The sequence below is a fragment of the Hippopotamus amphibius genome, chromosome 7, assembly GCF_030028045.1.
Source record: "Hippopotamus amphibius kiboko isolate mHipAmp2 chromosome 7, mHipAmp2.hap2, whole genome shotgun sequence".
NCBI classification, from domain to species: Eukaryota; Metazoa; Chordata; class Mammalia; order Artiodactyla; family Hippopotamidae; genus Hippopotamus; species Hippopotamus amphibius.
The window spans coordinates 12,589,232-12,732,257 of record NC_080192.1 but is presented as its reverse complement, the minus strand read 5'-3'; the positions used below and the strand labels follow the sequence as shown (position 1 = coordinate 12,732,257).

The window sequence follows — 143,026 nt, the reverse complement described above, 5'->3', positions numbered from 1 at the left end:
TGCCCCCATGCTCACCCTTGAGGGTGCTGAGCCCGCTGTGCTTGCAGGTGTGTAACAGAGCAAGGCGACCTTGACCCAGAGAATGCTCACTCCTTCCATGAGAGCCTCTTCTCCCTCCACTCGCTCTGCGTCTGGGAGGCAGGATTCCTCGGCTATAACAAGAGGCTCCCCAGCCCTCTGGCTCCCTCTGGGGACCAGCCAATGGGAGGCAGCAAAGGAGACAGGAGGGTGGGAGGAGAGAGAGGCTGGAGTATTTATTCCCCAGCTCTCTCCTTCCTCAACCCAAAGCCCGCAGCCCTGGTGGCCTCTCCTATGCCCACAACTCTCTCCAGGTCCTGAAAGGCTCCTTCCTTTGCAACTTCAGGCCAAGGGCTGATGATGCCTCCAGATGCTCCCAGGCCCAGGAAGCTTCATCAGCCCTTGAAGGTTTCCTAGCTCCACCTCCACCTTGCAAAGAGTCCTTTGAGTAAACTCTCTCCTCTCCTACATGGAGGAGGACATTGGACTGACTTTCCTCTGAGGTCCCTTGGAGCTCTGGGGGTAGGTCCAGGTGGGCAAGTAGAATACATCTCCTGGCTTGGGATGTCACTTCCTCATGCCCTCTGAGGTCTCTTTGGTCTTTGACTCAGCTAACCACACAGCTCTCAGGCCAAAGGCAGGAGCGTGAGCCAAGGCTGAAGTTTCCTTGAGCAAGGAGGCTGGGCCTGGCCTTTCCCCCAGTGGCTGAGGACCACGTTTGGAGCAGGCCCCTGGTGGCACGCCCCCACCCATCAGCAGTAACTGTGCTCTGACTGGTTGTCGGGGTCAGTTCCTGCCACCTTCCCTAAATCTCTCTATTCACCCCCACCCTGGAGAGGGAATCCTAAGGCAGAGGGCCCGTGACAAGAGGGACTCAGACAAGAGCATAACGCAGACAAATCCTGCACCCAAGGAGAGCCCAACACACACAGAAGGAGACCCCTGGAGAAGGGGTCCTCTTGGCAAATCCAACGGGCTTCTGCTAATCCTGAAATGTACTCCCACCCCTGTGTTTGAGTCATGTGTGCCAACTAACTTCTGGGGTAACGGGCCAAGCAGGTAAGAGCGAGGGCATTCTAAAGCCAGAGGTCTCTGGGTTTGAATCCTGGTTCTGCCTCATACTAGTTTGGATAAGTTAGTTTCTCTGTGCCTCAATTTCCTTGTCTATAAAATGCAAATAATAACAGCACCTCACACAAAGGCTTTCTGTGACAATGAAGTAAAAATATTCCATGGGCGGCTCTGGCCCATGTTAAGGGCTCAGTAAATATCAGCTGTTATTATCCTGAGGTGATCCCCCGCCCACAGGCCCTTTTATGCTTCTGTACCTTTGCACGTGCTGCTCCCTCTACTTATATGATGTTTCTCTCTTTCTCGGCCTGGTAAACTCCTATTCATCCATCAAGACCCAACTTAAATATCACCTCTTTCAGGAAAGCCACAGGCAAGGATACTGTCCCCTCCCCCTTCCTCTATAGCAGCAGTTGCCAATCTGTGGGCATCAGATCTGAGGATAAGTGGAGTGAGGGCACGGGTCCCTGATTCAAGTACACACCTATCACCCTATAAAGGCTCCATAAGTAAAATGCCCCACAGTGTGTGAACAAATGTTCTGTGTGCGGCTGCTGTCACTGTCTCCCCGATCAGGCTACGTTAAGTCTCACAAGAAGGCAGCTTTTTAAAGCTTCCTAATCAGGTCATGTCCTGATCCTCCAGCCCATCCCTGTAGGAATGGGAAGCCTTCCTAAGTATATGATCTGATCATTTGCGCTCACCCCTACATGTGGTGAGCCCCCAAATCTGAAATGCTCACCCTCAGAAAATTACAGCAGAGTTCCATGTCTGGGATAGACATGCCTTCAAAGCCCTAAATCTTCACCCCTCCCTGTGTCCATGACCTTTGCTGTGTAACTGCCCCACACCCTTGGTCTTGGGCTCAGCCATGGGCTTTCTTCTGTGCGAAGGGGTGTTAGCGAATGGAGCTGCAGCAGAGGCCCAACAAAGCACGTGCTTGTTTCTGCTCTTGCTCTTGCCTTTGCCATCATCACAAACGTGCCTGGATGGCCTCTGGTGAGAGACACATGACCCCAGTCCCCAGTCGAGGCCATCCTGGCTCAGCCACACCTGCCAAACCCCAGATATGAGAGAGAGGGTAGCCAAGACCAGCAGAGCCACTCGGATGACCAGCACTTGTCCCCAGACACCTGAGTGACTGCAGATGAGATCAGCCAAGCCTGGCCCAGATCAGCTGAGCCCTGCAGACCCCTGAGCTAAATAAATGCTTATTGTTGTAAGTCACGGATTGGGGGCTGTTTGTTACACAGCATTACTGTAGCCATAGTAACTGATGCAATGTCTTATTCTACTATATTCCATAAATCCTACACTAACACATGAAGGGTTAGTGGTAAACATACATGACCATTTGATATCTGGACACCCCTCCTGCTAAAGCTAGCTGTGCCCTGGTGGCAGGAGGCAGCAAAAGTCAGGTAGCAAAAGAGTTTAAGCTTCAGGCCTGGAGTCTCCAACCCACTAGCTCCCAGGTCCTTCCCTTAAAACCCCCATCGGGGACTTCCCTAATGGCGCAGCAGTTGAGACTCTGCACTCTCAACACAGGAGGCCCGGGTTCCATCACTGGCCAGGGAACTAGAGCCCACATGCATGCCACAACTAAGAGTATGCATGCCACAACAAAGGAGCCTGTGTGCCGCAACTAAGGAGCTGATGAGCTGCAACTAAGGAACCCACCTGCTGCAACTAAGGAGCCCACCTGCCACAACTAAGGAGTCCACCTGCCACAACTAAGACCCAGAACAACCAAATAAACAAATAAATAAGTATTTTAAAATAAAATAAAAGGCAACTTATGGAATGGGTGAGCACTACAGGGTTTTGCATAAATCTAGTATCCAATTCTAAGTATCTAAGTCTAGTATCTAAGTTTCTATCACCTGTACTCAGACAAAGTGGAGACAAAGCCTCAAGCAGCAGGAAGGATTACCTGTGGGTTCAGCCTCTGCCAGAGGGACCCCCGTATACAGTCGTCCCTTGGTATTCACAAGGAATTGGTCCAAAGCCAACAATGATATCAGGACACACACTTCTGCCCTGGATGGATGACCACAGAATATCAAACCAGAAGGAACTCCTGAAATCTTTAGGTCCCATCAGCTCGTGGAGGAGGATTCTGAGACCCAGGAGGACGGGGGTCCTGCTTCGGTAGAGCTGTGAGTATAACATGCCACCCTGGTGAGAACGTGCTCCTCAAGGCGGTTTCTGGGTATGTCATCCCTTTAGCCTACTGCCTTTCGAGGCGAGGCTGTCTCAGTCTGTTCAGGCTGCTATTATAAGAATCACAGATGGAGTGGCTTATAAACAACAGAAATACATTCCTCACTGTTCTGGAGGCTGGGAAATCCAAGATCAAGGTGCCAGCAGATTTGGTGTCAGTGAGGGCCAAGTCCCTGGCTCATAGATAGACACTTTCTCAGTGTCACCTCACATGGTGGAGGAGGAAAGGGAGCTCCCTGGAGCCTCTGTAATAAGGTCACTAATGCCATTCATGAGAGTTCCACCCTCATGACCTAAGCACCTCCCAAAGGCCCCACCTCCTAATACCATCATATGGGGAGGGGTGTTAGCATTTCAACATATGTATTTGGGGGGCAGGCACAAACATTCAGTCTGTGGCAGAGGGACTGTTTCCTTCAGTCCTCACTTAACGCAGTACGTCTTCATCATCAAGTATTCATAAGGCTGAGGGACTCCCACACCCTCTGGGCCTTTGTTTCCCTTATTGAACTGCCTGGATCCAGACTGGGTGATGGGCGCTGTCCAGGATCTTCACCCCGTTTAAGAGTTATCATTCTGTTAGAAAGATGCCTACAGCCCAGAATTTCCAAAGGAGGCAAAAGAAGGAGGGAAAGATTCTGCTTTCTCTGATGAACCAGTAAAGGATCATTAAGCACTCAAAAGTATAAAGCCACACAAAAATGCTTAATAATTGCCAGAGATAATTTGTGAGGATTGGCAGAGAGAAAAGAAATGGGGGAAATGAATGATTTCAAGCCTGCAAAGTGGTTTTGCTCCCAGAGGACCTCAGAAAGACACTTCAAGTTCAACTCCCTCTGAAGACAAAAGGAAAGATTCTGAAGCCGGGGTCTGGGAGCCTGAGCTGCCTTCACTGGAGAAGGATGTAGGTCAATGTCATTCCCCAAGGAAAGTGGGTGGGGCTATGCTGAATGATCCCAGCCCCCAGCCCCTATTTGAAAAGCGACTTTTAGGACTTCCTAGGTGGCGCAGTGGTTAAGAATCCACCTGCCAATGCAGGGGAAACAGGTTCAATCCCTGGTCCAGGAAGATCCCACAGGCTGAGGAACAACTAAGCCCATGAGCCACAACTACTGAAGCCCATGCACCTAGAGCCCGTGCTCCACAACAAGAGAAGCCACCACAATGAGGAGCTCACACACCACAATGAGGAGTAGCCCCCGCTCACCACAACTAGAGAAAGCCTGTGTGCAGCAATGAAGACCCAATGCAGCCAATAAATAAATAAATAAATTTATTTAAAAAATCAATTGTATAAAAAAAAAGAAAAGAGACTTTTAAACAACAAAATGAGAGCAAATGTTTATCAGAAACATTTCAGAACAGGGATTAATATCAATATATTCAAAGATTTCATATAAACAGATAAGAAAAAAACATTCACCCCAGTGGAAAAAAAAATGATCAAAGCACAGACAGTTTATAAAAGGGAAAAAAAAAGTTTAATAAACAGAAAAATACAAACCCTCACTAACATAGACATGTACATTAAAATAACAGACAGTTTTTACCCATGAAATACACAAAGTTGTTTGCTGTTAAGAAATGTTCATTAGAACATGTCAGAAGTTGAGCTGATGTATTTCATGATAGGTATAAACTTGTTCAGCCTTCTTTGAAACAGTCATTAAAAGTTCATACCCTTGGGACTTCCTAGGTGGTGCAGTGGTTAAGAATCTGCCTGCCAATGCAGGGGACACAGGTTCGAGCCCTGCTGCAGGAAGACCCCACATGCCATGGAGCAACTAAGGCCATGTGCCACAACTACTGAAGCCCACACGCCTAGAGCCCGTGCTCCACAACAAGAGAAGCCACTGCAATGAGAAGCCCGCACGCCACAACGAAGAGTAACCCCCGCTTGCCGCAGCTACAGAAAGCTTGCGTGCTGCAAAGAAGACCCAAGGTGGCCAATAAATAAATAAATAAATAAAAATAAATAAATAAATTTATAAAAAGAAAACAGTTCATATTCTCTGGCCATGTAATTCTGGCCCTAGAAATTTACCCAAAGAAATAAAGATATGAACAAAGATTCATATATAGGGATAGTCATCACAGGATTAATTGTCATAGAGAAGAATCAGAAGCTGCCCAGACATTGAACAAGGAAATGGTGAAGGCTGTTCATATAATGTACATATGATGAACATGTAATGGTACATTCATATAGTGAAATACAAGCGTGCGCAACAAGTCATGTTTTCCAAAAACATTTAAAGGCATGAAGCATTGCTCCCAATAAAATGTTAAATGACCATACAAGACACAAAACTGAATATATAATAATACCCGCAGGTAAAAATATGTAATTTTGGAATACATTAGTATGGGCATAGAAAAGAACATGGCAGGAAATATATCAGAATGGTAGCAGTGAGACTGTAATCAAGAAAACAACATTTAAGATATAAAAGGCCTTTGGATAAGACTTGGGATCCTATAGGAACGATTAGGCTGAAATCAGACTTTCTTTTAAATTATAAGATATAAGCTTTGATTTCCGATCTCTCAATAAAACCGCACGAAAAGAAAAAACATGATTAGTCATTTCACAAGCACAGAGCACTTTTATGTTCAACATTGTAATAGATTCTAAGGATATAGAGAGAACTAAGTCAGCAACCCCAATCCCAAAGACCGTGTTTGTTGTCAGTTGAGGGAGGAAATACACACTAATAATTATGGTAGAATACAGGCGGTGCAACAGAAACTTAAGCAGGGAGTGACTGACTCCCAGCACCCAAGGAGCGTAGGGGAAGTTTCTCAGAAGGGAGGGGGGACGGATATTTGAATGAGTCTTGAAAGGTCCACAGAAATTAGCCAGGTCTTAAATGTGTGGCCCCTGATAAAGAAAATTATTTCTAACAATAACAACAAAAAAGGAAATTAGCCAGGTAGACACGGAGAAGGCAGGAAATTCCAGGTAGAGGGACCTGTATGTGTGGTAGGGAAAACAGCCCCCAAAGATGTCCATGTCCTAATCCCGGAACCTATGAAGATGTTGTCTGGCACGGCAAAAGGAACTTCCCAGATGTGGTCAAGGTTAAGGACCTCGAGATGGAGAGGTTAGCCTAGATTATGCAGGTGAGCCCAATCTAAGCATGGGGGTCCTTAGGATCAGAGACTCTTGCCTGGCTGTGGTCAGAGGGACATGGGACTACACAAGAACGACCAAAGACACGGGGAATCCCCTGGTGGTCCAGTGGTTCAGACTCCACGTGTCCACTGCAAGGGGTGTGAGTTTGATCCCCAGGGGGGAAAAGCACGTTTGTGCAGTGTGACCCAAAAAGAAGAATGACCAAAGACATGCTGCCAGCCTTGAAGGTGGGGGAAGGGGGCCAAGGAATGTGACAGCTTCCAGAAGCTGGGAGAGGCAAGGAAAGGGATTCTTCCCCAGAGCCCAATGAAAACAGCCCTGTCGGCGTTACGATTTCAGCTCAGGGAGACATGTTTCAGACTTCTAGCTCAGTGAGAAATGTAACGTCATAAATTCCTGCTGTTTCAAGCCACCAAGTTTGCGGCGATTCGTTACAGCAGCAAGAGAAAACTAGTCCATGGTGCAAAGGCATATACGGCAGAAATGCACACGGAAGGAACTACAGTGAGGTCACGGGTGCAATATTTATGGGTCACCTGCCAAACATCAGTTCCTCTCTCTGGCTTCGCACACGACCCGGTGTCCACACCGTCAGGGCTCACAGACCAGCAGAAGAAGACACAGACTGGTGACAGAAAAGCGACGAAGGGTTCAGAGACGGGCAAGACCAGAGCGCCTGGGGGACTGGGTCATGACTCCACTGAGAAGGGGACCGTGGGGGTGGGTCTGGAAGAGTGAGTAGCCACCGACCTGGGAGAAGGGCCGTCCAGGCTGAAGAACAGGAGCTAAAACCCTGAAAATATCTTAACCTCTGTGAGGAGATGAAATCCATAAAACCAGCAAGACCATGTCCTGAGGTCAGGGTGGGGGTGACAAGTAAGCGCTCCCATGACCTGGCAGAGGACCAGGGATCTCGCCATCTGTGGACCTGTCTCTGCGTTTCCACACTCGGGGTGCACCTCCCCCTCCAGCATGACCCCGAGAGCGCAGGGGCTCTGTCTGTTCACCTAAGTTTCCCCAGAATCAGGCACAGTCAGTGAGCCTTATGCATAAAAGTGCTGAAAAGTGTTCATAGAACAAACGCATGGATGAAAAGGAGGAAGTGAACACAACTCAGGTGTAAGGTGCAAACACAGGCTCAAAGGGGAGACAGAAGCCCATCACTGAGACAAAACCAGAGTAGCTCAAGTAGCAGGAATGGACGTGGTCCCAGCATTAAACTTGAGCTACCTAAAGCCCTCCAATCCCAGGGAAAGATTAGCTCAGGGCAGGCCTGAGCCTTCAGGCTAAGGAGCCACAGCTGTGGGGGAGGATGTGGAGGGCGGGGAGCAGGCAGGTCGTGGCCACTGAAGGCCCCTTCCTGCCAGAGGCCAGGCTCTGGTTTCCCTCGTCTCCAGAGTGCAGGCAGAATCAGTAGTTTCGGCCACTGCCTGGACATACCCTGGAACGCCCCTGAGCACGTTGCCGAAAGGTGACTCCTTCTTCTTTCCTTTTGGGCCCGTGAGGCTCATCGTAAAATACTCTCTGCTTCCGAGTCCATAGGAGAAAATGCCTTCTAAATCCATTAAGTTGCTAATGCGTGCATTCGAGACCAAAAAGAAAGGTGCGGGATTGATGGATGTACTTGTCATATTTACGGTTTGTAGCCATGTGATTAATGGGCTTTGTGGTTTATAATGCAATGCTCATTTCACTCTCCTCTTTAAGCTCCGGGTGATTTATAGGACCCGGCGTTGCTGTTGCATTTCAATGGGATGACAGTGATAACATTTAATCACCCTGGATTATCAATTAGTCTCCTTAGAGAAAAGTATGTCCCAGATTCAGTATGGGAACAGGGTGGAGAGAAGGGATGCTCCTCAAGAGCATTTGTGCCCGGCCATCTGGAGATCATGGCCTTTCTCCCTGAGAACCACATCCCAATTCATCTCTAAGACGAGAGGCTGCAGGCATTTGGAGACAGGACAGGAGCTGGAACCTTCCACCCCAAAGCCGCCTCTGACCCCCCACCAGGCCGTGCCATGGCTCCTCCCGGGTCACCGTACCTCCTCCCTGCCCACTCTGATCCAGCTTCCACGTACAGCCTCCAGAGGGACTGGTACGAGCTGAATTACGTCCCCCCCAAAAATTCACATGCCGAAGCCGTAACCCTCAGGACCTCAGAATGTGACTGTACTGGACATAGGGTCTTTAAAGAGGTAATTAAGTTAAGATGAGGTCCTTGGGGTGGGCCCTAATCCCATATGACTGGTGGTCTTTTATGAAGAGGGGATTAGGACACAGACACACACAGAGGGAAAACCCTGTGAAGACACAGGGAGAAGAGAGCCAACTGCAAGCCAAGGAGAGAGGCCTCAAGAGAAACCAATGCTGCTGACACCTTGATCATGAGCTTCCAGGCTCCAGAACGTGAGGGCACAAATTTCTGCTGTTTAAGCCCCGGATCTGGGGTGCTTGGGTGTGGCAGCCCAAGCAGACGAATACGAGGATTCTCACATTCACATCCTTTCCTAAAACCTCCACCATCTTCACTGTGTCCTCACTGTGTGGACTTGGCCATGCCAGTTAGCCTGCCTGAGCCTCAGTCTCCTCATCTGTAAAATGGAACAAATAATAATTACCTGGCAGAGTGGTTGAAAGTATCAAATCACTTGGCTCAGTAGCTGAGACACGCCCCATGCTACAGCCACAAAGAACACGACTTGCCGTTGGGCCACCCCGCTGCTGCTTCCTCGGGCCAGAATGCCCTTCTCCCCACTTCTTTTTCTTCCCAGGAAACCACGTGCATCCTTTGAGTCCCAGCCCAGATGCCCCCTCCTCCCTGAGACCTCTCTGGTTCTCCAACAAGACATCGTTCCCCTGACGCTTCTCTGCATTCATCCCATTGCATCTGCACCTGCTTCTCTGCTCCACAAGCCTCATCTCACCAGGGACAGTGAGGTCACTTAGGCTGGGACTAGGTCCAAGCCTCCTCTAACTCACACCTACTGCAGGGCCGGCACACAATAGGTACTCGATCTGAGGGCCTGGAAGGGCCAAGGGCAGATTGAGCAGGAACCTGGGAATGGCAGGTGAGATCCTGAGCACCAGACAGGGCTCAGCCAATGAGGAAAGCCAGGTGTGGGTCTGACCTACGCAGCTGCTGTCACCTACCTCTATCCCCTGTTCTGCTTCTGCCCTTGGTCCTTCATCCAACAGATGTGAACTGATGCCTACAATGTGGCAGGTGCTGGATACACATGGGGAACCTGAGAGGCCGCTGCTCTTGGGGCTGGAAGCCTGGTGGGCACCCAGTGATAAATAAGTCAGATGCACAATTCCAAGTTTGACAAAAGCTATGAAGACCAAAATGGGAACTGAGGACCAGAACAGCAGGGGACACCCACTCCAGACCGGGCATTGGGGGAAACTCTCCAAGGAAAGCTCAAGGCAAAAAAGCAGGACTGGCCGTCAGGATTCTAGCTAGAGTAGTCCCTGTGGTACCTTTGTGTGAATCAGAAAAAAGGATGCCCCCTCTCTGCACTGACACAGCCTAAGCCAGTGCTCATGGAGAGAAGAACGAAGGCTGGATTTCAGTCCCTACTTCCCCCCCGCCCAATCCTCCCCTCCCCCCGCCCCCCGCCACGGTAGGCAGCCTCTTGTGCAATTCACAACCTGTGCAACTGAACACAGTGTACAAGTGTCCTGTTTCTGGGCTCACCCATTTCTGGACTTGATGACTCAATCAAAGTTTCTGATTTTGACCTTCTGTGCTTCCTAGAGCCTAAGTTCACTTTGATCATTGGTCCCCTCCCACTCTGGGCTGCTGAGATTACACCCTACCCCACAGATTAAGCTCTTGATTTGAGAAAGCAGATATTGGTTTGATCTCCTGGCTGGTGTTTCTAGGGGCTGGTGTTTCTAGGAGCTCATGTCAGCCCCCAAACAAGAGGACACAGATACCAAAACAGAACATTCATCAGTGAGTTAGAATTTAGTCTCTGCTTCTTCTCCTCTCTGAAGCAAGCCCCTTCCACTGCCCTGTCTCACAGAGAAAGCAAAGAGGAACACAGGCTGGGGGCCCCTTCAGGGCAGGAACCACACTGCCATCACCTCTGGATCCCCAATGCCTGGTACAGAAAAGGCTGGCAGCAACATTGATGAGTGGGGGAGGGCTGAGGGGGAGGAGAGGGAAGGGCAAGGAAGGGAGAGGGAGGGAGGAAGGGAAAACCTTGGGGACAAGAACTCAGACAAGCAGTCAGAGCAGCAGATCCACGGGACAAGAGCAGAAGAGGGACCGAAATTTAGGCAACAGTGTCATCCAGGTGCAAGATGAAAGTGAGAACAGTGGACACAGCGGGGACATCATTAAGATACATCTGCTGATGGACTGGATGAGGACTGGTAAGAGAGAAGGAGGAATGAAGGATGCTTTCTGAGTCTCTAACTCAAACTAAATGGGCGGATGGTAAAACCATTTACTGAGATGGAGAAGACAGGGAGAAAAGCAGCCTGGAGCCAGGAAGTAGAATCCAGAATTCTAGAGAGGAAGCAGAATCTAGGGTTAAGTTTTGGAGTTGTGAGTTTGAAATGTTTGTGAAATATACAAGTCGAACCAGACAACTGTCAAGCAGACAGTTAGATATACACATCCAAAGTTCACATACACATGGGCTGAAGGTATAAATTAGAGAGGCGTCAAGGCGTAGAAGAGTCCAGGTCAGCCTTTGGAAGTTGAAGAGAGGAAGAAAAGCCAGACAAGGAGAATTAGAGAGTGAGTAGGGCAACAGCAAGAAAACCAGGGAAAGTGGTTTCATGAAGCCAAGAGAGGGGAGTGTTTCTAGAAAGAAGGAATGACCAGCAGGGTGGAAATTTGGTGAGAGGTCAGATAAGACAAGAACAGAAATACCCACTAGATGTGGCCTTTGAGGATTTAAGTTGGTGGGAGAGGCTGGAGCAAATGCCTGATTGGATTCAAGAGTAAGTGAGGGGACTTCCCTGGTGGCACAGTGGTTGAGAATCCGCCTGCCAATGTAGGGGACACGGGTTCGATTCCTGGTCTGGGGAGATCCTACATTCCATGGAACAACTAAGCCCATGTACCACAACTGCTGAAGCCCACATGCCTAGACCCCATGCTCTGCAACAAGAGAAGCCACCGCAATGAGAAGCCCACACACCGCAATGAAGAGTAGCCCCCGCTCGCCACAACTAGAGAAAGCCTGTGTGCAGCAACAAAGACCCAATGCAGCCAAAATAAAAAAATAAAATAAACATTTAAAAAAAAAAAAGAGTAAGTGAGGGGGGAGGACGTGGTAATGGAGAGAACAGTAAACTCTTTCAAAGAGTTTTGCTGTAAAGGGGAGTCAAGAAAAGGGGGGAGGGGTCATAGGGGGGAAATTTGGAGTCAAAGAAAGGTTTTGTTTAAGATGGAAAATATTACAGCATGTTTTCTAAGCTGATGGGAATGACCCAGAGTTTAGAAGGAAAAAATTGATGCTGCAGGAGAGGGGAGAGTGGCTGCAGTGTTGTCCTCAAGGAGACAGAGGGTGTCTAGTGCACGGTGGAGGGGTGGCCTTGGATAGGACAGCTCATCAATTGTACCAGGAAGGAAACAGATATGGACAGAGATACAAGCCTCGCACCTACGAGATGCTCAGCACACATGGAAATTACACCTTACCGCCCACCTGATCCCAGCGTGGCTCAGCTGCTCCTCACCTGTCTTCCTGACCTAGACCCAGTGCCTGCTCTGACCATGCTCTCTGCTTACTCCTGGCAGACCTACGGGTCCCTAGAGGGTTCCTCTGCACTGTCCCAGGCCTGCCTTTCCCCCTTGTCCTTCGCCCAGGCTTTCAACAGCTGGCCTCCATTCTCACAGCTTCCATCCCTGAGACGTGCCAGCAAGCAGCGCCCTGGACAGGCACTGATGGACGGGAGAATGTGGTCATGCCCTTGGCGGCCACCAGGAAGCTTTGAGAAGCTGGCAGCCCTGGGAACCGGACCATCTACACAAAGTCAGGGACCTCCTGCCAAATGTTCATGAAGTGTCTGAATGGAAAATTAAAATGCTGCCGTCCCCGTTCTCTGCTTCCTCTCCTCTCTGAAGCAAGCCCCTTCCACTGCCCTGTCTCCTAGAAATCAGAGGAGAGAGGCTAAGCCGGGCATGTCTGCCAGAGCCAGGGGCAGCTGTGATTGAAAAGGGAAATTGGAGAGCACTGAACATCCCAGAAGCATCTGAGGAATGCCAGGGAGATGCGGCCAGTGTTCTCTGTGGATTCTCTCAGCTGGGGCATCCATCCAAATACGTCCAAATGAACAACGGCTGAATGGCTGGCAGAGAGGTTTAGGCACAGTAAGGAATGCTCCCGTTGATTCCAAAATTGGGGGGTTAACTTCCTGGTCTTCTTAACAGGGAGCTGCCACAAACAAAGCTCAGCTGGCTGGGGAGTTGAGACCAAAGGAGAGGCAGCCCTGGTCTGCATCTCCCAGCCCGCCAGGTGCCATCCTGATACTGCTGCTGTCCAAAGGACCATCTCCCAGCCAGAGGCCAACAATTATCACTATTAGCTGGAAGGCGGTGGTTAATCAGTTGGTAAATATTCCAAAATAGCGAGAGGTAGTGGGAAATCCCTACCTTTATTGAGTCAGAAAGAGCTTGAGCCCTGACTTACAACTTCAGTGAATCGAAAAGATACATGCACCCCACTGTTCATAGCAGCACTATTCACAATAGCCAAGACATGGAAGCAACCTAAATGTCCATCGATAGATGAATGGATAAAGAAGATGTGGTACATAAATACAATGGAATATTACTCAGCCACAAAAAAGAGGGAAATAATGCCATTTGCAGCAACATGGATGGACCTAGAAATTATCATACTAAGTGAAGTAAGTCAGACAAAGACATATATCACATGATATCACTCACATGTGGAATCTAAAAACAGTATACAAATGAACTTATTTACAAAGCAGAAATAGATTTACAGACATAGAAAACAAATTTATGATTACCAAAGGGGGAAAGGGGAGAGGAGGGATAAACTGGGAATTTGGGATTAACAAAAACACACTACTGTATGTAAAATAGATAAATAACAAGGATCTACTGTATGCAACAGGGAACTATATTCGGTATCTTGTAATAACCTATAATGGAAAAGAACCCAAATATATATATATATATATATATATATATACATATATATATATATAACTGAATCACTTTGCTATACACCTGAAACATTGTAAATCAACCATACTTAAATTAAAAAAAAAAATAGAGAAAAAAAAAAAACCCTGAATGAATCTTTCTCCCTGTCTCTTTCTCTCCTCTTCTACTCTCTCCCTCACATTTTTCCTTCTTTTTCTCTCCTCCTTAGTCCATTCTGCCTCATCAATCCCACTTCCTTTTACTATTTCTCTTTCTCTACTGCCATGCTCCTCTCTCCTCACTGCCCCCCTTCTCCTAAAATGATCAGAAGAGGGACTTCCCTGATGGTCCAGTGGTTGAGAATCCAATTTCCAATGCAGGGGACACAGGTTCGATCCCTGGTCAGGGAACTAAGATCCCACATGCCACGGCGCAACTAAGCACGCACCCTCTAGAGCCCGTGCGCCGCAACAAAAGATCCGCCTGCTGCAACTAAGACCTGATACAGCCAAATAAATACATATTTAAATATAAATAAAAAAATAAAATGATCAGGAGAGGATTGTATATATATTTGCTAACCAGCCTCTTATTCCATGACTGTTAGTATCAAGCCTGGAACTAAAATCACTAGATAACACTATAGATATGTCTATACACAATCCACACAACTAAAATCACCAGATAAAACTATAGATGTGTTTATATATAATCCACACAACCCAGAAGGGTAATAAAACACTACTACTAATAATAATGATATGCTGTATGCTTACTGTATGTCAAATGCTTTTCAAAACACTTTCACAAGTATAATACATTTAATCCTCACAATAACTCTAAGGCCAAGTGCTATGATCGCCCCTAGTTTACAAATGAAAAAAATTGAGGCACACATAACTTGCCCAAGTCACACGATTGTGTTCTTTACGGGGTCAGAATTCACATTCCAGTAGTCTGAATGCAGAGTCTCAGAGGTTGAGTGACTTGGCTAAAGTCCCACAGCTGAGAGTTTGTACAGCCAGGATGCGCGCTCAGGAACGTCTGATCCCCAAGCCCAACTCTTGCCTCCCATCAGGGGTAACACACGTGATCCCTGCTGCTAATTTGGAATGCACAAGAGATGGACATGCACAAGAGATGGACATTCTACACTTCTTTCTGAAATTCCTTGTCAAATTTTGTTTCTTTTATAGGTGACCCTGGATAAACGACTTTCTACCTATGAATCCCAGGCTGTGATTAGAACAAAAAATTCCCCACCCTTTAGCTTACCAGAATTCCTCTCTTCAAAGGATGCATGCAATTAAGTACACTTCCAACTAAAATTGCATGAACAGGTACTAATCTTTTTTTCCTTTTGAGGATTCATAAGTGCCAGTGGTTCACATATAATAGATGTTCACGTGTTATTTAACTACCATATTTTGAGTGCCCACTACATGTTGGAGATAAAGTGTTTCCCAGACCTCAAAAAGCTCACAGTCTGGAAATGCACATAAGGTAGGGCCATTAACTCTCAGTCAAGGCAAAAAAAAAAAAAAATGATAGGAGCTTTAAAATTGGAACCGATAAATATTACAGTAGGAGCTTGGCAGCTAGAAGGATCCAGCAGAGGCTTTCTCGGGGAGGAGGCACTAGAGCTGGGATGCTAAGATGTACTCGATGTCAATATTTCCTTTTTTATAGAGTCTCAGCATCACCTTTGCACACCTGCACATACGAGGATGTAGAAAGTGGCAGAGACTGGACACAGTCTATGTTGTGTCTAGAAGTTGGATTTTTACTACTGTTAGCCCCTCTATGCTCACCTGACCCATATCACTTTCTAATTGGTCTCTTTTTCCTAAAAAGAGAAGACAAAATAATCTAGGTTTTCTGGGGTTTTTTTTTTTAAAGAGACCTACGTCTCCATGCCAGAAAAACAGGCTGATCTTCTTAAAACACCATTCTTATCAAGTCTCACCTAGGGTTTAAAACCCAGGGCTTCCTAGGTGGCACAGTGGTTGAGAATCCGCCTGCCAATGCAAGGGACATGGGTTCGATCCCTGCTCCAGGAAGATCCCACATGCCGCGGAGCAACTAAGCCCGTGCGCCACAACTACTGAGTCTGCGCTTTAGAGCCCGTGAGCCACAACTATTGAGCCCATGTGCTGCAACTACTAAAGCCCCACTCGCCTAGAGCCCGTGCTCCGCAACAAGAGAAGCCACGGCAATGAGGAGTCCGTGCAGCACAACGAAGAGTAGCCCCCACTCACCGCAACTAAAAAGGAAGCCCGCGCACAGCAAAAAAAAAAAAAGGACCCAACACAGCCAATAAAATAAATAAATAAATTTATTTAAAAAACAAAAAACAAAAACAATGCCTCTGTACTCCACATGCGTGCAGGATTCCGTCCAAACACATCAGTTTGGCATCAAAGTCTTCCACAATATTTCCAAATTACTCTTCTGATTTTAACTCTAACATAAGGGCATATGCATTCACTATAGGTATACTATGGGAGTGATGTATGTACTGAGAAAAGAACACAGAATTCTCTGCGATGTGATTAAGGAAGAAGGTAAAAAAAGTGCTCCAGGTAGTCGAGCGCACTCGGTGAAGACCTGGGATATTCCCCACTGAGCTTGCCCTTCCCCCTTGACCTGTCCCAACCGGCTCCTTCCTAAATAGTGGACTAGAAAAAAACAAAGAACCAAACACTGAAACAGAAAGTGGACGAGGCAACCAGGAGTCAAACAACACAACATTAGTTGGTCCAAAATATCAAAAAATTCAAACCATGTGTTTCAATCATTATGGGGTGTCTACTAAGTATTGAGTAAAATGTGACATAATGCAGTAAATAAACTTGTGAGACTTGCTTAATAATCAGACACAAGGAGGGCTGGGGACGTCCTAGCGGAAGCACTTGATATTCCAATAATAATAGTCACCATTGCACGTGGAATCTGCACAGTTCAAAAGCTCATGGATGCAAGAAATACAACTTCCAATATTATCATCACTGAATTTAATTTCTCTCTTAAGCTTCATTTTGTTTGATGGCAAAAACTAAGCCTCACTCAGTTTCTAGTTTACTTTCCTGCTGGGTATTCCCCATAGTCTCAAGAGTTAGATAATGTCCAAGCACAGGTATAAAGAGCTGAATCTGATCCTCAGACCTTATTGTCTAACCATGTGGCGTCTTCAGAGAGTCTGCATTGTTGTGTGTCCTGGTCCCAACAGTGAAGCCTCCAGGCTAAATTCTACTCAGCACCTTCAAAACTCTCTAGGGGAAGACTGAAGCTTTTCTTGGCTTCTGTAATACAGGTAGGATGGAGAAAAGTCATGCTTTGCTCCCCAGGAAATTTAGGAGACTCACCCAGTAATTTCTGCCTGACAGATACCTGGAAACTTTTCTACTCAATTCCTCAGGCCAAATGGGGCACAGGAGAATTGTGGGGTTTTGCCATTTTCCCAGGCCTTATGCAGGAAAGGGGGAACTTTTTCTCTCTGCTCTCAGGTACCAAAATTAATTGGGAATTTCTGTCATTTCCTTTCCCCTTTATTTTTCCCCGGAAAGAAAGGACAGGCAGAGCTCTTTCTAGGGACTTAACAATGAAGCTCCAATCTTCACTATTTTCTCTTTCTTTCTCAATCCAGACGATGTGTATCTCTGTGGCGGGAAAACTTTTAAATCATAATGCGTTCTTGCCACTGTATTGAAAAGAGTAGAGAATTTATGTGATGGGTTCATCAAAACTTACTTTTATTAAAACTTTATTTTAAACCTCATTTCTACATGGAATTCAAAAATTTATTTCAGACCCACAGATCCAGTAAGAATTGTGAACCCCAAGAAGAATAAATACAAACAAATCCACACCTAAGCACAGCATAGTTAACCTGCTGAGAAGATCAAAAAATATATTAAAAGTATCAAGAGAAAAATGCCATATCATATATGGAAGGGACAATAATAAGAATGACAGCTGATATCTCTGTGGAAACAAAAGTGGCTGGAAAACAGTGAAACAGCATCTTTAAAGCAGTAAAGAAAAAAAAAATTCTGTCAACCAAGATGTCTACGTCCAATGAAAATACCCTTCAAAAATGAAAGAGATATATTTTCAGACAGACAAAAACGCTAAGAGAATTTGTCTCCAGCAGACTTGCACTATAAGAAGTGCTAAAACAAGTTCTTCAGGCTTGAGGGGAATTAAATCAGATGGAAGCCTGGATCTACAGGAAGAAATAGAGAAATAAGAATGATAAATATGAGGGTAAATAGTATATAACTCATTTTAATTATCTTTGAGCTATATATTATATATTTTAAAAGACTGTTTGGGGGTTTCCCTGGTGGTGCAGTGGTTAAGAATCCACCTGCCAATGCAGGGGACATGGATTTGATCCCTGGGCCGGGAAGATCCCACATGCCACGGAGCAACTAAGCCCATGCGCCACAACTACTGAGCCTGCACTCTAGAGCCTGCGAGCCACAACTGTTGAGCCCACAAGCCACAACTACTGAAGCCCACCTGCCTAGAGCCCATGCTCTGCAACAATAGAACCTGCCACAATGAGAAGCCCGCACACCACAACGAAGAGTAGCCCCCGCTCACCGCAACTAGAGAAAGCCCAAGTGCAGCAATGGAGACCCAATGAGCCAATAAATTAATTAATTAATTATTTTTTAAAAAAAGACCATTCAAAGTAAAAGTAATAATTTATTGTGACGTTTAGAACATGTATAGAAGTAAACTATACAACAACATGAGTATAAAAGGAAAGAAGACAATAAAAGGAAAATCATTGTTTTAAGATTCTTACATTGTAAATTAGTATATCATTTGAAGGTACAGTGATGAGTTAAAGATACATGTTATAATCTGTAGAATAATCACTTTTAAAATATTTATTTATTTATTATTTGGCTGCATCGGGTCTTAGTGGTGGCACACAGGATCTTCCTTGCAGAATACAGAATCTTTCATTGTGTTGCTCGGGCTTCTCTCTAGTTGTGGCGTGCCGGCTCCAGAGCGTGGGCTTATTTGCCCCAGGCGTGTGGGATCTTAGTGCCCAGACCAGGGATCAAACCTGCGTCCCCTGCATTGGAAGGTGGATTCTTAACCACTAGACCACCAGGGAAGTCCCAGAACAATAACTTTTAAAAAACACACATAAAGAAGCACAGCTAAAAATAATAAAGGAGGTCAAGCTGAACACTAAAAATTACCCAACTCACCCAAAAAAAAAGTAAAAAAAGGAGAGGAACAAAAATAGGTAAGACAAATTAAAAACATATATCAGGAAGGAAAATCAATACTTTTATTAATGTAAAAGAACTAAGAATTCTGATTCAAAACCAGAGATTGTAAATCAACCATACTCCAATAAAAATTTTTAAAAATAAATAAAAAATAAAATAAAGTAAAATAATTTAAAAAACAAAACCAGAGATTATCAGAGTAAATAACAAGACCTAACTACATGCTATTTGTAATAAAAGAGCACTTTAAATATGGAAACTGACAAATTAAAAGTATTTTTAAAAAGACATACCATGTAAACCCTAGGCATGAGAAAGTTAGTGTACCTATATTAATATTAGGCAAAGTGGACAAAGGATAGAGTGGACAAATCCCTTGGAAACACAACTTGCCAAAACCAATACAAGAAGGCTAGAAAGTCTGAATAGCCCCATATCTATTGAAGAAATTGAATTCTTAATCAAAACCATCCCACAAGGAAAATTCCAGGTCAAGATGGTTTAGTGAGTTGTAACATCTAAGAAATAAGTAAAACCAGCTTTACATAAACTCTGTCATAGTTTGAGTTCCCTAAGAAGTAGAAATTGGGACAGAGTTTTAGTGAAGTGGTTAGCTGGGGGATGCTCTTGGGAACAACACCTGTAAAGGAGCAAAGGAAGAAAGATGGAACAGAAGAAGTTAATCAATGACGGAGTTGCAACAGAGGTTTCACCCTTTTTAAAGTTCTCCCAGACAGAGGAGGGGTCCAGATCTCTGTAGTCCTACATCAACCTAGTCATTGGGTGCAGAGTAGACAAGACAGCTCCATTTGTCTCAGGGCAATTCCTGGGGCTGAGTCATCAATAGGCACCATTCCCAGAAACTGGAAAAATGAGCCCTTCATTCCTAAAAGTGGGAGTGGATAGGGGCACCACAGGATCTATTACAAACTCTTTCAGAAAGTAGAAAAGGAAGAAACACTTTGCAATTCATTTTATGAGGCCAGCAAAAATTCAGTAACAAAAACTGAAAAAGATAAAACAAGAAAAGAAAATTACAGGCCAAAACTCCTTTTGAATATAGATGCAAAAATCTCTTAATTAAATATCAGCAAATTGAATCTGTGATATAGTAAAAAATATACTACATAATGGCCAAGTGGTGTTTATTCCAGGAATTTGAGACTTGGTTTAATATACAAAAATAAACTGATACAATTCACCACAACTCAAAGACGAAAGGATAAAAATCATATGATCATCTCAAAAGATGCAAAAAAGGTCTTTGACAAAACTCAATTCCAATTCATGATTTTTTTAATTCTCAGAAAACTAGAAATAGGAAGGAGCTTTCTCAATTCAATAAAGAGCATCTATGAAATATCTACAGCTAATATCCTACTTAATAGAGAAACACTGAATCTCCCTAAGATCTGGAAGAAGTCAAAGATATCTGCTTGCACTACTTCTTTTTGTTTTCTTTTTTTTTTTTAATGTCTTCCTTTTTGCTTAAATGCTATTTTGGTTTTTTTGTTTTGTTTTGTTCTGTTTATTTCTCTATTTATTTATTTGTTTTTGGCTGCATTGGGTCTTCATTGCTGAGTGAGGGCTTTCTCTAGTTGCCTAGAGAGGGAGCTACTCTTTGTTGCAAAGCACAGGCTCTAGGCATGCAGGCTTCAGTAGTTGCGGCACATAGGCTCAGTAGTTGTGGCTCGCAGGCTCAGTAGTTGTGGCGCACGGACTTAGTTGCTCCACAGCATGTGCGATCTTTCCAGACCAGAGACCAAACCTATGTCCCCTGCATTGGTAGGTGGATTCTTAACCACTGCACCACCAGGGAAGTTCCCTCACACTAATTCTATTGAGCATGATACTGGCAGTCCTATCCAGTTCAATAAAGTGATAAAATGAAACAACAGTACAAATATTGTAAAGGAAAACACAAAGATATTTTTATTCCCAAATGAAAAAACTGTTTATATAGAAAATTATAAGGAATCTACAAAACACTAGGTGAATTTAGCAAGTTCACAGGATACAAAACCAGTATACAAAAATTAATTGTATTTCTATATACCAGAAAGGAACAATTGAAAGATTAAATTTTTTAAACAAAAAATAGCATTAAAAATTAATTACCTGGGCTTCCTAAGTGGTGCAGTGGTTGAGAATCCACCTGTCAATGCAGGGGACATGGGTTTGATCCCTGCTCCAGGAAGATCCCACACGCCACGTAGCAACTAAGCCCGTGTGCCACAATTATTGAGCCTGCGCTTTAGAGCCCATGAGCCACAACTATTGAGCCCATGTGCTACAACTACTGAAGCCCACGTGCCTAGAGCCCATGCTCTGCAACAAGAGAAGCCACGGCAATGAGGAGCCTGCGCACCACAACGAAGAGTAGCCCCCACTCACTGCAACTAAAAGAAAGCCCGCGCGCAGCATAAAAAAAAAAATTAATTACCAAAGAATGGCTCTAGTAAAAGACACGCAAGTCCTCTCTATTAAAAATTAAAGGCCTAAATAAATGGAGAGATATTGTGTCCATTCTCTTCAAATTTATGTATCATTTGATGCAATCATTAGCAGACTTTTTTGAAGAAACTGATAAGCTGATTCTGAAATAGATGGACATGAAAAGAGCTAAGATGGCCAGAAAAATCTTGGAAAAGAACAAAATTAGGGACTTCCCTGGTGGCGCAGTGGTTGAGAATCCACCTGCCAACACAGGGGACATGGGTTCGATCCCTGGTCCTGGAAGATCCCACATGACTCGGAGCAACTAAGCCCACAAGCCACAACTACTGAACCCACATTCTGCAACTAGAGAAACCACTGTATGAAAAGCCCACGCACCACAACAAAGAGTAGCCCCTGCTCACTGCAACTAGAGAAAGCCTACACAGAAACAAAGACCCAACGCAGCCAGAAATAATAATAATAATAAATAAATAATCCAAAAAAAAGAACAAAGTTAAAGGACTTTCACTACACAATTCCAAGGTTTACCATAAAGCTGCAGTAATCAAGACAGTGTGGTATCAGTGCAAGGCAAGGACAGAGGGAACTTAAAGCATGAGAGAGAAATAAGAAACAATCAAGATTACCAGGCATATGTTTAAAATAAAATTATAGAAATAAAAATATAATTAAAATTTAAAATTCAGTGGGAAGATTAAATTAGAACCAGCTAAAGAGAAGACCAGCAAAACAGAAAATGGATTTAAAAGAAACTATTCAAAATGCCCATGAGATAGAAATGGAGGGTAATAAAAGTGAAGAGAAATAAGAGAATTGAGTGAAATATCCAATACATGTCTGATTAGCATTGAAAGTGAGAGAGTAGAGAGAATGATGAATAGGCTATATTTGCAGAGATACAAAGAAAAAGACTAAGATTTTACTAGAACTGATGAAAGACACAAAACTAAAAAGTCAAGGAACCCAAGAAAGCCCCAAGTGAGATAAATTTAAAAGAAATCCCTATGTTGATACATCAAAGGCAAATTTCAGAATGTCAAAGATCCGAGGATGTAGGGTCCATGAAACGAAGGAGCACCTGAGCACATAATACCATCAGTAAATACTTGGGCAGTGAATGGATTAAACAGGAAGTCTCAAAAGAAGTCAGAGAAAAGGCATCTATTACATACAAAGGAATAATCAGATTGACAACTGACTTCACAGCAACAATGGAAGCCACAAGAAAGTGAATTAACACCTTCGAAGTGCTGAAAGTAATCATCAGCCTAGCATTATGCACCAAGAAAAAAACTATATGTAAAGGTGAAATAAAGGCATTTGTGGAGGAAGAAAGGGTTGGGGACATAGAGAAAGCAAAGACTATTGGCCAACAAACTTTCACAAAGGGAACTTTTAAAGGATGTGCTTCACAAGGAAGGAAAATGGCCTCAGAGAAGGTTTCATATGAAAGAAGAAACAGGAACAAATAAATGGTAAATATGTGGGTAAATTTAAACAAAAATTGATTTTAGAAAACATTCATAAAATTGTCCAATATACAAGGTTTAAAAAACCAAGAATTGAAATACTGAACAAGGACAAATAAGCCTGGAGGCAGATAATAATAAAGTATTCTCAGAGGCTTGCTTTGTTCAGGAGGAAGGTAAAGACATTAATTTTACAACATTGTCATATATATGCATATGCTACATATAATATATATTACATTTGTATATGTTATATTCTATTATGTATATAATAAAATATAATATTACTTATTATATTTTAGTATATTTTATATAATTATAATATATGTCTAATATATTATAAAATATAATATTATATTTTATTATATATATTTCTAGGGAAACCACAAAAAATAGAAACACAGGTTTAATACAACTTCTAAACAGAGGTAAAAATGAAATAAGGATTAAAATATCTCAATCAAGGCAAAAGAAAATAGAAAAGGAAAGGGAAAAAAGCTAGAAAAAGTGAGATGCATAAAAAGTCAAAACTGGATAGCAGAAATGAATTTAAATATATGAATCATAATTGATATAAATGGACTAAATTCCCCAGTTAAAAGATTGAGATTTTAACAATGGGTTAAAAATTCAACAATATGCCATCAGGGAATGGGTTCTGCCTGGCAGCCTAGAGGGGTTTTCTGTTCTGATGCAGCCTCTGGGGTCAGGATGGGGAAGGATAAGGACATGGATGAACATTTGTTCACTGATATACTACTTGATATCCAAAAGGAATCAATGTGGCTTACAGAGATGCACATACTAAAACAGAAATTTTATGATGAAATCAAAGCAAAAGGAGGGCTTCCTAGGTGGCGAAGTGGTTAGGAATCCACCTGCCAATGCAGGGGACACAGGTTTGATCCCTGCTCCAGGAAGATCCCACCTGCCACAGAGCAACTAAGCCCGTGAACCACAACTATTGAGCCCATGTGCCGCAACTACCAAAGCCCACAAGCCTAGAGCCAGTGCTCCGCAACGAGAGAAGCCACGGCAATGAGGAGCCCACGCACCACAATGAAGAGTAGCCCCCACTCTCCACAACTAGAGAAAGCCCGTGTGCAGCAACGAAGACCCAACACAGCCAATAAATAAATAAATAATAAATAAACATTTTTTTTTAAATCAAAGCCAAAGGAAAATAGGTTGAAAATAATGTAAGATGAAGTCAGATTAGCCCATAAAACGCACCCATAAAGACCTGCTGGAGGTCAGATGGAGAGTTAACTCTGAGATTCCCAGCAGCAAAAGCAAAGAGGGAAAAGTGGACATTATTGTAACATTCCCAATGTCCAAAGCATCAAATACAAACCAGAAGGAGAATGACAGCTTTCCCCAGTGCAGAGACCTGAGAGAAATCTGCCCCCAATAAAGGGGAAAGTATGCAAGCTAATGGACACCACTTTCTAGATATTTCTTTAACAAATCCAAGAACCTAGGTTTTGCTCTAGTTTTTTATAATGTCCTTCAATGAAAGCCTATATGAAAGCAATTCTACACAGACCAAGACAGTCAAGTCCAAATACACAGCTTCCTGATGTCTGACTTGATCCAAGGATGAAACTGATAAGGAGTGGGATAATGGTTCTTGACTGTTTTGGGGCCACTTGGGGAATCCAATTAAAGCATGGGGTGTCAGGAACATTTCCTGAAAGAAGTAACACTGAGTCTCAATTCCAATTCCCATGAGGTCCTGCTGCACTGATTTGTTACCCTTGTATTCCATTAGAGATATTAAAAATAACAACGACCACAATAATAAGCAACCCTATCAACGGCAGCACACATGCTTATACAGTACCATGTATCCAGCACTTTTTTAAGCACTTGGATGAATTTTGTAACCCCTCCCCACCCCCATGCTCACACACTTTTCTTGAGCAGGCTTGTACAGATTTTCTTTCCTTAGACAAGCAGTTGGCATGAAAAAACCACAGTAGGTTCTTTAAAGAAGTGGAGTAAGACAAAGAAACTCTCTTTCAGGAGAATCTTCCTGTGAAGCTAAACAATCTGAGATGGAAGAGACCAAGGCAGGAAGATCAGTGAGAAGGGGGTTGCAGCAATCTTGGCATAAAGTGGTAGAGAAAGGATTAAATATATATATGTCATATATATCATGTATTTTATATATATATATAATCAGAAGAGTCAGTAATGTCAGACCAATTAATGAAAGGGGCCGTGGAGAGGGAAGAGTTAAATATAGGTGACCTTGCACACGTTGCTTTCTTCCTCTGCCCTTGGTCTCCTGTCTGTAAACAAGGGAGTCTCTGATCCGCTGATTATGTGAGCTGGCACGTGGGCACAGAAGCAGTGCAACAGTGGGTGATATTTATTATGTGTGCTGATTGATTTAAATAGATGGCTTTGAGATGCTATGGAGCCTTCTGAACACTGAGGAACGATTAAACGACAGCCACTGCAGCTTTGTTGTTAAGTGTCTTTATTTATCCATCAAGACGTTTTAGAAAGGCCACCAGGTGCCACACACTGAGCTGGGTCCCTGAGATAAGAGACATAGCTCCCAGCAAGACCCAACATAGATGTGCTGTCTGAGCTTGCACCCGGGCTCCAGGGCTCAGAGCAGGGTGAGATGCACTCCCGTGCTGCCGCTTAGAAGCAGGTTATCAATCACAAAACCTGTGAAGATGATTTTGTTCTCCCCAAAACAAGTTAAATCTTGCAACCTTATTACATGGGGAGAAATGTCAGAGGGATTTGAATACCATTAAAATATAATCAGGGCTCTTAAGCACATTGTTCTCATCGTTTATGAAAACACAAACTTCTGTCGAAAAAGATAAATAGTTAAATGCCAGTGTCAACATTGAGAGGTGGCCTGATGGGCTGGAAGAACCATGGATAGGGTTTTTTCTCATCTGTCCTAAGCAAATCCATGGATTTTCATTCCCTGGTGTATAAAGTAGCTGTAACCATTTCTGCCCTGCTTCTCGCGTGAACTTCACAGCTGCCATTTACTGAACACATACCATGGGCCAGACACCATCCTAGGAAGTTTCTGTGCATTTATCAGCTCCATTCATCTTGACAGTGATGGTGCAATGACAGGTCATTATTATCTCAGTGTGGCAGAGGCCACAGAGAGTTAATTAGCAGTATTTCCTGAGTTCAAAGGGCTATGTGGGGTGGAGCTACATTCTGAGCCCAGAGCTGTTTTGCTTTAAAGCCCGTCAGCTGAAACCATCTTAGAGGGTCTGGAGCTCCAAGGAAATGAACTTGATAGATGCACACCTGATGGTGAAGCTCCTTCTACATCAGGCCAGAAGACACTTTGACAGAATCCATTCTTTTAAACCATGTCCTCTCCTGACCTAGGCAACTCTGCCATCAAAATTAAGGGTCCAGGTGTCCCAAGAAAGACACAGGTTCTTAGCACTCATCTCTCACGGGCAGGTGCCCGAGAGGAAATAGTCACAAGTGGGTGGAGTTGCAGAAAACCTTTCCTCCCCTTTCCTCAAACCCTCCAAGAGCCTTCCACCCCAAACCCCACCTCCACGGAGCCAAGCATGTATGCAGACCCGCACAGGAACCCCGAATGAGCTCAACCTGCCTCCCAGCTGCTGCATAAGCCAAATAATTAGACCAAATTAATAATTTATTCAAACAAAATGAGACATGCCAAGAATCTCCGGGGAGGCTGTAAAATGATAAAGCCGTCTTATTAGGAAAATGTGTCCACACCCCATGCAAACTCTTTGGTTCTGGGAGAGAAGCAGGAGGCCCATCTGACACGAGTCACCTTCTGAGGCCGGCTCCTGGGTCCTCCCATCTGCATCCCTCCAAGCGTGACATCACCTGGCCCACCACGTGCTCCTCTGCAGCCCTCCTCCTTTCCCTCCTCCTTTCCATCCTCCTCCTCCCCTGATCCTTCTCCCCCTCCTTCCCCTCCTCATGCTCCTCCCCCTACTCCTCCCCCTCTTCTTCTTCCTTCACCCTGACACATCATTAACCTAAACTTTCAAGATCACTCTCCCCCACCAGAAAGGAAAGCCAGATGACAAGCTAATATTTCCATGTCACACACTGAGTGATTCTTACATAAAAATTAACAGGCGCTTGACAAAGTCATAATTGCTAACTAATAATGCATTATGCAGTTTCCATAATTAGTCGTGTTATTGATATTTCCTTCCGACCACAGAGCCGGTGGGGCCAGCTTTACTTATAGTAAGGGAAATGGCTAGTCTGTGGGCAGGTTAAGAGAAAACTTCTGGGAAACACGTCTCTTCAGACTCAGACACATACCCAAACCCGGCTCCCACCTTCCCGGGGGGGCCAGTCCCCTCTAGAGCTGGTTTCTCGCTTCAGAGCAACAGGAACAGATCAGTCCATTATGCGCAACAGTCAAAGTGGAGACACTGAAGCATGGCACTGGGGCAAATTTCTCAAACATCTCAGCCAGTTGAGGCCTATCATGAAGGCAGCAGTGGAAGTTGAAGGGTTTTATAGAACTTTGCAAACAGCCTGTTCACCCGTGATACTCACAGACATCCTCCTGAAGGTTGTAGCTGTTAACCCATTTCACAGGTGAGAGGACTGAGGCTTGGAGAGGGGAAACGAGTACCGCATGAAGAGTAGCCCTGGCTCACCACAAGGAGAGAAAGCCCACATACAGCAATGAAGACCCAATGCAGCCAATAAATAAACAAATAAATAAATAAGCCTCTAAAAAAATCATTGCCTATATTAGCCTCAGGAAGTAGGTATTATAACGATTCTTACTTTATTTAAAAAAAAAAGAATATAGACATATACATATAGATATGTACAACCAAACCACTTTGCTGTACACCTGAAACTAACACAATGTTGTAAATCAACTCTTCTTCCATTTAAAAAAGAATATATTGCACTCCCAAGTGTTGAATCTGGGACCTGGACCAATGGATGGAAGCTTCAGAGAAATAAATTCGGGTGTACAAGACAGGAAAACAAACAAGCAGAGCTGAACCAAAAGAAAACGGGCTTATACAGGAAGTAGTGAGAGTCCTGGCCCTGAAGGCATGCAAGCCAAGGCTAGGGGAGCACCTAGCAGGGATATGGAGGGGAGTTGAGTATCAGAAGAAGTTTAAAAAAGATGACTTTAAGTAGGGTAGCCCTATGTCGCAGTTTGCCCGCCATGGTCCCTGTTACCACAGCTGTCCCAATGTAATTGTGAATAGCCCTCTTTTACTCCCCAGAAGTGTCCCAGAGTGGGCGATAAACTATATGGAGCCCTAACTTTAAGACCCCTTTCAACCCCGAGAGTCTGATTCTCTTCCCTACCTCGCCACCTCTCTCCACCGTCTTCAGCTGTTGTTTGAACACCAGAAGCCCTGCCCTTTACACCCAGACCAGGTGGAGGCTGGTTAGTTCCACCTGCCTGGCAGAACTTCTCCTGTAAAAGCAGCCTGGGTTTCCTTCTAGAAGCCTACCATCCGTCCTCAGGGAGTGGGCAGGAAGAGCACAGGACATGGTGACCATCCTCCTGACCATGGTAATCAGGGTGGGGACTGAGGGGGCCACTTTGAGAGCCTGTGGAGGACAAAGCCCACCCAGCGGCAAACTGAGCTGAGAAATGAAGCAGTGACTTTGTCCTAAAGCCACCATTAGAACACCTGGATTCAGCCATGCCTGAAGCCAACCTTGTAAACTACCTGAACCAGCAGGTCCCTCTTTTCATTAATCCAGTTGGGGGGGGGGGGTTCTGTCACTTGCAGAGGAGAGACACATGAATAGGTGGTGTCCTCAGAGTGCCTTGCATCTTTCCTGCGACAGCTCATCACCCTTGCTTATAGGTCCAAACGTCACATCTGACTCTCCCACAAAAACAAAAGTCCCATGAGAGCTGGATACCTGCCTAAATTTTCCCAGTCCAGTGAGGAGCATGGCCCACTCCCTCCCATCACTGGGGTCTCCACAAAGGTAAGCTCCATGAAGAGACCTCCCTTGACCATCCTGTTTAAAGTAGTTTCTCCCATGATGCCTTGCTTCTCAAGCCATGTGGTGTCTCTTGAGAGCCTCTCTCCTATCCCTTTATGACCTTTTTGTTAGCTTCTTGTCTGTTTCCCCACAAGAATGTACACTAATGTAACTCGCTTGGAGCAGGGACCTTGTTTCTTGGGTTCTCCACCATATGTACAATGCCTGGCACAGTGCAGCATCCAACCACCATGGTCAGTGAGTGAGTGAGTGACCACCACTTTTACTGGAGTTATTCTTCCTGTGTGTTAAGCACACCTGGCCCTGTGCCAGTCACCGTGAGACGGCGAACACATTCAGAGCTAGAGCTAAGAGCTTTACACATACTCGTTCCCTTTAGCTTCACAACCACCCCAGGAGGTAGATATTATTATCATCCCCAGTTTACAGATAAGAAACTTAGGCACAGAGAGGTAAATTAACTCACCCAAGGTCACACAGCTAAGTGGTGGAGCCAGGGTTAGAACCCAGGAAGACTGGCACCAACATCCATCACGTCATCACTAATTAAACAGCCCATGTCTTGTGGAGATAAGTAAGGCAGAGTCTCTGCTCCCAGAGAGTGGGCCAGACACATGAAATAAAGTGAGTGCCCCCTACACAAATGTTTAATGAATTAATAATTACTAACATTGCATTTGTGGGGAGGGGAGCCACTCTGGCCCACAGAAGCCAAACTTACTGTCTCTTTTTCGTGGTCAGCACAGATTTACCTTCATTTAAGCTAAGAGTTCATTGCAGCCATAATTTCAGCTTTTTGTCATTCTGCAGGATTCAGTGGGAGGGCGGCCTTACTGAAGATCTTTTCCTTCGAAGATTAGTGGGGGAAGAGGTGGCGTGCAGGGAGGTAGGCAGAAGGGTGACTGTTGATTATATTCAAGATTGTATTTGAAATAATTTATAAAGTGTCACATAGAAAACAGTCCTTTAAGTGGAGACGCTCCTTCACACTGCCATTTTCCTCCCCTCTATCCATGAGAAGTGTTCTCTGCCTACCGTCTCTCCCCCTCCCACCTCTGAGCAGCGTATGGGCACATTTCAGAGAATTAAATCAAAATTATATTCCTCTCGCTGTCTCTCGGACAAGTAAGACGGTTCACTTCCATTGGCTCTTGGAGGCTCAGGGGTCTGGGGAGTGTTAATAATAATAATACTCTGTATTCATATACCGCTGTGTGGCAGAGAGTGCCTGCAAACATCATCCTGCAGCAGCGCATATTATTAAGTGGTAATGGGGCTCTCAGCCCTAAGTCATAGGCTGGAATGAGGCCCCTGAGGCCAGTGAGAAGCAAAAGCTGTGTCTAAAAGTGGCTAGATCCAATGGTTAGTACTTTGTAAGAGCAGTCAGCATTTCCTCGGCCCCCACCCTCCATGCAGGCTCTTCCTCCTGTCTGAAGATCTTGGTGCTTCACCTCTAAGCGGGCTCAACAAGGGGAAAGGCAGTTAGAGATGCTTTCTGCTGCTGGTAACAGAACATCTGACTAACACAAACAAACAAGAGGTTGCCAGAATCCACTCATTAGTTCAATGATGTCAGGGCAATTCTCTTGTCCTTTCCCTCATGGTTATAAAATGGCTGCTGCAGCTCCAGGCATCATGCCCACATTCCAGGCAGGATGAAAGGCAGAGGAGAGCAAAGACAACTCTATCTATCCCTTTTACCAGTAAAGCAAAAGCTTTCTGGAAGCCTCACCTCACCCCCAGCAAATTTCCACTTATATCTCATTGGCTAAAATAGGATCACATTAAAACACCTAGCTGTACTCTGCACTGACTAATCAAGGGAGAAAATGTTGGGAGTAAGTGCTGGGCTAATCAGCTAGCAGTGTAGGGTGGTAGAAAGAGCATTGACCCAGGAATCAGATGATCAGGTTCTTCCACCATCTGGGACTATGGTCTCAGTTTCCTCACCTGTAAAATGGGAAGCATTGAACCAGATGATCTATAGCTCTGACACCAAGTCAGTTTATGATTTCTACAGAAACAGCTGCGGCTGACAGAGAAAGAGCCAACAGGCTATAATCTCCTGCTCCTTGCTCTACCCTGAAATTGCAGCCCCTGAGTGCTGGAGCCTAGTCTAGGAGGAAAGGAATTACAGCCACGGGGAAATCAAAGGAACTGGAGAGTCAAGGCACTTGGGTTCCCTTTCCTTGTTCAAACTGCTAATTCCCCAAGGGTTTGGGTGTGCTCAGTACAGAGTCTTCCGATCAAAAGTCATGTAACCTGAAATAACAGTAAAATTAATGTCAAACATTGAATGAAACTTTACTAGGCACCAGACACTATGCTAAGAGCTTCACCTGCATTATCTCATCAAATCCTAACAATTCCATAATGTAGGTGTTATTAACACACCCATTCGATAGATGAGTAAACTGAGGTTCCAAGTCATGCCCTTGCCCAACTTCACACAGCTACGAAGTGGAGGAGTTGGGGTTCAGACCCAGGGACTCGTACCTACAGCCCAGGTTCTTAGCACAACCTAATATTTATCCTCCACCCATCCGTTATCCTGCTTATCTTCATTCCCATGGCAACCCTATGGGGGATGCATTGTCCTCACCTTCTACAGAGGAAAAAAGTGAATCTCCAAGACATTACATGATTGACCTAAAGTGACTAGTTGATAAGTGCTGGCGGGTGAATGGGAACAGAGTGCTCACCCTGAGCCGTGCTCTTCCCACAATGCTGTGCTGTGTGGCAGTGTGTCCGGGTAGGAGGCCCTGGGAGGCTTCCAGCCTTTGGATCCACCCTGTGTAAGCCCTGCCAGAAAACCAATCAATGCTGACCCTGCTTGGCCTGGAGTCTGCTAATTCCTGCTAATTCTGGAATTTGCATTGCCAGTAATAGCCCAGGGAGGGGCATCCTTAGCTGTGTTGCTCCTTTGGGGGTTCCTGTGGCACTCAGGAGTGTTGGAAGAGCTCGGTCATGACCGGAGTTTGACAAACACCACAGCTCAACCTCCACCTCAGCCGGGTGTCCCGGGGCTCAGGGTGGCCGATGATGGGGTGCAGGAGGGGAGACCGAGCCCCAGAGCCCCCCTCTCTGACCTTCAGTTCCTACGGGAGCAGAAGGCAAATCAGATGACAGCCATTCCTTCCGGGAGATAAAACCCCAGCACGCTGGTCTCAGGGATTCTGGAAGCCTGGCCCTTCGGGCCACAATTTACAGCTGTGCAGTGTGCATATCCCTCCACGAACATGGTGGCCCCGCCAGCCTCCCCTTAAATCCCACAGCGACCCACGCCCCAGCCACACTCAGTACCAAGGTGGAGGAGGGCGGGGGCGCTACTTGTGAGGATGCAGTGTCATCGGGATGCCTTCAGGAGTCAAGAGCAAGCTCAGGGTCCGGTGGCTAAGATTCTGTGCTCTCAACGCAGGGGGGCCGGGTTCGATCCCTGGTCAGGGAACTAGATCCCACGCACCGCAATGAAGAGGTCACATGCCGCAGCTGAAGCATCCTACATGCCGCAACTAAAGATCCCGCACGCAGCAACGAAGATCCCGCATGCCACAACTAAGACACGGCACAGCCAAATAAATAATTTTTTTTTTTTTAAAAAAAGGAAGCTCAGAAGATCATGTCATGTCAACACCCCCACTTCCTTCATCCCTCTTACTACAGCAAGTAAAGAGGGGGCCCCCAAACAAGGTGGGCTCCTGGTAAGACCCCCTGCCTGCCTCTCCCCTGGCCCAGTACTCACCACGTTATGACTGCCAAATGTCTGGAGACTTCCTAGGGCTATTCTCATCATGCCCTTGATCTCAGTTTGCGTCAGTCCCCAGGAGAAGCCAGTACCCCCAGGCACCCTCATTCTCTAGACCCATCCTCATTAGATTCAACAGATGGGAGGCCACTCCTACTCTAGAAGCTTCCTTCCCTTCTTTATTGTTCACCACCGCCCTCATCCCCATTTGAAATACTGTTTTACTTACTGACTTGTCCATTCTCCACCTCCCACATCATGAAAGTAAGTTCCATGAGGGCAGGGATATCATCACCTTAGCCCCGGTATCTCCAAGGGTCCTGACACACAGCAGGGTGTCCACAGATAGTTTTCAGAACAAAGGAAGGATGAGGAATGAGAGCAGAAGGGATGCCTAACTAAAAGCAGCTTACAGAAATGTATTTTACATCACAAGAAATGCATATGCAAATTGCTTCCGGGTTGGATAAATCGGCAGCCCCATAACATAAGGGATCCAGCTGGTTTCTCTGTGGTTCTCCTGGCTTTTCGATCATGCTTGCAAGAGAGCTGTCCCAGCTCAAAGCATCACATCTTGATGTGACAATGTCCAAAGTCAGGAAGGAGCAGGTGTCCACCCTCTGGCCCTTTTTAAGGATGAAGGAAAATTTTCCCACAAGTCTGCAGCTGTTTCATGGGACACTTTGCATCACATGTTTATGCCTCATCCTATCATTGGTCAGGAGAATGAGATCACTGTATTCAGCTCACACCAATCAGCATTCAGTGAACGCCTCAACTAGGGAGGGGCCCATGGAAAACATGGGCACTCATTACCTGAACAAAGCCTGGATGCTGTAAGAAGAGGGGAGGTGGGAAGGAAATGACTATTGTGGAGGCTCTGCTGGCCATCTGCCATGGATGCCTTAATTTTAAATGCAATCTCCTCCCTAATTATGCTTTTCATGCGGGCAGCAAACATCATTGTTCCCCAATGCTTTACTGCCTCTTATGCTACTTTATCCCTCACAAAGCCCTAAGGATGTAGGCCTGGCAGATAGTGTGGCCAATTCACAGAGGAGAAAACTGAGAACTAAAGAAACTAACATCTCCAAGTGGTGGCAAAACTGGAACTGACTGCCACATGTGTCTGACACCTAAGTCGAGAAGGCTCTTTCCGTGGTGTCACAGTGCCTTCCTGATGAGGGCTGCTTTATGTAGAAAGCTCCTTTCCTTGGGAGAACCTCAAATCAATCAATCAATTTCTCTCTCTCTCTCTTTCTCTTACATATATATATATATATGTACCTTTGTAGCATCATTACTTTCATTCCATGTAACCCCTATAAAACCAAGTGGCCTTGGGGTCCTACCTAGACCCAGTATTGCATGTGACCCAGTATTGTATTCCAAACCAATAGTCTCTAGGCTCTGGTTTTTCTTCTTTTGAAAAGCAACTTAAATTCTTACTTGAAGTGTCTCATAAAACTTTTAAAGAAGGAAAGTCTATTTGTAACATACAGAAAACATCTCACCACTCCTCTTCCCCCAACTATCTCAATATCTCCCATGGAATACGGGGATATGTGTATAAAAACAGATGATTGAACCTGGTGTACCCCCAAAAAAAAAAAATATCTCCCATGAACCACCCCCCAAAATCCTCTTATCCCTTTCTCCAAACTTCCCCAAACTCTCCCCCCCAATCTCAGTCCATTTTCATTCTTATCTTTCTTACATCTTCTCACATCTTACAGGTGTATTCTTCTGGCTTCCGGCTGCATCTCTCTGCACTTCCTTCTTCACCCACCTTAATCAATGCAGCCAGCCTGAGGGACTGTTTCTGCCCTGACCCATTATCCTAGCCCTACACCAGGGCCCAGGAATCAACCTGACGAAGACAGAATCCCCTCGGCAGCCCGGGGAGGGAGGAGGATATGCTGTGTCCCATAGTAATATTCTTCCCCCAAACCAGTCACAAGTCAGAAGTTCAAAGAGCTTCACATACCAGCTTTGCCTCTAGGAGCATCTGGTGAAGAAAGACATGGCGAACAAGAAAACAACCTTCCTCCATGTTCATGGTGCCTTTTCATGATCTAAAAAGCAGTTCCCCTTTCGCTTGTCTCACCCAATCCTTACGACAAGCCTGTGAGGTGACTGTTATGCTCATGCCCATTTTACAGATGAAGAAGTGAACAGTCAGAAGAATAGAGTGTTTTGCCAAAGGACAGAGCCAGAAGGAGACAGAGAACAGTTCTGTCACATGGCTACTGCATAAATGAAAACTGGCTTGGATGCATGGGTGGATGGATGGGCGGAGGGATGAATGAATGACTTCAAAACCCATATATGTTTCACTACACCTGCTTCTGGAAGTTTCTCCAAAGATCTCTCCTTTAAATTTTCTTCTCAGGGATCCCGGAAACCATTTTGATGGTGACACTAGATTCATCCTATAGCCCTACATCAGGTCCTATCTGGGAGTCCCCATCCCTAGAGTCCTCCTCTCCCCAGCACCAGAGCTATTTAGCAACCCTGCCCTTGCTGTGGGTTCAGACCCACTCAAGTCAGACACAGAGTGAGGACTGAGCCTAAACAGGAAGGATTTAAACACTTGAGACTCTAAGTGGGGTCCCCAGACCCACAGCATCAGCATTACCTGGGAGTTTTATAGAAATGCAGAATCCCAGGCCCCACCCTAGATCAACTGAATACAAATCTGCCTTTTAACAAGATGCTCAGGAGACTCACAGGGTGACAGCAGCCTCAAGCCTTCTTTTAGGGTACAGTTCCATGCTCTTGGCCTGATCCTTCCCTTGTGCCTCACTTCTGCAACTAGAGTTTTGCCTTGTTTCCAAGAGAGATTCCTACCTACATTCCACTTATGATAACTACATCCCTTCATTGTCCCCAGTAAATGAATGCATTGGGGGGCCCCTGCTTACCAGCCAAGCTGTCTAAGACTACGAGCCCCAGTGTAAAATCTTGCAGTCTTATTACAAGGTAAATCATGCCCCCGTGTGTCTATAGATCATGGATAGACTTTGAAATTAGAAAGACCTGGGTTTGAATCCTGAATCCACTATTTAACTTGAAGTGTATTGCAAACTCTCTAAGTCCTACCTGTGAAATGAAGGCAGATATCTCCATTGCAGGATTTTTATGAGTATTTCATGGATCACAGAAGAAAAAGCCATTGGCCCAAGATAGGTGCTCAATAAATGTTAGTTCTGTTTCCCTGCCCCTGCCATAGATGGCTTTGGTAACCTGCAGATGAACCTCCATGGTCCTGACATTGTGAATCAGTAATTACTCCCCTAAATTTGTTAGGATGCTCTGGGCTACAGGTAATAGAAGACCCAACTGAAAGTGACTTAGATGATAAGGAATTTATTATCTCACATAACAAGAAATCCAAAGAAGTCCAGGATAGGTAAATTCAGTGGTTCAACCTTCATGGACCCAAGTGCTTGCTTGCTTTCTGCTCTACAATCCTCATCATGCCTTATGGGCCCAAGAAGGCTGCAGCATTTCCAGCCTTCACACAATACATCCAGCAAGAAAGAAGTTTCCTATCAGGTACTTGTTTTAAGTTTTTCATAACAACAGACAACAGGCTTCCTCTCAGTTCCCTGCCTGAACTATTCATTGGTTTTACCAATCGTGATCTCCTCCTTGGGGATGAGAAAGAGCCCAGCATCTAAAGAAGCACATAGTTCCTCTGAGCAGGGAAATAAGGTAAGGGAAGCTATTGGCTCATTAGTCAACAGTATCTGCTACCCACGTGCTTCCCAGGGTGGCCCTTCCCCCCCAGTGCCTGCTTCAGTAAAACACCACCCAAGCCAATGGCCACACCCTCAATGTCCCCATTCTGCCTACAGCACTATTTCTCAAACTCACTTGCACCTTGGAATCTCTTGGAGAATTATTTTCTAAATACTGATATCTGGGTCTCCATCCCAGAGATTCTGATATTAATTGTTCCAAGGTGAGGCCTGAGCCTGGAGATCATTTGTTGATAAATCTCCTGAGATGAGCTAATGTTTGAGAACCACTTGTCGGTTCCAGTGGTTCTCAGCCACTAAGGTGCATCAGAATCCTCCCCAGAGTTTCTGATTGAGTAGGTCTCCAGTGGAGCCTGACGGTTTGCATTTCTACAAGTTCCCAGAGGATGCCAATGGTGCTCATCCAGGAACCACACTTTGGGAACCAATGGTCTAGATTACTGCATTTTAAACTTCAATGTGCATAGGAATCGCTTCGAGAATCTTATTTAAATGTAGATATAGATCCAGTAGGTCTGGAATGGGGCCCCGGAGTCTGCATTTCCAACAAGATCCCAGGTAATGCTTGTAGCCCAAACTGCACTGCAGAGTCTAGAACAGGGATCAGCAAACTGGGGCCCATGGACCAAACCCAGCCCACTGCCTGTTTTTTGTAAATAAAGTTTTATAGAATACCACCTCACTCATTTTTTTACACATTGGCTATGGCTGTTGTTGCAACAGTGGCAGAATTAAGTGGTTGCAATAGAGACCACAAGGCCAGCAAAGCCAAAAATATTTACTATCTGGTCCTTTACCAGAAATGTCTGAGGACCCCTGGTCTAGGATGATCACTAGTTCTCAAATTTGGCTGTACACTGGCATCAACTTTGGAATTTTAAAAGCTACCGACCCTATTCCTAAAGATTCTAATGTGAATGGTATGAGGTTCAGGGACTTCTCTGGTGGCGCAGTGGTTAAGAATCTGCCTGCCAATTCAGGGGACATGGGTTCGAGCCCTGGTCCGGGAAGATCCCACATGCCACAGCGCAACTAAGCCTATACACCACAGCTACTGAAGCCCTCATGCCACAACCACTGAAGCCTGTGCACCTAGAGCCTGTGCAATGAAGAGTAGCCTGCTCTAGCCACAACTAGAGGAAGCCCACGCGCAGCAACAAAGACCCAGCAACAAAGACCCAGAGCAGACAATAAATAAATAAATAATAAATTTATTTTTTTTGAATGGTATGAGGTTCAGCCTGGGCCTCCAGATTTTTATAAACTTCCCAAATTATTCTACTGTGCATTTGAGAAATGCAGGTCTCCTGGACATCCTCCAAGCCCTGCAGCTGTGCTGGTCCTTACATCCTGACACCCTTCACTTTAGCTGGACTCTGCTTCCAGAAGAACCAGGCTTTTGCTTTTCTCAGCTGCTTTAGTTAACAAGACAGCCCAGCTGCGTCCTGAGCTGTGCCCCTCCCCAGGGGAGAATTTTGGAGGAGTTTCTGCTCCTTTGGACATGTCAGGTTTTGCGTGCTCATTTGCAATAAATAAATGGACATTCCCACCCCTTCCCAGTTAAACTTCATTCAATTTGCCAAAAAAAAAAAAAGAAGTCCATCCTGCCCCCATCCCACTGAGGGAGTCACCATTGTCTGGACTGACCTATGGTATGATGTGCTCCTGAAAACATGTGAATTGTCCTTCCTGGAAATAAGGAAAAGAGACAGAATTACTGGTAACAGGAAGCGAGTTTTCAGGCGTCCCTTTCCAAATGCAGTGTATACAGACCCTTGGCAATGGGCTCCAGTTAAAGTCCCTAGGAGTCCTCTGGTTAAAACACTTGCATAGCCCTTTAGAAAACCCCAGCTTTAGAAGGAGAAATGTTAAAATAATAAAAAAAAAAAATCAAATGAGCACTGCAGATGAAGCAACTGAAGCTCACAGAGGTTATTTCCCAATTTTACATCACAGATAATGACAGAACCAGATTTTAACACCTACTGACTCATTTCATTGTGATGCAGTCTTATAATGCATGTGCATTTTTTTTTCGTCTGAGTTAGAAAAAAGATGTTCCAAAAGGTCCCAGCCCTGATCATTAGATGCTGTCATCCTCAGATCCATGGCGAGACAATACAGTGCTGGCTGCATCTGTCAGCCAGAGGGAGAGAAAGTTCCTTCCAGCTCCTGCCGGGCTGAGGGAAGAGGCCTGATGAGCAGGTTCAATGTGTGGAAAAGGTCATACGCCTCCCCGGGTGGCGTGCAGTATTGTGCTGGCAGATACATACCATCACCGGCCTAGGTGTCATTCCTTCCTTCTCCCTTGTTAATAAAATGTGAGTTTCATTCAGGTGACAAAGTGCCCAGTGCAGGAGATAAACCATGATTGACTGGCCCAGACTACTATACAATCTTATTTCCCCTGGCCAGGTGCTAGGTCCGAGAATGGGCATTCGACCCAGTTCCGGAAAAAAAGATGCTCAAAGAAGACAACCAGGTGCTTCTGGGAAAGCTACTTTTCTCTAGTAAGAGAAGGACACCCTCTCGCTTACTGTTTGGTCACGGCAGTGAGGGCAGATTCTGAAAGCTGAGGCAGCCATATTGCCCTCATGATAAAAGACATTACCCAACACACACAAGAATACTTGACAGAGCAGAAAGATAGGAAGACCTGTGTCAATGATGACACCACTCAGTTGCTGAAACAGCCCTGTAACTACCTAATTTCCTGTTAGGTGAACAATTAATCTCCTTATGTTTTAAGCCACTGGTAGTTGGGTTTTCTATTACTAGCAGCCACCCACATCTTTATTAGTGATCTATTGCTGCATAAAATTACCACAAACTTAGCCATTTAAAACAACTCACCTGTGTGATCTCAGTTTCTGGAGGCCAGGAATCTGGGCACAGCATAGTTGGGTCTTCTGCTCCAGGGCCCCTTAAGAGGCTGCCAGCAAGGAGTCTGCTGGGCCTGCGGCATCTGAAAGGACCCTGGTTGTGACAGGATTTGGTTTCCCTGCTGGGTGTTGGCTGGAAGCCGCCCTCGGTTCCCTGCCACGGGAGCTTCCCCAGAAGGCAGCTCATGACGCAGCCACCAGCTTCATCAAAGCCAGCAAGAGAGAGATTCCACAAAAATAACGGAAGTCAGCATCTTCCACCATCCGGTCGCAGAAGTCTGCCCCTTTGCCATATTCCATCAGGTAGAAGCAACTCACAGGTCCTGCCCACGCACCTAGAAGGATTTAGACAGGCAGGCCTCCCATTACTGGAGTCATCCTTCACTGCTCCCCATCCTTATTGATACATCTATTGATCTAATTCAGACTAAAATCCTCCCCACCCACCTCCCCTGGATCCTGAGTCAAACAACCCAACTCCTATAAAATACTTTTAAGGCTCTAGGGAAATTTTGAATAGAAACCGTATATTAGATGATATGAAGAAAATAATGTTAATTGTATCAGGTGCGCTAATAGCACTATGATTCTATATGAGAAAATGACCTTTTTTCTTCTCACTGCGGTGCGCAGCTTTCAGGATCTTAGTTCCCCGACCAGGGATTGAACCTGGGCCCGGCAGTGAAAGCACTGACTCCTAACCACTGGGCCACCAGGGAATTCCCGAAAATAACCATTTTCTAGAAATATATAATAAAGTCTATTGGGATGAAATGCCATAGTGTCTGAGGTTTGCTTTCAAGTATTTCAGTGGAGAAAAAGGAAAAAAAATGGATAGAGCAAATGTAGCAACAACATTATTGATGAATATATGAGAAGTCATTGTACTATATCTCAATTTTTGAGTACGTTCGAGTTTCCTATAATTAATATTTTAAATCTGACTATCCTTTTATGACCTCCACAAAACTGAGAACTTCACATTAAACATAGACGATTGAGCAAAACTGTGCTGAGAATACAAGAGTGGCTCTGAGCTGATGATGGGGTTGTCCTCCAAGATCTGTCCCTGCCTCCCTCTCCATCCTGCTGCTTTCCTTTTTTTTTTTTTTTTTAATTTATTTTTATTTATTGGCTGTGTTGAGTCTTCGTTACTGCATGCAGGCTTTCTCTAATTGCAGCGCGCTGGGGCCGCTCTTCATTGCGGTATGTGGGCTTCTTATTGCAGTGGCTTCTCTTGTGGAGCATGGGCTCTAGGCACGTGGGCTTACGGGCTTCAGTAGTTGTGGAGCATGGGCTTAGCTGCTCCATGGCATGTGGGATCTTCCCGGACCAGGGATCGAACCTGTGTCCCCTGCATTGGCAGGTGGATTCTTAACCACTGCACCACCAGGGGAGCCCCATCCTGCTGCTTTCCTACACATAGGCTCTAATCCTGACAACCCAAAACCACCTAGTTCTCCAAACAGATCATGATCCTTCATGCCCTCTATAAGCTTTCGCATTTTCTGCACTTTTACCGGGTGGTTTCTTCCAACACCTTCCTCAGTGCTATCTGGTCTACCTCCAAAATTCAACTCAAGTGCCAAATCTTCAGTGAGGACTTTCCTGACCCCATCTGCTATGCAGGATGGACCCTCCCTCTCTGGAGCTCCCACTGTGCCTTGTGCACTATAATGACTACTGCAGTATGTATCACAACGTATTGGAATTATCTGCCTTCGTATCTGATTTCCCCACCAGGCTAAGGGCTTCTTGAGAAAATAAGATTTCTCATTCATCTCTGTAACCACTGATTAACACAGCGTTTGGCACACAGTAAGTGCTAAATAAATGTTTGTTGAATAAATAAATGAGCGATCGAATGAATAAATAAATGAATAAAAAAATCTATACATCCAATTTCAATCTACTGATCGGAGAGAGATGTCTTGGAAGACCTTCAGCTCACTAAGTGACTTCTGCAACCCAGTCATGCCTCCCTCACCATCTGAGTCTCCCTTGGTCTAAACACAGGATCATTGCAAATCCCAATATAGAAAAGACTCCAGGACACTGATGTTAAGACAAAGTACCAAGCGCAATTCCTTTATGTGGCTCAGAAATGAGCACCAAAAACCATTTTTCAAGAGGAGCTGCAGAAATTGTCTTTGAATTAATCTTGGAAAGGATAGCTTCCTTGGTGGCTACCATTCTGTGTAGGTAGTGCTCAGAATAACAGGGCTATGGGATAGGAAGGCAGATTTGGGCTCAATGTTAAGAAGAGCTTTCCTAAGGAAAGTTCCCCATCTTCTGAAGAAGTTCCCCATTTATCCAAAAGTGAACAATTATTCGCCAAGCACCTACGGTTCCAGGTGTTGCGTTACTTCCAGGAACAGTATAGAAAGATAACTACCCTTGGAAATGATATGCCTAATGAGCGAGGGCAAAATCTGGGTGATTCCAAGAACATTGCAGAAGAGGTCCTTTCAATCTAGACCACTAGCCATTGGACCAGATAACCTCTAACTTTCCTTCCATGTATCAGAGCTGTTCTCATCCTGATGCTCCTTTCCCAGTTGTCAACTTCATGCAGGACTAGTGGCTTCTAGGGATCTTCTAGGGAGACTGGAGAAGATACTAGATATCTGCTGTCAGAGAATGTAAATTTAACCAAAGCTTAGCAAAGGGAGATGGAGGGAGGGAAGGAAAGAAGAGAGAACTTTGGGGACAAGAACCCAGACAGGCAGTCTGAGCAGCAGATCCACAGGGCAAAGGTGGAAAAGGGACAGAAATTAAGGCCACTGGTGTCATCCAGGTGAGAGAGGACAATGAGAGTGGTGGACATCAAACTGGAAAAAGCTGGGGGGCGGGGGGGATGTAAACTAGAGAAAGCAAGAACCATATGCCTCTGGTCTGCCATTATATTCAGAACTTGGCACGTAAGAGAGACTCAATACAAAATTGAATAAATAAATAGTAATGGAAGTGAGTGGGAGGGGACAAAAGCAAGAGGGCCGTTATAGCCGAGAGGGCTGGGGCGAGGGGAGCCCTATGTATGTGAGAGATACGAAGAGAACAAGAAGTAAGAAGAAAGGAGTATCAAGAAGTTTTGCTACATCTTTTAATGCCAATTCCCTTTGTCATTTTCTCAAGAGGATTGCAGTAAAAAAGTAAATGGCCTGTTCAATTACTTTTGGATGCTGGACAGATCCTTCTTTGTATGAGATTCCTGTTGAGAACTGACAAAAAGTGGCCTACAATTTATAGGCGTGATGATGTCTTTAACATCGTAGGAGACCATAACATAAGTTGATCGGCAATGATATCTTTGAGACGCCAGTCTTATGCAAAATGAGAACTCCATAGAATTAGCTCAACATACTGCAAACTTAAAAGTCATTCCTGGGAGGGTGGGAGGGAGTCGCGGGAGGGAGGGGATATGGGGATATATGTATAAATAGAGCTGATTCACTTTGGTGTACCTCAAAAACTGGTACAAGCGTGTAAAGCAATTATATTCCAATAAAGAGCTTAAAAAAAAAAAAAAGTCATTCCTGAGGTTCATTGATCTACAGTCAACTTGTTGTCTGGTCTTGTTAGATTGTCCAAATTTCTTTTTTGTGTTTTATTCATGCCCTAGCTAAGGAAGAAGGCAGGATGTACTGAGTGGAGAAAGGACCAATGAGAAGATCTGTTGTGTGTGGTCTTGATTGGCAGTGACATGTACAGCATCTTGTGATACAAAAGGCCCCAGCAGCTCAGGCACGATGGGTTGTCCAAAGCATCCGGAGAGGAAGTCTCGGATGGATTTGCGACAGAAGTTAGAGTTTCCTCTGACTTTCCAGTGGGTCAGTGGGCCACTGGGTTGGGCGACCTCTCCACTGGTGGGCACAGAAAATACTCTTGCCTTTGCATTGTTCTCCTGCTGCTGGAAGCCATCTCCTGCTCCATTATTCCATGAAGGAACCACAGCCTTTGACATTTTCTGCCACTTCAAAACACAATATTGCCTGAATTAATTCATACAAAAGTCCCAAGAATTGGCCATAATTGACCTAATTTTATAGAGCCCAAGGTCACGCCACTAGTAAATAGAGAAACATTATTCTTAGATCCAGTTTTCCAAAGACTCTGTTATGGACTGAATGTTTGTGTTCTCCAAAACTCATAAATTGAAGCCCTAACCCCCAATGTGACTGTATTTAGAGATGGGGCCTTTAGGGAGGTAATTAAGGTTAAATTAGGTCATAAGGGTGGGGCCCTAATCTCATAGGACTGGTATCCTTATAAGAAGAGGAAGAGACACCAAGGATCTCTTCCCCCACCCCCTCTCCCCACCTGCACAGAGAAAAGGCCATGTGAGGATACAGCAAGAAGGCAGCCATCTGCAAGCCAAGAAGAGAGCCCTCATTAAGAAACCAAATCAACCGGAACCTTGGTCATTGACTTTCAGCTTCCAGACCTGTATGAAAATAATTGTCTGTTGTTCAAGCCACCAGCCTGCGGTCTGTTGCTCTGGCAGCCCAAGCAGACTAAGACAGACAACCAGCACTTCCTGATGTGCCCTGCCGCCTGCCCCACACCCTGAACTTTGCTCATTTTACCTCCCTGCACTTAGGTCCCTTTCCTGGCTTAGGGGCACCAGCACCACTCAAATCTCTGAACAAGCATCCCTCTCTCCAGCAAAACGTTCCCAAGCCTCCTTAAGCTGGCCTTGTACAGCCTCCTTAAGCCGGCCCTGTACAGATGTCAGTAATCATGACAGCAACAAAAATCATTCACTGAATACTCTGCCACGCATGTGTCATTTAATCCTCCCATCCGCTATTTCTATCCACTTTATCAGATAGGCACTATTTCTATTCACTTTACAGATGAGGAAACTGAGGGTAAGCATCTTGCCCAAGTAAGTGGCAGGGCCCAGATTCACACCCTGGCAATCGGACTCCAGAACCTGTGACCATGTCCAATCTCATAGCACGTGAACCCCTGATCACCTGACCTGTTTATCACCGTCTCCTCCCACCGGACTGTGAGCTCTGCGGGGGCTGGGACCTTGTCTACCCATCTCAGCATCTCCGTGCCTCCAATGCCCAGCACAATGCCTGGTGCGTCTTGGGCCAGACAAAGGCTTGGGGAATGAGTGAACGAATGAATGAATGCCTCAACCTCACACGGGTAGCCACCTGTCACAGCGATCAGAAAACCTGCAGTCCCTTTGACTGTGGTTATGAACAAAGAACCTCAGTGTGGGATAATGAAAGTTACAGCGTGTGCCGGCTGTCCACACGGCCTCCCTCTGTCTCCATGCACACACGTCTGAGTTAACAGATAACTCACGCTGAGATTTACTTAAAAGGCATTTAACTCAGCTCGCACGTCTGCCGACCAAGCTTATTACTTGCAGTAATCTATTCCATGCATTACCATTTTGATTTCCAGCGCAGAGAGACGGGGGTGGGTTGGTAGGGTTATTTTCCCCTCCCTCGCCAGTTGACTTACTGTCTGCTTTTGTGGAATAAATTGCTATAAATTGAGTTACCAGCACTCTAAAATGGGGAAATATATTCTCGATGCTATATGGGCAGCTGACAACATTATGGAAATACACAAAGTGTATGTCCAAGTTTACGCGATGGTGATGAGTTGTGACGGATGTCGGGAGAGGGAGGGGATGGGGGGTGGCCTCAGGCAGAGGCGCTCACGACATGCTCTTCCTCCACCGCAACTGGGTTCAGCCTCTAGGAAGGGAGTCTGGGAGGTGAAATGCCAGGAAGATTCGAGCTATGAGGATAAACAAGGGGGCTGATTGCTGGAAAAACCAGCTTGGGAAATAAAACCAGCCTAGTAGGGATGGTATTGGGGACACTGCTGGTGCCCCACTTATATGCCCTTAGATGGCTCTTACCTGTCCTGTGTGTCCATCTCCCAGCTTCTAGGTGCTTTGATTCTCAAGGCTACACCTGCACACTCTCTTTGGAAGCCTGCCCTTGGGCTACTGGAATGACTCTGCAGTCCACCCACCCCAACCTCCAACAATACCCCCCCACCAAGGCAGCTCTCAGCCAATGACTGTCGTGTGACAGTATGAAAGCCCAGTGACCTTGATCTGAGTGGGGAGGGTTTAATATCCACTCCAGAGCTTCCCACAGAACCAGACTGATGCTGGAGCTTCACCTAAGGTCCTGTGTTTGCTAGGCTTCTTTCCCTTCCCTTCTGCCTTTCCCAACGTGCTTACAGGTTTCTCCGGGGGGCTTCTTTTTAATAAACCATGTGGACCCAAAGGCTGGTCTCAGGGTCGGCCTCTGGGAAAGGACACAGGGTTTGCAGTCAGAAGCCTTCTACCAACTGCGAGGGTCTGTGGGAGTGGATTGTGGGAAATTCAGGAGCTGACGGAGCAACGGTGTCCAGGGGAATAGAACAGGAGGTGACAGCAGCAGGGGGACCCCCAGAAAATCCATGAGGTGCCTGAAGGAGAAGGTCAGTTCCATCGGCCAGTCCAAAGATCAGGGAGGCGTGGGATGACACTACCAGGCAAGTAACAACTTTCCTGACCCCTTTTCCTCCTTCCCTCCACATCCCCCTACCCAGTGCTCCACAACTCCAGAGGAACAAGAAATAGCACCTTTCCGTGGGAAAAAGAGAAGGACCATCCCCTTCCCAAAGCCAGAGTCCTGTCTGCAGTCAGCCCAGCTGGATGGGGCAGGGAGGCGCCTTACCTTGGAAACACATTGAAGTGCTGACTAATAGATTGGACTGTACATTCCAATCTCCCAACCAAGGTTTTCTCTCACACCTTAAAGTGACCACATGGGTTTCTCTCACCTCAGCTGATCCACAAAGCCATGAGGACCACCAGAGTTTTCCTCCAGGGCCAGGGAAGGGACAACTCTTCTAAAGTCAGGGCTAGAGGGACAGGGAGAGACAATAATAAAGTAACTTTTAGAATTACACCTCACAAGTCCTGAATGTTTGGCACACCAGTACTTATCCAACAGGCATTTGCCATGAGTATTCTTGTTACCATGTGTACTGTAATTTTTTTCCTTTTAAAAAGAATTTTATTGAGATACAATTGACTAATAAATAAACTGCATGTATTTAAAGTGTACAGTTTGATATTTTTTCTTATTAGTCATCTATTTTATATATATTAATGTATATATGGCCATCCCAATCTCCCAATTCATCCTACTCCAAACCCGCCCCGTCAACCCACTTTCCCCCTTTGATGTCCATATGTTTGTTCTCTACGTCTGTGTCTCTATTTCTGCCTTGCAAGCCATTTGTACTATAATTGATTTGCTGGATATAATGGTTTCTTATGCCCCACTGTCAATGGGAACACTCTGGTGAGAATGGAGACAGAAAGATTAGTTAGGAGTCTGTTGGGATGAAGCATGATGTAGCAGATGCCGGGGCTGGCTATCTAAAGTCATTTGTGTCCCCCTTTCCCCTGCTTCCCTCTCCTATAGAGCGTGGAAAGTGAAATACTCACCTCCCCACATTCCCCTGAGACCTGTGGGAGTCATGTGACATGGTTCTTGAGACATAGATGGAAGACCCTAGAGAAGGGGTCCCTTCCCAAATAAAAAGACAAAGGCTCTCAATTAGAAGGAGTGATGATGGCCTGGAATGTGGAAGTGATGCCTGGAGAAGCAGCAGCTATCTTGCGACCATGAGAACCAATGCCAACACTGAGGATGGTAGAAGAGAAAAAGGAGGATCCAGGGTCCCTGATGACATCCTTGGGCTCTGTTCCAATCCTGAATTGTCTGCCCCAAACTTCTTTTTAAGCCACTGCAGTAGAGTTTCCTTGTACTCAATCCTAGCTGATCTGAATGTTGAGGGCTTGATCCAGAGAAGCTGTAGAGGGAAAGAAGGGGGAATGCGGGTGATGTTTAGGAGACATAATTGCTAAGACTTGAAAACTGATTGGACATAAGAGAGGAGGGAATCAGGGATGAAAAGAGTGAGTGTCTTTCCCTAGATGAGGAGTAGAGGAGTAGTGGACAGAGGTGAATCATCATCATTTTAACAAGTTGCTAAGAACTGAATTGTGTCTTCCTAAAATTCATATGTTGAACCCCAATGTGACGGTATTTGGAGATGGGCCTTGGGGAGATAGTTAACTTTACAAGAGGTCATGAGGGTAGGGCCCTCATGATGGGACGAGTAACCTTATAAGAACAGGAAGGGACACCAGAGCTGTCCCCCTGCCATGTGAGGACACAACGAAAAGGCAGCTGTCTGCAAGCCAGGAACCCAAGCAGCCAGTACCTTGACCTTGGACTTCCGGCCTCCAGAATATCATGAAATAAATATCTGTTCTTTAAGCCACCCAAGTCTATGGTATTTTGTGTGGCAGCCCAAGCAAACTAATACCTAAGTACTGTGTATTGTGCTAATGGATGAATTTTTTTCTCCTATTGTCGCAAAATTGTACATAAAGCCCCAAACTGAGGACAATGAACACCAGATACTCTCGCAGGTGAACAGAGCTGCGACACAGCCAAGGAGGGGCTAAGGGAAGACAGAAGAACCTCTGCTCCCCAGTCATTCCCCTCCTGAGTCCCTCCAGCCTCTATAAGCAGAAGGGCTAATATTTAAATTTAAGGGGACTCACTAGAGAAGGGAGCCTTGAACTAAGGGGAGAGGGCTACAACTTTTCCTTTCCTGCTACATACCGCTCCCCACCCCCAGCCAACTGCAAGAAAACCACTTACAAAGATTAGGGCTCTGTCTCCGTTTGGGTTCCCCCAGAAGGAGACCTTGACACAGGGTGGAAGGACAAGTGGTTCACTTGAGAGATGACCCCAGGGAACACCAGGAGGGGAGTGAGAAAGAGCTGGGGAGAGGAAGGCAGTGAGAAGGGTTTGGTTATTGAGCAAGGGACCCCTTGAACAATGGAGATGAATCCCCCTGGGGAGAGCTGGGGTCAGGGAAGAGCAGGAGCCCCAGAGCCACCCCCCATCAAGGGACAAGGGAACAACGGGTGTTAATTCACCAACATCCATTAGTCATCAGCTGGAGGCTGCTGCTGGGCTGGTGAGTACCTGCACTTCTGGTTACCATCTCTGCCGAGGTGCCTGTAGACAGCTCCGGGGCAAAGAGGTGCAGGGGCTGCCCCAGAAGTCAGCCAGCCGGCACTTCAAGAGGGGGTGGGCGGGGGCATCCCAGCGCCTGCTCCAGGTGACCTGAAAGGAAGGAGGCTGCGTCTGTGCTCATGTCAACCTTCCCTCTAAGTCTAACTGAACGGGGAAGAAAAGAATTGAGGAGAGAGGACAGAGGAAGAAGCTGTGAGCTCCACCCTCAGCAACTGGGGTGAGGACGGTCAGAGGGCAGGATCGCGGAGAGGTCTCCACAGGGCCCTTGGAGGAACCCACGGTGGGGGGGGGGGCGGGAGTCTCTTTGGCTCTTAACCTTCCCAGCCCCCGCCCCGTGCAGGGCCCTGGTGCCCCGGGTAAAGTGTGCCCCGGAGGGAGAGAAGAGGGCACACACTGGAATGTGGAATTGAAGTGCTCAACTGCAAGCAACCAAAGAGCCATGGGTCCCATGCAACAGTATGAGAGGGAGACGGTAGCGCGTATTGCGCCCCCACCTGGTCGAGAAGGTTCAATACAACCGTATGAGGATGCTACGGAGTACCAGACACATAGTCAAGTGCTTGGCATAGGTGAGCTCTGTTAATGCGCTCAACAACCTTACACGGAAGACATCGCTGTCCCGACTGTACAGCTGTGAAACGTGAAGCTCATAAAAGCCATACAGTTTGCTCAGAATCACACAGCTGATATGCAGCAGAGTCTAAATTCAAACCCAGGGGCTTCCCTGGTGGCAGAATGGTTAAGAATATGCCTGCCAATGCAGGGGGCATGGGTTCCAGCCCTAGGCCGGGAAGATGCCACATGCCAAGGAGCAACTAAGCCCAAGCATCACAACTTCTGAGCCAGCATGCTGCAACTACTGAAGCCCAAGCGCCTAGACCCCATGCTCCACAACAAGAGAAGCCACCGAAATGAGAAGCCTGAGGACCACAACGAAGAGTTGCCTCTACTCACCGTAACTAGAGAAAGCCCACGTGCAGCAACAAAAACCCAACAAAGCCAATAAATAAATAAATAAATTTATTTTAAAAATAAAAATAAAATAATAACTAAATTCAAACCCTGGCATATCTGCCTGACTTTTAGGTTAATTTTAGACACCTCGTTCATTGACTGGTAGGTGGATAAACAAATCATGGTATATCCATACAAGGGAATACTACTCAGTGATGAAAAGGGACAAACTACTGCTGCAAGACAGAACGTGGGTGAATCTCAAAAACATGACGGTATGTGAAAGGAGCCAGACGTGCAAGACCACATTCCATGGGCTGCCACTTATATGAAATTCCAGAAAAGGCAAAATACAGGGACAGAAAGCCGATCAGTAGTCACCAGGGGCCAGAGATGGGGGAGGCAAGGGGCCATCAGGAAATTTGGGGGGGTGACAGAAATGTTCTATATCGTGAGCATGGTGGAGGTTATGCTCTTGTGTGCCTTTGTCAAAACTGACAACTGGCCACTTGGAATGGTCAATCACATTGTATACAAATTAAACATCAATAAAGCTGATAAAAACCTTGGATGCCTTGAGTTGGAGGTGCCAATGGAAATATCATGGCAGAGATGGGCCTGGAGCTCAGAGGACGTGCTTGGCTGCAGAGTTTTGTAAGTCATCGGGGTATCCACGATAGACACCCAGAGAGTGGATGAGCCTACCCAGGGAGAGTGTGCAGAGCAAGGAAGGCAAAAAAGGAAGCATGCAACCCTGTAGAACCCCAAAATTGAAGGGGCAAGCTCAGGAAGGAGACTGCAAAAGAACTGTCAGAGCAATGGAAGGAAAATCAGAAATGGTGTCCAAAGAGTGACCAGAGGGCTATTATGAAAGCCCCTGGCTCTTCCCTGGCTGATGTGACCCTGGAAACCAGGGTGGCCAAGTGGACCAGGCAGGAAGGGAGCAGAGCCTTTCCTGGTGTTTGAGCAGGTGCTGAGAAAAGGGTGGCCAACCCTCTCCCCATTCCCCTGCCCACTCTACCCACCCAGCATCATCCTTAGCTCCTCAGACACAGAAACCCAGAAAACCACACCCCGCTGAGGATGCCAGACCTCCCCCAAGGGTGTTAGCAGAACCAAGGGAGCTCTGGCCATGTGAAGGCACAGACACGGGGCAAGGGTGGGAGGGGACAGAAACAGAGAAATTAGAAGTCAGATAAGAGGCGGCAGAGGAGAAAAAGGGAGAGAGGATAGAGAGAGAATCTAGAGTAAATCTCTGGCTGAGAATAAATCTCTGGCTCAGATGAATTCTAGACCACCTCCCCCCACCTTTGAAGTTAAGCAACTGAGACCCAAAGAGAAGAAAGAGGAGAAGATAAAAGCAATGACACTGGCAGGTGTTCGCCCCCTCCCCCCCCCGTTTATTCACTCAACAAACAAGTATAGACAGCTTACTGTGTGCCACAGACGAGGACTCAAGGTCACATACGGCAGAGTCTGGGAGTGGACGGCCATGTCCCACAGAAAGTTACTCTCTGTGCTTCTCAAGAGTCTCAGTGTCCCAAAGCTCCCAGCCCTTAGTCCTTAAAGTATTTGCATGAGCCAGGATGAATACAGATTTGGGGGGTGGGGGGGTCTGAATCTTATTCGGAGACCCCTCTTATGGAGAAATAATTCAAAATTACAAGTGCAAAATTGGGTACAAAAGTAGAAGGGGTCTGTGCAAGTGAGAGGCCCTGAGGCTTCAGCTTTTCTGGCTTTTATAGCAATTCCTACTCTAACCACGCCTAAGTTGGTGGGAAAGTATGTACTCCTAAAGTGGGCCAGCAGTGCCCTCTAGTGGAAACATGGAGGAAAGCCTCAGAGAGCCCCGAAGCCTGGACACAGCTGCCCACACAGCACAAAGCCAGGCAGGCGAATTTGGCCATCAGCTTCCCAGAAGTTTCTCATCAGCCCCACCTCCCAACCCCAGAGTTATTAGAGGCTCAGAGATCAGCATCTAGATGTACAGTTACCTGTAGTTGGATCTGAGGCAAGTAACTACCCTTCTGGTCTTGTTTCCTTTCCCGTAAGTAAGATGTAACTGAATATGATTAAGTCAAGTGTCTACTTCAGAGGGTGGTTCTAAGGATTAAATAAGATAACTCACATGTAAGTGCCTTATACAAAGGGTAGTTTGATGTGTATGTTATTTTTTAAGGAAAATGTATTGACATTGACATATGTTTCTGTTTCTGAACCTACCCTTCTGAAGAAATCACCTTTACTGTGTCCTGGAGAAGGCCCACACAGGGCCCCAGATACACTGTGCAGGGTGGAGAGGAGGTGTGTGTCTGCCTCATGCACCGCTCTGCAGCCCCCAGGAGAGGCAGGTGGGAGCTGATTCATCTGCAGAGCACTCCCAGCATTTCCGTGTCTCACAGGCCATCACAGGCTTTGGAAAGAGCTGCTGTGTGAATGAGTGATTGGGGAGGGTGTGAGATGACTGAACCTAAGTGAGCACTGTCTTTTCATTCTAAGTATACTTTGACATAATTTCAGATTTAGAAAAAAAGTTGCAAGAATAGTGAAAAGACAGATATAGAGAACAGACCTGCGGTTGCCAAGGAGGAAGGGAGTAGGGGAGGGAAGGACTGAGAGTTTGGGAATAGCAGATGCAAACTATTAGGATGGATAAACAGCAAGCTCCTACTGTATAGCACAGGGAACTATATTCACTATCCTGTGACAAACCACAATGGAAAAGAATCTGAAAAAGAATATATATGTATAACTGTCTCTTTGCTATACAGTGGAAATTAACATAACGTATGTCAACTCTACTTCAATAAATTTTTTTAAAATTACAACTATGAAATGAATAAATAAAATGTATTTTCTGAAACAAAAGAATAGTTCAAAGAATTCTCATGTTCCCTCCACCCAAATTCCCCACACATGCACCTGTACCACGTGTGCTGTATCCTCTCTCGATAGATGTGTGTGTGTGTGTGTGTGTGTGTGTGTGCGCGCGCGTGCGCGTGTGTTGTCTTCTGAAGCATCTGGAGTAAGTGGCAGACATGAGGCTCCTTTGCTCCTAAATCTTCAGTGCGTATTTCCAAAAAAACAAGGACAGGCTCTTATAGAATCACAGTTCAATTATCAAAATCAAGCATTTAACATAAATGCAATACTATTATCTACTCCGCGAACCTTATTTTGATTTCACCAATTGTTCCAATCATGTCATTTATACAAACGAAAATCCAGGATTATGCAAGACATTCAATTGTTTTATCTTCTTGGTCCTCGTGAATTTGGGCCAGTTCCTCAGTCTCGTGCCCATGTGCACACGTGTGCATGCATGCTTCACCACATTGACTTTCTTTAAGACTTTTTTTAGAGCTGTTTTAGGCTTACAACAAAACTGAGAGGGAGGTACAGAGATTTCCCTGGCACTGACATTTCCCTAGCCTTAACAGGACAGGCTAGTAGTATTTGTAGAACATCTTTCATTTGGGGTTTGTTTGATGTTTCCTCTTAATTAGATTTGGGTTACATATCTTTCGTAAAAATAACACGAGTGATATTTTCTTCTCAGTGCCTCTATCGGGAAGCACATGTTGTCAGTTTGCCCCCTGCTGGTGATGTTAACTTTGATGCCTGGCTAAAGTGGCATCTGCCAGGTTGCTCCAGTAATGTTGCTGGGTTTTCCTTTGTAATTAATAAGTACCTTGTGGAGAGCTAATTTGAGGCTAGCTAATATCCCATTACTTCCCAACTTTACCCACTACATCAGCATCCTTTGTCTACTCCCATCGGAGTCAGTTATAACTATGATAGTTGCCAAATGGTGATTGTCTAATGCCATCATTTTTTTCTCTGTTTATTGGCTTTTCTTCAAAAGGAAGCGCTTTCTCTTCTAGCCCATTTTTTTAAAATATTTATTTTTATTTGTTTGGTTGTGCTGGGCCTTCGTTGCAACAGGTGGGCTCCTTAGTTGTGGCATGCATGTGGGATCTAGTTCCCTGAACAGGGATCAAATCCGGGCCCTCTGCATTGGGAGCATGGAGTCTTAACCACTGGACCACCAGGGAAGCCCCTAGCCCGATTTTTTATTTACTTATTTACATTTATCAATGGACTCAAAGATTCCTTCTTTATCCAGGGGTTGTAATTTGTTACTACCATTGTTTATTTTCATGTTCAAATGGCCCCAGAATTGGCCAGTAAGAAAGACTGGAAGAAGAGTAGGTTTGGGGGTGGGTGGGAATAAAGTATATTTTTAATGTCACAGGAAGAAGGTCCTCAGCAAGCGCTTGGGATTTGGAGAGGACTGGAAACTAATGGGATGTCATCCCTCTCATTTGCATAGCCACAGTTTTACATATGAGAAGACCTTCCAGGAAGAAGAGGGAAGAGGACTCTGCTCCCTTCCCTCTGTAGTTTAAAGCCATTAAAATATTTCTTATGGGCCACAGTAGCCCCAACAGAAGCTTGATTGCTGGAAAGGAAGACTCGGGGAGGAAGTTCACCCTGGGATGGCGAGCTGGGAATTGAGGGGCACAGTGATGGACCAGTGACCTGGACTTGACACTAAGATTCTCTCCTCAGGGAGAAGTGATGGTCCAGCCATCTGGCACTGGGTGTGCCACGGGGACAAGACAAGGCTGCCATCATTCTCTGGGAGCTCATCACTGAAGAGCTGCTGGGACCCTTGGGGACCCATGTGACCCCTGCCCCTCGACTGAGCATAACACAGAGAGACGGAGGAAGGCAAAGCTGGGGTCACAGGGAGTGGGCAGTGCTGCTGGAGATCAGGGAGGGCTGTTGGGGGCCAGGAGTGGCAGAATGAAAGCCAAATCATGGGTATGTGAAAGGACCTCTGGGCATCTAGGAGACCTGAGGGGAAACTGGGCCCCCTCTAAATATCCTGAGGGCTCAGAGCAGTTGCCATTTCAGCAGGTTTATACATGCAATGGTGCTTGGGTCCATGAAATGGAGAACTTCAGGGATACACTCCCTGAATCCCTGGATATGGAACCAGAATTATCAGCCTTCAGACACAAGGATGCGGTGGGGACTGACTTACCTGCAGGGTCAAGAGAACGTGAGTACTCATCTCAGCACTGCCATCAACTTACTGTGTGGTCTGGGATATGCCACTCTTCACACCTGCAAAACCAAAAGGATGAGACCAGCCAGGTACCAAAAGGAGTCCTTATGAGAATAAAATGTGTATCTCAAGTGACCAAGCAAATGATTTGGTATCTGTGAACGTGTCCTTTGGTTTGTTGGGTAGTACAGAAAATTGCCAGATATGTACACCAGGTTGATTTCTCTTACACTGGACTTTATCAGGATATCGCAGCTTTGCAAATATTTTGAAAGAGTAAAACTCATGAGTTTATTATTGCATTTCAGGAGGTCTGGGTGAAAGAGGTAGCACTGTTTCCATCATCAAGGACGAACCTTAATTAATCATCTCATAGGCAGAAGGCATGGAGAGGAGAGAGAGAGATGGAAGCCCCCAAATCAGAGACAGAACAGAACCCAGGAAACCAAGAGTAGGAAAAATACAGACGTCCATTCAACCACTTTGGAAATCAGCCTGGCAATATCTGGTAAAGGTAACAACATGCACTTGGATATAGCATTTCCACTCCTAGGAGACATCTCAAGGAAACTCTCACACAATTGCACAGGGCACTCAAACAAGATTGCTGTGCTACTGCTTATAATAATTTCTTAAATGGATACACTTTAAATGCCCCTAGTGGGAACTCCCTGGCAGTCCAGTGGTTAGGACTCTGTGTTTCCACTGCCAGGGGTCCCGATTTCAATACCTGGTCAGGGAACGAATATCCCGCAAGATGCACGGCGTGGCCATAAATAAACAAATGCCCCTAGCGGTGAAAATGAAAAAATAAAACTTGGCCACCACAGAATACTATCTAGCCATGAACATAAATTACTTGATGTACATGTATCAACACAGATGGATAGCAAAGATAAAATTTTGTGTGTGTGCATTTTGCAGCTTGGTTTCTGATGTCGGTATTTCATGCCTTCTCTTCCTTTTTTTCCCTCATCAGTCCAGCTAGAGATTTATCCATTTTATTGACCTTCTCAAAGGACGACCTTTTGAAAATAAAGTAACTGGAGTAATTTTAGACACAGAAAACTTGCAAAGATAGTCCAGAAAGTTCTCATACACCCCCCACCCCTGCTCCCCAGTTTCAGGTTCCCCTTACTTTATTATCTCACATTAATGTCATATATTTGTCAAATCTAAGAAACCAACATTGATACATCACTACTAACAAAACTCTAGACTTTAGGTTTTCCAGGTTTTCTACTTATGCCCTTTTTCTGTTTCAGGATCCATTACACTGTACGGAATACCACTCTGTGTTTTGTTGTGTTAGTGTCCTCTGATCTGTAACTATTTTTCAGCCTCCCCTGGTTTTTCATGATCTTGACAGCCTTGAGGAGTTCTGGTCAGGTATTTTGGAGAAGGTCCCTCAACTTGGGTGTGTCTGATGTATTTTCTCATGATTTGGCTGGAGTAATAGATTTGGAGGAAGAATACCTCAAGGTGAAGTGTCCTTCTCATCCTGTCATATCAGACGTGACTAGTATCACTTGGTTAAGGCAGTGTTTGTCAGGATTCTATATCGACAGTTACCATCTTCTCTTTCCATAATTTATTCTTTGGAATTGAGACACTAAGTCTAGCCAACTCTCAAATGGAGAGGTGAGAATTGAGCTCAACCTCCTGGTGGGGGCTGGGGGTGTCAGCATGTACTATTTGGGATTCTTCTACAATGCATATTTGTCTCTTCTCCCCCATTTATTTATTTATTCATTCAATCATTTATATCATTACAGACTCGTGTATATTTATTTTATAATCTGGCTTATGATCCAATAGGATAACATTTGGTTTGTTGCTTGAATTGCTCCACCTTTGACCATTGGAAGCGCTTTCAGGTTGATTCATCTGTCCCTTTGACATAGCCTCTCCTCCTTCTCTCTTCGTTAAGAACCGTCCTTACTTTCTTGTACTACAGGCTGCTCCAGGCTCATTTGTATTTTCTCTTCCCCAGCTCTACAATCAGTTTTTCAGTTTCATTCATTTTCTCTATTGTTCTTCTGTTTTCCATTTTACTGATTTCTGCCCTTTCCTTTATTACTTCCTCTCTTCTGCTTATTTTGAGTTTAATTTGCTCTTTTATTTCCCCTCATTTCCTAAGGTGAAAGTTGATGTCATTGATTTGAAACTTTGAGACCTGTCTTTTGCTGACAGATGTATCTAGTGCTATAAATTTTCCCCAGAGCATTACTTTAGCTGCATCCCACAAATTTTGATATGTTTTGTTTTTATTTTGATTGAGTTCAAAATACTTTCTAATTTCCCTTTTGATTTATTTTTGAACCAGTGTATCATTTGGAAGTACATTATTTCATCTCCAGATATTTGGGAATTTTCCAAGTATCTTTATGTTATTGATTTCTAATTTAATTCCATTATGGTTAGAGAACATATTTTATATGACTTGAATCCTTTTTAAATTTATTAAGACTTTCTTTATGGCTCACTGTACAGTCTATCATCGTAAATGTTCCATGTGCCCTTACAAAGCATGTATGGTTGTTGGGTGGAATGTTCCGTTCGTGTCAATTAGGCCAATTAATATGTTGCTCAAGTCTTTAGCAGCATTCCTGATTTTCTATTTACTTATTCTATCGGTTATTGAGAGATGATTGTCAAAATCTCTGACATAATTGTGTGTTTGTCTATGTCTCCTTACAGTTCTATCAGCTTTTGCTTCATGTATTTTGAAGCTCTGTTATTGGATCATAAACATTTAAGATTATTATGTTCTCTTAATACATTGACCTACTTATCATTGTGAGTCATCCCCCCTTTCTCTCCGGGAATATTCTTTACTCTGAAATCTACTTTGTCTACTATAAATAAAGCTACTCCAGCTTTTTTTTAGAATGCCTTAGGCTGCTGTAACAAAATACCATAGACTGGGTGGCTGAAACAACAAACATTTATTTCTCATAATTGTGGAGGCTGGAAGTCCAAGATCAAGCTGTTGGCAGATCTAGTGTCTGGTGAGAACCCACTTTCCGGTTTGCAGATGGCCATTTTTTCATTGTATCCTCACGTGGCAGAGAACAGAACACGAGAGAGGAAGCAAGCTCTCCCACATCTCTTCTTACAAGGGCACTAATCCCATTCGTGAAGGCTACACCCTCACGACCCTATTAATTTCCAAAGGTGCTACCTCCAAACACCATCACATTGGGGATTAGGTTTCAACATATGAATTTGGTGGGGGTGACATTTACTATATAGCACCATATTTCTTTCCATATTTTTACTTTTAACTTATTTGTGCTTTGTATTTAAGGTGGGTTTCTTGTAAGAAGCATATAGTTGGGAGGTTTTTTCTCCAACCTGAGAATTTCTTTTATTTGTATTGTTTAGGCCATTTCCATTTAATGTGATTACTGATATGGTTACATTCAATCTATCATATTTCTTTTTTTTTTATTTTTTTATTTTTTAGCTGTGTGGCTTCTGGGATTGAACCCAGGCCCATGGCAGTGAAAGCACCAAGTCCTAACCACTGGACCACCAGGGAATTCCCTCAATCTACCATCTTACTCTTGTTTTCTGTTTCTCCCATCTTTACTTTGTTCCCTTTTCTCTCTTTTTTTCTGCTTTCTGTTGGACTAAGTATTTTTATGATTTCCTTTTATCTCCTTCTTTGGCTATAACTCTTTTGAGTTATTTTGTGATTGCTTCAAGATTTATACTATACATCATCAACTTAGTTTTTCTTCAAGTGATATTTATCACTTCATGTACATTATAAGGATCTTTCAACACTTCACTTCCTTTTTTACCTCTCTTGACCTTTGTGATGTTTTTGTCATTCATCTTATTCTATATATGTTTTTAAAAATCCACAATTCATTGTGACTATTTTTGCTTTAAAAAGCCAATTTTCACTTAAAGAGATTTCAAAGAGAAAAGGTTTTCCTATTTACACACAGTTACCACTCCTAACGCTGTTTATTCCTTTACACAGAGCCAGATTTCCATCTGGGATGATACTGCTTCCATCTGAAGGAATTCCTTTAACATTCTTGTGATGGTCTGCTGATAATGAAATCTTTTAGCTTCTGAAAGTATTTTTTATATCTTCAGATCAGTTATAGCTTCATTTGAAAGATATTTTTGCTGGGTATAGAATCCTAGGTTGACTTTTTTTTAGGACATTACAGATGGTGCTCCATTGTCTTCTGGTTTGCATTGTTTCCAGCAAGAAGTCTGATGTCATCTTTATCTGTGCTCCTTTTTGTGTAGTATGTATGGGGTTCCAAAGACCACCCACATATTCAGAAATTTGTTAGAAGGACTCATAGGATTCACCATATAGCTCTCCTCATGTCTAAGATTAACTATAGCAACACATAAGGATACACAGTAAGGATACAAGATAGGAAGGATACACAGTAGGGGTACATAGTAAGGATACATAAGGGGAAAAGACACAGGAACAGCCTAGAGGAACCCATGTACAGACTTCCTTATGCTCTCTCTCCCGTAAGTCATCACACGGTGCACACTTCCCCTGCAGTAAAAATGAAGGAACATGTGTGGTGTTCCTGCCCAGAGAAGCCTATTGGATTCTCAAAGCTTATATCTGGTGGTTGGTCATGCCAACTGTGCCTAACATGTACCAAAATTCCAGACTTTCAAAGGGAAAGCAGGTGTTCATCATAAACCACATTCTCTGCACAAACAGCAGGCACAGCGAGCCACTCCTACCAGTTTGGAAAGAGTGCGAACCCACCCACCCCAAAAAAATCCAACTTCATGGATACCAGCCAAGGGCCAAATTGCACATGGGCTTTTCCAAGGATAATAGTCTTAGGCCTGCAATGTTAAGTCTTCTCTGCACAAAATGTCTTCTTTTTCTATTTATGCCTTCAAGATTTTCTATCACTGGTTTAAATCAATTAGATAATTGCTTAGATGTACCTTGGTGTCATTTCTTTATGTTTCTGATTTTGGAAAATTTGATACCAGTATGTCTTCTTTTTTTTTTTTGTATCCACTCTCTCTCCTCTTTCAGGGACTCAAATAACAAATTAAACTTAACTTTTTCCTACAAGTCACTGATATTCTTAATTTTGAGGGGTCTTTTTCTCTCTGTTTCATTCTGCAAACTGTCTCTAGCTATATCTTAAAATTCATTAAACTTTTCTTTTTCAGTCTAATTGACCATAAATCCCATTTAGTACTTATTTATTTATTTATTTATTTATTTATTTGCTGCATTGGGCCTTCGTTGCTGCACAGGCTTTCTCTAGTTGCAGTGAGCAGGGGCTACTCTTCATTGTGGTGCTCAGGCTTCTCATTGTGGTGGCTCCCCTTTATTGTGGGGCAGAGGCTCTAGGTGCATGGGCTTCAGTAGTTGCAGCACGTGGGCTCAGTAGTTGTGGCTCACGGGCTCTAGAACACAGGCTCAGTAGTTGTGGCACACAGGCTTAGTTGCTCCACGTCATGTGGGATCCTCCCAGACCAGGGATCAAACCGTGTCCCCTGCATTGGCAGGCGGATTCTTAACCACTGTGCCACCAGGGAAGTCTCCCCCATTAGTACATTTTTCATCTCAGACAGTGTAGCTTTCATCCCTAGAAATTTTATTTAAGTCTCTTATTTTCTGATATTTTGACAACTTTATTGAAGTATAATTGACATATTTAAAGTATGATATTAGATGCAGTTTTGACATATGTAAACACCAATGAGACAATCACCACAATCAAGATAATAAAATAATACAGAGTGTGTCACAGACCACAAAGGAATCAAACCATTGTGGAAATCAGTACCAGAAAGATACAAAAAAACCTAAACATGTTTGAAAACCAAGCAACACACTTTTAATAATCCTTAAGTTAAAGAGGAGCGTCAAAGAAATAGATAAATAACAATGAATGAATATACAACATATGCAAATTCATGGGACACAACTAACGTAGGAACAAGAGGGAAATTTATAGCACTAAATGCACACATTAGAAAAGAGGAATGTGGGGACTTCCTAGGTGGCACAGTGGATAAGAATCTGCCTGCCAATGCAGGGCACACAGATTTGATCCCTGGTCCAGGAAGATCCCACATGCCATGGAGCAACTAGGCCCATGCACCACAACTACTGAGCTTGTGTGCTGCAACTACTGAAGCCCGCAAGCCTCGAGCCCGTGCTCTGCAACAAGAGAAGCCACCGCAGTGAGGAGCCTGTGCACCACAATGAAGAGTAGCCCCCGCTTGCCGCAACTAGAGAAAGCTAGTGTGCAGCAACGAAGACCCAACACAGCCAATAAATTAATTAAATTAATTAATTTTTTAAAAAAAGAAAAGAGGAATGTGGGTGACATCAGAAACATGGCAGAGTGAAAAATCTACCCTGTCTCTCCCCTTCAATCTACAATCTAAGAACAATTCCCAATTCAATAAAGGTGCCTCTGCCTAACAAAACAGGACACCAAAGAATTTCGCACATTTGCACCTCTGAAGGCGGGTAGACTATAACACACAGAGGAGGGGACAGCAAACACAGTTCCTTCAATCCTGGCCCTCTGACCAGGCGGCAGAGCCCACAGCTTCAGAGAAGCCAGTAACAGCAAGGAAGGCAACGCACATGACTCCAGCCACCCAACCACACCACCCACAGCCACAGCTAGCTGGGCAGCAGCAGCAGTAAGGCCTGGGACCCCATCACTCCAGCTGCTGAGGCACCCATGATCCTAGCCCCTGCCTCCCCCTACTCGCGGTGGCAGAGTTCTTGAAACCAACAACAATGGACAACGTAGAGGCACAAGCATGACCCTGGTTTCTCCCCCTGCACTGCTCCCCCCACCACCAACAGCAGTAGAGCATGTGACTCAGGGGATCCCAGATGCAAAGGAAGAGCCTGCCATCCTGGCGATGATAGAGGCTCTGGCAAAAGCAAGGCAGCAATGACCCAGGTGGCGCAAGAAGTGACAACAAAGGCACAGGGCCACACCTCTTACAGAGCCGGTGGAGGCTGGAAAGTGCCACCCTCAAATATTACCAGGGGCAGCTCAGGTAAGAGAAACCAAAAATGCATATGATAGCACCACCTACCAGAAAACAAAAGAAAGGAATCAAACTCCTAAGCTGTCTCTTAATATCAGCAGAAGAATAATTCATCAAGCAACGTGAAGAACCACAGTAACACTACACAAAAAGAAAATGACAATTCTCCAGAAACCAAACTTAAAGTCAAAAAATGTTGCAATCTAACAGATAGAGAATTCAGAATAGTTATCATGGAGAAACTCGACAAGATACAAGAAGACACAGAAAGGCAGTTTAATGAGCTCAGGAATAAAATTAATGAACAGAAGGAATATTTTATCAAAGAGACTGAAATTCTAAAAAAGAACCAAACAGAAATTCTGCAGCTGATGGACACAATAAACAAAACAAAGAATGCGTTAGAAAACACTGGAAATAGAGCAAACCATATGGAAGAAAGAATTAGTGAGCTCAAAGAAAGAAATCTAAAAATGATACAAGTAGAAGAGGAAAGAAAACTAAGATATTTTTAAAATGAGGAAAACCTATGAAAGCTATTTGACTCTTTTAGGAAGGGCAGCATTAGGATAATGGGTATAGCAGAAGGAGGAGAGAAAGAGAACAGAGCAGAGAGATGATTTAAAGAAATAATAGCTGAGAACTTCCCAAACCAGGGGAAGGAACTGGATATACAAGTCCATGAAGCTAAGAGAGCACCTAATTACCTCAATGCAAAAACACCTTCTGCAAGACACATAATATTAAAATTGTCAAAAGCCAATGACAGGGCTTCCCTGGTGGTGCAGTGGTTAAGAATCCGCCTGCCAATGCAGGGGACACGGGTTCGAGCCCTGGCTGGGGAAGATCCCACATGCCACAGAGCAACTAAGCCCGTGAGCCACAACTATTGAGCCCAAGTGCCCCAACTACTGAAGCCTGTGCACCTAGAGCCTGTGCTCCACAACAAAAGAAGCCACCATAATGAGAAGCCCTCGCACCACAACGAAGAGTGGCCCCCACTCTCTGCAACTACAGAAAGCCTGTGCAGCAATGAAGACCCAATGCAGCCAATAAATGAAATTAATTAATTAATTTTTTTTTTTAAAAGCCAATGACAAAGAAAGAATTTTAAAGGCAGCTGGGGGAAAAGGGCAGTAATCTGCAAAGGAACTCCAATTAAGCTATCAGCAGATTTCTTAGCAGAAACCCAACAGGCCAAGAGGGAGGAAAATGACATTCTCAAAATACTAAAGGACTAAAGCTGTCACCCAAGAATATTCTAAGGGAGTTCCCTGGTGGTCTAGTGGTTAGGATTCAGCACTTTCACTGCCGTGGTCTGGGTTCAATCCCTGGTTGGGGAACTGAGATCCCACAAGTTGTGTGGTATGGCCACAATTAAAAACAAACAAAAGAAGAAGGAGAAGAAGAAGGAGGAGGAGAAGGAGAAGAAGGAGGAGGAAGAGGAAGAGGAAGAAGAAGAAGAAGAAAAAACTATACAGCAAAGTTATCATTCATATATGAACAAGAAAAAAAGACCTTCCCAGATGAACAAAAGCTGAGGGAGGTCATCAACTCTAGACTTGCCTTAAAAGAGATGTTGAAAGAAGCTTTCTACCAGAAACACAGCAGTCAAAATACACAAAACTTTAAACAAGGTGATAAGCAGACAGAACCAGAAAACTGCAACTCTCTATCAGATTCTATAGGTTTTTAAACACTCTATTTATAGTATAAAGGGTAAAGGGAGAAAAAAGAAAGCAGAAAAATAACTACAACTATCTCAGTTTGGTAACAAACTCACAACATAAAAAGGGATAATTTAAGACAACACAAACATAAAAGGGTAAGAGGTAAAGGATGGAATACATAAAACTAAATGAAGATAAGATGCAAGCAACAGGAAAAGGACTACTTTATCTATAAGACATTTTATACAAGTCTCCAGATAACCACAAAACATAAACATAGAGCACAGAAACACAACATTTTTGGGACTTCCCTGGTGGCGCAGTGGTTGAGAAGCCGCCTGCCAATGCAGGGGACACAGGTTGAGCCCTGGTCTGGGAGGGTCCCACATGCCGCAGAGCAACTAAGGCCGTGCACCACAACTACTGAGCCTGTGTGCCACAACCACTGAAGCCCAAGCGTCTACAGCCCATGCTCCACAAGAGAAGTGACCACAAAGAGAAGCCCGTACATCACAATGAAGAGTAGCCCCCACTCACCACAACTAGAGAAAGCCTGTGCAGCAACGAAGACCCAACACAGCCAATAAATAAGTTAACTAATTTTAAAAAAAAGAAACAACAGTTTTTTAAAAAGAAAATTGAGAAAAATATAGAAAACCACAAAACCAAAATGGCGGCCAGAAGCACAAGGAAAAGAAACGAGAGATATAGAGCCAACACAAAAGATAAAATGGCAGTACAAAATCCTAATATATCTATAATTACCTTAAATGTAAATGGATTGAATTCATCAATCAAAAGACACAGAGTGACTGGAGGGATTAAAAAACAAGCCCCAATTATAAGCTGAACCAAGAGTCCAATAATCTGCTTTCCAATTCTAATCTGGTCACTAACTGACAGTGTGGCTGAGACAAATCACCTTGTTCCTCTTGGTCTCAGTTTGTAAGTATGTAAAGTGAGCACAGTGACTAAATCATCTTCGAGCACCTGTCCAATTCTGGAATGGAAAACCGGCTAGGATAGAGGTTCTTAATCTTTGATGGGATCTAAATCCCAGGAAAATACACATATGTACAAACACATAATTTTGCATAGAGGGTTTCACAACTCTAGAAGCCATTCTATACCTCTAATCTCTCTGCTCTACAGAACTAGGACATTAGCTTCTGCTTGAACTCCTCTGGTGACAGGGAGCTCACTACCTTACAAAGTAGCCATACACAATTGAACTACACTGGAAACATTAATTTGTCTTCATTTTGCACCAAGATCTGCACACTGTAACTTCAACCCATTGGTCTAAATTCTCCAGAGCAAAACAGGAAAAAAAAAAAAATTTCTCCCCTGTGTGCAGCATCTCCTCATTTCTCTGAAAATTATTTCTAACTTTTAAATGCAAATAATTTATGGGGAGAAATGCAGATGATCTGCCACGCAAATTATTTTACGGTGCATTGTTATAAAGATATATTCTGCCACCTCACCCCAAATATGCCATACACCCAAATGTAGATGTTAAATTCCAGACAGGCACCACTGCTGTTAATCTCCATAGCCTAGGTTTTGCAAAGACAGGAATTATTGTATAAAAATATCTTGAAGGAAATAGCACAGTCTTTTGGAAAGAGCACTTCATTAAGAATCAGAAGACTTGGGAGTAGTACCCAACTTCAACTTCGCACTTCAACTACCTGTGTATCCTCGGGCAAGTCACTTAACCCCTCCCTCTGAGCCTGTTCCTCATCTGTAAAATGTGACAAAACCTACCTCACAGGGATGCAGTGAGAATTAAACGCTATCATGTTTGTAAAGCTTCTAGCCCAAGCCCGGCACAGAGCAAATTCTCGCTATAGACTAGCTCCCAGCGTCTCATTCGATGCGCTCGGCGCTCTTGCACCAGCGAGATTCCCCTTCCCGAGCGGAGTCTGCGCTCTGGACTCGACTGAGGCTCCCTGACCGCTCGCGCTTTTCTCTCCTTCTCCAAGATGGCGGTGGTCGGCGGCGCTGAGGCGGGATCCGGGCGAGCCTAGTGAAGGTAGCGGCGAGCAGAGCCCCCACGAGGCCGAGCCGGGCCCCCACCCCCAGGCGGCAGCGGCCCCGCCCCGCCACCACCCGCTGCCTCGGGCCGCGACACCGCCCCGAGGGCGCCCGGGGCCCGTCGCGGCCTAGCCCAGGGGCCGAGCCGGGGACTGGAGTAGCGGCCGTAGTCCGCCCCCGGCGAGGGGTTGGAGCGGGTCGAAGGAGGAAGGCGGGCAGGAGCTGTTCAAATGGGGAAGGCGGGAAAGTGCGGGCCGGGAGGGGGCGTGCGGCCGCCCCGGGGGCCCGCGGGCCGCGGCCGCCCCTCCCCCTGCCCGGCCGTCTCCGCCCTCGGGGGCGCCGGGAGCCGCCGGCACGCGGGAACCCGGGTCGGGGCAGCCTTGCGGCTCGGGACGCGGGACGCGGGGTCCCCGGGCTGTCAAGGGGCGAGGGAGCCGGCGTGACGGGAGGGCCCGGGCCGCGGCCAGCAGGAGAGGATGCGAGGAGCTTTCTTCTTTTCCTCTTCGCACGGCTTTGTTGAACTAGCTGTTGCTGCAAAACTGCCGGGAGAATCCGGTTGGCTTGCCGTGGGGACCACGAAAATGGTGGTCCTGGCGGGTCTCTGTAGCGATAACCCGGTGTGGTGTGTACTCTTTGCGTGCGACCCAGTTTGAACGTGCCTTCCCAAGTGGGATCTTCTCCATCCAGGCCCATTTCCCCCCCAAAGCTGGTACTTGTAGATTGCACTTTATTTTCTCTCTGGCAGAAGAGGAGAACCATCTATCTCCCTGCTTCCTGATGGCTAAGCTGGTGGCTGATTATATTCCCCTCATAGCAGAATAAATAAAAAACTGAATCCAAAGTAGAGCCTGTTGATTGGACAAGGCTTGTCAAAATTTGTACCGCTGGTTTTTTGGAAATGTGTGTTGTCAGCCGATCTGTGCGGTGGTCGTGGTTCCGCTCAATTGCACTACAATGAGAGGATTCAATCCCCATCCCAGGCTGTCGGGATCTCTGCAGTTTCCAGAGCTGGCAGGGGCTGTGAGTGCTGCATAGGTAGATTCGCGGAGAAGGGAGTGACAAGAATTCAGATTCGTTGGGTTCCGAGGTTGGAGAAAATCTCGACGAAAATGAGAAGACATCCCGTGCACCTATCCTAGAAGCAACAGCAACAACAGTTCAGAAACTGGCAACAGCTGGATGTGCATCTTCCTTTCCCTGCACTGACTGGCAGTTTGAGTTCCTGAAGGAAGTGCTGGAAGAAGAGAACACGGAGTCTCGAGCAAGGCTCTCCTCCTGAACTGGACCTGGGTCTCAGGATTTTGCTTACTGCCCGGTTTCCGAGGCTTACTTTGTCTTTTTTCAATACACACTTACGTTTCGGGATGAAGAAGCTTGTTAGTGATTGCTGGGGCCCACATAACCTCAAGAAATCACCTTCTGAAACTTTTTTTGAAGTATTTGTAATTTGGACTTTCAGAATAACAAGGTACTATGTCTGGTGATTTTCAGTTTTTCCATAATGACTTTGATAATTCTGAAAGCAAAGCCTGAACATCACGCAGGTACTTATCTACAGATGGAAGAGCAGCTCTGCCTCTCCTTCTTCATCTCCTGAAGAAAAGTCCCAAAAGAGCCATTTGATAGTTTGCACCTATCAAAAGTACGCATTTTTTTTTATGATGGCATGTTTCTTACTTCCATAAACAACATTAAATAATGAACTTTTACTTCTGTTGCCATTTCTTAGCCCACTGAGAGGAACATAACTGTAAAATTATCCCCGCCTCTTGAAGTTGACAACATTGGGTTCTATAAACTCCAGAATTTGTGGAATTCAGGAGAATGACCTTTAACACCTGTTTTACATTTGCCAACATTCAATGTCATTATGGCCTCTGTTTTCTAATATGAATATCAGACCTAATATTTTCCATTTTCATTAATCCTCACAATCTGCTGCCTGACCCTGGAGTCTGAATTTATCGTGGATAATATTCAAGACCTGGAAAGAATATCAGGGGAGTCATCTGACCTTATATGAATGTTGCCCTAACTCTGCCTTTCTTCCACACTGTTGCTTGAGACTTCTTTATCTGGTTTCATCTTTCTTCTGTGAGTCAGCAACCAAAACTAACTCCTGGGCTGCAGTCATATCCTGATTTTAAAGAACCCAGAAGTTCAGGGTCCATCAATCTGCCCAGGCTGTGAGTGAGATTGTACATTGTGTCTAAATTTAGTTTTTTAAGCTCTTGGCTGTCCCCATTCTTTATTGAATTGGACTTGCCTTCAGGCCCTGTTCATTTTTTACTCTCAGTTATTTAATCTTGTAATTTATAAAATGCTCTTCCATTTCTTTATAAAAATTACATAGTAGCAGGCCTGAGTCTAATACAGAATACTAACACCAGCACATGTTTTCTGTGCTGATCTGTGCCTCTGAGGATCAGCTCCTAATTTTCTGTTCCCTTTTACAATTTTTTCATCCACTGGTTGTTTTCCAAAGCAGTCAGTTATGTTACGCTTTTTCACAGTCCAGTAAGTGACATCATTGTTTTCTTTCTCATACTGTCCTCAGAGGTACTTACTCCTGTTCTGACTGTTAGTTGTTCAGCTCTGTTTTATGTTAGTTTTGATGTTACCAAAGGAAAGGCCTGGTTATAAGTCTCAGGACCTGCCTTTGCTTCATACAGAAGAGCATTTAGTTGTTGACAACAGATCGGTGGCCACATTGATGATGTTGAATATTTAAGATTTTTTTGCCCGTTTTTTCTCAAACATTCTTTGCCAAAATCCATTTGGCATGGCAAACATTTAACTTGAGGTCTCAAGATGTGATATTTCTTGGTGTTTTCAGCCTATGAATTAATGGGGTCCATAAACTCTTCTAATAAACTCACTACTTTAGTGCCAGTGAGTGGATATACTATTTTTAAATGAATGGATATACTTCCCTATGATGCTACCCCTCCCCTAACCCCTCCTGGAGTTATACCACTTGGATAGACAGGAGATAACAGTAATTTCTATTTGAGAAAGTATAACGCTTAATGCCAGAACATGAAAAACTGGCCTTATTATGTATCTTGCCTCCTTATATGTCTACATGAGACCTGACTTCATATCCCCTTCATTTCCTGTGAAAAGCCCTTTGAGTAAGCAGTTCTCCAATTATCTGTAAAATAACCCAGTTCGTTTCTTCACTTCACTCTAGCTTCTCTTACCTTGGCCAAGTCCATTCTTCCCTCCACTTCTTAGGGAAGTGGAGAAATGCTTTTTCTATGTTTGTGAATCTTACTTGTAAATCATTCCTGGTAATACTTTTTCTGTGTTCAACTTAGGCATATCTGTGCATTGTATTTTATCTGACTTGTGCAAGTAGGTCTTTTTTCTTTTGGTTTAAGTGTCACTCTAATGAAAGTTTCCCTTGTTAATTCATCTTCTCTTTCCCAAATGTCACGTACTTCACTATTACCCATACCTTCCTGAAGGGATTGGCAATGTCTCACTGAAGTGTCCTTCAGCATTTCCAAACCCCGCTATAGTGATGAAGGTAAATAAAATTTAAGCAAGTAACCAATCAGATCAACTTTTAAATATTTCACTAACTGAATAAGAACATTTTCAATATATTTAGTATATAATGTTTAAATTTCCTGCCAAAACTTTTCCTGCGTAAATTGTGACATTGCCTGTCCTAAAAATGTTTGAAGAACTTTACCTTCGAGTACAGTTTATGGCTTGAAATCTTCAAAGTCAAAATGGACACATAAACTCGAATGCCAAAAAAGTAATGTTAACGAATTTAAGACAATATTTAGAACACTTAAATTTTAGTAATTCTTCAAATCAGTGAAAATCTTAATAATGGTAAAAATGTCATCACCAGTGGACAAATGACAGTTCCTCTTTATTTTCACCTGTTGCCTTTAAGAAAGGCTTGATGGCGTTGAAAGCTGTTCTGTGGGCAACTAATATAAGAAGTATGCCTACTTTTACACTTCTGTGATTTTGAGCAAATTCAGAGAGCCCAACAAAATGCATGCCAAAAAATTATGCTTTCAAGATCTTTAATATCACTCTCATGTTCTCATCATTTCTGTTTAAATTGCAATACAATAGATTTTAGCCTGTCACCAATTCAAATGGTAGGATTTTTGTGATCTCGAATGTGTGGTATAATCTGTCTTCCTCTGCATCCTGCTTTATCTGTGCATTTTGTAACCATGATTAAATCTATCTTTCTGACTTAATGTCGGTTTTCACCCTGTCTCAGTGTTGTTAGACCTGTTGGCATTTCAGAAGTTCTCATTAATCTTGAAGTATTTTTTTATGCAGGAAGTATTTTATATACTTCCCCAAACAACAGCTTTAATTCATGAATCAAATCAAATTAAGCCTAATGCACTTCCTACAGCTTCATCCCTAGTGTATTCACAAACGGAAAGAGGAGGTGACAAGACACTCCTTTATTCCTTGCTGCCCTTCCAGTCTGCCCTTGGATCACTACGCATTTCCATCTGGAAGGTTACTTCTCCACAGTGATTTCGCATTACAGGAGGGTTTTCCTTCTTTGTTTCTCAGACGTGGTCCTGTAGACGGGAAGGAGCCTGGACACAGGGACCCATTCTCAAAGGCCCGGCAGGACCGCCATGGCTTATGATGACTCCATGAAGAAAGAAGGTATGACCCCTTAACCTGAGAAGCATTCCAAAGGGGGTGTCCTCTTCAATCCTTGCAGCCCATGGACATAGAGACCAGGACTGGCCATCACAGCCTGGACTCCCAAGTGATGATCCAGAGCACTAGTAAAACTCACGTCATCCCCAGACTGGGCCCGTGGAAACGAAAACCAGGACAGGGTTCCAACACAAGAGTCCGAACCATAAGTCTCTGTAGTCTATCGGGGTGATCCCCTGCAGCACTCGTGGTCCTTGCCAGCTCCAGTGTGCAGGAGTCTGGGGATAGGAATCCCACAGTGGACGCCCACAGAGCAGCACAGCGCATGAATCCTTATGCTTTTCAGCCTTACCTCTGCAAGTCTGTGTCCACCTGCCAAATCACAACTAAGAAACCTTGTCTGAGGATGCACCTTGGGCCTTTGCATAGCGTGGAAGCATGGTTTCTTCAGCTTTGATTCTTGTATTTGCAGCCAAGTCATCAAGACATATTATTGTCCCCTTGGATCTAGCCCTGTGTTCCAATGGACTTACCAAATCACTTGATTCTAATTTGGAAATGGAGGGACTGTTGCATTTCATATGTGGCGATTTGGTTGTGACTTACCTGACTTTCTCATTTCCTTTCCCAAATGAACCTGTGCTTCTCAGATTGCTTTGATGGGGATCACAGCTTTGAGGACATAGGGCTAGCTGCTGGCCGAAGCCAACGAGAAAAGAAACGTTCTTACAAAGACTTTTTAAGGGAAGAGGAAGAAATCGCTGCTCAGGTCAGGAATTCTTCCAAGAAGAAGTTAAAGGTAAATTCTAAACATTTGAATTAGGAAAGTTTTAAGCTCTTTCATATCATGTTTCCTAGTATTTGAAGAAAGAGGTTTCTTCGAAAACATTTTAAAAAAATATCGTTCACATGTATTTTTACTATTTTCTGTGTTTTACTTTATTTTCCAAAGTCAGAAATCATCAGAAAACAAGATTGGTTCCAAACTGCCTTTGCCTCACCATCCTATTTGTTGCTCAATTCTCCTTCCTCTTTAATTCTAGGATAGTGAGCTCTACTTCTTGGGGACGGACACGCACAAGAAGAAGAGGAAGCACTCGTCTGATGATTACTACTATGGAGGTAAGGATGGGAAAGGGCAGCAGGCGGGAGAAACACATCACTGGTTCTTGGAGTCGGGGTAGGGGAAAGGGATCCAGATGTTGCTGACTCAGTGGCCTATTTAACAGGACAGTGGTTCTTGTTCTGAGTGCCGATAAACCAGTGTGAAGGAGGAGAGAGGTGGAGGGCTGGTATTTTGGAGGATTCAGCATAGAAGAACAGTCATCATTTGTGATACACCAGGTACCAGGTTCCTTCTCCCCCCAATCATCCACTTATCTTGTACCCATGGTTATCTAGCATCCCTTTTGCCATATGTAGTCCTGGGCCCTCTGGCCTGCACCTGTGGGTTACTTCTCAGTCCAGCGTGTATCCACTCACAAGACCAGCTTTTCTTAGCTATATTATGTGCATAGCTGACGAGACTAACTCTTTCCTAGGAGGGATTTGTCCTGAACACAGAAACAAATGATGCTGTGTCTTCAGCATAATCTGAATTGTAGCTACTCGTAATCCCGCAGCTATGGTCCATTCTTCTGGGTATGCTCTCTTTGGTTGCTTGCGAAGACTCAGTGAAGAAAAACAACTTGAGTGGCAAGAACTGTCTCCAGGGTCAGAGGCAGAAACTACCAAGCCAAGAAGCACATGGGCTTCAGCTCTGAATGTTCAGAATCAGTTGAAGGGCCTCCCCTGCAGTCATTCCTGTTAGCCTCTTCCTCATCTTAGTTCATTGTTTCTGGGGAGAGAGGAAACTTATTGGAGGTTGCTTTGTCATGTGGACAATTACTTCTCTTGATTATTTCTAGATATTTCGTCTTTGGAGTCGTCACAGAAGAAAAAGAAAAAGTCCAGCCCTCAGTCTGCTGATACAGCTATGGACCTGTTGAAAGCAATCACTTCCCCTCTGGCAACAGGCACCAAGCCCTCCAAAAAGACAGGAGAAAAGTCCTCCAGTTCTTCAAGCCATTCAGAGAGTAAAAAGGAACACCACAGGAAGAAAGTCAGCGGAAGCAGTGGGGAGCTGTCCCTGGAGGATGCTGGTTCCCACAAATCCAAAAAAATGAAACCACTCTATGTGAACACAGAGACACTGACCCTTCGTGAGCCTGATGGGTTAAAGATGAAACTTATTCTCTCACCAAAGGAGAAGGGAAGCAGCTCAGTTGACGAGGAGTCTTTTCAGTACCCTTCTCAACAAGCGGCTGTGAAAAAATCCTCTAAGAAGTCAGCTCGGGATGAGCAAGGTGCTTTACTCCTAGGACATGAGTTACAGAGCTTTCTGAAAACAGCCCGGAAGAAGCACAAGTCATCCTCAGACCCACGTTCGTCTCCTGGCCCAGAAGGCTGTGGGTCTGATGCCTCCCAGTTCCCAGAATCCCACAGTGCTAACCTTGACCTTTCAGGGCTTGAACCTATTCTAGTAGAATCAGACTCTTCCTCTGGTGGGGAGCTAGAGGCTGGGGAGCTAGTGATCGATGATTCTTACCGGGAAATCAAGAAGAAAAAGAAGTCAAAGAAGAGCAAAAAGAAGAAGGACAAGGAGAAGCATAAAGATAAACGACACTCCAAGTCCAAGAGAAGTTCGGGACTTCCCGTTGCAGCAGTGGGAGAGGTCCCAGCGCCGCCAGGCCCTCCTCCCAGCATCCCGTACACTGGAGCAGCCGCCCCTCCCCCACCGCTTCCTGGCCTCCACACAGATGGGCACAGTGAGAAAAAAAAGAAAAGAGAGGAGAAGGACAAAGAGAGAGACAGAGGAGAAAAGGTAAGGCATTTTTTAGAGTGCGATGGGAGGTAAGAGGTGAAGCAGGCTTTTCCTTGACAGTAGTTAAGTGGACTTGGAATTAAGCAGGTGAACCATTGGGAATGTGTTTGATAGCAAGGTAAACCTGCTGGAAGGATATAAAGTATAAAATACTACCAACGGTACAAAAATAGGAGCCATCTTAATTATTCATGGGTTTTCTTGATAGAGTTGTGCCAAGCATAGGTTTAGAAATACAGAGGCTTATTCTGACAGGCCCTTAGAATTCTTCAAAGGAGCCAAACCCATTTTCTTTCACCCAGCAGTGCTGTCTGCCTGGGGCTGTTGAGAGATGTGAAAGGTATTCAATCTGTGAGTTCATCTTGAAAAATAGATTTTCAAAGTTAGAATGATGACTGAGTTAACAAAGTAAGCTAATGGCTTCCTACTAACTGGTGTTGGCTACTTTCTGGTGTTCTTTTTAGCATCAAAAGGTGTGTTCTCTCACCGTTTGAGTGCTTCTCTTGTGCCAAGCCCAGTGCTGCCATCAGAGTTAAGAGGTGGAAAGAGGAGCAGGAGGACCCTGACCTCAGGAAGCTCACCACTTGTTGAGATAGGAATGAGAAATCAGCCACCTTGGTTTGATTTCCTTCTCACAACTCAAGACATTCTCTAGCAGTTGTACTGTAGAGGCCGATGACTGTGTCATTACAGGTTTCCTTTAAAAGATCAGCTTTTCTCCCCGATTATCAAAGTAAAAGATTATTTTTCTAGAAATCCAGAAATTCAGAATAGTAGAAAGAAAAAAAATCAATTGTAGTTTTGCGACCTAAGGACAACCATTTTCTTCCTTTGCTCTGCAAAGTTCAATGTTAGATAAAATCTGAAAGAAAAGCAACTAAGAAAGAGAAAAGCAAATGTATTAAGAATATGGGATTGGTGATTTCACTTCAGTCTATAATTGAGGCACAGGTTATTTTCCCCACTAGAAGTGCCTTTTAAAAGAGTATACAAATCAAAAAGAAAAAAACTCTTTTTTTTTTTCCTTAAACTGTACCTTCTGAGCTAAGAATCAGTGTGAGCATCAAGAACTGGACAGTCAGATACTAGGGTGGGGCTTTTTGTTTGTTAGTTGGTTGGTTTTTATTTTTTGGCTGCGTTGGGTCTTCGTTGCTGCACACAGACTTTCTCTAGTTGCAACAAGTGAGGGATACTCTTCATTGTGGTGTGCGGGCTCCTCATTGTAGTGGCTTCTTTTGTTGCAGAGCACGGGCTGTCAGCTCATGGGCTTCAGTAATTATGGCACACAGCCTCAATAGTTGTGGCACAAAGGCTTAGTTGCTCCAAGGCATGTGGGATCTTCCTCGAGCAGGGATGGAACCTGTGTCCCCTGCATTGGCAGGTGGATTCTTAACCACTGGACCACCTAGAAAGTCCCTAGGGCGGGTTTTATTCATTGTTTATTCCCAAATTGTTTCCTGAAATAGTACATGTCCTCTGTAAGATCCTAATTCAAAAATTTCCATTCTAGTGATATATGATAATGCCATAAGCTAATCTTATAGTGCTAAATGTGAGGAGGGCAGGGTGGTCAGAGAAAAGCTTAAAGAACAAAAAGATTATCAGCAGAAGGGAACATATGGAGGCAGAGAGATGTATAAGAAGCAACATAGCAAAACATCTGAACTCTAGTCCTGTGTTTCCAGGTATCTGATAAATGTTTCTACCTGGATGCCTTGGGTACCTCCGAGCTGTGTGTCACTATTGGAGCTTGTCATCCAGACCCCCAAACCTGCATCTCCTCCTCCATCTCCTTCTATGATCCCAAACTCAAAACTGTATGCTGATTATTCTTCTCAGTAGTTTATTATGAAATTTTTCAAACAAAAAGCATTGAAAGAATTGTACAGTGAACACCATATGCCACACGTTGAGATTCTTCAGTTATCATTTTGCTGTTTGCTTTATCATCCATCCATCTTATCTTTGTTAATGTATCTTAAAGTGAGTTGTAGGTATCATATACTTCACCCCTAAACACTTCAGCTTGCATATCATTAACTTAAGCTCAGTATTTGTTTTCTGGGCTTTTTTTTAGGTAAAATTCACATATGGTAAAATGCAGAAATGTGAAGTATACCACCTGATGAGTTTTGATAAGTTCACATACCTATATGACCAAACCTCTGTCAAGATACAGTTATTACCCTCATCCCAGATACCCAGAGGTGTTTCTCATACGCCTTCTCAGTCACTCCCTACCCCCAGAGCCAACCACCATTCTGATTTTTTTCCAACCTTATGGTTCACTTTTACATTTCCCTCTTCCCTTCCCACCCTCCACTATTTCCACGCAAGTGTTGAGCCTGATATTCTTCCTCTTTAATATTTTCCACACCTTTATGCCCTCTGTCACCGCTGCCTCTTCCCTCCTGGTACTTAATGTAATAAATGGCCCCCTTTCCATCTCTTCCCCCATGCAAGTAATCTTACACTGATGCCGGAATGAACTTAAGTACCACTTTGATGGTGACAGTTGTCTTCACATCCTCAGTGGATCCTTATTGCTTTTATGTTAAACCATAAGCTCCAAGGGGACCGATACTGTGTCTGTCTTGCCATCATCTCTGTCCCTGGTACATAACCCACAGTCTGGTCCATTATAAAAGGTCAGTAAATACTTGTTGAATGAATCAATATCAAGGTCCAAACCCTTGAGCAAGCATTCATAATTGTGATTTAACCCTTTTCAGCTTTACCTCCTGTTAGTCTGCTTTGCATGTACTGTGTGGAAACCAGACTTGTTCCTTACAGTCTTACCTCCACTCCTTGGATCGTATTTTGCAGTGACCTTCTTCCCCTTGTTTTTTCTCCTTCACATATTGAAGCTCTGCCTTCCCTTCAAGATGCAATCAAATGCCACCTCCTCTAAGACATCCTGACCCTCCAGTTATAATTAACTTCTGAATTCCCATAACACTCTTGCTATGGGAAGTTACTGCTCTTGTTTTCTTCTTTATATTGGATTTGTCTTTGTATATATTCCATTTCCCCTATTGAAGACCATAAGCTCCTTGAGGGTATTTTAACTCCTTAGGGACTCTTTTAGCCACCTGCTGTTATTACCTTCAACTCCTGTGTCCTTGGTAAGCATTTTGTGACACGTGTCAAGTGAATGAATATATGGATGAAAACATAGCATTGAAAAGATAGGTTGTAAGCAAATGCTAAAGAATCTGGAATGCCAAAGTAAGGGATTTGGCCATAGGCACTTTGGGGTTATGAGCAAGGTTTAAATATGCTATAAATGATAATTAAGTATAAAATGATGAAGTTATACCTGGTGACTTAGACCAAGGAGAGACTTGTGGCAGATTGCCAAGGAGGTTATTATAATCAGAGGTCAGTAATGGAAGCCTGATAGAAATAAAATTGAAATGACAGATTCAGGAGAGACTCTGAAGGAAGAACTGACAAGATCCGGCAGCCGGTCTTGGCTTTGGGGAGCCAGAAACATAAATGAGTATATAGATGTCTCTTAAAGGTTTTGAACCTGGGTGCCTTGGAAGATAAAATTATAATCTCCTCAAGGGTAGGGACTTATTTATAACCCCCCATGTTGCCAGCAGTCACTAGTGAAAAATGAGTTTTAGTTTATAGCAAAAAATCTTACTAAATTTTAGTTTATAGCAAAAAGTCGTATTTGATTGCGACTCTCCAGACTGAAACCTGATTTCTTAGAGTGTAATGATATATTTAGCCAACAGATTATTTAAAAAACATACACCATGTTTTTTAAACCTGACCTGTGCATGAAAATTTCCATGGAGCTTTAAAAAAAATTCTTTCCTAGGTTTTGTTTCAGTATAAAAAAAAAATCTGAGGGAATTCCCTGGTGGTCCAGTGGTTAGGACTCTGCACTTCCACCACAGGGGGCACGAGTTCAATCCCAGATCTAAGCATCTAGAAATTCTGTATAGCTAAGCAGTGGAGAGCATGGCCCTGGAGCCAGACCCCTTGGTCCATTCCTGGCTCTACCACTTAGAAGCTGTGCGGTGCTGGACAGGTTGCATGACTTGTGCATCTACAAGGCGGGATGATGATAGACCAACCTGGCAAGGTTGTTAGGGTTCAGTGAGGTAATACCTGGAAAGGTGTTGAGGGCCTCAGTGTGCCAAGGCCCTCTGGGGCGCCGCAGCAAACTCACAGGGGCACCACTAGATGTTTTCAGCATTAACCTTTCAGGAGAAGCAGCCATACTTGCCACCTGTCAGGTACCTTATGAACTACTAGCACAAAGTAATTCACAGTGTCAGTATCTCCATTCCTTTCATTAATGCCATATCTTTTCAAAGATGGGTTTTTGGTGATTGCCTTGTTAAAAAGCAAGGACAGGAAGACCCACACAGGCATGGTGAACCAACAAAGTTCAGGAACCTTGGCTTTGCGCAGTGTTCAGCACATCAGCCAAATGACACTCAGTACGTGTTTGTTGTCACGGCCATCATCCCAGTAGACTTTCCAGGGAGCAGTGGAAACGGAGACCTAGCATTCAGTGGCCCCCCAAAACCAGGGTTAAAAGTTGGGTGTTTGCGGGCAGTAAAGGAAACGTGTGAGTTGAGTGGGAAGTCACAGAGCCCAGAGCGGAGTCGTGTAGCACACACTCAGCACAGGACGGGGCAGAGGGGCCATGGTGCTGGGGGAGACACCAGAGAGGGCTCAGCGTCACAGAGGGAGGAAGACAGTTTCAAGAACAGATGGGTCTCGTGCTTGAGGAGACAGGAGCTCAGGTGTAGTAGGGAGAATGGCAGCCAGGTTGGCAGAGTTCACACGAGAGTGAGAAGCGAAGGCCTCGGGCAGAACTGCCTGGAGAATTTTGACTGATACAAAGAAGAGAGGTCGGACTGTCTCCCTCGTGAATGATGGGAGACAGTGTGGAGTTTTATTTTGGGAGTGTTTTTTTGTTTGCCTGTTTGTTTCTTTGTTGTTGAATCCTGCTCTCCAGGAGGAGTAGAGAAATCATATGGTGATACCTCAATGCGTTGTTTCTCCTTTAAAACCATCCTATTGGAGTCGGGGGCTTTTGGTTTATATTGGAGGAGCAGGATATGGTAACATTTCAAAGATATCTTACTTTTGGTTTTACTAAATCAGTAAAAGCCCATTCACTACCACTTGAAATAAGATCTGTGACGTTGCCACTTCAGAGGCATGCCTTCACGTAAGTTTCCAGAATGTTCTTATTTCCTCTAAGCAAGCACAGCCTTGCCCGGCAGCCTAGTGCCTGGCACGCTCAGACATTGCTGTCCATCTACTAATAAGCCAAATGCTGAGTGACAGCTAGACTTGCCCTGGTATTACAGAAATTCTCCAGTAAGACTAAAGCTGAGTAACGACAGCGACAAGGGGTAGCCCTCAGGAGGTATGTCTCTGAGAGCCTACAGTGTGCCCGGCTCTCCAAGGCATTTTTGCACACGTGACGGTCTTGACCCATAGATATTGTTAGTCCCCTTTCACACAGGAGGAAGCTGAGAAGAAAAGACGCAGAGCCACAATTTCAATAGAGGTTTCTTTAACCCCAAGCCCATACTCTTTCCACTATAGTGCATGCCTTTCTAAAACTTCAGAGACAGTTACCCAGGGCCACAGCAAGTTTTCCACAAAGCTCAAAGTAGGTTCTAGGGTAAAGTAAACTGATACAGTGCGCTGGTGTCTAAGATTTGTCCTCTGGAGACAGACACATGTTGTAACGAAGTGACCGAAAGCTTGGACTTGGGTACTTGTTCCAGTTGCTACTGACTAGCCTTGCTCTCTTGAGATTGCTTCCTCACTTCTCTGCTCACTTGTGCAACAGCATTACTTAGATTAAACTAGGTGTACATGTAACATGGTCAGCACAGGGCAGGGCGCAGTCAGTAGCTGCTGTTACAATGACTGTTGCTTTCATCCCAAGTTCTTTGGAAGCATAAAATATACTTGAAAACGTCTTTTTAAAACTTCTTTTTTTCAGCCACTCATTTCACATACTAGTCTAAGCAAGGGGGTGCTGCTTTTAAGCCTTTGTTTCTGTTTTCTTTTGCTTTTTAATATTAATACCCACCTTTTAGGAAGCAAGCTCTTCAGCTATCACCTATTTGGAAAGCAGTTAACAACTAGAAGGAAAACAGGGTCTCTCCAAAAGTAATTACAGTTGGAAATACTTCAAAAATCTGTTGCTCCCTGGAAAATATATTAAGAGAAATATAATTATTATTATTTATAATGAAAAAAAAAAACAGGGCCTCTAAGGGCTAAAAGCAGATGTTATAGAGCAAGTTTCCTACAGCTTCTTGGAGCACTTCATGGGCACTGGGGAAAGAAACATCAACTGGAGACGAGTCAGGGGACCACTCTGACCCTGTTCTTTTCTTCATGGAATAGCATCTAGCTTGCTTCGCCTACAAGAGTGTTGTAAAAAGCAGACGAGGTAGCACACGTGAATGTGCACACTGCCATTTTCACACACGATTCTGAGCCTTTGTTATGCATTCAGTACATATTTATTCTGCATTTACATTGTGCCAGGCACTGAGTCAGCTACAGTGTCAGCTCTCAACGAGCTCCGGGTGTAGTCAGAGGGGTTGGAAAGCATTCAGAGTGTTGAACCTCAGCAGAGGTGGGTGCAAAGTGCCAAGGAGAGCCTGGGGGTGTCCAGGAGGCTTTCGGGGAGACAGCAGCTGAGCCGAAACTTAAGACCAAATAGGAATTGTCAGGTGGGAAGGAGGAGTAGGCCTTCCAGTCAGGGAGTAGAAGATGCGTGTGAAGGCACAAGAGGGCCTAGGATGTTGAGAGAACCACAGGAAGTCCAGCCAGCAGGTTTAAAGTAACCATGTGGAAGGCAGGAGGGGGGGCATTAGTAAATTACAGTAATAATAAGAGCTGTACTTACAGAGTTGTTCATATGTTCTAAGCACTGCACTAAGTTTTTTATGTATGGTGTATTGGTGACTTTTCACCGGAACCCAGTGAGGTGTAGGTATTATCGTGTCCATTTCACAGAAATAAGCTCCAAGAAGTGAAATAACCTGCCCGGGGACGCACACCTGTTTAGTGGCAGCACAGGAATTTGAACCCAGGTTTTTCTGATTTCAGGACACAGAAAGAATGTTTAAATTATATTCAGTGGTATATTATGAGAGAGCAGAAATAGATTGCCATTCAGAATGATTAAAATAAAAGCTTTGGTGTGAAAACTGTACTTCTCTGTCACCCTTTCCTTTAGCATGATCGCATTTAGGGATCTGAGTGAGGTTAGTTCAGAAAAGCATCAGATGGTGGCCTTGCCACTCCCTGGGTCAGTGACTCTGGATCTGTTTCTCATCTTTAAAATGGCAGGAATGATGGAACTTACCTCGTAGGGTTGTTGGAAGGGTTAAATGAGTTTCTACAGGTAAAGCCTTGATAATAGTGTCTCCTACACAATATTAGCATGAGTGAAGAGATCAGGTTCCTGTCATCAGCAAAAGAAAGCCAAGTTTTATTTTGAAGATTCATAAATTATGTTTTACCTTAACTCCCAGATGTTTTTTAATCCTTTAAAATAGATTCTTAAACTAAAATAGGTTCTTAAACCTAAACTATAGGTTCATAGATGGGCTTGAAGAGAAATTTTCATCTGACTTTCTCCAAGAGTTCTGTGATCTCAGAGAGTTCAGCATGACTGCTTTAAACAGCGCATTAAGAAGTTGCTCTTGAAAGGTCTTGATGTTGTGACACATATCATCAAACATTTAAAAAGAGCTTCTGGCTGTGAAAATTACAGCCCTGTGAGTCACACTTACTTGGATTTGTTAGTATCCAGGTTTTTAAAATATTAATATTGTGTTAAAGGAGAGCCCACGTTATTCCAGGTATGACTGCTGTGACTCACTTGCCATACCGTATGTTTTCTTAAGTTAGAAAGTCTCGGGTGCAGTTACTAGCCTTGCATTTAGAGTCACGTGGAAATGTTTTGTATGTCTTGAGATCATCCATTACTTGTGTTTTTTCTAACTATTAATGTAGAAAAATGTCCATGCCCTGGAAAAAATCTGACCCTTAAGTTTGAATTCCAAACTTGGATCCATAGGCTGGAGTTGCATCTTACAGCGCAGTGGTTAGGTTCTAAGGTCAGCACATAAAGTGAAAATTGTTTCCCTTGAAAATCCCTTAGGAAGGCTCTGTGATGAAGGCCAGCAGTTGCTCAGTCCAACAGAATGTCAGCCCAGTGCACCTGGATTTTTCTCTCTTCACCAGATGAAGTCATTGGTGTACGTTAAGGAGCCATAATTTTATTTTTTAAACTATGTCAGCTCCAAACATCAGAACCACACTTGGGTAGCGAGTTGCACACACTGAGTGAGACATGCAGGAACTATCTGGGGAAAGCAGATCTATGCTCTCTGTCTCACTCGCTCCAAGGAACGGGCTCTTAGAGCAGAATCGCCCAAACTAATCAATCCATTTCTCCCTCTCTCTCTCATGGCCAAATATAGAACTCACATGAGCTCATGCCTTTCTTGGTAACGCCACTTCATTTTATCTTGGGCAAAATAAAGGGGGATGTGAAACGATTAGAACACTTAGAGCATTTGGGGGTATGAGACCACTACTAAATTAATAACGGAGATGCAGAATTCACTCTGTAGCCTCTCTGGACAGAAGAATACTAAAAATAGGGCCTTTACTATTGAAATGAAATGTTTAAAAGTAAAGGCCTTGCTGCTATATTCTGTGTCAGATTTAGGTCAAATGATTTCACCCCATCCTCCCTCACCAGAATTTCTATTTTTAAAAGGTCTTGTATTAGCTTTTTGGATGCTACAACTTGTATTTTGAAAAATACAGAGGGAATAGAAAAGAACTTTCCTATTGTGGCATAACAGATTACCACAAATTTAGCCGTTTAAAACAATATCCATCTATTAGCTCACAATTCTATAGATCAGAAGTCCAGATAAGGTTCCACTGGTTCTCTGCTCCCTCTCTTGAATCCAGATGTTGGCTGGGTTCTTGACTGAGGCTAGAGGTCCTCTTCTGGGTTGGTGGCAGCATTCAGGTCCTTGCAATTGTAAAACTCATGGCAACTTGTTGTCTTCAAGTTCAAAGCCAACAGGAGAATGTCTCCTGTTAGGTCTCACCTCTTTTAAGGGCTCACTGAATAAGGTCAGGCCCACTCAGGATAACCTCCCTTTTGATTCACTCAGATCCAGCTCACTTAGGGACCTTAATTATATCTGCAAATTCCCTTTCACCATGTAACATAACGTGATCCTGGGAGTGATACTCCATCACATGCACCAGCCCTGCCCACAGTCAAGAGGAGGGCATTTACAGGGCGTGTCCATCAGGGGGCAGACATCTTGGGCGCCATCTAGGAATTCTGCCTACCACAGAAATAACATGACTGAGTACCTGCTGAAGTGCCAAACGCGGATTAATTCCCACCTCTGGGAATGGCGTTATCCACGTTTTACTTATAGGGAAGTGAAGCGGTTTGTGTAACTAGTAAGTAGTATGGTCAGGATTCTGACCTAGCTCTGTCGGCCTCCAAAGCCCAGGCTTTTTCCATTTTGCCACATTATCTCTGATAAATCTTGTCACTTCTCCCTCCCTTTCAATTTATCAGCCTTTCTCCAACCTCACTGTCTTGGTTATAGGCCTTTTCATCCCTCCTGGGCACTACAGCAGCAGCCCCTCAGCCCCCACTGGGCTTCCTGCCTCCACTCTTGCTCTTCCCCAGTCCATTCTCCATGGTCCTAAAATGCAACCTGACCACGTGACTTCCTGCTTAAAATACTTGCATCACTTCTTTCCAGTGGAGTCCATACTCTTTTTTTTTTTGGGGGGGGGGGGGGAGCGTACACCAGGTTCAATCATCTGGTTTGTTTTTTTTTTTTTTTTTTTTAGGTGTAATTTTTTATTTTTATTTTTTTTTTTTTTTGGGGGGTACACCAGGTTCAATCAACTGTTTTTATACACATATCCCCATATTCCCTCCCTCCCTCAACTCCCCCCCCTCGAGTCCCCCCCACCCTCCCCGCCCCAGTCCTCTAAGGCATCTTCCATACTCGAGTTGGACTCCCTTTGTTATACAACAACTTCCCACTGACTATTTTACAGTTGGTAGTATATATATGTCTGTGCTACTCTCTCGCTTCGTCTCAGTTTCCCCTTCACCCCCCACCCCCTCCCATACCTTGAGTTCTCCAGTCCATTCTCTGTATCTGCATCCTTGTTCTTGTCACTGAGTTCATCAGTACCATTTTTAGATTCCGTATATGTGAGTTAGCATACAATATTTGTCCTTCTCTTTCTGACTTACTTCACTCTGTATGTCAGATTGTAGTTCTATCCACCTCATTACATATAGCTCCATCTCATCCCTTTTTATAGCTGAGTAATATTCCATTGTATATATATGCCACATCTTCTGTATCCATTCATTTGTTGATGGGCATTTAGGTTGCTTCCATGTCCTGGCTATTGTAAATAATGCTGCAATAAACATTATGGTACAAGTTTCTTTTGGGATTATGGTTTTCTTTGGGTATATGCCCAGGAGTGGGATGACTGGATCATATGGTAGTTCTATTTGTAGTTTTTTAAGGAACCTCCAAATAGTTTTCCATAGTGGCTGTACCAACTTACATTCCCACCAACAGTGCAGGAGAGTTCCCTTTTCTCCACACCCTCTCCAACATTTGTGGTTTCCAGATTTTGTGATGATGGCCATTCTGACTGGTGTGAGGTGATACCTCATTGTGGCTTTGACTTGCATTTCTCTGATGATGAGTGATGTTGAGCATCTTTTCATGTGTGTGTTGGCCATCTGTATGTCTTCTTTGGAGAAATGTCTCTTTAAGTCTTCTACCCATTTGTGGATTGGGTTATTTGCTTTTTTGGTATTAAGCTTCATGAGCTGCTTGTATATTTTGGAGGTTAATCCTTTGTCCGTTGTTTCATAGGCAATTATCTTTTCCCATTCTGAGGGTTGCCTTTTAGTCTTGTTTATGGTTTCTTTCGCTGTGCAAAAGCTTTTAAGTTTCATGAGGTCCCATTTGTTTATTCTTGATTTTATTTCCATGATTCTAGGAGGTGGGTCAAAAAGGATCTTGCTTTGATGGATGTCATAGAGTGTTCTGCCTATGTTTTCCTCTAGGAGTTTTATAGTGTCTGGCCTTCCATGTAGGTCTTTAATCCATTTGGAGTTTATTTTTGTGTATGGTGTTAGGAAGTGTTCTAATTTCATTCTTTTACATGTTGCTGTCCAATTTTCCCAGCACCACTTATTGAAGAGGCTGTCTTTTTTCCATTGTATACTCATGCCTCCTTTGTCAAAGATAAGGTGCCCATATGTGTTTGGGCTTACTTCTGAGTTCTCTATTCTATTCCATTGATCTTCCTTTCTATTTTTGTGCCAGTACCATACTGTCTTGATCACTATGGCCTTGTAGTATTGTTTGAAGTCAGGAAGCCTGATTCTACCAACTCCATTTTTCCTTCTCAAGATTGCTTTGGCTATTTGGGGTCTTTTGCGTTTCCATACAAATCGTAAGATTTCTTGCTCTAGTTCTGTGAAAAATGCCATTGGTAATTTGATCGGGATTGCATTGAATCTGTAAATTGCTTTGGGTCCATACTCTTTAATACAGGTTACGAGGCATCCATCTCTAAGCACTTCCTGCTTCTCTGACATCATCTCCTACCCCTCTCTGATGAGTGTTACCACTAAGAGCCTAGAACACTTGTAACCACTCTTCACCTGGCTAATTCTACCCAGCTTTCCAGTCTAGATTAAATGTCACTTTCTCCAGAGGCTTTCTTTGACTGCCTAATTTGTGAGGTGCTCCTATTACATGTTCCTGTAACACCCAGTACTTTCCCTACAATATTGTCGCATTTTATTATGACACATTAATCTGTCTTTTCTGTTAAATTATGTGTCTGGTTCTTGGCTGTATTCCCAATGTCTGGCCCATAGTGGATGCTCAGTAAATGTTTGTTAAGAAATGAATGGCAGAGTACCTTGATGGGTTACTTTTTTTCTCTTTCATTTGCAGTGTCCTTCTTTTTAGTTTCTGCTTTTCCTTCTTTGCCATTGAAATACTTTTAATATCACATGTCAGGGGACTTCCCTGATGGTCCAGTAGCTAAGACTCCATGCTCCCAGTGCAGCGGACCTGGGTTCGATCCATGGTCAGGCAACTAGATCCCACATGTCGCAACTAAAGATCCCACATGCCACAACTAAAAGATCCTGCACATGGCAACAAAGATCCCACGTGCTGTAACTAAGACCCGACGCAGCGAAGTAAATAAATAAAAAAAATTTTTTTTTTTAAATCACGTCAGAAGAACTATTCACTTCTCATGTGTTTTACTCAGGATCAAGTAATTAGTATAAGGTGAAGCTGAGAAAAAATGGTGAGCCTTTAAACTTTACATTTCACATGTTTTCCACTATCTTATGCTGCTTGACTGCCTTAGAATAAGATCTGGGTTTCAAAAGCTCATGCTCTTAACTACTCACTGTACCCAGTACAGTTACTCAGTAAGTGCTAGTGTATTTTCTACATAATTGAATAAAGTCCTTTGTAAGAGCTATGAGAGGAACACCTTTCTTCAGTATGTGGATTTGGGTCTAACATTGGGTAAGAGTTGTGATTAATTTTGTAAAGATAGTTTTAATTTTATGTTTTAGCTGTAGAATACATTTCAGGGTTGTTTCCATTCTTTGAAAATGGTTTTAGAATTCCTTTTGGAAATAAAGTCAGAGCCATCACACAGCTTTTTTATTGCCATAAGCTCTGACTAGTCTTTGGCCTTTGAGGATAGTTGTTTTATGAAAACAACATTAAGAACTAAGGCGAACCAAGTGTGTGATTGGGCTTCACTTAAAATAAGGTGCAACTGAAGTCACAAGACAGGACTGTGTTGTTTGTTGGTTTGTTTTGGTTGTAAAATCAGACTCTTAAGGCAAACAAAAGTTTCCAATAGCTTTGAAGCACCAAATGTTCATGTCATTATAACTGGAGGACCAGAAAGGACTAGCTTGGGAGGAGGTGGAGGACCGATCATATTTTGATACTGACAGATGAGGTTGTAAGGAAAGCCAGACTGAAGACACCTCAGTTTATAAGATAATGGTTATAAAGGGATCATTTTTTTCTTTTGAAATGGTAACTTTTTCTATAAGGAAGCAACATATTTTTTTCCTTTGGCCCATAATGCATAGCCCTGGAGGTCAGGCTGCCTGGGTTGTTCTGATGTTATAACTGGCATAGCTGCGGGACCCAGGCAAGTCACTATTTTTCTGAGTTTCCTTTCTCTCATCCTCAAAATGAGAGGTTTGGACAGGTGCTATCTAATGTACCTCTTCAGGTAGGAAAACTTTTCTCCTGAGTCTTTGGATAATTGTAAAATGGGATGCATAGTAATATATAATATCTTTTGTTTTATACATCCCTCACTGAACTGGTTTTAAAAGCATATTTGGTTTTTGTTTCTCAAAAATCACGCGTTGCTTTTGGAATTGTCATAATACAGTTAAGAATAAACATACTTCAGGTAGTACAGAGCAGTTTGTTGAAGTGGAAGAGGTTCATCTTACATTGAGTACCAAAGAATTGTCCTTCAGTTATTTATTTACTTCTCACCTTGGGCCACAAGAATGTGAATAATAAAATATGATAAACTATAAGTGACAGTCAAAGCAGGATTAGGTAAATTTTAAGATTAGAAATCAAAACCAGAGGAACAATATGAACGTAAGTTTGGCTCTTGATTTTCTTGCCCCAAAGTAAAGGGATATTATGTGGTTCTTATTTTCAAAAAAAGAAAAATAGATACCCCAGGAGTGGTAAAGATTTTCTTAGCACTTAATTCTAAAAGAAATATGTAACATTTGTAGGGAAGAGCTTTACAAATAATTATCAAGTAGCTGTCACAACCTGAAAAATCTAAAAATCATTTAACATGTGGTTTTTACCTTCTACAAGTAAAACTGATATTCATCTCTGAGTCATAAGTAATATGGATTAAAAATTAATTATCCTGTTTAGGAAAGCTGGTCAGTAATTTAGAACCCTTGATGAAAAAGTGCAGGTATCTTTTCTGTTTTGTTTCCATAGATGCAAGGTTGCTCAACTTGTGTTCTAATTCGGTCTCACCCTGTTCTGTTTTTATGTGGTACTAGCCCAAAAAGAAGAACATGTCGGCCTACCAGGTGTTCTGTAAGGAATATCGTGTGACGATCGTGGCTGACCATCCGGGCATAGGTAAGAACAGTTCTCATCTTTAGTGTCTTTACTTTCCATTTGTATCCCTGAAGCAGTGCCGTTAATCCAATCAGCAGGCAAACTTCTTCCCATAGTATGAAAAGAACACAAATCTCATTTCTTTCCTCAGTTTTGGAAGTCACTTTAGATTTTGTCTTAGTTCACCCCATCCGTAAAGCACAGCATATAAATAGGCAGTTGTTTCTTTCCAAGATTCTACAGTTGACTTTTTCCTTAAACTGCCCTCGTGTGTGGAGTTGGAGTGAGATGACGTATTATATTGTTTGTATTTGCCTCTGTGCTAGCAGTTAGTGAGCGGAGAAGAACACTACACCTCTCGGCCCTTGGACAAGTCATGTAAGCCCTACACACCTTGTTTGCCTAATGGGCGAACTGGCTTCACAGACTTCTCTCCAGGGTTGTCGTGAGGCACACGTGCAGCACCACAAAACACGTAGATGTACTTTATAAAGCGTGACCTTGCTCTGCATGTGGAAGCACAGCATTTTACACATCTGGAAGATTGCTTCCGAGCTGCTCTAGGGAGATTCTTCTTTGTTTCTGCACTCAGAAATTCGGTAAAAATCTAACATCTCTTATCAAATCCCACGTAACATATTTTCTTTAACCTAAGTAGATGAGCCATGTTTTGTGGGGTCAAGTTAAAAGACACCAGAAAGATGCTTAAGAATTAACTCCTTAGAGAATAGACGTGTGAGAATCTGAGCCTATCTCACGGCCACCAAAACAGCCCCTTCCTCCTAGAAAAGGATCAAGGAAATTGGGGTTTGGTTTGGTTTTCTGAAGGACTCTTGTGCTATTTAAATCCGATCTTCAAAACCCTTTTCCTAGTTTTTGCTCTTATCAATCTTCTGGTTTTGTTTACGGTTAAACCTTTACTGCATTGTTTGTTTTTTTACTCTTTTATACCAGATTTTGGGGAACTGAGTAAAAAACTGGCTGAGGTATGGAAGCAATTGCCAGAGAAGGACAAACTGGTACGTACGCTTTATTACAGACACGTTTTTTATCGCTTTATGCCTTCCAGAACCTATTATTCTCCTATAGACCATCCCAAACAGCACTGAAAATAGGGGAAAAAATGACAAATCAGTGGAAAGTGGTTTAGCAGAGGGCAGTGAACTAGTTGATGCCATTCACTCTAGGTGAGGGTTTAGCTGCAGGGAGGCTGTCTTCTAACCTCATCTAATTTTTCCCAGCAACCTTCCATGTGAGCCAAAAGCTGACCTAACGTGGGCAGTAATTAGTGTTAAAAGAGCGTCTAAAGTCAGAGTCCTTGACTGCTAACACCTACTAGTCAGCCATGGTCTGAGAACTGAGGAGAGTGGTCCACTTAATGGTCACAGCAAATAATAAAAACACAGGACGGTGTTTACTAGGTAAGTAGGTTCCAGGTTATCATCCTCATCAACCATTACCAAATAATATACCTTCCTGTCAAAGAGCTAATGAGACGATGGTAAATAGTCACATCTGAATCACTCACTGTCACCTTCCAACTAGATGACATGAAGGTAGCCTAGGAATTAGAATTACCATCTTGCTTTTTTAAGGTACAGCTCATCTGGGTGAAATGACGTATACTTTTCACCCAGGTGGATTATTTTTAGTTTCTTTTTTATGTTATTGTTATCCTATTATTGGTGCTTCCAGCAGGCAGGTTAGAAGAAATATTTAAACTACATGGACAGGAGGATGAGCCAGATGTTTCCTTTGTGATTTTACCTTTCGACCTTAGAGTGGTCGCAGAATCGATGCTGCGATGTGACCATTAGCACTGGGGGGTGTTCCTGGTCCTCTCCTAAAGATACTACTGTCACCGCTGTCTGAAGCCTGTGCACTGACCCTCCAGCTTAAAAGTTAACATTAACCCTCTGTCTGCTCCCCTCCACTGTTCCCTTTCTTTTCTTCATTCTCCTCTTCCATGACTGCTTTCCCTTTTACTTTCTTGCCCTTTTAAATTTGTTTGCCCTGATCTGATTGCAGATTTGGAAGCAGAAAGCTCAGTATCTGCAACACAAACAGAACAAAGCAGAAGCTACAACTGTGAAAAGAAAAGCATCCAGCTCAGAAGGTTCCATGAAAGTGAAAGGTGGTGACCACATCCCTCTCCTCTTTCCATTCTTTTCCCTGGAGCACTGGGAGTTTTGCTTCCTCACTAAGAAGTGGGGAGAATGGCCCATATTAGAAGCAGATCTTGATATCCAGATAGTATTAGTGAATGTTAAAGGTTGCCCCCCAAATTTAGAAAATGTACATTAGAAGTCAACAAGCTTTTCTGTAAAGGGCCAGAGAGTAAATATTTTAAGTCCGAGGGCCCTATGCATTCTCTGTCACATGTGCCTCTTTATTTTTTCTACAACAGCCATTTAAAAAGCTAAGATCATTCTTAGCTCACAAAAACAAGTCATGAGCCAGGTTTGGCCCACAGTCCGTAGTTGTGTCAGTGCCTGGTAGAGCTCATAAAAAGGGAAGATGAGGCAGAACATTATTGTGGTGGTCAAGGCCCTGGGCAAGCTCCCTATTTGCCTCTATTCTCAGCTTCCTCTGCAGGAGTCCTGTCGCCCCAAAAGAAATCCCCACCCACCACCATGCTGTTACCCGCCTCGCCAGCCAAAGCCCCTGAGACAGAGCCCATTGATGTGGCTGCTCATCTCCAGCTGTTGGGAGAGTCCCTGAGCCTCATTGGACACCGCCTGCAGGAAACTGAGGTGAGGGCACTGCCCGCAGCATGACTCCAGCTGCTGGTATCATTTGACTCCATTTACACATCGCATATGCATTCACTGAGCAACCACTGTGTGCTGGGTTATGCCAGGTGTTCAGGACACGGTGATAAGGAAGAGGGATGGTAATAGAAACACCTAGAGATTTGGAATCTACCTACTGGCTCTCAAAGTTTACACTAATACCATCCTATTGAAACAGTGGCACAAAAGGAAATTAGAGTACCCTGTAACTTTGTTTTCCCCAGTTTTATAGAGATATAATTGATATATAACCCTGTAACTCATTTTTATTTTTTAAAAATGGAATGGGAAAAATGAGTAGAAATCCCATAGAAGCTTTGATCCTTTTTACTTCTAAGAGAAGTAAATTTTTCTGTGCATTTCCAGCAAGGTTTTGAATAGACAGATTAGGTTGTACAGGGGATTAAGTGTTCCTCTACTGCTTTGAAAATAGGTAGCAAATGGGACGATTGAGGTTCTCAAGCTCTTCATTGAATTATACAGTGCTACGTACCCCGAGGAGATCTTTGTCCTTTTAAGCTTCAATTTCAAAATCACTTAACCTGCAAAGCTGTCATGTTCCATTTCTATTACCATATTCAATTTCTAATCATATCACCCCCTGGCTAACTCCGTAGTGTAGTATTTCAGTTTTCCACTGGGTCCTAATAGGACATTACAGCAAAGAAATCAGTCTAAGTTACTAAAGCCGTCTTTACGCTGAGAAATCAGCATAGGGATATAAAACTGCTTACTTGCTTTTATGTGGAAGTTGAATTATTCAACAAATAAAATGCCAACGGCCACAAGAGATGAAGCTTTGTCTAAGTTCTTTGGCTAGTTTCTCAAAATTTAGTAGGTGTCAAAACAGCTACTTTCTTGTAGGCTCAGATATTTGAATGAATATAGATATTTTCAGAATAAAATATTCTGGGATCCTTATTTATTTTTCATATTTAGATTTTCTTATGTTTCCTAAAAAGTTAAAATTTAAAATGATTTGTTTTATTCACCTTCCATATTCCAGATTTTCCCTGACATTTCCATTGAACTTAGCAAATATTTGTTGAGTTCTTAGGCATTATTCCAAACATTGGGGCGAGTAGAAAATCTGAATATCTTCCTGCTGGTTTCGTATCATCAGGAAACTTACAGTCTAATTGGAAAGATAGAGTAGATAAATACTTAGCAAATAAAACAAGGCAGCTTCTGTGAGCAGTTGCTATGGGAGAATTACATGTACATATTGACCAGAAAAGGGAAAAAATGTTGCAGAATCTCCAGTCCACTTTTTTTTTAACATAAGAAACAGTCTTAATGTGATATAATTCATATACCATAAAGTTTACCCTTTTACAATGTAGAATTTAGTGGCTTTTAGTATATTCACAGATTCATGGCTCTATTACTCCTATCTAATTCCAGATATTTTCATTAACCCCGAAAGAGAGCCCACATACGTCAGCAGTAATTCCCCATTCCCCCCCCACTCCACTTTTTCCCAGACTTTAATCATTTGCATATATCTTCACAATTTTGCCATTTCCACATACCACTTTATACTATTATTTACTTTGTATTTTTCTAATTTTAACTTTATTGGGGTATAGTTGATTTACAATGTTGTTTTAGTTTCAGGTGTACAGCAAAGTGATTTAGTTACACATACACGCATGTTCATTCTTTTTAGATTCTTTTCTCATACAGGTTATCCCAGAATATTGTGTAGAGTTCCCTGTGCTATACAGTAGGTCCTTGTTGGTTATCTATCTTATATATAGTAGTGTGTTTATGTTCATCCCAAGCTCCTGATTTATTCATATTTTTATTTGAATAAATTTATCCATGCTTTCACGATGATGTCCTCAATATCACAAGTGAGATACTCTAAACTTTTTTCTAATCTGCATCAAAATGGATGTATATCAAGTAATTAATGTTCACCTCTATGCCACCAGAAATTAGTAAATGTACTACTACACTTTAAGGAACATTGATTTATACAGTTTGCTCATTTAAAGATTGAATACCTGAAGCCTAGTGAAATTAAGTGACCATTATTACAAGTTTACGCAACTCGCTGTGACCAAGCCCAGCTTGCCCCACCTCTCAGCCTGCTCTCGTTCTGCAGCTTTGCGCCACTTGAAGCAGTTAGAGCAGTGCTCAAGAGCAGAGAGTTAGGGGGTCGGGAGAGGCTCTGTGAAAGGGAGGTGGGTTCCAGCAGGACCCGGAAAGATAAGCAAGACTTGGTATCACAGAGATGTTGGAGACAGACATTGTAAACCAAGAGAACAGCACATATCTGCTTCTCAGCCCTGGGTCAAGAGAGACCCAGTGGGGCTCTAGACCCCAGTTCCCACTTTAACCAGATCTTTTAGCTGTTTTGTATATTGGGGTTCCACTTAAGTTTTTATTTTCAAAGGGTTGTATTGCTAAAATGATGAAAAATTAGAACATCCAGTGCATAAGGTAGAGGAAGGCTGTATATTAAGGGGGGAATAGTCCAAACTACAGAGGGAAATTACTGCTCAGGAACTGCAGGGATTTTTTGAGTAGGGAGGGATGACCAGAGCTCTCATTTGGTTTTCTCTGAGAATATCTTCTATTTTAGATTGGGAGTGAAGAGAGACCAGAATTAGAGAAAAGTTATAACAATAATCTAGTCTAGACATGACAAAGATTTGAATTTAACAAATATTTATTGAGAGCTTACTCTGTGCAGAAGCCCAGTAGTTATTGGGAGGATATAAAAAGAACAGGACTTGGTTCCTGCCTTCAGGTTGCTTATTGGGAGAGTCAGACATAAACTTCACTGTAGGGCAAAAGTAGGGAATAATATCACTCACTGTTCTCTCTCATGGAAGGCTCACTCCGGTGACTTTGGTTCAGAGTGATATACATGGGATTCTTTCCTTTAATTCACACTGCAACTTTGTGAAGCAGAATTTGTGTTCTGTTATTTTACAGAAGGAAAAACAGACTTAGGTTAAGGAACTTTTTCTGGAGTTTAGCCCATAAGTGCTGAAACAGAGCCTTGAGTTTGGTAGTGTGACCTCAGGGTCCATGCTTTTAACCCTCTGCTTTACTGCCTGCCTTGGAGGTGGGAGATGTTGGACAAGGAGAATGAAAGGAAAGTCAGCGGTGGCAAGGCCTTGAGGCTGGGCAGGTGTGTGAATGGTGGTGACCTGAGCAGAGGAAGGGATGCTACGAGGAAGGGTAGGTTATTTCTCTTTACAGTGTGTTGAGATTGAGAAATATCCAAACTGAAAGCCTTAGCAGGCAGCCAGAAATGCAGTTTTGGAGATGATGTTGGTAATAGTAGTAATCATTATTGATACTTTCTGAGCACGCACCAGGCACCAGGCACCAGGCACCACCCCAAGTACTTTATGTCAGTTATCTCACTTAATCCCCTCTGTGCTACAGGTGCTGTTCGTACTGTATTTTACAGGCGCAGCATAGAAAGCAGCTTGCCCCCCTCAGTGAGTGGGATAGCCAGATCCTGAACCCAGCCATCTTGAGCCCAGAGCTCATTCTCTGAAGGACGCTGCAATGCTGCCTTCCTAGGCGACATGGCCTCACAGCAGTGCTCGTTGAAGCGGATTATACAAGAGCTGGGCAGCAGTATTTGCAGCAAGCAATTTTACTTCTTATCTCTTAGAATCACAGAGATAGAAACAATGTGAATTTTGAGAAAATTTTAAAAAGAACAGAAAAGTGATATCATCCACTATCAAACAAGCCACACGTGTGGAGCAGGGTGTGTGTGTTTATAGTCAGTGCTATGTGGGGGATTCTCATGGCTATCACACTCAAGCTGTATTTGTGGAGTTCAGAAGGAAAATATGTTTGCATATATGATCTCCACAAATCTTCCCAGCAGCTCTCCAGAATAGGTGAGACACTTTTTACTATTTTTCACTATAGGTTTTTGGAGTTTTTTCCTACTATTCCTAAGTGACTAACCCAAGGTCTCACACAGGGGTATGAGGAGTTAGGAATATAGAAAGGAAACCTGGGAATGTATTGAGTTATCAAACCAGAGACCTTCTGTTTCTGCCACAAGTTTCATGGAACTGCCCAGGGCTTACAGAATCGTGCAAGGAAATCACCCAGAACCTGAAGGGAGGCTCGGGAGTGTGGTTCGAGATGCAGGCCTCTCCTTTCACGCTCTCCCTTTCAGGGCATGGTGGCCGTGTCCGGCAGCTTGTCAGTGCTTCTGGATTCCATCATCTGTGCGCTTGGCCCCTTGGCGTGTCTGACCACGCAACTACCTGAGTTGAATGGCTGTCCCAAACAGGTCTTGGTGAGTTTCCTGGTTTCCTTGGATTTGGGAGGCCAGACCTCTGGGGAGCCAGAGAGGCCCTGCCTTAATGAGCCCCATCAAGCACAAGCCCATAGAGCTTCCTGGATGGAGCACTGCTGTCGGCTCTTGGCCCCTGGAACGTGCCACTGAGTGTCGAGTGCGTACCAGCCTTTCAGTGAACTAGCAAACCCTCCATTTCCTAAGATTTCTCTCCTTTGGAGAGAAGCATTGTGGCCCTTAAGGTACTGCAACTCCTGTGTTTCCTATTTGCTCTTCCAGAGACAAAGAAATTATAGGAGTCTCCTGCCTCTCCTTTACTAGGATTAATGGGAGAAGTCAACAGAAAAGCTCCCAGCATAACAGACAGCAGGATGCCATCTTCTCTCTCCCTGTTTCCTCTAACTCCAGATTCTGTTTCTCATCTCTTTCCCCTGAACAAAGAAACATGTCTCAGGGAACTAAGGTAAAGTATCTTGAACTGAACCTTTTCCCTCTGTTTTGCAGTCAAACACACTAGACAACATTGCTTACATCATGCCTGGACTGTGACAGCAAAGACTCCCAGGACGGAAACCTTATCCTGCCCTGTTGCTGGCTTGTGTACATGTGACTGTTCCAGACCCTTCACTGGCCTCTGGGTGTACGTTTTAAATTTTTATATATGTGCATATATATATATATAATGTATAATATATACATAGGACTGTAACTACTTTGCTTTTAATAATTTTATGAAATGGTAAAGGTTTAGCCAAGGGGAAACTTTGGCATGAATATGGGCTTGGGATTTTCTTCTGTGGTGGACAAATCTGCCTTAAAAATCAGTGTCACTTGGGGGCTGGGGGCTTGTTCTGGATGCCAGGTGCATCACTTTAAGTTCAGCTAAAATGTGATTTTTTTCCAAACTCAATTGTACCTCCAGACCCATCACTGACCATTTGCCTTACCTGTCTTACAGTCTGAAATGTAATGGGAAAGATTGTGGGAAGATGTCAGTTAACTGAAAGTACAAAGATTTTCAGCTTGAAGTGACCTAGGTGGGAGGTGATAGCATCGTTCCCATCTGAAAGTTATTGCAATGGCTTAAGTGAACTTAGTAGGGGGTTCATTCCAATTCCTGTTGTACCGGTGTCCATGTCTCAAAACTTACTATAATCATTGGTACCATTGGCAGCCTCAATCGGGGCCAAGGAGATTTGTGAGCCCTGGAGTGGGTGAAGCTGTCAGTGCCACCAGTTGAACAGCCTGTATTGTGAGCTGACCCAGAGCATTTGGTCTGCAGAGCTAAGAGCTGGTATCTTCCATTGGCAGTGTCAGCATAGCTCACAGTTCTGCCACTTAGTTGCTTGGCAGGTGTGGAAGGTGAGCTTTGCCCAGCCTAATTCCTGGGTTCATCTCATTGGCTCCCCTGCTGGGCAGATACACAGTGTTCTGCATTCCACATGTAAGCAACTTGCAAAAAAGTACTCTTTTCTCATGGAGGTTTATTTATGTGCGTGTGTGAATGTGTGTTTTAATTATGTGTATTTAACTCTTTAAACTCTCTTAGATTTTAATTTATCCTGTAAATTTCTGTATATATAATTTAAAAACAAGAGCCTCCACCAGCAACAGCATGTGGAAGATACAGATTTGTCATTTCTTCCTCCCCTCCTTTCTTTGGTCTCCTCTGCAAATTCCAATTATATACACATTAAGGTATCGTGCCTCAAAAAGGAACCATTATGTTGGGATTCTAGTTCTTTACAATTGAATAATGTCAAGGAGTTAAATAAAAAGGAATGTTAACATTCCCAGCTGCCCTTATTTCCAAAGAACCAGACTTTTGCTTCCCAATTCCAAAGAAAACAGTTGAGCACTTCAGGGTTCTTTACATTTGGTGTGAAGAGTCCAGGTCAAAACCAAGCTCTGAGGTGAATGCTTTCTTCCCTTGGCCTGGACGGAGGCACTGCAGCATCAAAGTAGATCTTTGAGGGCAGGGCCGCCAGCCCACATCCTATTTAATTCCTTCCTTTCTTCCCACCACTGTGGTCACAGGGCTGTGTTTCTTAAAGGTAATCTGGCTGCTGAATGCCTCTCTCACCTCAGAGCAGCTTTGAGATTTAATTGGGGAAACAGAAGGAAACAGGAATGTTTGGGAACCAAAATCATGAAGAGCAGAAATCCTGGTTTGATGTCGTGTGTTAGCACCTTTCCCACGCCTCCTCTGTACCCAGGTCAGCTTCCTGTTTGTCACAGGGTATCAAGAAAGGGCCTCGGAGACCCAGATTAGTACAGAAAGAAGTCCGTCCTACCATTGTCATTTGTACACATTAATGAAGTCCTGACAAGGACCTGCTTTTTGTTTGTTTTCCTTTAAAATCCAACCCTATTGTATTTGTATTTAAAATTTGTACACATTTGTATAATAATCTGTTCCTTGTGGTATTTGGTACTATTAGAGGAAAAACTTTGGATTCAGACCTTCTTGCAGTTTTTATATCATTGTTTTATTTTGTTTTTTAAATAAATTCTAGCGGTTTGATCCAAATCCCATTACAGTTGTATAAAGAAATAAAATTTTGTACTTATATTATTAAAAATCACATTTTTAATATTTGTAGTCCATTGTCAGTTATCTTTTCCCTGTTGCTAACCAAAGTTGCCATGAAATTTTAAACCTGTCTTTCGCACTATATCCTACCATCATTTTCTTAAAAAAAAAATCCGTTTAGAACAGAAGTCAAGTTTCTGATGATACCTATCTTCCTAACAAACATCTTGCTCTGTTTCTATTAACTTTTACGTTGCAGACTTTCATCTTCTCTCTTGCCAATTGCAAAGCCAGTGGCTGTGGTAAGTGTAGCTCTATTCATTGGCAAATGAAATTGTCTGTACATTACATTGTTGGCCTAACTCAAGAAATACCTATAAGCCTTGTATCCAAATCGTGTGCTAAATCATATTTCAGTACTGTCCTTACTGAATGATGCTGGATTGGATAGGTCACTTAATCTTTATAGGCATGTGCAGTCTCATCTGTAAAATAGCATTAATGTCACTTTCCTGTCTCCAAGCCTTGAAGCCAGCCAGCCTGACATGAATGTTGAGTAATAGTGTGAACATTTAATATATGAGATTAGACCTTTCAAGGTAAAAATTTCAATCCAAACACAAGGTTCAATAGTCATGAATAGCGAAATATTATGATTGGTTGAAAGGCTACTTATTAGGGAGGGACAGCAAGAAAGAGACCACCATGTTGCTGAATGACTAGAATGATTCACATATTTTATCACAGTTAATCCTCCCCAAAGCCTTATGAATATTATCCCCCTTTACAAATGAGGAGACACATGCAGAAAAGTACTTTTCCTGAGTTTATACAGCTACGTAAATGACAAAGCCAGAATAAGCACACTGGTACAGCTGACCCCAAAGCCAAAGCCCGCTTCTACCCCAAGCCACTTTAAAAGTTAAATTGTATGTAATTCATCAGAATCCTTCTCCATTATCTGCAGTCCTGAGCAAATGTGATTGTAGGAAAACTATCAGACCTTTTCATTGTTCAAATGTCTTTTTGTCCTAGCTGGATTTTACTATACGGACCTCACTTTTCTTGTCACACTGTGGTCTTTAAACTTCAGAGGCACAACATCTTGATTTTTTTTTTGTCTAAAAGTACTTAAAGGATATAATCGATTATGTTACATTTATGCAATATGTCAATCTTAAGGGACTTAAACATTTTTATCCTAAGGAAGGCATTTGATACTGATATTGCTAACACACTTAAAAGGAAAAATTAAGTTAAAACAAACTTTTTACTAAATGAGTTTGTTCCTTGTTAGGAAACACTTTGAAAACATAGTTTTAAATAGCTTTTTACTACACTTAATGTTTGCTGTTTACATGCCTATCTATTGTTATTGACAATCCACGCACTTCCGTTTGTAATTTAATAGCTATATAGCTCTCTGTTTGCATGGAGTTAATATGCATTCACTCCCTGTTTGGGGGTATATGGGTTGTTTCTGCTTTCTTAGCATGAAGGATAAAATTTATGGCTGTTTTATTCTCAGCAGTAAAGCCAAGATCTGCCCCTAATCACTTTAAACCAGCATGATGCAAGAAGGCAAGAACTTCTGGTTAAATCACCACCCATCATGGGGATGTTAAAGGTTGTTAATGGAAGAATCCAAAGGAGAATCATGCTAATTCAGTCCATACAACCAAGCAATGTGCTTAAACAAAGAAAAACATGGAAGGTGCCTGCCATGAAGATCATCTTAGGTTTGTCCCCCCCCTTACAGTCCAAATACCATTACTGAAAGGTAGATTGATTTAAGTTTTCATGCGTTAGTCATTGTGCTGGATAACCCTGAGAGAAACGGACATACATCCCAGCCCTCAAGGAGCATCTCGACTACTGGGGGATGGGCATGTATTAACAAGTCTCATGAGTATTAAAACACATCAAAACACAGAAGTACATGACTTCCATAGGGGTTTTCTATTGTACAATAGAGATGCCAGCCCCTATGACTGCTCAAACAGCTTAACATACGGAAGCAAGTAAGTTCTAACTCAGGTTTTCTGTCGTACTAAATTTGTGCAATTTACTAGCCTTTCAAACTTAAGATTCCCAAAGACCATGCTCAATAAATACTAAAGCACCCTGCAGTAGCCCAGACTACCAAAGCAGTGGTTATTGTATCTTTTGGAGTGCATGTCATTAGAAGCAAAAAACCATAACCGATAGATCAAATATGTAATGAGTAGGTGGCAGAACTGACACATGGCACACGGGAAGGTTGAAGAAGGTATTAGAATTACAAAGCTGGGGAAAGCCTTTGAGATTCTTAGTTCTCAGCTTGGGGTCCACTGCTATACCTCAGGGATCGCAGAAACTCCCGGAGGTCAAATTGTATCTCTGCCTTTTTTCTTCAGAAAGGCTCGGTTGCTTTCTACAATTTCTCAAAGGAGCCTGTGACCTACAAAAAGAAAGGTTAAGAGTCCTTGATCTAATTCCAGAATCCAGAGAAAATGGAAGCCCGCTGTTTGAATCACACAGTAAATGAAAGGCAGAGATGGGTGCCCGGACCCACTCGTGACATCTATGTGCTTTCTGCCACCCTGAGCTCTAGCCCGTCCCTAGGCTGCAGTTTACTGAGTTGGCTCTCAGTGTCAAGGTGTTCCAAACCCTTGGCCCTTCCCTCCAAAGTGACGTAATGGAATCTGGGCTGCAAACAGGATACGTTTTGCAGCCAGGAGACCGCGACCTTAAATAGGAAGAATCCTCTCTGGGCAGGGAGACAACAGGCCAGAGAGGCTGTCAAACCCAGCAGTGGGTGTGTAGTCACAGTGAGGTCCTAGGGGCTAAGACTAAGAGCAAGAAGCGTAGTCTCAGCTTGCTGGGTAACCTTACCCAAGTCATTTCCCTGGTTGGAGGCTGGGTTTTCCGGGAGTCGAGACCAAGGGCCATGCCCCTCAGGCCTTAAAAAAAAAAACCGTGGGGGGCGTGGCATAGACCGCCCACGCCCACCGCCGCCCTACGTCGTGCGTGACGTCCGCCGACGCCGAGTGAACCGCAGTGAGGTCATCGCCCTCCGCCTCCGGGCGTCGACCCTCCACGTCAGGGGCGGGGCCCACGGCCGAGCTCCAGCGTCCCTCCGCCCCGCCCCAGCAGCGCCTCCTCGAGGACCGTCCGGCGGGTCACGTGACGGGTCCGCGGTGCTGGCGGTTGCTGTCAGCTGATTCCCCGGCTCGGTGGCGGTGGCAGCGGCAGCCGTGGCGATGGACTTTCTCCTGGGGAACCCGTTCAGCTCTCCGGTGGGACAGCGCATCGGTGAGTCCCCGGGGCCCCGTCCAGCCCCAACGGAGGGTCCCGCGCCCGGCCCCGGCCCCGCAGGGCGGCTCCAGGTTCCCGGTCACACACGCCGGTGGGAGGCAGGGAGGGGAATGAGGGTGGTGTGTCTCTCGCTGACCTGGCCCCGCCCAGCCTCCTTGCTTTGATTGACAAAAGTCGCGATCCACTAGGAAACCTCGGCTTGTGATGGATGCCGACGGCAACCAATAGGTAAAGAGAGAAGGCAGGTCCAGGCGGCCGCGGCTCAGCCAATGTGCGGCTGCTAGGGTCGCCAATCCAGGGAGAAAGTTTGGGGGCTTAAAAGGACTGCGTGGTTTTGCGGTCCGTGGGCTCCTCCACTGTTTCTCTCCGCCGCCCGGGTCGCGCCGCCTGGGTTCTTGCCATCTCCTTCCTGGCTCGCCCGGCGCTGCGGACACGGATCCCTGAGAAGGGCTGGAAGTCCATTCTTCAGGGCCAGGAGACAAGGGCTTGGCGGCCTGGGTGGGCGTCTTGCGGGGAGGGAGCCAGGGAGCCCTGCCTCCTCCTGGCCGGCGCTAGACGCTGGGAAACCCGCTCCTCGAGGAGGCCAGGCCAAAGCCTCGGGACATGCCGGCCTTGGCCGCCCTCACCAGCCGGCATCAGATGGACCGCATGGAGTCGCAGACTCTGAGCTGGAAATGACAGAAACCACCTGATTCGGCTTCCCTCGTTTCTCAGCGGATGAGACGGCCACGTTCTCTGGCCGAGACACAGACTCACTCAGAGCCCAGGTCTCTGACTCTCTTGCTCCCTGCTGACGGGAGACTTACTAGTTCTGTGAGGTTGCTTCTCTGTAGGGAGGATTCGTCACGTGTAATTAGGGCATAGTAATGATCCCTACGTGCGTGGGGTTGTTGTGTAGGTTATCATTAATAAATGTGAAGGACTTAGTGCCTGGCATGTGGCCGATGCTGTATAAAAGAAAGTGGTAATATTTATTATTGTTACTGAGACACCACCAAGAGAGGGTCCGGAATTCCTGAAAATGGCCAGTTGGTCTCATAGGCACTCATTCCTGCCCACCAACGCAGAGAGGACCCGCAGGCCATGGCCCAAACAGCTGACACTTCTCCAGGACAGTCTGGGTGTGCCTCCTTGCATGAAGAAACCGAGGGCAGTACTGTGAAACTCTCTCTCCATCTTTTTGATGGCTTTTAACCTTAAGTTCAAACTGAGAAAATTGGATCTTTTAGACAAGACATTTTTTCCATTCTTACTGTCTTGGAAGCCAAACCTCCCTTAAGTTTGTTGACCCAGCTCTGTTGAAACCACCCCCGTGGCCGTTTGTGGCTCTTCTGAGGTTTTGTAATCGTATCTCTTCAAGAGTGGGCTACCAGTGGAGAATTTACACACCAGGAAGCTGCTGGACCATAGAGGGGAAGCTGCACCTCTCAGGACCACCGCCTTGCCCCACCTACTACACACACACACACAGACACACACACACACCGGTGAGTCATTGTTTTGGAGCTGAAAAAAGAAGGCAGCTCCTCTCCCGGCTTTATTTCTCCAACTGCAGATACCACTGCTTTCATCACATGCCAAGCTTGAGACTTCCTACCCTTCCCTGCCTCAAAAAATTATGGCTTTCACAGTCAGCTACATATTCCTGAGCCTTTCTAGAAAAGCTCATCTGGACTCCAGGCTTTAGATGGTCAAAGCAAATAGTTTCTTTTCTTACCCTGAAAGGCTACCTGTCTTGAGCGAAAAATAACTCAGTCCAAAGAGGTACTAACTCTTAATACCAATACCTTAGAGCACAGAGCAAGTTTTACTTCAGGAACAGTCCTGACCCTGGGGCTCTTGTAACCCAGGGCTCTCATCAGAATCCCCTGGAAGACTTGTTAAAGCACCAGAGGCTGGGCCCCACCCCCAGAGTTTGCGACCCTGTAGGTCTGAAGTGGCCACTGGATTGGAAACCACACATTGAAACCCTCTGTTCTAGCCCATCCCCTTCATTTTACACAGGAGACTGTGGCCCAGAGAGGGGAGGTGGAGACTAGCACTCACCCAAGACCCCAGTGAAGTGATAGGAAAGCTGAGATGAACTCCCCTGAGCCCCTGAAATCTGAACCAAAGCCGAAAAGGCTCTAAAAGTAGGATTAAATGAAGAATGCCTGCCATCTGAGTTAATATCCTCAGTATTCCATTTTTTGTGTTTTGTTTTGTTTTTGGGTAAAGTGACAGCAACAGCGCTGATCGGCTGTGATTACTAATGACATAGTATTAGCTGCTTGCATTTCTGTAAACTGCAGGGGTGAAATAATCTCTCCTCAAGCCTGCCAACTCCATCGCCCTGTTGAGAATAGAGCCCTGTCCAGTTGGCAGCCCTGAGCACAGTGGGTCCTGATGGTGTTGATGAGGGGTGTGTCTCTCTACTCACGGAGTCCCCAGCCACCCACCCACACGCCTTAGTGCTTGCTGCTCCCTCTGCCCAGAAGCTGGCTCCCGGCGCATCCTTCAAAGCCCCGGGCATCGTCACCTCCTCCCGGAGGCCTCCTCTGACCCCTTCGGATCCAGCCATTGCTTCTGTGCCCTCCCATCACCCTAGCTCTGCAGGCTCCCTCACTGTCTGCCTTTGGGCTCTGAGCCTCTGCTTCTTCCTGGGCGGAATGGTGGTTATACCAGCGTCCACCGCTCAGGATGGTTGTGAGAGTGAAGTGAGATGCTCCCTGGAGAGGGCCTGGCACATTGTCCGTGTTGGGGAAACGTCACCATCATTTTTATTGTTTTCACCCTAATAAAGTGCCGTCCCATTCTGTTAGTTGTGCATGTGTCTTCCCTGATGGCCTGGGCTTCCTGAGGTCAGGTGCCCTACCTCACTGATCCAGGCCCTGGGCACTTAGGATGGTGCCTGGCACGTAGTAGGAGAGAAGAAAGGAGAAAAGGAAAGTAACAGTTTGTGAGCAAATGCCAGGTGCCATGCTGGTATTGTGAACCTGTTGCCGAACCCAGGTTCATGTGCCCAATACACAGCGAGGCTAAACAAACCAAAGCAGGAGTTTGGAGCAGAGGAAGGTTTATTGCAGGGCCACCCAAGGAGAATGGGCTGCTTATGCTCAAAAGACCCGAATTCCCCAATGGGTTTCAGGGAAGAGTTTTTAAAGGCAAAATGGGGGGGGGGGGGGGGGGGGCGGGGGCGGGGACGGGGTTTGTAACTTTCTTCTGATTGGTTGGTGGGGAGGTAACATGGTGATTCTCCAGGAATCTCAGGCATCAGCCTTCTGGTTCCATCCAGTCGGGTCTGCATGCTTGTGCAGACCTGAGGTCACCATCCTCCACCTGGGTGGAGGCCCCAGGTCCTGTAGAAAAACTCAGAGATTTGTATCAGATTGTTAAGTAAACCCCTGGAGCAGGAACTAGCACTCTGCTTCATTGCTGCACTGTTGTTTCTTGACTGCCTTTCCTTTGTTTCTGCATTCCCGCCCTTCCCTAATCAGTAACTCTTTGATCTGCCCTTGGAAGATTTAGGAGGCTGAAGCCTTTTACCCACAAACAAGAAATGGGGAACACAGAAAAGCTTTTGCACCTGGAAGGGCCCTGCAGGGTCCTGCTTGGTTTCAAAGCCCCCTTTTCTTTGTTATTCATCAGTCTTGAGGGCAACAGGTGTGGGACAGGAAAGAGAATAAAGTTTTGGATAAAGAGGTTAATCATAAACTCAGCAGAGGAACTCAGTTTTAGGGGGACTTAACTTCAACCCTACAAGGTTTTCTGTTTTTTCCCCGTCACTGAAAGGAAGTCTGAAGGGCGGTGTCACTTCCCAAGGTTTCACAGCTCAAGTCGGGACCCAGACCCGGGTCTCTCTGGCTGCAGAGTCCAGGTCCTCTCTTGCACCCTCACCACAGTGTCCCTGGCTGATCATCGCCTGTTTGGAATTTGTAGCAAACTAACCCTCCAACATTCAGTTATTGTTTGACCCACAGACTAGCTTTTCTGATTGTGACACACACCTGGGCCTGTGCACATGTCCAGGTCACTCACCTGTCAACTAAAGAAAAATATGCACAACCTAAAAGTTGAGAATTATGTGTTATCTGGAGACCTTACTGAGGACTACAGCCCAGGAGGCAGCCTCTCAGGTAGCCCTGAGGGACTGTTATGAAGAGGTAAGGGAGGAGCCAGGAAAAATAGGAGTTTTTGCTGGGGGGAGAAAAAACATGTAATCAAACATCAAAAGATTACTGCTAATCACAAAAAAAAAAAAAACAGACATCTCGTTAATGATTTTAGTGCTTTTCTCTGTGCAGGAGGATGCAAGAGTTTGGGCATGTTGAAATCCTGTTTTTCTCCATCCTGGGGGGAGAGTGCTGCAGGGCTGATGTCTTGATGGCCACAACTGCCTTTATTTACTGAAACAGTTCTTACATTTTTTGTCCACACACCCTTATCTATTAAGAGAGCTTCCCGTGGGCAGCAGTCTGTGGCTGAAAGGATCCCAGATAGTGAGTACTAGCTGGTGTTGACACAGCCCTCTTCTTCCAAGGATTTTTTTTTTTTAGCTCACGGGCTTAGCTGCTCCGTGGCATGTGGGATCTTCCTGGAGCAGGGATTGAACTCATGTCCTCTGCATTGGCAGGCAGATTCCCAACCACTGTGCCACCTAGCAAGCCCCTTCCAAGGATTTAAAAACCCTTCCCAGGTATTCTCTGAGGACAGCCCTTACTGGCTGTGTCTTATAGAGAGCCGTTAGAGGGCATCCCTTGAACCCGTATTCCACATCCAGCTGTCAGCTCACCCCTGGCTCTTTGAACTAGAGGCACCGCTGACTCAGGAGAGCAAGCTGCAAAGAGCAGAGACTGTAAACATGGGCAGAGCCTGGGGACCAGCCCCCAGCAGCACGGTGGGGAGAGCCAGATGGGCCAGGAGGAGAGCTCGGAGCCCAAGGCTGAGCCCTGGGATGGACCGGAGAGGTGAAAGGTCGGGGAGAGCCGCCCTTAGCTCCACATAGGCCACGCCAGGGGGACCACCAGAAGGCATCATAGGTAAGAGACCACAGGCATTAGCAGCACGAAAACACCTTGGGCCCTCGGGGCTGCCATTTGGGAAGCGATGGGTGGAAACCAAACTGGACACTCAAGCGATGTTGCCAAGGGGACACCGGGCTGGGCGTCAGGAGACCTGGATCTACTTCTGGGTCCGCTACTGACTGTGTCACATTCCTTCTCACCACCCTCCCCATACCTGTAACGCAGAGGTGCCACCGTCCTCCCTCTGTTTCCCAGAGGATTGAACAAATGAGGGGACGATGAGGACAGGGAAGGATTGATCCTAGAGGGAAGAAAGAAATGGATGGCCACTGTGGAGGAGTGATAGAACCGATTCCACAGGCACAGAGGGCAGAGTGTGCGGTTACAGGAGGAGTTCAGCGCCAGCACCTTTCATGGTGGGGTTGGCTGCCTCGTTTGGTAGTGAGCTCCCCGCCGCTGGACGTATGAAGGCAGAGGTCGGAGGGGAGGGAGGCTGTAAGAAGGATGCTGCGTGGCCGGCAGGGTAGACTAGACCAGGATTGGCAAACTTTTTCTGTGAAGGGCCAGATAGTAAATATTTTCGATTTTCTGGGCTACGTGGGCCCTGCTGCAAGCTGCTCAACTCTGCCGTCAAAGTACAAAAGCAGACGGACAGTAAGTCACTGAAAGAACATGACTGTGTTCCAATCAAACTTTATTTATGGACACTGAAATGTGAGTTTTGTGTAATTTTCACGTCATGAAATATTGTTCTTCTTTGGATTTTTTTTCCACCGTTTATAAATGTGAAGACCATTAGTAGCTTGTGGGCCCTGCAAAAGCAGGCTGCATTTCACATGTGGGTTTATAGTTTGCTGACCTCTTGGCCGGAGGCAAAATGATGGGGGACATTGTTCTTCAAAGGGGGGTTCCCAGAGCACCCCCATCAGAGATGCTAGCGGGTGCTCCAGCCCTGGACCCCATGAACCAGAATCTCTACCACTTCCCACTCTGCGCCGTGGGGAGCCCTTGTATCGTGACGCTCCGGTTCCTTGATTCATACATGCCAGCACCAGGTTAGAACCCAAAATAAGGTCTTAAGGATAACAGGGACTAACGTCTAGAAAGGGCTTTGTGTCAGTTGGCCGCATGATACATAGTAAGGTGTCCAGGATGAGCTCCTGAGGCAGACCAGGTGGTCTGAGTCCTGGTTTATCCTTCACCTGCTTTGTTACCTGGAGCAAGTTACTTAACCTCTCTGTTGTCCAATTTCCTGTCTAAAAAATAAGGGTAATAATAGCACGTATCAGTTGGGATTGCTGCGTTGCTGTGCTGGGAGGTGGTTGTATCGTGACGTTGTGAAGCACTTGGCCCAGTGCCCGCCAGACAGTAATTGTCTGTAATTGTCAGCTGTTGTGATTTTTCCCCAGTGTTATTTATCATCATTGCTGGGGCGTACTCTAGGTTCGAGGCAGAGCCAGCGTGCCCGCCCAGGGCTCTGGCTCCAGCGCAGCCCCTGTGTGGTCTTGGTGTCACTGGGAATGAGCAGTCGCAGGCTGGGTCGCAGCCACAGTCACAGACAGGGCCGGTTTCAGGCGGGGGGGTGGGGCCCGTTCTCACTTGGGAATTGAAGCCTTTGCCTGACCCTACAGATGGAACTGGTGAATAGGTTTTGTTCTCTCCCTGAGCTCAAAGACATAAGAGTAAAGTTCCGGATTTCCGATTTCCGCCCTTCTGGTTTTAGAAAAAAACAAAAACCCTCAGTGTCTTCTAATTAGCTTGGGGCCATCACCCCAGGAGAAGCAGGATTCAGGACAAGTTAACTCTTTACCTCCTTACAGAGGAGGTCTCAGTCTAGGCTAGCGCTCCCCAGACTTCTGCCCTTCGTGTACCACCACCTTTATGATACGTGTCTGCCCTTCATGTACCACCTTTAGTTTTATTTTCATAGTGTTTTCCTTTTGTTCACGCACCTGTTTGAATTTGACCTTATGCTGTGTAATTATATCCTCAAATCATGACTTTGATAAGCTAGTTTGTGTTTTTTCCCTTCTACCTGGCATTAAAGTAAACAGGCAGCTCTAAAACTGTCTTTACTTTTGCCCACGAGCCCACCTAGCGTGATTCCAGGTGGCACATTTCGGCCACTCAGACGTAAGCAGTCTGAATAGGATCAGAGCTCAGACCTTCCATCAGAAGATCTGGGTTGAAGTGCCAGCTCCTCCCCTCCCCAACCATGGCCCCCAGGCAAGTGACGAAAGCTTCAAGGGGCTTGTGCCTCCATGGACGTAGGAAACTTGGCAGTTGATAGAGCACCAGAAAGTGCCACGGAGAGCCATGCAGCTCTGACCTATGGGAAGGAGCTAGGCTTTGCTCCTGCGCAGAAGGTAGAGAAGGGAAGGAGGGGGCCAGGGAGGAGGGGAGGGAGGAGCCTGCCAGGCCACAGAGGCTGAGACCAGGAGAACTGAAGGACAGACAGAGGGGTCCCCTGCTCAACTGGAACTTGTTTGCGTTGATGCAGGATACACTCTTGGGGTGGTTAACTTCATGTGTCCACTTGGCCAGTCCATGGTACCCGGATATTTAGCCAAACCTTAATCTAGATGTTTCTGTGAAGATATTTTTTTTTGGACAAAATTAACATTTAAGTCAGACTTTGAGAAAAGCAAATTACCCTCCATAGTAGGGGTGGACCTCATCCAGTCAGCTGAATAGAAGAAAGACTGGCCTTCCCAGAAGCGGGAATTCTGCCAGCAGACGACCTCTGGATTTGAGCTGCATCTGTCCTCAGGGTCTTCAGCCTACTGGTCTACCCTACAGATTTTGAACTTGCCAAGCCTTCACAATAGCGTGAGCAATCCCTTAACTCTCTCGATAAATAGATAGATAGATAGATAGATAGATAGATAGATAGATAGATAGATAGATAGATACGTATGTACATACATACGTGCTTACATGCACACCTACACCAGTAACATCTTTTACATTCATGAGTTGGGGGAACAAGAAAAGAATATCATATACACCTTGGCCGGCCACTTCAAGCCTCTACTTTCACAGCCTTGGTCCCTCTTACCTGCATAGTTTTTTAAAAGCCCTGCTTCATCTAACTGAAATTTTCTCCAGTTAGGTACTATAGTTAGTTATAGCAACTTTAAAATTGAGGGTTGCCGAAGTTATGCCTTCTGTATGGTATTTTAGAGTTCCTCTTGAGGTCTGTGGTTACAAAATGGCAGGGGAGAGGCAGCCAGGGCTTTGAGGAAGGATGGCTCAGCAACTTAGGAGACCAATGGAACTTTCCATGCGAGGTCTAGAAAGAGCCGTTCATTTGGAAAGTAGGCTTCAGGACAGTTTGCTGGCTGGGGAAAAAAGAAGGGCTGCTGCATGTATGTGATTTAAAAATCTATTTTATGAAAATGCTTGAAATTTTCAAACAAGGATTTGGGGGTTGATGTTTTTGTAGTTGGTAATGTTTGTTTTAGTGTTAGCTGTTGTGCCAGGTGGGACGCAGAGCACATGAAGTGCATTCTCTCCTTTCCTCCTTATATAACCCTGGAAGGTGGGTGCTTTAGTTATCCCTATTCTGCAGGGGAAGAATGAGGGCACAGAGAAGTTAAGGAATTCACTCAGGGTCACACAGCTAGTGAGTGCTCCAGTCAGGACTTGAACTGGCATTTGTCTGTGTCCAGATCCTACTCTCCTAACTTTCCCACCTCATTGCTTAGAATTGAAAGGGACCTAGTGGGTTTCCTTTAGAGTGAAAGTGTCTAGGTCCAGGGTCCATCTAGGATGAGTTTGTTCATAATGCTTCTTTCTGTATTTCTTCACCCACCGCCCCAACCTTTAGTATATTGGTTTCCTCCTCCTGCTGGTCCCCATATAACAGAGAGCACAGGGGAAGGCACCCTCTGGCGCTGCCTTCCTTATCAGGAGAGGAAAACCTTCCCCAGGAGCCACTGGGAAGAAAATTCCACTTATGTGTCACTGGCCAGAACCCAGGCCTCTTCTGGCTGCAAGGGAGACTAGAAAAGCTAAATAGTGTGGGCCAGTGGAGAGTGTCTTTCACAAAGACAAACTGCAGGAGTCAGCTCCACGCAGCAGAGCTGATAAACATCCAACGGGTCACAGGGTGAATTTACACCAATACCGTTGCCCACGTGGGCTGGTGAGTGAGTTCCCGCGCTGCATGTCCAGGACGACAGCACAGCTGGCCAGTGTCCCAGGGGGATCGATGGGAATGGTGAAGGCTCTAGAGGTCACGTCCAGAGTGAAGTAGTCACTGGAACTGAGGATGGTAGCTTGAAGGTCAGATTAAAGAGGGATGTGGTGCTTTTTAAAAATATTCCTAGGACTGCACAGCAGAAGAAGGATTAGAATTTCTCCACAATGGCTACTAAGGGATCAATGAGGGCCAAAGGGTGGGAGTATTTGGTTTAAATTGAAGTGTTCTAAGGGCTTATTGTCCTGGTGAATATGGCCTCATCCTTCATTCAGTCATTCATCAAACACGTCCTACAGGTTTTTCACAGGCCGAGTCATCGTGTCTGGTGTAGAGAATTCGATGACTCAGGAACTGTAATCTCCACCCTTGAAATCACAGCCTAAGGGAAAAGTCGGAGAAACAAAGAAGTAAATACTGTAGCGGGGAGAAGGCCGGCTGGTCTCCACACAGCATCCTGCCACCAGGGAGTACGTTGGCTGCAAGTAACAGACAGAGACCAGCCGGCACAGCCAAGCTGGCCCCACACGCTGGGCTTACCTGGCAAGAAGTCAGAAGGTCGGCAGTTTCAGGGCTGGTCTGACAGGCTCTTTCTTTCTCTGTGCTGAACATGTTGGCTTTGTGTCCTGAGCGTGTCACCTCCTTGGCCCAAGCACCAGGCACCGTGCTCCCGTGCTGGCTCCCAGAAGAAAAGAAGGAAGGAGACTGGGGAGGGGTGCAGAGGGTGGAGAGGGGAGGGGCTCTCCCCTCCCCAGCGTGGCCCCGCAGACACCCTGTACTCCCCAGGGATCGGGACCAGGTGACTCGCCCACTCCTGGACCGGACGCTGGCAAAGGGCAGAGGGGTTGCTGCTCTGGGCAGGGGAGAAGGAGGAAGGGCTGGGGACCGGGTTCCTTTTGTCTGGCTTTGAGGACTGGTCTGCTGTCAGTGACATCATTGCCCTTCTCCGGCTGCCTCGCTCCCTCCTGGACCCTCAGCCTCCCTCGGGCACCTGGATCTTTCCCGGTCTCAGCACAGCCTTTTCACCCTCCCTCAGGTCCTTCAGGCTGACCCTCAAGCCACTCTTCTCTCCTCTTCTTCCCGTCGTCCCTGAGGTTTCATCGTGGACTCGTTGATTCAGCACGTGCTCTTCCTCTGCCAGGCACGCCCCTGCTCACCTTCCCCAGCCTGGCAGCTCAGGCTCTGTGCTCAGCTCACGCAGCACCTCCTCCCTGGAACTTTCCCAGTTCCCCCTGCAGGTGCTGACCCCCTGCTCCCGCCCCGCACCCCCCCACCAGCACTCTGTACTAACCTCAGGGACATCACTTGTCATTTTGCACCGAACGTGTCTGTCCAGCTGTTCTCATTGACCGCTACAGGGCCTCCCCAAGGGCAGGGATTCTGTTCTCCATCTTTGCCTCTCTGGCACCTGGCACAAGACTGGACACACCATAGCTGCTCAGAGTGTGTCGTGGGAGGGAGAATAGATGGGCAGGAAGAGGGCATCTAGAAGGCAGTTGGGGGGCCGGTGGGATAAAGGGGTGCTGGGCCAGGAATGGAGGCAGCTGGTGGGGGGGGGAGGGGAGGAACAGAGGGGTGGGTACTACTTACTGCAGATTCCAAGCAGCATATCATTTTATTCACAAGCATTTCAGCATGTCTCTTAAGGGTATGGAATAGGATTCTTATTTAAAAACCAACAAACAAGCCATAATCACAATACCCTTACACAGTTTTAAAAAAAATTATGCAGATGTGTTTTTTAAAGCCTGAAAATAGTAAAGATGAGAAGGAAATCTCAAAGGTTCACCATGATTCCTTTGAGTGATATTAGTAGGTGGCCGTTACACTGGAAAGATGACATTCCATGAACGTGGACTGAAAAGAGAATGGCTTGCTCCGGTAGTTTGCGGTCGTTTCCTTGCAGGGGTGCCGGTCGTAGGAGGAGGATCTTGAACGCGGGCCCCTAGGAGCTCTGGGTGGAGCTGGCGCGGCATGTCCCTGCTTGCTTGGTCATGGTCAGCTGGCCCCCATCCTGTCCCTGTCCCTGGGTGGGTGAGCCCTGCCATAGACCTGTCGTCGTCAAGGGGGGACTAGGGTTTTAAGACAGTTCCTACTATTTACAAACCATATTTCATTAAATCTGGAAAGAAAAGTCTACCAGCTGAGCCCTGACAGGTCATCGTCTGTAGAAACCCCGGTGTCAGCAGGGCTCGAGAGTAGACGAGGGAGGAGCTCCCTGGCGGCCCAGTGGTGAGGACTCCGCACCGTCACTGCCGGGGCCCAGGTTCCGACCCTCGTTGGGGAACTAAGATCCCACAATACCTGTGGCGTAGCCAAAAAAAAAAAAAAGTGGGCGAGGGAGCTTGGGGTCAGTGAAGCCGAAGGAATGTTCCCGGGGGTGGGATGGGGGCCGGTGCTGAGCGCTGAACCTCTACGCCCATTCCCACCAGAAGGTAGGACCGGGAGACAGAGATGTCCCCGAGCTCCGAGTCCAGCTGAGGCAGGCGGGGGCAGAGCCCGCCCGCCCAGCCCGCGGCCTGGCTCTGCATCCCATCCTCCACTTCCAGGCGTGGGCGTCCGCTGTCCCCACACATGGGGGGGGCTGTAGGGCGGTGACGAGGGGAGGTCCATGCCGCGTCCCGCACAGGCTGGCATGCAGTGACGGCCGGTCATTTGGTCACTGTTGTCTACGATGTTACTGCCGCAGGGCAGGATGAGGCCTGGCGCAGTTTGACCAGTTGGAGGCAACTCTGCAGAGCTGACACTGGGGTAGGGCCTTCAAAGTCCTCCCCATCAGTGCATCAGAATCTCAGCCCCTGTACTTGTCTCAGTGCCTGCTCTTTTCTGTCGGGGCATGTTTGTCTTCTGTAATGTCCCTTGTAGCTGCCCACTGGACTGTACACGTCCCGAGGGCAGGACCTGGTTGGTTTTGCTCCCCAATACCTCCCGGGGCCTGGATGACACGTGTTGAGTATTTTTTTAATGTATTTTATTTATTTATTTATTTATCTGGCTGCATCTGGTCTTAGTTGCGGTGGGCGGGATCTTTCGTTGCAGCATGCAGGCTTCTCTCTAGTTGCGGCGTGTGGGCTCCGTAGTTGCGGTGAACAGGCTTAGTTGCCCCATGGCATGTGAGATCTTAGCTCCCCGACCAGGGATTGAACCTGTGTCCCATGCATTGGAAGGTGAATCCTTAACCACTGGAGTGCCAGGGAAGTCCCTTGTTTTGAGTGTGTTTGAGAGGCACGTAACCTAGGGCCTCTTCGGGTTCCAGACGGATTTGGGAACCAGACCTCTTTGGGTTCAAACCTCTGCTCTGCAACATATAAGGTGTGTGACCATGGGCAAGCCGCTGGCCTCTCTGTGCCCCTCAGTGTACTCATTCTCTGCCTTAAAGGCTGTGGTGAGGGCTGGCAGAGCTGGGGTGATGTGCAGAGCCTTGGGCTTGGTGTGTGCCGAGAGCCTGGCGAGTCCGTGTGGAGGGGACGGGTGGTCTCGTCATCACCTGTGAATCAGTGCCTGCCTGAGGGGGAGCCAGGCATCCCAGGCAGAAGCCCTGACGCGTGAAAACAAGGCCCACAGAGGGAGGGAGGAGAACACAGCAGATTGGGGCTGAGATTAGCCCCAAATGTCCCTCTCAGCCCCTGAAGTGGGCCAGTTTTTGACCCTCGGGCAGTGAAGAGTCACGGACAACATTTAGACAGAAAAGCACTGGTTGGATTTAAGTCGGAAGAGGAGAGTGTGGAGGAGATGGTCCAGGTCTGGGCAGGAGACGGGGCCTGAACCAGAGCTGTGGCCGTGATGATGGAGGCGGGCAACTCTGAGCGGCGTTGAGCAGCTGGAACCCTCAGGACTTGGTGAGTGAACGTGCAGGGCGGCGGAGAGAAGGCTCTAGGCTGCTGCCCTCTGGGCTGACCTGGCAGGAGGTGGCCCGTGTGACTCGCATCCACGATGCTGACCACGGGTCCCCTGAGCGCCACAGAAGTGGCCTCCTGCAACGCAGGGCCTTCGCCATGGCCGAGAGGGCGGGCTCTCCAGGTACTCAGGGTGCACCTGAGGACGCACACGCCGGCCGCGGGGGCCTGGAGCTGGAGACTCTCTGGTGGCTGCTCTTTGCTGCCCTCAGCCCAAGTCACGGTCATGGGACCTAGCAGTGACCCGTCGCCGCTCTTTAGCTGACACTGTACGTATACTGTTTGGCTGAAAAGTCCCAATGCCTGTGAGGGAAGCAGTCTTCCCCCAGGTTCTCAGATGAGGAAGCCAAGGCTCCGAGGCTCGGATCCTTTGCCCGTGGTCCCCGAGTTCAGAGGTGGGGCCAGGCTCGTCCCACTCCAGAGCTGTGCCACCGCCCAGCCTGGCTGCGTGGGCACCTGCCCCCCACAGAGGGCAGACTGCGGAGCAGACAGACGGACACCCAGCAATCCCCATCCGCTGCCTGTCAGCCCCGGGTGACAGCAGGTGGTTTGCAGGGCCCAGCTTCCTCGGGAGCTGGGTCAAGGGCAGGGCCTCCAAAGGTTACGGCCAACAGCCCAGAGCTGGGGAAGTCAGCGGACATTCTGCTGGAACTCGTAACCATTGTCAGTGTTTCTATTCCCCGTTCTTAAAATAGCCAGCTGAGTTACTTTTGCGGTTAAAACCAAAAACAAACACGTATCCCCAGATTCCTGTGGGTTTAAATTTCTGCCCTTAATGGAGCACGCCTACCCCTTGGACACCTTTATTAAGGAAGTCTTAGACCTCTCCCCAGCCCTGAAGGGAGGGAGGGGTCTGGGCACGCTTCTCTTCTGCTAGAATTGCTCAGATGGCTCTTGTCTTTCTTCTGCCTCTTCCTCCTCTTCCTCTCCCCCTTCCTGTCTAGATTGACTGAAGCTCCCCCTTCCCCCCAACTCCCTCCAAAAAGCTCCATCCTCTGAATGGCCCTGCCCACGGCTGGCACTCAGGACTAAAGAACTTGGCTCAGGTTGGCGTCAGACTCACACTCCAGGGGTCCTGGTATATCCACCCCAGTTCCTTGGGATGGCTTTCCTGTTACTCATAAATGTCCCAGCTGCCCCCTTAGCAGTCCGCTTGCCTTTCCAAAATGACCATAATCCCTTGTGAAACCTTGGCACTCTCTCCCCCAGGAGAAGGGAGGTGCCCATTGTTTTCAGCGGTCACTGGGGGAGGTCGTAGGGGATCCAGTGGGGGAAGCACTGAGAGGGCTGCTGAGGAGGAGGGGCGGATGGCCTGAGTGGTCCAGGCAGACCCTTCTGGAAAAGCAGAGCTTCCTGATGCCTGATGGGAGATGGGGGCGGCGGCCTCCACAGCCATCCTCTCTTCCTACCCTGTGACCTCTCCAGGCCTCAGTTTCCTCATTAGAGGATGGCGGTAGTGTGCATGTTATAGATGTGAGGGTTGAATCACCTTCTTTACATGAACAGCTAACAGTGCTTGGTATTACCTAGCATATGACTTGGGGAGTTAAAATACTACCGTTGTGGACAGGCCTGTAGGCCCAGCCAGGGGCTAGGGAGCCTTTGAAGAGGCACAGGAGGGACACGGTCGCCTTCAGGTTCTAGAACGTTTACTCTGGGTCAGCACGGAGACTGGATGAGGGCAGTGAGGCAGGAGGAGCTGAGGCCATAGCCGATGAGGGCAGGGAGGTGGCCGGGCTGGGGCAGTGGCAGAGGGAGGGCGGGGCGGGAACGGGTAGGATGGAGAGCAGCAGGGGCTGGAATGGGCAGGACTCGGTGGCCCAGTAGAGGCGCTCGGGAGTCAGGTTGACAAGTCCTTGTGGCCTGTGGGACTGGGGTCACTGAGATGTGGCTTCCGAAAGAGGAGCAGTTCTGCGTGGTCGATCCGCCACTAACCCCCAGACCTTCCAAAGTAGGGCCCATCCCTCCATCCCCCGACTCGGGGGCACGTGTCCAGCTCTCTCTGGTTCTTCTTATGTGGCCCAGTAGGTGTACGAGTCCCAGGAGTGGGGAGTGTGGCCCAGAGAAGCCCTACCCAAGACATAATTGTGGGATGAGCGAGTGCATCTTTCACCCGTTACAGGAGCCCTTTCCCATCCCCTCCCGCAGCCTTAACCCAGGAGCAAAGCAGCCCACCCTGCTGCTGGGTCCGTACCTGGATGCCTCTGCTGCCTGGCGTACGTCCTGGGCCACCCTGGCAGCCGTCCGGCCCACAGGACCCAAGGGGGACCCAGGGTGGAACTGAAATCAGGCCAATTTCAAAACCAAGATCACGGAAGCCACTGGTCTAAGGAGCTGACTGTGCCAGCCCAGCCCAGGCTCTGCCGCACGGGATGGGGCTGTCTGCCCAGCGGGAAGAGGGCCCTGCCCAGTCACACGGAGTCTGGCCCATCTGCCCCGACGGGCCTGGCTCAGGGCTCGGCCTCTTTGGGCGCCACAGGGCGGGGACCGTGTCTGTCTGTCCACCTTGCATCCCTGGTGCCTAGAGCAGGCCTAGCACACCAGTAGCTGTGCGACGTGTGAGGGGTCTCGCCCACGAGCAGGGTGGTGAGAGGGCCTCCCTTGCACCATCGCGTGGAATAAGAGCTCTGCGTGCCCAGTCCCTCGGGGTCCTGGGAGACACCCCACAGCTAGCAGCACTGTGCCCACGGGTGCGCCAAGGCCGCAGGTGTGAGGGCTCCGAGTCTGGAGCCTGGCTTTGAAGCCGAGGACACGGCCACGATGGGGGAACTTGGCTCGTGCCCTAAACGCTGATCCAACCGATGGTAAAAACTCGTGCGTGTGCCTGACAGAGCCACAGGGGTAATGTGCGGGCAGGATCTTGCCTGCGATACGCAGAGTATGGGATTGTCTCTGCGCTCTGCCAGAACTTGTTTTAAAGTCAGGTCTGCTGAGGATGGAATCTAGAAGGTGCAGAGGTCAGGGTGAATGCAAGGATGGCACTTTGCTTTTAAAGAACGATTTTGAACGTCCTAGAATGGTCTGTTCCTGTGTTCACTGTTCACACACCGCCTCTCCCGCTAGAGCACACGATAGGCAGCCTGGTGCCGGCACCGAGCAGATCTTACCGCAAAGGGCCGCCGACCGTGGCCTCAACAGGCCTGGAGAGTCTCGTAGCCGGCTCCTGACCTGGTGGAGACCTCACTCTAAGAACCAGAGAGACGGGATGGTTGCACAGCCTTGTGAATATACCAAATGCCACTGAACTTTAAAATGGTTAATTTTATGTTGTGTGACTTTCGCCTCAATTGAGAGAAAAAAAAAAAAGACCCGCCACCATTTACAGAGCACCACTTTCGCATCATCAGACTCCCCAGGGCGGTTCTGCAAGGTGTCCACGCATCTGTGGATGATGTGGCTCCAAGGGGAAGGCCATGGCCAGGCCTGCTGGTAAAAAAGTCAGGGTTTAAAACCCTGTGTCCTTGGTCTTGGAGGTAAAATGTATCTCTGAGAGATCTGAGAGGAAACTGGGGGCCTCCAGGAAGGGGGAGCTGAGGGTGGGGGAGGCAGGTAGATTTAGTCTCCAATCGATACCTCTTTGGAAGTTTTTATGTTTTGAACCACTTGAATGGTTTCCAAGTCAAAAGATAATAAAAAGGTCAAGTGGGAACATTTATTTACAAATCTGAAACAAAACCCTGTCTCTATATTGTCACGTCTCAGAGGCCAGGCCTCCTGAATCCCCGTCCCGCTCACCCACGTAGTAGACTCGGCTGTGGCTTCTTCCCTGGCTTCGCGTGGCTGCTCTAAGAATTAAGTGACAGAATGGTAACACGAAGGTGACACCGTTTGCATGGTGCCTGGCCGATCTCGGGTGCTCAGAAAGCATCCGTTGTCCTCCCTGCTTCCGCTCTCTGAGTGTGTCCGTCTGGGACCCCTGCACACCTGTGTGACCTGCGGTTTCTTGTCCTCAGAGAAAGCTACAGATGGCTCCCTGCAGAGCGAGGACTGGGCGCTCAACATGGAGATCTGCGACATCATCAACGAGACGGAGGAAGGGTGAGGACCCAGGGAGGGGAGGGGCGGGATGGGGGGGAGGGGGCGGGGCAGGCGACCACTGCGGCGCGTCTTCAACATTTTGGAACCACAGTCTGCTGAGTCTGACCATCTCATCCGACGGTTGAGAGGCCCAGAGATGCCGGGTATGCGGCCAGCGGGCCGCTGGGTGCTGCCCGCCCAGCAGCAGCAGGGCAGCCGACGGGCTCATCCTAGGATGTCACCTGAGCAGCATCTTCCTAGGACAAGGCCAGCCAGCCGCTCTTAGAATTAGGAGGCGGCCCCAAGCCCCACTCTGCATGCCGTGGGCTGGAATGCGCAGCAGGACGCCTAGCTTCCCCCGTGAGCAAGAACAGACTTTCATTTCCTTAAAATCTGAAACCAGCCGTGAGGGTCGGGATCACAGGGAGGACAGTGAATGTGCAGCAGAACCGAGAGGTTGATCAGAGTTAGCCTTGGTCGAGTGTTTCTGGTGCGCAGGTCACGGTGTCGTGCTCGGGGTCAGGGAGCCCCACCAAAGCACGTGGTGTGGGGGCCATGCTGTGGTCCCGGCTCCCAGGCTCTGACCAGCATCAGTGACCAGCAGTGTGACCTTGAGCAAATCACTTTACCTCCCCGGGTCTTTGTCCTCAGAGACAAAGCTCTTTTCCATCCTTCCAGCAATCTGCCCAAGGCCCCAAGCGGGGCAGAGAGGGGATGGATGCAAGGTCACTGTCCTTCTCAGGAGAAGCCAGGGAAGGGTCGGGAGGGGTGTGGTGACCACAGCTGGCAGGAGGAGCCCAGTGAGGCCTCTGTCCTGGAAAATCAGGCTCAGCGGTGGAGCAGGATCTTGGTTCCCTCCCCATTTTTCACTGGGATGGTCCAGTTGCCCTGCGAGGGTTCCTCTCACCACGTGGTGCTTTGCGTGTGGAGGGAGCAGACAGGGAGCACCCAGCTCGGAGCCCGAGGAGGCTGTGGGCATCTACGGCACACGGTCAAGGCCAATCAGGAGCGTATGGTGGCTGCCAGAAGCTTCCAGTTCCCCAGGCGTGAGCCGTGGGCTTGCCGAGGTGCTGGGAGGGGACACGCCCTCCTGCATCTGGACTCATGAGTAGGGAGTGAGAATACTGGGCAGGTTGGCAGGGCCACCAAGAGAGAAGACTGAAACCTCACAAAGCCTCTTCATGAATGTTGGGGCTGAAAGTCACTGCTGTGTCCTTGGAGAAACAAGTCCCCGTCTCCCTTGTAAACATTGGCGGAACCATGGTCTGACTTATTCAGGTGCTGTTGATTTGAGCACCTCCTGGGTTCCAGGCTCTGCACAAGGCCCAGGGGACCCAGTCGTGAGCAAGGCACACGTGACCGTTGACCTCACCGAGCTTGTCATCTAAGCTCTAGTCTCTTGTCTACTCCCGCCTTGGGCTGTGGCCTCCTTGTCACCCACTGTGTGCTCCTGGCAGAGTACTAGACGCACAGTAGGCCCACAGCAGCAGCACACAGACCAGAGCTGCTGGTTCCCAAGGCCCTGCCCCTTCTCTGGGTCAGTCTGTAAGGAGTGGAGACACGTCCCTTTAGAGAGCTGATGTGACCACAGGTGAGTGGCCAAGCCAGGAACAGAAACCAGCTTCCCCCTACTTCTCCTCCGCCCCGCCCCCCGCCCCCAAGATGGAGCCCCGACAGTGAGGAGCTGCCCCAGGGCACTGGGTTGAAAACTGCCTTCACACCTCAGGGGCAGAGTCCCACCCCGTCAGGGGCCATGGTCCTTTCCCTGTCGTGTCATCTCTGTCACAGCTGCCCCCACGCAGGTCTTTTTCCAGGAAGCCTTGCCTGTGCCTTCACTCCTGTCGGGGGGCCATGTCATGTCAGGGTTCCCGACTCTCTCAGCTTGCCCTTGACAGATTTGGCACTGACAGTCCAACAGACCGCCAGCAGACAGCAGGACAGGCCCTCCTCCGCCTCCCCGGCCTAGGAAGTGTTGCTTGAGCTCCTGCAGCATCAGAGGACGATGCCGCCCCTGGCCTCTAGGGGGCGTCCTCTCCAGCAGGGCAGCCCAGGGGTCAGGGCACCCAGGAGATGGAGGACTGGGAAAGCATCTTGGGCCAGGCAGACTTTACCTGGGCTTTTACCCAGTAGATGTGGAAGTTGGGGGACCACAAAGGCTTTTAGGCCAGGGCAGTCCAGGCAATGCAGATTTCCGCTGGGGGACAGGGATGCAGGTGGGGCAGTGGGGGGGGTGGGGGGGCCGGTGGCAGTGCAGTTACAGATGGGGTGGGGAGAGCAGGCTGCCACCGGGTCCCCTCCCCACCGTGACCACAGGGCCTCCGCAGCCCCTGCCTCCACCTCCCCCCACCCCAGTCAGTGGCCTCCTTTCGTTTCCTCCCCACCCGGGCACTGGTCCAGGCTCCTGCCTCCACCTGAACCATTTCCCCGGCTCCCCGCAGCTGATTCCGTCCCATCCTTCATGCTCAGCTGCAGTGCCTCCTCCTCGGGGAAGACTTCCCTGACCTCCCACACCCACTCACGCACACACTCACTCACTCATACCTCAGGACCTGCTTGTTTTCCTCCGTTAGGTGGGTCTCCCTGGAACATGTGATCCTTGAAGCAGGGCCGAGTGGTCTTGTTCACCAGTGTGTCCTAGCACCGGCCTGGTGCGGGCACACGTGGTGCCTGCTAAGGCCTGAGTGGAAGCAGGGATGGGGAGAGGAGCTGGCCAGGATGGGGCACGAGAACTCTGTGCCTGCAGCTTACTGGTGCTTAACCTTCACTTATGCATACAAAGCCCCGGGGGCACGGTGGGCGTGCACTTTGCCTGAGAGCTTGGTTCGGGGGGTCTAGGGTCGGGTCTGGGGTTCCGCATGCTGAACAAGCACTCATACCTCCCCCTAAGGGATTCTGGTACAGGGTGTCCAGAGACCACACACTGAGAATCCCTGCCAAGCAGTCGTGATCTCCTGAGGATTTTGGTGGGGCAGGAAGATTCAGGTGTGATTAGAACCTGGACACACAAAACAGACGGGCACAGGGAGGCGGGTAAATAAGAGCCGTTCCCGTCTTCCAGCGCCTCCTGATCTTAGGCACGCAGCCTCCCCTGTTGGATGAGGAGGTTCCGTGCCTCTGCCCATGCGTCCTTTTGTCCTTCTGCCCAGTCCCAAAGATGCCTTCCGAGCAGTGAAGAAGAGAATCGTGGGGAATAAGAACTTCCACGAGGTGATGTTGGCTCTCACGGTGAGTGCCCCATCCCTCCATCCACGGCAGGACCACTGGTCTACCGGCGGCCTGGCAGGACTCCCAGCTACCCTGGGGCTCCTCTTTCAAGGGCTGTGGGCAAAGCACTGGCCTGTCTACACGGCTGGCCAACACGGAGTGGTAAGAGAGGCTGTTTGGAAAAGTTCTCTCCAACCTACTGGTGTGAGGAACAGACACACGGAGGCCCACATGCCTCCAAGGCCCATTGTAGGGCACATGGCAGAAGACCTGCTGGGGACACAAAGGCTCAGGGCACCCTCTGGGGGGCAGTACCCAAGTTGAGTTCCAATTGACAGTTGGACTAATTGGCCCTGAAAGATGAACATAAAGCAAGTGCCAAAGGCTGAGTGAGGACAGTCCTTGCCCACAGCAGGACGTGACAGGCGTGAGCAGGCAGCCTGGCAGTCAGGGTGGGTTTGGCTGGGGAGTGGGGACGGGAGAACTCTGTCCCCACCTCCCCCATGGCAGCACTTACATCTGCATTAATTTACTAAATTGAAAAAGGCAGCTCCTGCCAGGAAGTAGAGACAGGAGTGGGAACAGGAGTCAGGAGGGAAGTTGAGCACCTTTTTCCCGGGCTGTGAAGTCACCGTTTGATTGAAAGGTTTCTGGTTTACACCTGGAGAGCCACTCCCCTCTAGACTTTGTTCGGCTCAGAGGCAGCATCAGGACAGGATTCTATGGGCACGAAGGCCACTCAGCCAGGGGCCTCCAGCCAGCACTCTGCCCTCTGCCCGCCCCAGCCCCACCCCCGAGCTAGCCAGCCCTCAAATCCAGCATCGTCCCCACCCCTTCGTGTTCTGGGTCTCACTTCAGGAAGCTGCATCTTCTGCTGGGCCTTCCCGCTGGGACGTGGGTGGGGTGCGAGGGTGGGATCCCGGGTACTCTCCCGCCTCTGCCAGGCGCTCATGGGCACCACACGGCCTCCAGGTCTTGGAAACCTGCGTCAAGAACTGCGGCCACCGCTTCCACGTGCTGGTAGCCAGCCAGGACTTCGTGGAGGGCGTGCTGGTGAGGACCATCCTGCCCAAGAACAACCCGCCCACCATTGTGCACGACAAGGTGCTCACCCTCATCCAGGTGAGCATGGGCACGCCGGGGTGGGCTGGGAGGAAGGTGCCCCCACCTGTGCTGCTCTGTCTGTCCATCTGCTCTGAGCCGGGGTGGGGGGTTGTCGGCTGAGGGCCTTGCTGTGGAGGGGGCTGTCTGGGTGATGCCTCCAAAGGACCAGCAAGTTCAGGAGGGAATTTCTGCTCCCTGGGGGGCCGCAGGTAGGCTCGCAGGAGAGCTGGTGAGCAGTGGTTACCGGCTCTGTCCCCTTGTCCCCTCTCAGTCCTGGGCTGACGCGTTCCGCAGCTCGCCCGACTTGACAGGCGTGGTCGCCGTGTATGAGGACCTGCGGAGGAAGGGCCTGGAGTTCCCCATGACTGACCTGGACATGCTGTCACCCATCCACACGCCCCAGAGGGTGAGGAGCAGGGGGCAGGGGCGGTGGGAGGCAGCCCCAGAGGGGGTTCTGCGGCTGCTTCCTGGTGGCCCCTGACCTGCCAGCCTCGCTGATTCAGCTTGTTGCCTTCTAGACCGTGTTCAACTCAGAGACGCTGTCAGGACAGAATTCCGTGGTTACTGACGCCAGTCATCAAGGGGACTCCGGCCAGCACACCACCCCTCTGCCCACCTCAGCCCTCCTCCCCAGCGACACACCCATCACACCGACCCCTGAGCAGGTAAACAAGCCTGGGTCACAGCCTCACGGGTCAGGACATGGGCCTGCCCCTTCTCACATGCCAGGAGGGTCCCCTGTCAGTGTGGACATTACTCCGCCCAGTCCTCAGGGCAGCCCCCCAGGGCACGTATCATCCTTCTTGTTTGGGAGATGAGGCTCAGGGAGATCAGTTCACTTGCCCAGAGCCACACAGCTCAGCAGAGACAGAACCAGGATTCGGGCTCCAGTCTGTCTGACTCCGGGCAGGTTCTGTCCTGCAGCTGGGCCCTTCTCCAGACTGGGCCCTCCGTGGAGCCCTGCGGGCAGCACCGGGAGAGGAAGCACCCAGCAGGCAGCCCCTCGGCCGCAGCAGCTCCACTCCCTCACTGGGGTTTGCTCAGGGGCTCACATAAGATTTCACTTGGACAGAGATTCTTGCTAAAAACAGTTCTAAAATGTCTGCATAGGAAAAAACTTAAACCCTTGCCTTGCACTGTGATGCTTTCCACCAAGCCCTAACAGGAAGGTTTGGGGTGTAGTGTAGGTTGCTGGAGGCTGGGCCTGGGCCGGGTTTTCCAGGGCCCCGTGAGAAGCTTTGTGGGACTGCCCTCCTCAGCCCAAGCCACCTGTCCCTCAGCCCTTCCCTCCTGCCGCTGAGGCCAGCGCCCTGCCCATTGGCCTCGAGCAGTTGGTGACAGCTGTAGCTGCTGTCCTACAAGGGACGTCCACAGCCATGACCGGCATTCCTGGGTGCTTGGTCCTTTTAGATATGGATGGGGGAGTCGGTCGAGGCCTGCACACTGGGGTTGCCTGCTTTTGGGGTGTTTTACAAACTTCTGTGGTATCGTTTGGTATTATAAACAGATAAACTTACCAACAACCTCTCATACCCAAACCTGTTTAAAGAGATACCTCTGTAGTTATAGCAAGTTATCAAATCAACACCCAGAGTTACACATAATATTACTAGAAAAATTTTTGTAATAGGCCCAATAAATTTTTTTAATAAATTTATTTATTTATTTATTGGCTGCGTTGGGTCTCCGTTGCTGCACACGGGCTTTCTCTAGTTGCAGTGAGAGGAGAGCTACTCTTCATCGTGGTGCCTGGGCACATCACTGCAGTGGCTTCTCTTGTTGCAGAGCATGGGCTCTACATGCGTGGGCTTCAGTAGTTGCGGCACACAGGCTCAATAGTTGTGGCGCACGGGCTTCGTCGCTCCGTGGCATGTGGGATCTTCCTGGAGCAGGGATTGAACCCATGTCCCCTGCATTGGCAGGCAGATTCTTATCCACTGCGCCACCTAGGAAGTCCCTAGGCCCAATAATTAAAAGTGCATAAAATTTGTAAAATCACCCTGTGATCCAAAACTGATCTAACCTGGTTATAATTTTAGCCAGTTTACCTGAAGTCTGACATCTTTGTGGATTAAGACTCTGAATATGTCCAGTGGAAGAAGGTTCTTGCTTAATAAGACTGGGTAGTCTGTTTCATTTCAGAGGCCCCCTCTGTCTCCTGGGACACGATGAGGCTTTCAGGCAGCAATGATGTAAGTCCCAGACTCCTTGTAATTAGGTCCCATCTGACCGGGACATGCCAGCTTTGTGATCATTTTTCCACTTGCTTCTACCAAGAGCGTTCATTAAACAGGCCAAATGCACCAAACGTTTTACGGTTCTGGAAGATGCTGCCAAACCATAGTGGACCTGTGTCTTCATGCCCACTTCTTCATCTGTAAGGGTTGGGTAGTGATACATTCCTCATGAGACTGTGGTCAAGGTTAAGTAGCAACATACGTTAAGTGCTTGGTGCTTAGAGGTGATCAAAATGGTAGCTGCCCTCACAGGCACCATAAATTTATGTGGTGATCCTGATTCTGAAACCAACTGGGTCACCCAACTTAGAATATACCAGCCTCTTCCAAAATGTTGGCCGCTAAATCCTAAACCCGTGAGATAGCCCACGGTCCAAGGGTTCATCAGCCAGATCAGGTTTGGGAGCGTCCACACGGGTCCCTTCCTGGACATTCACAATGTGCACATTGTCCATGAGGACATGAAACACCCCGCAGGGCCCACAGCATGAGACAGCGCACCAGGGGCCTTTCACCAGCTCTCACGAGTGCAGAGACATTCCTCAAGCCAAGACCAGGACCCCTCTGATCATTGAAAACCTGCTCACATCCCTTTAACAAGGGCTCAGCCTGAGCTGCGTACTCAGAGTGGGGGCGGCACTGGAACTCATCCTTGGAAGAGTCTGGGACACCAAAGCAGACCAGGAGCAAGACAGAACCCCATCCTCCTGGGAGGCAGGCCTCCCTCCTCTCCCCTCGGGGGAACCGCCATCCAGGGCCTCGTTAAACACCGCACACCCAGGAGATGTAGAGCCCTGCAGCTGTGTTCGGGGCTGCCTCCACCCTCAGCTTCTTTCCTCCTCGCCTCTCCCTGCACTGGGCGCCCTGGTTTGGAGATGGTAACGGTTGGTAGCCCCTCTGTAAGCAGGTCGGTGGGAGTGGGGGCAGGCCCACCACAGGCCTCTTGGTGCAGGGTGTGGCCCGGGAGCCTAGAGAGGCTGTCAGCAGGTTGGGCTGGTGGTGCCAAGCTGTGTCCCGGGAGTGGCAGCAGCTCCGGAGCCCAGCCTCTCTCAGCGGGGCCGACTGTGTGTTGCAGATTGGGAAGCTGCGCAGCGAGCTAGAGATGGTGAGCGGGAACGTGAGGGTGATGTCGGAGATGCTGACGGAGCTGGTCCCCACCCAGGTGGAGCCGGCGGACCTGGAGCTGCTACAGGTGAGCGGCAGCCACCCCCAGGCTCAGCCTCCCGGCCCCCCAACCCCTCCGCAGTTTCCAGGGCGGACTCTAAGCTCCTCGGTCCCAGTGGAAGATGTTAAAACCAGGAACTTTGGGCTCCATCAGATTGGAACTTGGGGCTCTACCCCTTGGTGGTTTGAACAAAATAGCCCCTCTTGTCTCAGTTTCCTCATCTGTAAGTTTGCTTTTATGGTACAAGTTTGACATGAGAATTCAGTAAGGCTTTGCATGTAAAACACCCTCCCTGTGCCTGGTTCCAAATAGCTCCCTGTTAGTGGTCTTGAGGAAGAGCTGGAAGGTGAGGTTTCCACCTTTCAGAATGCGAAGCTTAGCAGGCAGGCGTGAGCTGGGATCTGCGGGCTGGGGCTCCCGTGTGTCACATGATTTCCCAGCGGCCCAGCCCCAGCTGAGGGGGCCACTGGAATGAAGGGGCTGTGGGTGGGGAAGGCATCCTCCCCACGGAGGTCACTGCTAGAGACGCCAAGAAAGCTGGGACCCCCGAGGCCCAGGAGTCACCTGAATGCTGGTGGGGACAGAGGGCTTACTGTGATGGTCTCATCTTGTGTCTTTCCCGCTGGGCCGCACGCTCCTGGTGGGCAGGGCTGGTCGTGCTCTTTGTCCCTGTGCCCAGTCGAGCTGACAGCGCTGACATGGTGTTCTTGCTCGGGGGTCCTTACCTTACGGGAGGAGCAGTGTGGAGGGGAGTGAAGCCGGAGTCTCGGAGGGGAGTGAACACACGAATGTGAAGAATAAGTGACAGCAGCTTGAGTGAGTTGGGAAGCGGTAGGATTGCTGTCGTGCAGTTAATTTCAGGTGTCCCACGCCAAGGCCATGCAGGTATGAGCGATTTCAGGGACTCAGAAGACTGGCTGTCAGGCAGGGGTGACACAGGAACAGCTGACACGCACTGAGCTTGACCTGTAAGCCAGGCTCTGATGTGACACGTGATATACAATCGCTCACTTAATCTTCACCCTCCCTACCGTGAGGTAGAAGGTGCTCTTATTATCCCCTAGGTCAGCAGACTGAGGCAAAGAGAGGTCATGGGATGTGCCCAGGGTCCCAGGGCTAGTCGGCAGCAGAGCTGGGATTTGAACCCAGGGCCCTGGCTCTACCTGCTGCTCTTCTGCGCGTGAGAGGGGCAGGCAAGGAGGTGGAGACAAAGCCGTGGTGTGCTTGGTCGTAGCGGGAGGAGAGGGGAGGCCCGCAGGATGTTGGAAGTGCCCCGGGCCTACCGTGCCCCATGCTTAGGCGAGAGAGGACATCCAGGGAGGGGGACTGACCTGGGGGGAGGCAGGAGCAGCAGGGTCTGAAAAGAAGAAAAATCCATGGTCTTCTTGAGGCCAGGAGAAGAGTGCTGGCGCGTGGCCGCAGTCAGCAGCGCCCCACGGCCATCTGTTGGGACCTCAGGGCCACAACCCAGAAGCCAGTCCGCCTGCTGGCAGGCACATGAGGAAGGAAACACTCAGTCCTACAAACGAAGAGCCTGTAAACACTGCGGCTTCTAATTTTTTTTTCTTTTTCCCAAACAAGTTTAAATCCATAACGGTAACTGATTAAAAGCTAGTCGGCGACATGGTGACTAAATGCAATGTGGGATCCTGGAACAGAGGGGAGAAAGGACGTCAGTGGAAAATCTGGTGAAACGTGAATAAAGTCTGTTGTTAGTTAATAGCACTGCCCCACGTTAACGTTGTAGTTTTGACAAACGCCAAACTACGGAGAGGCTGGGTGAGGGGTTTACAGGAAGCCCTGTGCTGTCTTATCTTGGCAACTTTTCTGTCAACTGAAAATTATTCCAACATAAAAAGCATTAAAAAAGAGATTAGTGAGAGTAACGAGGCAAAAATTGGGATAATAGTTGGATCTTCCAGTTCATTTTTTATGCTTTGGTCACAAAAAACCTCCGTGCACCAGAGAAGTGGCAGGTGTCCTGCCAGCCACCTTGATTTTTCCACGAAACGGAGGTGGGGACAGGAGCTTCGTCCTGAGGGCTGCATAGCCAGGTGAAACCCACAGCACGGCTCCCGTGCTGGGCGTCTCCTGTGTGCGAAACACTTAGAAATGAGACTCCAGTGCTTGTCCATAGGGCCCCAAAAGCTGTTCCGTGCAACCTGAAGTCCCGTTTAGAAACCTGTCCAGAGCTGTAGGTAATGAGGCGGATAGAACTACAATCTGTCATACAGAGTGAAGTAAGTCAGAAAGAGAAGGACAAATATTGTATGCTAACTCACATATATGGAATCTAAAAATGGTACTGATGAACTCAGTGACAAGAACAAGGATGCAGATACAGAGAATGGACTGGAGAACTCGAGGTATGGGAGGGGGTGGGGGGTGAAGGGGAAACTGAGACGAAGCGAGAGAGTAGCACAGACATATATATACTACCAACTGTAAAATAGATAGTCAGTGGGAAGTTGTTGTATAACAAAGGGAGTCCAACTCGAGGATGGAAGATGCCTTAGAGGACTGGGGCGGGGAGGGTGGGGGGCACTCGAGGCAGGGGGAGTCAAGGAAGGGAGGGAATACGGGGATATGTGTATAAAAACAGATGATTGAACTTGGTGTACCCCCAAAAAAATTAAAAAAATAAAAATAAAAAAAAGAATGAGAAAAAAAATAAGTAAATAAATAAAAATAAATAAATTAATTAATAAATAAATTTAAAAAAAAAAAAAGAAAGAAACCTGTCCATCTCCAAGGCGCGCCCAGAGCCGGGCGTCCGGTAGAGACAGGTCCAGCGGCCGTGGTTGTGTCCCTTTCTTCCCCGACAGGAGCTCAACCGGACGTGCCGGGCCATGCAGCAGCGGGTCCTGGAGCTCATCCCCCGCGTCGCCAACGAGCAGCTGACCGAGGAGCTGCTCATCGTCAACGACCACCTCAACAACGTCTTCCTGCGCCACGAACGGTAGCCCCGCCACCCGCCCGACCTCTGCCCAGCCACCCCGCCTTCTCCCTTCCCTCTTCTCCTGTTCACGCCCTCGGACCTTTCATCTCCCTCTCAGTCACCAGGCCGGCCGCCCAGTGCACGGGCCCTCAGCTGTCTTGACCCAGCATAGGCAGGAGTGCCCGCCCTGCACGCCACCCCTGCTCTCCTGCCACCTCTGTCCCTGTATCCAGCCCCAGGGCTGGCAGTGGTGGCAGCTGAGTGTGTGGGCCCACGGCCAGTCAGGCCTGGCCTGTCCCTGTTCCCCCCACCACGGCCTGGCTCTGGCTCTGGGGCCTTGGGCGAGTGACTTGACTTTATTAGGGCTCCTTGACTGCAAGCTACTTTTTTTTTTTTTTTTTTTTTTTTGGCTGTGTTGGGTCTCTGTTGCTGTGCGCAGGCTTTCTTTAGTTGCAGTGAAGGGGGCGGGGGGAGTGCTACTCTTCCTTGTGGTGCACGGGCTTCTCATTGCCATGGCTTCTCTTGCCCTGGCTTCTCTTGTTGTGGAGCACGGGCTCCACAACACATACGGGCTTAATAGCTGTGGCTCACGGGCTCTGAAAGCGCAGGCTCAGTAGTTGTGGCTCACGGGCTTCGTTGCTCCGCGGCATGTGGGATCTTCCTGGAGCAGGGATCGAACCCACGTGCCCTGCATTGGCAGGCGGATTCTTAACAACTGCGCCACCTAGGAAGCCCCAACTGCAAGCTACTTTTACAAAGCTCCTGACTAACTTAAGCAGAAAAAGACATCATTAGGAGAAAAGCCTTTATTGAATGGATAGCTTTCAGAATCCAAAGAAGAATAAAATAGGCCTCCCAGTGGGGCAGGAAGGACAGGTGCCAGGGCAGCTCAGGGGTCTCCGGGGCAAAAGCTCCTGGACCGTGACCCCCAGGGTGTCACCATGAAAACACGGGCTTGACACGCTTGCCCACCTTGTACCATTCTGTCCAAGAGTCAGTTCCCCAAGAGACACTCTGATTAGTTCAGCTTCCTTGTGCCCGCAGGTGTGGGAGGGGACAGGCCCTCTTGATGGCATCCCACCAGGACCACAGGAAACGGGGGAAGCCGCTCCCCAGAGGAGCACTTAGGTGCTGCAGCAAAGGAAAGGAGAGGTGTTAGGCCTGCAGAAATGGCACGGCCCCCACACTTCCTCTGTATCTGTAAAACGAAGCTCACGATTCCTCGTAGGTAGCTGAGAGCCCACGCAGTTGTGCCTGTAGAGCACTCGGCGGGCAGGCTGTCTGGCACAGGTTACTAGGTGTGCCAGCCGCCTCCAGCCCCTGGTTCATTTCGTATCTTTATCCATCAGCAGACACTTGCTGAGCGATTCTGAACCAGGTGCGGGGGGCAGGGCTGCGGCAGGCCACGTCTGCCTGGCCTCTCCTGCTCACTGGCCTGGTGGAATGAAGAGCCCCTGCCATTTTGGGGTGTGGGCCGGGGGGGTGGCCCAAGGGCCCGATCTGGGAGTGACTGGGAGCCCTGACACCCATTCCTCAGACCTCACATTCGCCGGGTGGTTTCCAGTTCATGGTTCCTCATCCTCAGGGTCTTCCCTGGATCCTCACACCTGGGAGGCAGGTTCTGCTGTCACTGGCTTATTAATAGACAGGAGACGTAGGTTCAGAAGTGATGTAATTTACGCAGGGTCACACAGCGAGGGACAGGACCAGGATGGGAACAGATACCAGACGGGTCCAGCCAGCAGCCCCTTGGCCGGTCTAGGGTGGCTTAAGTGACTCCAAACAGCAGTGTAGGAGGTGTGTCTTCCTTACACCACTTGACACACACACACAAATGTATGTTATCGAACAAGTTCTAAAAAACAGTACTTACCTTGCTGTGTACCTGCACCCGCATTTCCTTTTCTGCTCTAGTCTGTGTCTGTTGTTTATTTAATGCTAGTGGTGACTATGGTGACCAGATCATTGATAATCTAACTGGGACACTTGCACGTGAAAGAGGGGCCCTGCTAATACTTCCCTGGGGCAGCAGGCATAATAACCTGGATCCGATCTGTCCAGGGTGAACCAGGCCGTGTCGTCACCCTGTCTGTGACCCACTCTGTTGGTTTTGAGACCCGCAGTGGGAAGAGCTCTGGCCCGGCTGTGCCCGGGGGCCACCCAGTCTGTTTCCTTGACTCAGATCTTTTCTATCTTGTAGGTTTGAACGCTTCCGAACAGGCCAGGCCACCAAGGTAAGAGGCTGCTTCTCCGTGTGAATGTGCAGCGGGAGTGCTGCGCTCAGCTCTCTCCCCAGGTATCTTGGTGCGAATGTGCCTTCTTAGCCAGGATCCTAGAGAGGGCTCCTAGGTTTTTATGTTATTGTCCCATTAGGGGAAATAAGGTTCTGCCACCAGCTGACACCCCAGGGTCTTCCGAACCTCCCAGGGAGTCCAGCTGAGCTAGAGGCCAAGGGGAGGAAGCAAGACTCCCTGACTCCCTGCTGCTGGGGGTGGGGGTGGCGTGCTAGTGACAGACCCTCAGGTGAAGAATGCAGGCACAGATGCTCCAAGGCAGAAGGGAATGGGCTGCAGATCAGGTCGGGAGGATGACGGTGGCCTCTCCCCCGCCCAGGCCCCAAGCGAGGCCGAGGCGGCCGCTGACCTGATCGACATGGGCCCTGACCCCGCAGCCACCAGCAGCCTCTCGTCCCAGCTGGCAGAAATAAGTAAGTGCAGCGTGGGGGTTTCTGGCTGAAGGTTCCTTCTGTGCTATGGGCACCCCTGCCGGTCTCAGGGTGCCATCCCGTTACACAGTTGGAGCTGGGGTGCAATAGCAGAAACCCCACCTCACCAGGGTCCAATGCTGAATCTTACCGCAGGGCTGAACGGCTGGGACAAAACACAGGGGACCCTCCCTCATGGCCCCACAACTCCTGAGCCCCCTCTGATCTCAGATCCCCGCTGTTGTGTGACTGCCCGTCAACACTGTGATTCTCCCTGGCCTGAATCGTCTGGTGAACTTGGGCATGTCCCTTGGACATCCTGAGCCCCTTTCCTCCTCTGTGACAGGGGCAGGAATGGGCCCTGCTCACAGGTCGTTCATGAGGCCTGAATGAGCTTGTGCACGGAGCGAGCTTAGACCAGGGCCAGGCCCAGAACGCGTGAGCCTAGCCGTCGGCACTCTGAGTAGTTAGTGTTATCGGCTGCTGGCTTCATGCCAGGCCCTCGGAAGTGATTGAGAGAGAGGAGAGGACCGGCCCACGGTCCCTCAGCCAGCACGTGCCCTGCCCCATCCGTGTGCCCTGCTCTATCCATGCGCCCTACCCTGACTCCATGCCATGCTGCTTCTTCAGAACCGATTTGGACCTGGCAGGGAGCAGCTCAGCCAGGGCTCAGTGTCCAAGGACAGTCAGGCAGATCCTTCACGTGGCCTTTGTGTCCCCGCAGACCTGGGCTCCAGCAGCGTGAGGGCTGGCCTGCAGTCTCTGGAGGCCTCTGGGCGCCTGGAAGACGAGTTTGACATGTTTGCGCTGACGCGGGGCAGCTCGCTGGCTGACCAACGCAAAGAGTGAGTGGCCGGGCCCTGCCCTGGGGCCCTGCAGTTTGGGTCGCCCCCTATCAGGGGAGGGCCTCCCTCCAGGTCCCTGAGCCCGGTTTGTTGGTGGGCACACCAACCCCTGCCTGCACCCCCTCAGGATGGCAGAGGGCAGAGTTCTTCCCCCCAAGCCAGCCCTGCGTGTCCCGGGGAGCCCCGTGCCCTACAGGCAGGGATGGAGGCAGGGAGGAACGCCTGTAGGTTGGTGACCAGCTAGGTGCAGAATCTTACATGATTCGATCAGATGAGGAAACCAAGATGCTCAGAGGCTGCGTCATTTGCCCCAGGTCAGAGAGGTAATGTTTGGCAGCACTAGTTTGGGAACCCAGCGCTGTGTGGTTCCAAAACACCGCGTCTCCAGCCCAACCCAGCTTCCCACTCCACTGTACACCGTGCCCAGCCCTCGGGGGCTGTTCCGTAACCAGCCTAAAAAATGCTGTTACCCCATTCAAGTCTGCCTGCCCTGCGCTGGAGCTGGGGTTCTGTCCTCCCCTGGGACTGTCCATTTCCAGGGAGATGCTTTCAGCAGCTGAGGCACGTGGCTGAGCGTCCACCGGGGCCGGCTTCCCAGGCCCGGCTGCGTACGGGCTGCTGAGGGAAAGTAGTTCACTTGGGGTTTTTGTCAGCCCTTTGCTTATAACCCCAGGGCAACCAGGATGTACAGCCGAGGAAAGCTCTAGATTAAGGGACCTTCTCAGGAGACATGCCGGCTCCCCCGTGGGCATTCTGGTGTCTCTGGGAACTGTTAACGGGCCTCCAGAGGCCCCGAGACCCCCTCTCCACACTGGCCAGTCCAGGTGGAGCCTGACAGGCTGCAGCCGGCCTGGCTCCTTAGGGCTGCTCGGAGCCCTGCCTGCCAGCCAGCCAGGCCTGCACTGTGAGCCCAGGTGCTCCAGGACCAGTGGCTCACGGTCGCCTTGGAGGTAGGGGCGCAGTGAGGCAGCTGTGTGGCTGCAGGCTGATGAGCCTGGTGGGGCTTGCAGCCTGGAGGGCGGCCACCTGAGAGCCCCGGCCTGGCAGACATTTGCTGCTGCGCTGTCACTCCTCTGAGGAGCGGGGCCCTGAGGGCCAGAGAAAAGCGCCTCCCGGGCTTGCCCTCTGGGGCCCGCAGTCTCACGGTGGGAAGGTGGGCCGGGGAGTAACATGCATGCGGACCGCTGCTGTGCAGTGCCAGGTGCCGTCCGGGAGGGCTGTACCCAACACTGTGGACGCGGAGGAGGTGTGTGCAGCTTTGCAGAGGGCACTCAGGGCTGGACCACGCAGTGGGGAGGTCAGGGTGGCCTTTTCAGGCCATGGAACAGCATGTGCAAAGGGTTAGAGGCAGGGGAGAGCGTGAGACACCGGGGCTGGGGGAGATGTGCTGCAAGGACAGCACGTGCCATCTCAGGTTGTGGACCCTCCTGCAGGCCCTCCCCGGGGAGCGGTTTCCACCCCCGCAGAAAGCACCCTGAGGGGGTGGGAGCGTGCCCGAGCCTCGAGTTCCTGTTTGCTTTGCCGGCCTGCCTGGCTGTCCCTCTCCGACACATCAGCTAGGGCTTCCAGCCCTGGTCACCTGGCTGGCCTTTGGACTCCCCACCTCGCCCTGTACCCTGGGGCTCTTGAATCCTCCAAGGCCTCTTCTGCCCACCGGGTGTCTGGCCCACATCCCCCTCTGGCCTGCGCCGACCACAGCTGGCGCAATCATGGCCTCACCAGCTGGCCAGGCTCTTCCACTCGGGATGCCAAGGAGAGCCATGGGGACATGTGGCTGAGCCAGGGTTAGGGATGCCCCAGCCAGGTTCAGCCGGAAGCAAAGATGCTCTTCCTTGGCTTCCTCCACACTCACTTGCTCCCCGGCACCCCTGTATCTTCTGCAGGCACTGACAAGGGTCACCCCAGGTGGCCCGGGTTCATCCCTCAGCCACCAGCCTCACCGGGGCCACCTGAGGGGCGGCCCTCCTCCCTCCTGCACTGGTCACAGAGCCTGCAGTCCTGTGTGCATCGTGTGGGCCCCACCGCAACAGGCACGGCCCCTGGGGACAGCCGAGCTTTGGCCTTGGGAGCTGTATGAGAGCAAGAGAGGGACAGAGAAGCCGAGGTGGTGGGGAGTAACTAGGGGGGAACACATGGTTCTCTTGAGTGAAGGGCGGCATCATTTTCTACGTGTTCCCGGGGCTGGACGTGCCTCATCCTGCCTTTTCCCCCAGCGCACCCACTGCATCTTAGGTGCACGGCCACTTCCATCCCAGAGTGAGCGGCCTCCTCGGGTCAGGGTGCGCGGCTCTGGCTTTGGCGTCCCGTCCTCCTGGCCAGCTCTCGTTGCCCCAGTTAGCCAGGGATGCTAAGCTGCTCTCCAGGAGGGCTGAGCACCCTGCCCGCCGCCCGGCCTTCAGGTTAGCGCCAGCCCACGTACGTGGACACCAGCTGTGTGATGGGGGGGTGAATGCGCTGATGACCGCACTCTCCTGGCTACCTCCACGTCCTGTGGGAGGAGAGGACAGCTGTTCTTCAGAGAGGTTGCCTGAGAATTTGGAGGTTTTATTCAAGAGGCCACTTTAAGTGCCAGTCTACCCAGTTCCCAGGAGGACAGATCAGCACTACGAGAGTTGCGTGTGCTGTGGTCCCAGTTCCTGAAGCCTTGAACTGGACCAGCCCTGACTCCAGCAGAGGGTGGGGTGCTCCCCACGCGCCCCACCTGGAGGAAGAGCCCCACCGTGCCGGGCTTTCCCTTTGAGGCTATAATTCCAAGGCGCACATCTCTGCCTCCAGGACTAACCTGGTCTCACCTCCTCTCCACCAGCAGTTCAGGGCAAGGATAACGGCTCTTTCCAAGCACTAGGGCTGCGTCCCCAAAACCTCCCCTGGACGTCCCCTCTGTAGCAGCCAGAGAGACGCCCAGCCCCCTCGTTAGCACAGGCTTTCCTCCTGCTCCTGGTTTCTTCTCTCGCTCCCCCTGGGACCTCACCTCAGACTCAGCCGACACCTCCCTCCCTGTCCTCCTCTGCCGGGAGGCTGCGGTGTCAGCTTTGCATTTCTTCTCAGTAACTGCTGGCTGGCATTTCCCAGAGGACATTCAGAATCCTGCTCACCCGCAGCTGCAGAATGGGATCCCCCCATTCCAGTGCAGCCTTACACAGAACCATGACTTCTGAAATTAGGGAATGGGAGCAGCTCGGAAAAGGGTCTGGCTATGAATTCTCCATGACTGTGGGGTCACTGATGCTATTTCTCATCCCTGGAGTTTGGGATTGGTGATCTTGGCCTTGGTCTTTGGCCCCATCACCGTGCCTCACTTCTCCAGCCTTGCTCTGCCTGTCATGCGGGTCACACGTCTGATCCCGGTTCCCAAAGGCAGGAAGTGAGACCCTTCCCGCCATCCCCAGGCAGGCGTGCGGCACTGGCACCCTCCTGGGGCCTGAGCCGCCCCTGCCAGGCGCGTCCCAAGTCCACACGGGATGCGCGTCCAGCCCATCTCCGCTCAGCCACCTCTGTCCTCCCGTCGGCTGGCACGCCTGGTACAGCAAGGGCGGCGCATAACGGCCACGGTGGCCTCTGTGTTTCAGGGTAAAATACGAAGCCCCTCAAGCCACAGATGGCCTGGCTGGAGCCCTGGACGCCCGGCAACAGAGCACCGGAGCGGTAAGCAGAGGGGCCCTGCCGCCACATGGGGCCTGTCCAGGAGGGAGGCCAGGGAGCGCCTGGCCAGCAGTGCCTGCAGAGGTTTCTAGTAGGCGGCGTGAGGGGGCGGATGGGAGGTGCTTGGCGCAGACTTGGAGCTCAGTCAGTATTCAGCCTCACCGCCTCTCTAGAGATCACAGGAGTGTTGACAGAGGGGGACAGGAGAACAGACCCTAAACCCACAGGGAGGCATCCAAGGGCGCCGTTTTTGTTCTGTGTAACTGCTGGCCTGTGTGGAGTGGCAGCCGCGTGCCCACACTGAGCAGCCCTCCTCCTCGGCAAGAGCTCCAAGTACAGTTCTCACACCTTTGCATGTGTTTCTCGTTGCCTCTCGCGCAGAGAGAATTTCTGTCCCAGTAAGCAGACCAAGCAGCTCCTTGGAAGGTGGTTAGAAGGTGCAGGACCCGGGAGCTGGGGAGGCAGGGGCAGTGAACAGCGTGGCAGAGGAGAGGGTGGGTGACAGCACCGGGCTTCGGAGGCTGAGGTGGGACTGGGTGCTGGGAGGCGAAGCCCGAGGGGCAGCTGGGAGGCCTGGGTGTATCCCACGTGAGGTGGGAGTCCCGGGCAGTCTTGAGCAGACGGGAACGTTTATCTGGCTTCTGTTTTAGAAGGACCTAGCATGGAAGCGGGGAATGCTGTTAGGAGGCCACAGAAGCCGCCCAGTCTTCCGGAGCAGGGAGCGGGGCAGGGGGTGCGGGAGGGATCCCTAGTGACTCCCCAGAGGCGTCCCCAGCGTCCTAGGAGTCATTCCCAAGTCAGAACGGGGCAAAACCTGGAACACTATGGAGGCAGCACCAGCGAGGGACTCAGATGCCTCCTGTGTGTGTTGTGGACCTGCCGCCATGCAGAGCGTGTTTACACCCCGGGTCTCAGAACCTCCCACCATTTTTCTCTGTAAGCGGTCGTTTTTTGAGCCTGTGCCCTGTGCTAAGCACTGTGCGTTCCCAGGTTGCTGAGTCGCCACACAAACCCTTAAGCTGTCCCCTTTTACAGATGAGAAAATTGAGTCCCAGAGGGGGGTTAAGTGAGACCACAGATGCCACATCCTTAGCACAGCGCCTGGCATGCAGTGAAGCATTTAACCTTTGCAGCACTGCGGTGTGGTTTTCTGCACTTACAGAGGAGAACCCTTAGAGGAGGGGCTTAGAATTGAGGTCATTTGCCCACGATCTCACAACTGTTGGTCTGTCCAACTGGGAAGCCAGTGCTGGAAGCCAGAACCCCTGATGGCCTGCAGGCTCTGAGGAGCAGAGGTGCTCCCCTCCCCTGCTCAGCCTTCCTTCCCCAAGGGCCGTCATCCCGGCTCCAGCAATCTGTGTGCATCCGGACGCTCGGGAAGCACTTCCCTCCTGCCACCTGGCCTCCCTCCCGTGGGCGGAGGCAACCACACAGCCCAGCCCCATCCTGCTGCAGACAGGGCGCTGCAGCCCAGGAAGGGTGTTCCCTGCCCAGGGCACACAGCAACTCAGGGGCATGAGGAGCTCTAGATACGGGTCTCCTGACTGCTACCCCACCTGGCAGTCAGCCACGGGACGGAAACACACACACACCTCTGCTTGCAGAAAAGCAGACACTGATTAAGTTCTGCTCGTTCATCTCTGATGACTTGAGAGATTTAAGTGACTTCCGCCAAATCAGGGTGACTTGGTTTGACGTCCTTAAAATCAGGTCATAAACCTCTGTCCCGAGGTGGTTACGTCTGGCTTGGGGGGGAGGGGGAGGCTCTCTCCCTCTCGGCTGTCAGAACATGATCCCGGGCAGCAACGTGCAGAATGGAATCAAGTGCCGACTCTGTGGGCAGCCGGTGGTTGCCCCCCAGGGTTGACGAGTCCTGGGAGGTGGGGACGCTGGACGGCATGTGCCCGGGCTGGATCTGTCCGGGTGGGGAGGGCCGTCCCGGGGTGATGGGCTGGGAGCCAGGACCCTCGGCTTCCTCCACCATCGGTCTGCTCTGGTGCCCTAGGGATTTCGTGTTTGCCCATCGGTAAACATGAGGGGACCGGGTAAAGCAGTGCTCCAAAGCCTAGGTACCCATCAGAATCCCTAGAGAGCCAGTGCGGGGCGGCTGATGGCGGCCTGCTCCACGATCCCGGGGTGGCTCAGCCCACCCCCAGATCCCGTGGAGGGTAAACTTTGCCCAACCCATCCAGGACTCCAGAGTCCCCACAGGGAGACACTGTCTGCTGCTTCCTGTCCCCTTTCACCGGCCACCACCCCCACCACCCCTGCACAAGCATGCGTACACACACACGCACGCACGCACGCACGCACAGACGCGCGCACACACACACACACACACACGCACGCACGCACGCACACAGAAGCCCCTGCTGGAGAAGGCCACCAGCGCACCCGTGGCCCTGGCCCTGGCCTTCCCACCACCCTCAGCGCGACCCTCTCTCACCCAGATGGGAGGCGGCAGTGAGAAGAGCCTCAGTGACTGGATGGTGAGACAAGGCATGGTGAGGAGGGGCCGGGCGCACTGGCAGGGGACCCACCCAGGCGGTGCTGTCCTTCAGAACCAGAGGAGGGCAGGGGGCGGCTGAGGGCCTGCCGGCGCCCACTCAGCGCCCGGCATGGTCCCACGCCCTCTGCTCTTGCTTCCACGCCCCTCGGGGCTGCCTCGGAAGCAAGGCCCAGGCAGCCCCTCTGGCGGCTGGGAGGTGACAGGGGCTCGCCTGGGTTTGGGCCGAGTGCCGGCAGAGGGAGCTGGAGTGGGTAGCAGAGAACTCGCTGCTGTGCTGCTGGTGCTGCTGGGAAGACAGCTCCCGCCTCTTCTCTGGGCTCTCCTGCTGCCCACAGGGTCCTCGGGGCTGAGGACAGAGCTTGGGGACTGACCTGGCTTTGGTTGGAGAAGCACTCGCTCTCCCTCTGTCTCCCAGAGTAGCTAAGTGGTAACCGCGTTTCCTGCGCATCTACACTGTGCCAGGCCTGTGCTAAGCGCTTTCTCTCCCTCGTCTTGTTTAATCCTCACAGTGACCTGGACGGTAGGTACTGTCATCGTCTCTAATGATGAGCGCAGCGGGCGTCCGAGGTGCTGAGTCACTGCGCCGTCGCAGGGGCCCAGCGGGCTTCCGGTCTCTCTGACCCCAGATTCTGGCGCATAACCTCCAAGTGGATTCTCCCACTGAAGATGCATTTTGAGTGGGAAGCCCCCAGGCCCCAGCCCCCGTCCAGCCCTCAGCCCCCGCCCCTGTGCAGGAGCCCGTGGGGCAGAGCCACAGGGACGTGTCCCCGAGCATAGCCGCAGGCCCTCTGGATCCACCAGCCTGGCTTCATCTGGTCGTCTCGGCCCCTCCGCCCACTTCCGCCACAAACTCTGAGTCTGTGGAGGTGGGGGGGGGTAGCCCGCGGTTGTGCCCCTGCCCCAGCCTTGCTGGCTGGCCGCTCCCTGGGTCTTGAATATTCTTGTGTCAGGTGCCTCTGAGCACCTGTGCTCGGTCCAGGCCCTGGGCCTGCGCACGAAGCCCCTCCCTGCAGCCCCACCCGCTCCCTGGGCCCGTGGGAGCCAGGGAAGGGGTCCATTCTCTCCCCGTGGCCCTGCTCCAGCTGTTAGGAGCCCCTCCCCATCCCCTGCTCAGCCCACAGTCCAGCAAAGCGGGCAGGAGCCATCTTGGAAGGGCTGCCGGAATGAGGGGGGCACGTGGGCAGGGCAGGTCCGACTGGGCCCCTCACATGAGGGAGGAGGCTCGGCTGGGCAGCTGCCCTGGGCCCCAGCCGGTGGACCTTGGGCTGGCGAGGCGCACTGGCCTCCCCGCCTCACCCCCTGCCCTTCCCTCTAGATCCCCGTCACCCAGGCCTGCCTCATGGAGGACATCGAGCAGTGGCTGTCCACAGACGTGGTGAGTCGGGCCCGCTCCGCGCCCACCTGACCCGGGGCTCCCACTGTCCTCTGAGGAAGTGGCTGGGGGGCGGGGTGAGCAGCTGGTGAGGAGGGCGACGTGAGCGGGGTTAGCGCCTCCCGCCGCCACTCCCCCTGCTTCCCGTTAGAGCAGGGCCCAGCCCCGCGCCCCTCACGGCCTCTGGGGCCTCCCCTTCCCTGAGCCTGGTGCTGACGTGAGATCCCCCTGTGGGTAGGACGGGTGGGCTGAGGGCCGCTGGGACGGTGCGAGCGCTGAGCTCTGCACCTGCGGTAGCCGCGCCCAGAGGGAGACCCGCTCGCCAGCCCCCTTGTGCAGGTCAGGCGGCGGACAGGCAGCTGTGAGGGGTGCCATGCCCAGAGTGGGCAGCAGGGCAGGTAGACTCCAGAGCCCCACTGCCCCCTGTGAGCAGCAGGGCAGGCAGCCCAGGGCCCCCTCCAGGCTCCTTCCCCGGCATCCACCACTCTCCCCACCCCCCCATTCTGGGAGCCAAGGACCAAGTGCCTGGGCACTTCCAGGCCCAGAGCTGCCTTCTGCAAGTGGGCACGACCATGTTTCTGCCCAAGGTCGAGAGAGGGTCCATCTGTTTTGCCTGGTGGATGAAGGGCTTACCCCCCCGCCCAGCCCCCAGCTTGGGCGTGCATGGCCTCAGGCCTGGGTGTCAGCCTTTCCACCACGGGGCACGTCTGCCCGTCCCTCTGGACACTGGAAGGAAGGCACTAGCCACCATCGAGGGCCCCGTGGGCACCACACCCTGCGCCTGGCACTCTGCGAGTAGTCCTGCTAATAGCTTCCCGACAACCCTGTGTGTGTCACCAAGCAGAAAACCGAGGCTCAGAGACGTCAGGTGGCTCAGGCCAAGGCCTGTGGCTCAGGAAGGGGTGGGGCTGAGGTCTGGACCCCTCTGGGTCTGCAGCCTCAGCCCCGCCTCCCCCGCCGTGCCCGCAGCTAACCTCACCTTCTGCTTTCTCAGGGGAATGATGTGGAGGAGCCCAAGGGCGTCACCAGTGAAGGTAGTAGAGCCTGGCCCTGCCCACCCCTCGCCCCCGCTGGGGCCACGCAACCCACCCCTCGCCTCCCTCTCGTTCCTCTAGAATTTGACAAGTTCTTGGAAGAACGAGCCAAAGTGGCCGATCGTTTGCCCAACCTCTCTAGCCCCTCAGCCAAGGGGCCCCCGGGGCCCCCGCCAGGCACTGCCCCTCGGAAGAAGACCCAGGAGAAAGACGACGACATGCTGTTTGCCTTATGAGAGTGGGGCCTGGCGCCCTGCAGCCCGACCCCTGCTGCTCCCATGCCCCAGGTGTGGCGGGGGCCTGTCCCTGCTCTGGTGTTAAGGCTGCTTTGGGGGTGGCTTGATGTGTACGCCCTTCTCTCCCTCTTGAGGTTGGGGCTGTGCCGCCTCAGGGTGTGGGAGGCAGCCGGATGAATAGGGGGACGGGTCAGCTCTACTTTGGGATCCTGGACGCTCCTGCCTCTCCTCCCACCCCAACCGACCACTGCGATTTTGCTGAGAACCAGGAGGCCCTGTGACAGACAGGCTGGCTGCGTGGTTGCCCCAGCGTGACTGCCCTTGCCCGGGTGATCCCCTCCCGGGACCGACCCCCAGAGGAGCCCTCTTCGGAGCCCACACTGCCGGTCAAGGCCTGGCCGGAGGCTGGAGACGGCCGAAGTTTCTGTCGCGGCCTCAGGTCCGTTCCCCAGCCCCTGCCTTGGAACCCGAAGGCTTCGGCCAGCTGTTGAGGGCAGGGTGTGTGGCCCTCTGCTGAGCACACACTGTCCAGATATGAAGCTGCACATGGTGTGGGAGGCCTCGCCAGCCCCAGGCCGCAAAGGGAGGCTTCTGGGGATGCCTGGGGCACCCGCGGCCCCCCATGACCTCCACTGCCTTGCCCTGCATCCTTCCTCTTCCTCCTGCGTAGGGCTCCACCGGGCACTGGGCACCTGCACCTGTTGGTTGATCCTCTTGTACTGGGAGAGGTGCCTTTTGTATCTGCAATTAAAGGTAGAAGAGCACCCTGCCGGAAGTGTTGTTCAGTCTCCAGGAAGAAGTGACTTCTTGCCTCACCAGGGACAGGGGCTCCACTGGGCTGAGGGCTGCACACGAGACAGGCATCTGCAGGCGGGGCCGGTGCCGCAGCAGGGCGGCGCCCAGCCGCATCTTGCAGCCCCCAGGCTCCAGCCATGAGTTGCCTGCCAGGCAGCCCCGTTGCTCTCTGTGAGCGATGTGTCTGCATCCTCCCCGCCTCACACTGCCGTCCCCGCTCAGGCCAGGTTCCTGCCTGGGAGCAGTAGCGCTGTGATCACAGGGACGGAGCAGGTGCGGGCATGGTGGGGCAGTGAGCCTGCAGGGAGGATACGGCCGGCCCGTCCGAGGCCCAGGTGCCGGGCGCTGTCCCAGGCTGTACGTGGGCTCATGGAATCCTCTTGACAAGCCTGGGCGGAGCGGAGTTGCATCTTTTACAGAGACCGAGTCTGTGACTCAGTGGGTTACATGAGCTGCCCCAGATGCAGCTGTTTATCAGATGCCGGACCCTTCCTCACACATCAGTGCGTCGTTCCCGTTTTTCAAGTGACAGCCCTGAGGCTCAGTGTGGATACCTGGGCACACAGCTCAAGGAGCGGGGCCACAGGTCAGGCGTGGGTGTCAGTTCTTACCTCTGTGGCAGCTCAGGTGCCCCAGGTCTTGGGGTACCACCTTTTCCGTTCTGGGGTCTCCACACCGGGCTCCCCAAGAGTCACAGCATTTAGGTGGGAGGGAAGGGGGCTGGTGTGGGGCTGGGAAGATTTTTTTTTTTTTAATTTGATTTTTTTCTTTTTTTTTTTTGGCTGTGTTGGGTCTTCGTTGCTGTGCGCGGGCTTTCTAGTTGCAGCGCGTGGGGGCTACTCTTTTGTTGCAGTGCACAGGCTTCTCACTGTGGTGGCTTCTCTTGTTGCAGAGCCTGGCCTCTAGGCACGCGGGCTCAGTAGCTGTGGCTCACAGGCCCAGTAGCTGTGGCTCACAGGCCCAGTTGCTCCGCAGCATGTGGGATCTTCCCGGACCAGGGATTAAACTCATGTCCCCTGCATTGGCAGGTGGATTCTTAACTACTGTGCCACCAGGGAAGTTCTGGCTAGGACAGTTGACCTGCCTGAAAGGTCAGCGTGTGGAGGAGAGCAGAGGTTGGAATGCCTGGATCTGGGGGGCCTGGGTGGCGGGAATGGGGCTCACCCGGGTCTCTGAGCCGCTCTCCCCACCCATCAGCAGTGGGCGGGCTGTACGTGCACTCTGAGGCGTGGCTTGGAGCCAGGCACACAGGAGACCAGGCCCAGCCCGCCCTCCAGGTGGAGTTGGGGCAAGGAAAGCAGCTGGGAGGCAGGCTTGTCTGTCCCCTAAGCAAGGAGGAGGGAGCTCGTCGTCTAGGCTGAGCTTCAGAGCTTGCAGAGGGGCCAGCCTGGAAGAAGGCGACTGGACGTGACATCTGACCCATTTCCCCAACCTAAACCACCTTTTTTTTTCCCTCTTCACCCCCGCCATGGGGAGCCACTATATCACTCTCTCCTGGGCACCTAGCCATCAGCCTGGTGTGACAGCTTTTTAGGAGGTGGAGGCGCCCTGGGCCCTCACCCGTCACACATACCAAGCTCAGCTGGTCCAAACTCAAGGTTACCTCCTGCGTCCTGCATAAATTGTCTGTGTTCACCCAGGTAACGGGAAGACTCTGGTTTTAACAAGGTATTAAGCATCTCCTGGACATGGTCCAGCTTTGCCTGGTTACTCGGCAGTGACCCCTGTGCCGAGGTGGTGGACCCTTGCCAGCCCTGCCCAAGACTGCTCTGACTCAAAACTGGGAAGAAGCCAAAGTTGGTGTACCTACTGCGCTGTCACACGGCCACCAGCACCCCCTCCGGCTTCTGTCTCTGGTCACGCAGACCTGTAGGCCGACTCCCAGCCTGCTTTATCTTGCTGGCCCGGCCGCCGCCTCCCGTCAGCTCGCTTCCAGAGGCCCCTTGGCTGCTTCTGGCCGTCCGCCAGCCACCACACACCAGACCATCGGCGTCTGGAGCAGCTAACTGAATTCTGTGCTCAACTCCACGTGTCATATGAAGGTCCCTAAGGCACCTGGGTTTTGTGACCATCTTTTTCATAAAGTACACCTGTATCATGAGGCTGGCAGCAGCTGGTGGTCAGATGAGAGGACTGTGGTGATAACAGGTGGGATACGGCCCCCCCACTCCTGGCTGGGCCGGACTGCGGCCGCCCGTGCTCATACACACGCGGTGGGGCAGGCTGTGCCGCTGAGCTTGGACAGGTGTCCCAGCTGCTCACAGAGCCATTCCAGACATCTGTCCTGGGATCTGACCTGGACCCCTGGGGGACTGGGGACCTCTGCCCTTCCCCTGCAGCCCCCCAGCTCTCCCAGGTCCTCCCCCTCCATCTCCACCACATGCCTGCTGTGGGCTCTCTGCTTGCCTGGGCGTTTCCACACCTCACGG

The 143,026-nt window shown here is 48.0% G+C and overlaps 2 protein-coding genes across 7 annotated transcripts; both read left to right on the top strand.

Moving 5' to 3' along the window:
• Positions 1-64,922: 64,922 nt before the first annotated feature.
• HMGXB4 (HMG-box containing 4) lies at positions 64,923-96,453 on the top strand. 4 transcript variants are annotated; one of them, XM_057743629.1, is made up of 11 exons: positions 64,923-65,009; positions 69,575-69,673; positions 70,321-70,469; positions 70,714-70,792; positions 71,578-72,533; positions 86,728-86,809; positions 87,743-87,807; positions 88,817-88,922; positions 89,372-89,541; positions 93,743-93,865; positions 94,370-96,453. In XM_057743629.1, exons 2-11 carry the CDS (start codon positions 69,643-69,645, stop codon positions 94,412-94,414), a joined length of 1,806 nt encoding a protein of 601 aa, XP_057599612.1. In that variant the 5' UTR covers positions 64,923-65,009; positions 69,575-69,642; the 3' UTR covers positions 94,415-96,453. The 4 variants fall into 4 exon arrangements, with proteins under 4 accessions (XP_057599612.1, XP_057599614.1, XP_057599615.1 ...); XM_057743631.1 differs by lacking the exon at positions 69,575-69,673 and adding an exon at positions 70,900-71,014 and having other exon boundaries at positions 64,944-65,009; XM_057743630.1 differs by lacking the exon at positions 64,923-65,009 and adding an exon at positions 68,357-68,543.
• A 3,010-nt stretch (positions 96,454-99,463) lies between these two features.
• TOM1 (target of myb1 membrane trafficking protein) lies at positions 99,464-140,571 on the top strand. 3 transcript variants are annotated; one of them, XM_057743634.1, is made up of 16 exons: positions 99,464-99,692; positions 116,749-116,833; positions 119,959-120,037; positions 120,989-121,138; positions 121,392-121,526; positions 121,639-121,785; positions 124,433-124,549; positions 127,348-127,481; positions 129,661-129,694; positions 130,074-130,167; positions 130,889-131,009; positions 134,579-134,654; positions 137,102-137,140; positions 138,476-138,535; positions 139,527-139,566; positions 139,648-140,571. In XM_057743634.1, exons 1-16 carry the CDS (start codon positions 99,641-99,643, stop codon positions 139,800-139,802), a joined length of 1,518 nt encoding a protein of 505 aa, XP_057599617.1. In that variant the 5' UTR covers positions 99,464-99,640; the 3' UTR covers positions 139,803-140,571. The 3 variants fall into 3 exon arrangements, with proteins under 3 accessions (XP_057599617.1, XP_057599616.1, XP_057599618.1); XM_057743633.1 differs by having other exon boundaries at positions 137,102-137,155; XM_057743635.1 differs by lacking the exon at positions 137,102-137,140.
• The last annotated feature ends 2,455 nt before the right edge of the window (positions 140,572-143,026 follow it).

Coding starts and splice junctions, on each gene's coding strand:
- HMGXB4 (XM_057743629.1), top strand. CDS start 69,643: ATGGCTTATGATGACTCCATGAAGAAAGAAG. Junction 70,793..71,577: donor TGATGATTACTACTATGGAG/GTAAGGATGGGA, acceptor GATTATTTCTAG/ATATTTCGTCTTTGGAGTCG. Junction 93,866..94,369: donor GCTGTCCCAAACAGGTCTTG/GTGAGTTTCCTG, acceptor TCTGTTTTGCAG/TCAAACACACTAGACAACAT.
- TOM1 (XM_057743633.1), top strand. CDS start 99,641: ATGGACTTTCTCCTGGGGAACCCGTTCAGCTCTCCGGTGGGACAGCGC. Junction 99,693..116,748: donor TCCGGTGGGACAGCGCATCG/GTGAGTCCCCGG, acceptor TCTTGTCCTCAG/AGAAAGCTACAGATGGCTCC. Junction 130,168..130,888: donor GTCCCAGCTGGCAGAAATAA/GTAAGTGCAGCG, acceptor GTGTCCCCGCAG/ACCTGGGCTCCAGCAGCGTG.